This window comes from Polypterus senegalus, chromosome 18 (assembly GCF_016835505.1).
Source record: "Polypterus senegalus isolate Bchr_013 chromosome 18, ASM1683550v1, whole genome shotgun sequence".
Taxonomy (NCBI): domain Eukaryota; kingdom Metazoa; phylum Chordata; class Cladistia; order Polypteriformes; family Polypteridae; genus Polypterus; species Polypterus senegalus.
In genome coordinates this window covers 17,798,647-17,942,825 of record NC_053171.1, presented here as the reverse complement: position 1 = coordinate 17,942,825, position 144,179 = coordinate 17,798,647, and the positions used below count along the sequence as shown (strand labels likewise).

At 40.5% G+C, this 144,179-nt stretch overlaps 1 protein-coding gene across 3 annotated transcripts; it reads left to right on the top strand.

Annotated features, from left to right (window-relative positions):
• Positions 1 to 28,358: 28,358 nt before the first annotated feature.
• Positions 28,359 to 140,771, top strand: mta1 (metastasis associated 1). Of its 3 annotated transcripts, none has more exons than XM_039741812.1 (19): positions 28,359 to 28,658; positions 60,466 to 60,533; positions 69,398 to 69,491; positions 74,674 to 74,800; positions 79,366 to 79,429; positions 79,564 to 79,681; positions 82,255 to 82,357; positions 82,457 to 82,556; positions 82,817 to 83,005; positions 86,109 to 86,183; positions 90,105 to 90,163; positions 91,346 to 91,500; positions 94,210 to 94,361; positions 95,370 to 95,559; positions 97,047 to 97,136; positions 103,469 to 103,618; positions 108,537 to 108,569; positions 128,007 to 128,164; positions 139,454 to 140,771. In XM_039741812.1, exons 1-18 carry the CDS (start codon positions 28,631 to 28,633, stop codon positions 128,123 to 128,125), a joined length of 1,914 nt encoding a protein of 637 aa, XP_039597746.1. In that variant the 5' UTR covers positions 28,359 to 28,630; the 3' UTR covers positions 128,126 to 128,164; positions 139,454 to 140,771. The 3 variants fall into 3 exon arrangements, with proteins under 3 accessions (XP_039597746.1, XP_039597748.1, XP_039597747.1); XM_039741813.1 differs by lacking the exon at positions 28,359 to 28,658 and adding an exon at positions 28,896 to 28,935; XM_039741814.1 differs by lacking the exon at positions 108,537 to 108,569 and having other exon boundaries at positions 28,360 to 28,658.
• The last annotated feature ends 3,408 nt before the right edge of the window (positions 140,772 to 144,179 follow it).

The following is a 144,179-nucleotide window of genomic DNA, read 5'->3' as shown; positions in this document are numbered from 1 at the left end:
CCTCTGTAGGGTCCAGGTATCGCCTCATGCTACCAGTAGTGACACTGACTGTAGCCAAATGCAAAACTAGTGAAGAAACAGTCAGAAAAGATGAGGAGGGGAAAATGTCAGTGGCCTCCACCTGTTAAACCATTCCTGTTTTGGGGGTCATCTCATTGTTGCCCCTCTAGTGCATCTGTTGTTAATTTCATTAACACCACAGCAGCTGAAACTGATTAACAACCCCCTCTGCTACTTAACTGACCAGATTAATATCCCATAAGTTTCATTGACTTTATGCTATACTCTGATTAAAAAGTGTTCCTTTAATTCTTTTGAGCAGTATAGTTGCTATGAATCTTTTTGAGAGCCTTATGATACAGGATGGTTTTTGTTTTTTCCGTTAGGAGGAAAAACGTGGAAATTCTTTACTGCTCCTACTCCAGAACAGGCGACGTACAGCTGGCCGTGCGCTTCTTTGAGGTAAACTCCAGTAAGTTTAAATGATAGTCCTTACGCTTCATTTATGGACACCACAAATGCAAGACGTACTGGACATTGAAGTCGTTTGAATTCGAAAGTGAGGTTCCTGTAAATCACAGGTATATGTGGAATGAAAACGTCCTCTCCCTTTCCGATTCCGGTAAGAGTGGTAGCCTCGATTACATGTGGATGACGTGTCAGTGCCACCTCATTTCTCCCAACCTCAATGTATAATGTTTTATGAAATAAATCAGAATTTACTGTTTTAGGGTTTTCCTTAATTTTTCAATTCATGTTCACGTATTTACTTTTTTATTTATTAATCACTGAAACTGTAGCTTTTAGATATTTACTCTTCCTCTCACTTGGTTATTGTGTCGTGATGAACACTGGGACAGACAAACTTTCTTGCTTCTTTATTAGATAAACAAGTATAATCTAAACCTATACGTATATGTAAATAAGTACATAAATAGAAGACAACATAGTACCTCGCTTATCATTTCTTTTTTGCATGGTATGGGTATGTTTGATATAACTTGTAACATGTTTTAAGTTTCATATGTATGGAAGCCAAGAGAGGATGTGCAGTTTCATTATTTTTTAAAATTGTTTCCTCGATATAACGGACTAATTTTATTGAGAGCTTGTGAAAACGAACTTTGTATTCTCGAATTAACGGACTAATTTTACCGAGATCTTGAGAAAACGAACTTTGTTTTCTTGAGATAACAGACTAATTTTACCGAGATCTCGAGAAAACAAAAGATCTTGTTTTCTCAAAATTCTGAACTAATTGTATCTAACGTTTAATGTTTAGCTTGCTGAAGCCACGTCCTGTTTGAAATGGCAGAAGAGCAGAACTGTATTGATCAGCACGTCACATTTTTGTTCAACCAAGGGCTGACGCAGGCTGAAATATGTTTATGCCTTAGTTTAGAAAATAATAACGTTAGTGTCCGTCATTTAAGAAGACGGTTAGCAAGGCTTTAGCTGTATAGGCGTCGCAATCTAAGCGAGCCTGATGCCAGGAGCAAAGGTTCATTTCGTTTTCTCGAGATCACAATAAAATTATTCCGTTATCTCAAGAAAACAAATTTTTGTTTCCTCGACATCTCGATAAAATTATTCCATTATCTTGAGAAAACAAAGTTCGTTTTCTCGAGATCTCGATAAAATTAGTCCGTTATCTCGAGGAAACAATTAAAAAAAATAACGATATTGAACGCCCTCTCTCGGCTTCCGTACATACAGTATGATACGACAAAATATATGTAAATAGAATGCAGATAGGGCCTACCTTGTTAGTTGAAAAGTCTTTATCAGCATCACTTTACTTTCGAAACAAATGACACACAAGCACGAGCAGCCATGATGAGCACGAAAACGTACGATGACACAAACACACACAATGTACACGGACCGGGTTCATCTGACAGTTATTCATTTTATTCATGAAAGGCAGTACGCCAGGCTACCTACAAAAAATTTGGCAAGCCTCTTAAACTAGATCTATACTAATAAAAGGCAAAATCACCACTCATTCACTCACTCACTGACTCACTCACTCACTAATTCTCCAACTTCCCGTGTAGGTAGAAGGCTGAAATTTGGCAGGCTTATTCCTTACAGCTTACTTACAAAAGTTAAGCAGGTTTCATTTCGAAATTCAACGCGTAACGGTCATAACAGTCGATAACGTTTGCCGTGTTGAACTTTCTTATTTATGGCCCCATCTTCATGAAATTTGGTAGGCGGCTTCCCTGTGCTAACCGAAACCAATGTACGTACTTGTTTTGGTGGTATGATGCCACTGTCGGCTGCCATATTTAACTTTCCAACTGTCTTTGTTACTTATGGGCCCATCTTCTAGAAATTTGGTATGCAAGTTCCCAGCGCTAACTGAGTCCTACTTACGTACATATATACGTCCACAGCCTGCAGCTCGGTCACCGTGTGAGGCGGCGTTGGGTTTCCCATCCCATCTCCTCCCACGTTGTTGGCTGCCTGCCTGTATAAGACCGTCCGTCGCTCCGGTCTCTACATTCCCTTCCTTGCTTCACCATGGGATTCACGTCTCCCTACTGATAACTACAGCCTTTTTATTTAATCCACGGCTTCTCCGCTGTTTTATTGTTCGTTTATTACGATTATAGTTATTGTTTAGGTATTTTAGACTTACTTTACATTGTTCAGGTACCCATTTCCTTTATCATTCCAACCGTACCCGCATTAACATGTCTATCAAGGTGATCACCATCGATCAAAGAACTGTCACTTACCGAGTGGTTTCCATGCCCGAAGATGGCACCTACCTTTTCCATTCTCTGTGTTACATATTGCATGGCCATATCAGGCTCACTCTTGATATCTGGAGAAACATTGTGTCTTATGTATTGAATGACTGAGACAGGTTCAAGGTGTGGACTGATGACGGTACAGGAGATAATTAGACTACACAGGAGCACTAGAGGAGTGAAATGCTTAAGCCCTTCACCTATGGTTCTGCATGCGAGTTGATGGCTGCTGCTAAATTGTTCAGTTGTCGCTTTCAAGTGTACCGAAATGGCCAAATATTTTACACCTTTCGACAACCGCCAATGCCTCTTAAACATCTTAGATTCACAGGTGACGCTTTCAGTAGTGGACACTTTGATGTTTATGAATGTTTAAACTCTCAAAAGCTGGATGTGAAGTTATCGAAGAAACCGGTTGTATGCTTACAACGCTTGACAGATGCCGAATGTCTCTTCAACACAAGTCCTACAAATTCTGTCGTAATTGAAACAAACCATGAAACTCAAACCGATTATGACAGCAGCAATCCAAGCTGTGAGATTTGAGACAAGATTACTGTTCACATGGCCAGCTGTACGTTACATGCTCAAGAGTAAGCTCAGCGCACAGCTTGGTCATATTACAACCGGAGGGCTGAACTGACAATGTGGTATACAAAGAGATCCTTAACAAATAATTATTGGTATATTTTCCCTCAGTTTAAAAAGGTTTAATTTTCTTCTTAATAAAAATTTTAAGTCAGTACTTTGCCGCTGGGAAGCGCTGGTATTTTGCTAGTCTTCAATATAAGAATTGAATTAAGACTTTTTTTTCTACATGCAATTTTTCTTCTATCAGGATTTTCAGAGGCGATGCAGGACTTGGGATTTGTCTGTTGGCCTCGGGACAGTCCTGCACAAATCACGACATCTGGCAACCCTGACTGACCCCTTTTGGTCAGCCAATTCTAATGAGGGTTCCTTGCTCCACCATCACCCTCTGCTTTCTGTTTCTGAACCAGTTCTGCACCCATCTCCACACCACACCCTGAAATGCCACTTCTTTTAGTTTGATGCCCACCCTCTCATGTGACACCTCATCAAATGCTTTCTGAAAGTCCAGATTAATAATCTCATCAGCTCCACTCTGATCGTGTCCTTTTGTTGTTTCCTCATAGAATTCCAGCATGTTTGTAAAACACGGCCTCCCTCTTCTGAACTCAAATTGACTCTTCGATAAAACTCCTGTTCTTGCCAGGTGTTCCTCAGTCTTTCCCTTAATAATTCCCTAAATTAATGAACCTGTGATTCATGTCACACTTACATGCCTATAGTTGCTTGGATCTGCCCTGTCACCTCTTTTATGCAACGGGATAATATTTGCCATTTTCCAGTATTTTGTGATTTCTCCAGTGTGCAGCGGCTTCCTAAAAATATTTTTTTGATATTTTGATTTCAGCCTGTTTAATCTGAGCAGCACTTCTCTCTCTACAATTTCCAAATCACTCAGCACCTCCTTAGTAGTCCCTGTTACTACTTGGAGGTTATCCACTTCCTCACATGTGAAGACCTACTCAAAATGTGAGTTTAGTGAATCTGCTGTTTCACTGTCTGTATTTTTAACCCTTCTTTACTATTTCTGATGCACTTCACCCTCTTCCTTTGATGTGGGCTCTCGAGAGTCTGAGTGGGGGGTCCAAGTGTGTGGCCTTGTGAAGGTACCGATAAAAACCAACTTCCAGACCTTTAATGAGCTCTTGGGCACGTCCATCAGCAGTGTGTCTGTAAGCGGAGAGAGTGTCAGTCTCGTCGAGAGGTTTATGACATTCATGTCTCTGGTGACTCTTCCTATGAAGTCAGTAGATGGATTGGTAGACCATAGGGGTCATGAGGTCACTAGAAAGGAGTGTGTGGTAAAAGGACGAAGATCCAAGTCTTTAGAGTCCTGGTGCTCCCTGTTTGTGAGACATGGACTCTATCCTGTGACTTGAGACGAAGACTGGACTCCTTGTGTCTCTTCAGAGAATCCTTGGATCCCACTGGTTTGACTACTTTGTGTTGCTCACGGAGTCCCAAATGAGGCACAATACCTGCACTGTGAAGGAGCGTCAGTTACGGCACTATGGCCATGTGGCACAATTCCCCGAGGGTGATCTGGCTTATTGTTGAGGACCCGAATGGCTGGACCAGGCCAAGGAGACACCCACGCAACACCTGGCTGCGGCAGATAGATGCTCATTGCTGGAGGGTGGGACTGGACCAGGATCCTGATGTTTCGTCATGTGGAGGGTCTAGCAACGCGCTGTACCAGTGCCTGCTCCCCAACCTGACCTATCCTGCATTATGTGTGAAACATTTTTAAACCTGTTCTACTGCTCTTTGACCGTTTTAGATCCTTTTAGATGTTCTCTTCATGTCTGCACGAGTTTTCCTCCCACATCCTCAAAGGCATGTGTGTCAGCTTGACCTGAAGGTCCACTTGGCCTTGTCTGAGTGGCACCACCAACCAGGGTTGTGCCCAGTGCTGCTAGGACAGGCTCCTGCCCCTATGAAATGAATTAAGCAGACTTGAGAATGTTATGTTGTCTTCATTCATTCAGGCAGTTTTGAAACCTTCCTCGGCAAGTAGTGTGGCCTATTTAACCGAATCTGCAAATCTTTGAGAGGAAAAGCAAAGTCACAGAAGAAAAGAAATTCAGTTAAAACCTGAACACGTCTCTCTAGAATTGTAAAGCAGCAGTACTGGGCTTTCTGCCACTATGCCTCCAGCTCTGTAAAGTCATTACGTATTGTGACCGCCACTGAGCACCAAACCCCAGACACAATGGCACCAAAAGTAAGTGATTTTATTTATTAAAGAACACCTTCATAGGTTCGTATTTCCAGCACACAGAAATTCTTTTCCTCGCTCCTTTCCACACTTCTCCTGAAAGCGTCGTCCACCTCCTCCTGAGTCTAACTCTGAGATCGAGGTGAGGTGGCCTCAGGAGTACGTCTGGTGCCATAGCATGCAGTTCCGAGTCATGCAGGAGCCTCACAAAACAGGGAGGTCTTTTTTCTGGGTGGCACCCAAGGATGCCGATGGGGCTATTCTTCAGAGCTAGCAGTCACGTGCCACCCTGTGGGTGTTCAAACTGGGACCGTGCTAGCGGAGCACCGTCACCTGTCCTACTGGGGGATGAACTGGCTCTGGTACACCAACTCCCGGAGTCCATTCATTAGTCTTTCTGTCCAATTTGGGATTAGAACTAGGAATCACCTCGGCTGGGCTGCACCTCCATCCAGGTTGTCCTTCCAGTTTGGCTTCCCGGCACAGATAAAACACCACTTTTCATTCCAGTTGGGGTGCCTGTCCATCCATTACAGCATCCACAGAATTTTGTTTTATTTTTCAAGTAGTTCTGTGCCATGTTAGTTAAATGCATGCAGGATTCACTATAAATGACACGATTTATACAATTAAATTCAAATTTCCATACATAAAACAAAGAAAGCCGCATAACAACAACAACATCATTTATTTCTATAGCACAGTTTTATACAAGTGCTTTACAAGATGAAGAAAGAAAAAAGAAAAAATATAAAATAAAGATTAGGCAATACTAAGTAACAAAGAATAAAGTAAGGTCTGATGGCCGGGACAAAACAAAAAAAAGTCACAAGGAGACAAGCCTCCCTCCAAAACTCCATAGACATGGCAAACCAAGTTAGAAGTGAAATCAAACGTCCAGGAGCTGACAAAGCATTTCACTTCACAGGTTTCTTTACAAGGACCCATGGCCTCCACTAGGGGGCGCTGACAGGGCTCTAGCCAGGGGGTCCGGGATGAGTGCACAAACAAAACGTATGAACAGAAAGCAAGAATTGACCCTACAGCGTTGAGTGTCAACTTCAGCATAAAATATTTTGAAAACTAAAAACAATATCAAAAAAAAGTTTCAGATAAAAAAATTTCTACATACATTTTTTCTACAACTTTTTCACTTTGACATTTTACGAATTAAAATAAAACGTAGGCCTCTCCACTGGTCGAAAATATTGATATTAATTGCTGATTTGGTGTCATATAGTTTTATATATTCTTTATTCATAAATATTATAAACAATAAACTTAAACAAATTATACATGGTTTTAAACACAAATAAATAAGAAATACTACACAAAAAAAAATTAAACATTTACGTCACTTATTTCTTCAAATATAAAGAGTTAAAGTAAAAATTTCGATTTTTTTTTTCAAAATTGCCGCCATTTTCAAAAAGACGTCATTTCCGGCTTTTTGCAAGAAAATTGAGGCCTGCGACAACCGACATTATTTTAGTTGCAAAATTTCCTATAGGAAACCCTACATTAGAAAAGTACAGTAATCCCTCCTCGATAGGTGAAAATCCGAGAAGTAGAAACCATATGTTTGTATGGTTATTTTTATATATTTTAAGCCCTTAGAAACTCTCTCACACTGTTTATAAATATTCTCCTCACAATTATACAGTAAACCCTCGGTTATCGCGGTTAATCCGCTCCAGACAGATAAATGAATTTCCAAGAAGTAGGATTCTTTATTTATAAATCTAATATTTTCGCAGTTAGAGCACAGAAAACCTGTTTACGACCTTCTAAATATGTTTTTTTTAACATTATTAGAGCCCTTTAGACATGAAATAACACCCTTTAGTCAAAAGTTTAAACTGTGCTCCATGACAAGACAGAGATGACAGTTCTTTCTCACAATTAAAAGAATTCTCTTCAAAGGTGCGCGTCAGGAGCGGAGAATGTCAGATAGTGAGAGTAAACAATCAAAAATCAATAGGGCTGTTGCGCTTTTAAGTATGCGAAGCACCGCGATAAAGCGGCACAATGAAGAGATCAATGTGAAGGTAGCCTTTCAGCATTTCTTACAGGAGCGTCCATATCCTCTAGGCAAACAGCCCCTCTGCTCACACCCGCTCCGTCAGGCGCAGAGAACGCCAGAGAGAGCGCGAGATTAAAGCAAACAATCAAAAAATCAATACGTGCTTTCATTTCTTAGAGGAGCGTCCATATCCTCTAGGCAAACAGTCCCTCTGCTCACACCCCCTCCGTCAGGAGCAGATAATGGGGCCAATCATACGCCTCCCTGATGGTATTGCATGATGGATAAGTATCTATATATATAATTCACTAAGGCAAGACGACCATGGAAAGCACGCTGGAAGGGGCGTGGATTCACTAAGCCCGACAAGTGAGACACCTATGGCGCACGCAGGAAGGAGCCACGCCCACCAACTCCAAGACCATTGGATACGACGACAACTCGCAGAGCCACGCCCACCAACTCAGACGTGACGACACAGAAAAAATTGCGTCATTTATATTTGTCTGTCGTAGAGGCAACATGCAGCTCCGACCCACGCTGACTGTTCATAGAGACATGTTTCTCGTGGAGGTGAATCGCCATATGCAGCGTGTAAAACGGTTTGCGAGGGGTATCCCATGGGATCCTTAAAACGTTCCTTTACAACAGAGGTTAAAACACAATGAAATGAGCAGTCTTTAAAAAACGAGTTTTCGGTTATGACGCACGACCGCGTGACCATAGCAAACTGTTTTACACGCTACATACAGCAATCTTGCACTTTGTACACACCCCCCTCCCACCGTGGTCGGGTGTCTTGGTGGATTATATATAGAAAGGCAGCCAAAACCGCACAGAGCAATGAAAAGTCTACGTGAGTCACAGGTCCATCTGAACTGTAGACAGACGACAACGACTCGAGTGACGAGTTGAAGGTGGCCACACAGCAGGCAGTGCATACTGGACGAGAAATCAGCAGACTAGCATGATGGAGGGAGCGGAGTGGATGTCCTTCTCCTCTCCTCCCGTTCCACCCTGAGCGCCGCACGGACGATTGTGTGTTGGTTCGTTCCGTGCATTGGTTAAAACCCAATGAAGGAAGCAGTCTTTAAAAACCAATAAGCCCTGTGCCTCTGTTTCATTACCGTCTCACCTGCTTCACCAATGCAGGCTCCGCAACAGGGAAGCCAACCGGGTAACCAAAGTCTTTATGGTTCAGGGGGGACTATGGTTACAAAGCTGAAACTTAAAGGAATTGACGGAAGGGCACCAACAGGTGTAGAGCCTTTCGTTTCATTTGACTCAACACAGTAAACCTCACCCGGCCCGGACACGGAGAGGATTGACAGATTGATTGCTCTTTCTCGATTCTGTGGGTGGTGGTGCATGACAGTTCTTAGCTGGTGGAGCGATTTGGCTGGTTATTTCCGAAAACGAACGAGACTCCCGCCTGCTAAATAGTTACACGACCCAACAGCGGTCGGCGTCCAAATTCTTAGACGGACAAGTGGCTTTCAGCCACGTGAGATTGAGCATTAACAGGTCTGTGATGCACTTGTATGTCCGGTACTGCACGCGCGATACACTGAATGGATCAACGTGTGTCTACCCGGCGTGGGGAGGCATAGGTAAGCCGTTGAACCCCATTCGTGATGGGGACCGTGGCTTGCAATTGTTCCCCACGAACGAGAAATTCCCAGTACGTGGGGATCATACGCTCGCACTGATTACATCCCTTTGTAAACCCCCCCTGTTCGTGTGACTTGGTGGATTATATATAAAAAAGCAGCTGGAACCGCAAAGAACAATGAAAATTCAACGTGGAAACCGACTGAGGCGGTGTTTGGAAAATTAACAGTCAACGTAACTCACAGGTGCGTGTGGACTGTACACAGACGAAAGCGACTCAGGTAGGGAGTTGGGGGCGGGCACATAAGCGGGCAGCGCGTACTGAACGAGTGCCGTTCAACCCTGTCCTTCGCTTTGAAGGCACGACGGCGCTCCTCCGGTTTTCAGTCACGGACAATTGTATGTTGGTTCGTAGCGTGCATTGTTGCAATGTTACTTTTCTTGGTGGTTTATTAAATTACGGATTTTTCAAATGTTTATTTTTTCCTCTGTGCTTAAAAATCATTTAAAACTCGGCCTGATTATGCGGCGTATGCTACGCCGCGGGTTGGCTAGTCTGCCTGTATTTCTCAGAGAGAGTGAGAGAGGCAGAGAAAGCAAACAATGAAAAATCAATACGGGCTGTTAGAGCTTTGAAGTGTGCGAAGCTCCGCACAGGAAGCATATCGTATATCATTGAGGAGTTTTATTTAATATGTTAATACAAAGTACGTGCTCTGATTGGGTAGCTTCCCAGCCATCCGCCAATAGCGTCCCTTGTATGAAATCAACTGGACAAACAAACTGAGGAAGCATGTAACATAAATTGAAAGACCCATTGTCCGCAGAATTCCACGAACCAGCGAAAAATCTGTGATATATATTTAGATATGCTTACATTTAACATCCGCGATAGAGTAAAGCCGCGAAAGTCGAAGTGCGATATAGCGAGGGATCACTGTATATCAAAAATGCTGGAGTACATGAAAAACTAAGCCTCATAGAACCGTACGGATCTTCAACTAAATTGTATACCTACATTTAAATCCTATTGAGTATCACCTTTTCCTTAACCCTAGGTGAAGGTGCCCGCCAGAGATCCTGGCCTAGGGGCCCGCGTTAGAATGTGAGGGCCTTGCAAGGACCTCTGCTTGGACCATCACTCTTCATAGACATTGACTGGACAGTAATGAGAAAACTTGCAGGCGCACTCAGTCCTTTGGCAGACACAGCAGACTGGCACTCAGTGCATCATTCAGGTGGAAACCGACTTTGATGGAGGTGAGCCTTTTCAGTTTAAGGAAAGGGGGATTAAGAGGGGACACGGCTGAAGTGTTTAAAATTATGAAGGGAATTAGTCCAGTGGAATGAGACGGCGACTTGAACATGAGGAGAACTTGCGGACACAGTTGGAAACGTGTCCAGGATAAATTTCACACCAATGTTTGGGAGGTTTTCTTCACACTGAGAACAACAGATGCATGGAGTCGGTTAGGAGTGTAAATCAATTACGCAGTAACCACAATGGACAGGACCTGATGCAATCAAACAGGTTTGCAAGGGCTTATGGGCAGTATGAACATGCACGGTGCAGCTCTCCGCTATTAAGTCTAGTCGAATCCAAGGTCAAATGAATATGGGTGCTTCGCTGTAGGACGGCACCTTTGAGGCCATAGCAAGAAGGAGTGAGACCTCCTGAAATTCACCACAGGATGAAGTGAAAACAGCCATGACGCAACAAAAAGTTTATGAATGGTGTGAGAGATGCCATGCAGGGCCTTGCACCCCAGCTGGAGCTGTTCTGATATCCTTGCCTGGCAGAGACGCCAGTGGCATGGAAGGACAGGGGAAGACAATTTTGGGCAGGGCAATGTGTTCTCCAAAATGTTAGGTGGAAGGGTTACGGTACCACTAAGGATTCCCACAGGGCACATTGGAAACTGTAGTTCATTGGCTCAGTCCATTTGGGTTCTATGGGTGCCTCTAGGGGGTGCTGACTGTACTAGCGAGCCACTGTTTCAGGACACCAGAAGTGCCAGGTTTTATATAACAGGGTCTGCCTGCCTCAACTCAGGGAAGAGGAAGACAAAGCCTGCTGGAGGAGCAGAAGAGAGACGACAAATAATTGCTCAGAATTGGAGTTGTAGTTAAAGTGTGGGAAACTCTTACCTGTAAAAGTTTCATACAATTCAACTCTTCGTTGTTACTGAAACTTGTGTCCAAGCCTTTGTGCTAGGAATCTGAGGAGCTGCAGCCCCCCCTTCAGGTCACAATGAGTAGAAAGGTTTAAAGCAGGAAGAACAAGTGTGACCGACAAAGTTTGATCTTGACCATCAATGTTGCGCTCACAAGCCCACACCAACATGGTGAACATCTCCATCAGAGAAGACCGGAGAAGATTGTGTTGTCCACTGTTGCCGCACATTTGGATATCAGCGATGGATCTACATGTGCCCTAGTGAGTGATTACTTGGGGTTTACGCAAGATACGTACACAAACAGCTTACTGATCTGCACAAGCAACAGCATGTGGAGGTTGCAAACCAATTCCTGTAATGTTAAGAAGAAGATTCAAGTGTTTTGGAGAGGATTGTCAAGGGAGATGAGACGTGGGTTAACCCCTGTGAGATGGAAAGCAAGAGCCCAAAACATGCAGTGGAAATACTCGTCTTCTCCAGTAAAGTAGAAGTTCAGATGACAGTCTTCTCCCAAGAAACTCAAGATGACTGTCTTTTGGGATATGAAGGGTCCTATTCTGACACATCTTCAGGAACATGGACAATCACGTTCAATGTGTTCAATGCTACGCTACACACAAGACATGGCAGAAGAAGAGGAATGCTGTCAATGACAGTCTTTGCTGCGCCATGACAATACGCGCCACCATGCAGAAATTGAAGGCAATGCAATGGCTGCGGTTTGAACGTCTTCCACATGCGTTTTCACGCCTTGATCTAACACCATGTGACCATCATATCTTTGGTCCATTTAAAGCAGCTCTGTGTGGTCGCAGGCTCGCCTCTGATGATGAGGTTAAGGAAGTGGTATTTGAGGAAAGCCAAAAAAGTACTTCTCCTAAGGAATGATGGAACGATACAAGAAGCACGTCAATCTGCAGGGAGACAATGTGGAGAAGTGATAGAACTGTTATGGTCATCTGCTGTCAGTTACTGCTGTTAAAGGGTAACCTGCCTTTACTTTCTCATGATCCATCGTACCAAGTAGTGAGGTGAACAGAAGGACCTTAGACAACTTCAGACCTCGACCGGATGTTATTGTGAACAATCTGACTGAATAGGATGGATGGACTTCTCGGGTCACAATTGTTCTAATGTTCTAACTAAACATACAAAATGGGTGACGCTGGTTGACAGGATGTCAACTCTGAGGGTCTCATCATTGAGGTCAGTTGAAAAAGCCACTAAAAAAATCCTCCTTTTATGAACCCACTTGGGTCACAGGTGCCAGAGCCTATCCTAGCAGATTCAGACTGAAGGCAGGAGCCACACCCTGGGCTGGCCCTATTTCATATCCTAAGAAGCTCATGAGAACAAATCAATGGACATTCTTCTCCAATTCTAATGTGCCTCATCAGAAGTACGGTGTTCAATGCTACGCTACACACAAGACATGGCAGAAGAGGAATGCTGTCAAAGACAGTCTTTGCTGCGCCATGACAATACGTGCCACCATCCAGAAGTTGAAAGCAATGCAGTGGCTGCGGTTTGAACGTCTTCCACATGCGTCTTCACGCCTTGATCTAGCACCGTGCGACCATCACATCTTTGGTCCGTTTAAAGCGGCTCTGTGCGGTCTTAGGTTCGCCTCTGATGATGAGGTTAAGGAAGCGGTATTTGAGGAAAGCCGGAATTGTTCTTCTCCTAAGAAATAATGGAATGATACAAGCAGTACGTCAATCTGCAGGAAGACAAAGATTTTAAGAATTTGATATAAAATTCAAAAGTTCAATATCAAGTCTGATATCAAATTTCATAAAAAGAAAAATGGATTCAATGTTAAAATGTCTTACCATAATATATTAGGTCCTCTTTTCTGAAATTTAGTATCAAAAACCACACCATCAAATTTCACAAATTTGATATTGTGAAATGAAAAGCCTCGACACACAGAAAAAGATTTGGGGCAGCAACCCATATATTGTCCATGGCTGCAAAAGAGTTTTCGAAATGGCACTCACATGCATAGAATTGAATCCTGAACTGAACTGCCGTTAAGCAGAAAAGATGGCGACTTTAAAGGGTCCGAACTGGAAGTGACGAGGTCCCTGGCACCAGACAGGAAGTGACATCATCTTGGCACCGGGGCCGGAAGTGATGTCATCCTTGGCGCCGGAACCGGAAATTATGTCACCGATGTGGAATCAGAACGGATTTCCCATGTTTGGTCCGCAGAGACAATAGAATTAAGTTTAGCGCACCCTGCCACCCCCTGCTCTGCCTGGCGTGGAATTACCTTCACATGGTTGTTTGAGCTCCCTCCTAGTCGTGTGTGTATGTGTGTGTGTGTGTGACAATATCAAATTTTAAAAGCATGATATCAGATTTTAAAAAATTAATATCAAATTTCAAAACCTTGATAACATATTTTAAAAACTTGACATCAAATTGAAACCTGACGATATCGGCGTTGTAACCTCTGATATCAAAGACAATGGAGTAAACATTTAAACGGCCTGTCGGTTATCTGACTCAAAGGGAGTTTTGTGACTGACGCTGTGGGCATTACCTGACCTATGTATTATGAGGCCAGTATCACCAATACCAATACCGATACTTTTTACTGCCTGCCAATCCCATTCTTGGTTGCACTTTCAGCAAAATAACACATCTGCTAACGTTACGTCATGTGAAACAACACGTTATCTCCTTATCAGTTGCTTCTAAGTCGTTCTGAATTGCTTCAGAACAGTCTGTGCTGTGTTTCGATCTGTGCTAGACAGAGCCCAGCTGCCTTTTGTAGCGCTAGTAGCGCCACTGTGCCATCTTAAGCCCAACGTGCTGCAGACAAATCTTTTGCTATACAGACACAATGTCAAGCCCTTCCAATTTCTTTCTACTCCATCCAGCTATTAAAATACTCAAACGTCAATGATGCATGAAGCCGAGATGAGGTGAATAATACGAAGAGATGAAAGTTGGGGTAGTAATACTTGCATGAATCGAAACCTATACCTTCACCCCCAGACATGACTAAAATATTCCTTTCACCACTATAGAAGCTACCTGGATATTCTTCGCCTCTCTGAAAGGACTCTGCCAGTGACATCTTTCTCTGTGTCTGAGGTCTGGGGCTGTCTGAGGGATTTCCCTCCTCCTCTTCTGTTCGTTTCTTCTGCAGCTCGGAGTTCTCTTTCTAGTGATTTTTGTATGAATTGGTGGTATTGCCACAGTAGCGGATAGCCTTCCTACACACATCGCAGTTTGCAATGTTATCATTTACAAAGGAATAAAAATCGCTTACTTTTGGTGGGATTTTGCCTGGGGTTTGGGGCACAGTGGTGCCCACTTGTGGTCACCTAACAACACAAAATGCTCTTCTTTCTCTATACCATATAGAAGACCGTTTTAACATTTAATCTTTTTTCCTTGATATCAGCAGTTACGACGGTGATATTGTCAGTTTTAAAATTGATATCAAGCTTTTAAAATTTAACATCAAGTTCTTGAAATCTGATATCGTGCTTGAAGAGAGCTTAAATGCCAATATATTATGGCAGGCCGTTTTAGCATGTAATCCATTTTTCTTTTTATGAAATTTGATATCAGGCTCATAAAATCTGATAACACACTTTTGAAATTTGATCGGTTGGTGTGTGCATACCTTCGACTTGAGAAGAAATCATACGGAGTGAGATCAGGCGAACGTGAAGGCCACCTGACATCACTGCGCAGGCAGATCAGCAACCCTGGACACATGGATCTCTGTGCTGTATCGGCTGTTGCTCCATCCTGTTGTAAACAGGCATCCACCACATCCATTTCTTCCAGTTCTCTAGCATTTCAGTGTAACGTTCTGAAGTGACGGTGACCATTACTACTCCCTCCTCAAACAAGTAAGGGCCAACAATGCCAAATTCTTCAATGGCGCTGTGCAGGGGTCTCTGATGAAGTTCACGAGGGTTGGTTTCAGCCCAATAGTGAAAGTTTTGCTTATTTACACAACCATTCAAATGGAAATTCGCCTCATCGTTGCACATGACGATGGCATCTCGATGAACGGTTTGAAGAATGTCCGTGGCACACAACTCTCTACGGCTCTCCCAGTCTCTTTCAGTGAGTTCCTGAACTACCATCATTTTGTATGGATGGAAATGAAGGTCCTCATGAAAAATCAAAGATGTATTGGAAATGCCTAAGGCAGAAGCGGCTGAACGTCTGGGAGACCGAAAAACTGATGCCCTTGGATACTTTCAGGCATTCGAACAGTCCGATGTCGGCCTGGAGATCTTCTGTTCAATGTTGTACACATCTTTCTAAATTTGGCCACCCACTGAAGAATTGTTTTCCGATTTGGGACATCACCGTTAGGCGGAATACTGAAGTGCGTTTGGAAGGCGCATTGTGTAGTGATGATAGATTCATTGTTTTTGGAACACTTCGACAGCGAAAACACGGTGTGCACCGGACCAGGGCATGTGGCCGACTGAAAACTAGAAGGGATCGCCTAACAAAGGACCCCCAACCCACTCAGCTGCATCAACCTCACACAGTGACCTTGAGAAATGGCGTACTTCATTTTGGCTCACCCTGTACAAAGTCAGAAATGTAGAAAGTATAATAGTGATACACATAATAATAACGAATAATATTAATAAAATGAACAGCACACTGAACGTGTGCAAATGATGCGAACGTCACTTTCAGATTCACCAGAATTGCCGTTTCAGCTTTACTGCCTAAAGACTGTCGATGAGAGGTGTTTCTTATGAGACGCCATTATGAGGCTAAGAGAAGACGTGGCTACACCGTCGCCTGGGTAACGCTCAGGCCTGACTCTTATGCAAGACACGCCTCCGTTGCCTGGGTAACCCTCGGTACTAAGGCTGTTGGCACTTTTACAGCCCGAGTAATCCTCAGGTCTAACACGAGACACGTCTATACCAGGGGTCCCCAAGTCCAGTCCTGGAGGGCTGCAGTGGCTGCAGGTTTTAATTCTAATCCTTTTCTTAATTAGTGACCTGTTTTTGCTGCTAATTAACTTCCTTTGAATTAAATTGAATGGATTTGCTCTTAAAGACTCAGACCCCTTCATTGTTTCTTTTTCTTTAATTAGCAGCCAAACAATAATGAGATACAAAATGAGCCAAAACAGGACCAGTAAACTGTGTCCATCATAGAATATCTGAAAATAAAGAAAGATGAAGGTCTCAGGAATGTTGATCTGCTCAGGTCCACAAAACATTCTAACAGAAAAGTGAAAATCAACAATCTCGGAAATGTCTGCTATTGGACAACGAGAGCAGCAACAAGCCATGGAATTAAAGAACGGGTTTAATGAACGACAAGAATCAGCACCTAACTAAGCAACTGGTTGGAGTTTGAGGCCCTGACTTAGTTGGTCTTCTGTTGGCTCACTCCCTTCACATTTCCTTTCTGTTTGGGTGCCATTTAAGGAGAGAAAAAAAGTAATTCAGAAGAACAAATCTTAAAAAACAAGTCAATTGAAAGGAAAAGGAGTTAATTAGCAGCAAAAACGGGTCATATAATTAATAAAAGAGTTCAAATGAAAACATGCAGCCAGTGCGGCCCTCCAGGACCGGAAATGGGGACTCCTGTTCTCGAAGAAAAGATACAACCTGAACAACTGAAATAAATGTCCAAAACTGCAAGCTTTGCCTCGGTATAACGGAGAGAGAGATGGCCCTCTAATTTAAAGAGGCCACTGTTCTTAATCCTGCTGAGGTGTTCTTAACAAAGATGCACCATAATGAAGCAGGCCTGGTCCACTTGCATTTTCATTTTGTAGCCAGCGCTGTATTTTTGTCTTTAGACGGCGTATCATTTTCAGTGCATCTTCATAACTCACCTTTCCAAAGCAGACAAGTTGTTCTCGTATTAAAGACCCGCATCATTCCTCCATGTCCGTCCCTCTCCACAGCTGAATGTACGTCGGCGTCAAACTAGTAGGTGCTTTGTTTTACACTGTGGTTTGATGTTTATTTTTAGTAACTAATGTTAGGCAAAAATGGACAATTGAGAATTTTTTCTTGGCCTTGCTCTTCTGTCATCCATAAGTTACTTTATGCTAATTATCCATCCATTATCCAACCCACTATATACTAACTACAGGGTCACGGAGGTCTGCTGGAGCCAATCCCAGCCAACACAGGGCCCAAGGCAGGAATCAGACCCCGGCCAGCCCACCGCAGGGCGCACACACACACACAATAAGCACACACTAGGGACAATTTAGAATCACCAATGCACCTAAGCTGCATGTCTTTGGACTGCGGGAGAACATGCAAACTCCACGCAGGGAGGACCCGGGAAGCGAACCCGGGTCTCCTTACTGCGAGGCAGCAGCGCCACCGTGCCGCCCTTATGCTAATTATGAGGAAGTTAAATAACAAAGTCCCCAAATGTGCCCGTTTCACATTTTCATACAGGCCTATACAGAGTGGCTACCCTATCTGAGCGTAGGCATAGAAGGTTAACACTTCATCCTAACGTTTGGTGTACATTTGCATATTTCTCCCAGAGTTCCCTGTATTAGCATCCCAGAAATACATGTTATGCCCTTCAGTGATTCAAAGAATAACCAATCTAGTGGATCTTCTTCTCCTTTTTTCTGCTGCTCCCGTTAGAGGTTGCCACAGCCGATCATCTTTTTCCATATCTTTCTGTCCTCTCCATCTTGCTCCGTGACCTCCGAGGACCTGCATGTCCTCTCTCACCACATCCATAAACCTCCTCTTAGGCCTTCCTCTTTTCCTGTTACCTGGCGAATCCATCCCTAGGGTCCTTCTTCCAATATACCAATATATATCTGCTGGAGCCAATCCCAGCCAACACAGGGTGCAAGGCAGGAAACAAACCCTGGGCAGGGCGCTAGCCCACCACTGGACAAGGACACATTTCTCCTCAATGTCCCTGTCTGCTCCATAAACCAAATAATTTAGTTGTGATTAAAGTGCAGATTGCAGAGGGTCATTTGGGGGGATTTACATACATTTCGGTCACACCATGTATTAATGACAACACTTTTTCTACTTACAATCTCCCGGCCCATTTTTTTCAGGACACCATAATGTTTTGGGACACAGCAATGGTAAACTGTAACAAAACAGAAGCCAGGCTAATTGTCACTAACGCTCAGCATAACATGAACATGAGCTCCTTTTCAATCAAACTTGTGGATGGTGTCGTCGGACCTTCTCCTTCCACTAGGAATCCTGGTGTCATTTCTTATTCTCCTTTTATTATTCTGCTCACAGGAGGCACATTAAGAATCTTTCTTATGGCCACCTCTGTATTTGCTCATTCCTCCCCTTTTTCGTCACTTTGTCCCCGTTTTAACTGCATCCCGCATTGACTACTGGCAGGTGTCCCCTCTAATCTGTTAAAACAGCTCCAGTTGGTTCAGAGCCATGCACCAAGAGTGCCTTACACAGACCCTCAACAGCGAGCACACGGCCCCCCATCCTGCTCCACCTTCACTGGCTCCATGGGTCTTACAGGACTGAGCATAAAATTCGATTTCTGACCTATAAAACTTCAAATGGCTTTACATGGGACTACATCAGTAACCTCCTCCATTGCTACACTCCTGTCTCCTGTCCACCAATTCTGGTAATCTCATTGTGCTCCAAATTAACCTGCGCTCCATAGGTGACAAGAGACATGAGCTCTGTAGTGGCCATACTTTGGAACGACCTCTGGCGGATTCAATTCCCTCTTTCAAAATACACCTTAAGATCTTATAAACTTGGGTAGATGCCTCACTTACGCACAGAGCTCACAAAGATCTAGATGGCCTCCTTACTCATATTGGCTCTTCAACCACTTCTTGTAGCATACAGTCACCATTTCCTCCTCTTCCTCCTGTACTTCTGCTTTAACAAGTCTATATATACATGTATTATCTCCTCCTCTTCCTTCTTTCTCCTGCTGAACTGAATGCCAGCTTCTTCCTTGTTAAGTGCCAAGTTCTACATGGGCTCATCCTCACCACCACCTCCGTCATGTGGAATATTCATTTGCACTTCCTTTTGCTCCTCTGGTACATCTTGATTTAGGTTTTTCTATCTAGAAACCAAAGGAGAACATTTCTTTTCCCAGCATGCTTTGATAAACAGATATTATTCTTTCAGAAGTCCACAATATTCTCCCCTCAGATAGACTGTAATAGAGTTTATGGATTGGCTGGCATCCCGGCCTGGATAGATGGTTCCTTACCTGGGTGGTGGCCCTCATAATGGATGGTTCTGCTTGGAGTGGGTTGCTCCTGATCCGTTGGCTCAGGGCATCAGTGTTGGTAGATAAATCAGGCCAGTCGAGCTAAACACCTTCTTTAGCCTGGGTGATTGTCGCCATTCGTTCCTGCGGGGGCTGAGGTGTCGTTGCACTGTCACAGGCTTGCATGCTGACCAGAGGTTTCGCTAACATCTCTCCGTTGCCTGCTCCTTTCACTTTGGATTTACAATCTTCTACTCCTTCTGCTACTCCTCAAGGACTTGGGTGTCACTGTTTTCTTCCTTATCTAAAGATCTACTATAGGTGGACCCAACCTCAACTGCTTTTCCTCACCTCAGTGTATAACATTTTTATCCTCTCTTAAAGACACAGAAGTGCCGCTTCTCACCCTTAATCCTCTGGATTCCAAGAGCACTCTGGAGAACAGCAGACATTAGAACAGTCTGGACGAGAACAGGCCATTCAACCCAACAAAGCTCGCCAGTCCTGTCTGCTTAATTCTCCTAAAAAAACATCAAGTCATGTTTTGAAAGTCCCTTAAAGTCTGAATTGTGTCCATTCAGCCTCTACCACATGGCAACATATTCATGTTCCTAGCTGATGGGTGTTGGTTTTCTCTCACGCTCTGAACTCTCAGCAGGGTTGAAGTGGGTCGGTACTGACCTCTTCCAGTTCCAACACAGAGTACCGTCACCTTTCTGTAGTGCATGTTTATCACCCCAGAGTCCTCGATTGTTTATTGACGTGTCCAGTAACTCAAAGCATCGAAGAGTAACCCCCTGCTCTTTCATTGACTATCAATTGAAGGAGGAGAACGGGCATCCCAGCCATGAAGGAGGATGGTTTCTTACCCGGATGGGAGGGTACAGTGGAATGACAGATGGATGGGCTGGCGGGACTGAAAAATAACTTTGTGCCTGACCGGTACAATATACAGTAATAGATGGACCTGCAGAAACCGAGAGTTGTAAGGTGGCAGTGGTCCTCATGTAGCAGCCCAGTTAGGACACCCACAGGGGTGCTTGGGAGTTGGAGTCTGGAAGTGCAGTCCTGTTGGGGTCCTGAGATACTGATAGAGGGCGTTGTCAGTGTGGAAGAATAATTTTTAGGGTAACAGAGCATTCATCTTAAAGAAATAGCATTAAGGGTTAATAAATGTCGGAAACCAGATAAAGGTCAAGTGAACAACAAAATGTACTTGAAAGATGACTAAGAGATGACTAAGAAGCCAGTAGATGTCCTGTAAACAACCAGAATGGAGATTTCAAGAGTGGTGGATCAACTCAAGGGTATAAAGAAGAACCAGAATCTTATATATAAACGTCTACGCATGGGAGTGTGTGTGTGTCTGGCCGGCCCGGAGGTGAGGTCATGCTAAGGGCTCTACCTCTGAGGATACGCAAGCAAGACCAGCATGTCGACAAAACGAAACATCTGAAGAGAGAGTCACTTGTTTATCCACTATTACAGAAGGAAGACAATCGCTTAGCCGTTAATACACAATTGGGCGAGCATGTTGACAAAACGAATCCTCCTAGGAGAGAGATGCCCAGAGTAGTTCCTTTCAATTACTCGACATCTCTACATTTCAATTTTTTTTTTCTGATGATTTCTGAGGAGAGAGCAGGAACTGTGTCTGTCAAAAGCATTCACACGAATGAGATGTGAGTGGACTGTGGTTGTGGTTGAATATGATTGAGAGGAGGGCGTGATTTAAAAAATCTCATGTCAAAAGTTTCGTCTTGCGGGACTTGAAAAAATCTCTTTAAAAAAGTCTCATCTTGTTGCAGGATTTTTCTTATATAATAGAGAGATGTTAAATTTCTACCACATCGGGGAGAACCTCCCTACTTTCTTTATGGCGCAGAAGTGCTTTCTAGGAGAGACAATGTGACGTAGCACTATAAGTGGCTTAAAAGGGAGCCTGCGACCTCACATCTATGAGTCAGAGTCGGGAGGCAGTGGGCAACACTCAACGGGAAGATGAGATTAGAAAGAATTGGTTTATTTCAGGATATCAGGAGTGTCAAAATACTTAAAGGTCAGTATGAGATTTTCAGTTCATCTCTACATGCACACTCATCTTTGCAGGACAGTGGCTTGAGTGTATAAAAGTTCTGTTTTTAGAGGTGGTTGAGGCTGTGTGGAAGGTCCCAGGGGGCAGCCTGGTGTTAAGGAGTCTGACAGCTTGGGGGTAAAAACTCTCCTGCAGCCTGGCAGAACTGACTCTGATGCTGCAATATCTTCTCTTGGATGGCAGAAGTGTGAAAAGTCCATGTGAGGGGTGTAAGGAGTCCTGCACAATGCTGCAGGCCTCACGGACACTGCGTTTGTAAAATATGTCCTGTAGTGAAGGGAGAGGCGCCCCAATAATGTTCGCTGCTGTCTTCACTATCCTTTGCAGGCGCTTGCGGTCGGCTATGTTGCAGTTTCCATACCAGACAGTGATGCAGCTGGTCAGGACACTCTCCATGATGCCTCTGTAGAACATGGTGAGGCCGCCTCAGGAAGTGTAGTCTCTGTTTCACTGTGTCACTGTTTCACCAAAAAGAGAGTAGCACCAAGTAATTTGGGTTGAATTCAAGTACTGACTCTTATGTGCGCCCCTTCTCTTGACACAGTGCACTTTTTCCCTTCCTACAGAACTGGAAGAGCGTATTTGTTTATTCTGGTTATTTTAACATTGAACATTTGTCCTTATTGATTTGGAGTCACAAGCAAAAGCAACCTAACTCGATTGGTGGAATTTGGGGGGGATGGCGGGGGGTGGGTGTTAATGAACAATCTTTGCAGCTTGGACAAGTGCGTCATTGTTATCTCAGGGAGCAAAGTAACAACGTGACTCAATATTTCCTCCTCTTCCTGTTTCCACGAGCCATTGCATGAGCTGGCATTCCATTATAAAAATGAACAGCTTCAGAGCCAGCAACAAGGCAACCTTTTAGTCATGTCATTATGATTCTACTGTGGCTAAGTGAGGCTACCTAAAAGAGCAATAAAATGAGCAGAATTCCATTAGGTCAGTCATGACAAGCACCACACAGCTTTTCAGCATATATTGCAATAATGTTAGTGCTCCAGACCTGCGTGGGACATGTTCCTCAAGAGGATTGTCAGAAGTGACAGGGTTACCTGGAAAAGCAGGACGTAAATGCAGCTCCTGAGAGCATGAAAGTTGCAGATGCAGCACTTCAAAAAACACTTCAGACATGTTTCTCTGCTGCTAAAGTCCATCAGTGTGGGTGTGTGGCACTGGCAAGCCACAAGGATTGCACCCAAGCTTAAGGTCGACTCACTGAGCTGGGTGAAAGTGTGGCAGATGGCCTGCCTCTGATCCTGGGTGAGTGGAGTGAGCTGGGACTGGTGGCATATATGTGCGGTTACAGGGACAGCCAGGAACCACAGAAGACCAGAGTGGCTGATGAAGGTTGCAATGGGTCCAAGTTCAGAAGAAACCAATGGTCCTTCGAAGAGCCAGTTACCACCAGGATTACGGAGAAGGTATTCCTCCGTTTCCTGCAACCCAGGGTCGTTATATATCTATATCTGTTTCAATGGACTTGGAGGTGGATCTTATCTTCTTCTACTTCATCTTTATCACCCCCTAACATAAACTTTTTTCGCTGCCTACAAACGTAGCCATTGTCCACACGATGATATTTTCGTTTAGCAGTCTATATACATTAGCATCCGTTTTTGCCTTTCGTTCATGCAACACTATGGTGGTTTTAACCACCGAATACTAAAGACATTTAGAAATGCTCTCCAGAGTTGTGTGTTTCTGAAAACGCTGACTTGCCATTGGCCACTGTTCATGAAAGAAACCCATATTCTAGCATACCTGACGCAGAGGAGTTGCTTTTCATGGCACTTGGTGCATTGCTTACCTGTATGTATCTAAAATATGTTTTCTATAGTTTGGTACATATGTGAGCAAAAGACAAATAATATACCTGTCACTACAGTTTTGTCATAAATCCCCTGGCCAGTGCTGTAACCATTCTTTCAAGGAGGACATCCTGTTACTGGCGATGCATGTAGGCCCAGTGTGTAGGCAAACAGCTACTTCATAATGTACTTCAATGTGGGCAGAGATGTTTTCTTTAACTCTTTGAGGGTTGAATATTTTTTCACCCAGGCACCATCTGCTGAAGCTAAAGGCTGATCTGGCAAGAGAGCAAAGCAAAGGTGTAAAGCAAAATACTTTGTGGGCAACGTTTTGCTTATTATTGCTGACTTGTCGGACTCCGATTTTGATGCAAGTGATCCGGAGATTGAAAGATAAAGTTATGTGTCAGCATCAGCTGATCGGTCCCCAGTTGATCGTAGTGCAGTACTGAACGCGTTTGTGTAGCGGCCAGCAGCTGCGTGAAGGAACTCCTACATGTCGTTATATGTCGACGTCCGCCTCGAAAGAGTTACCAATGTGAAAGCTGTAGAGTGGACGGAGACTGTTTTTGTTTAAAAATAAAAAAAGATACTAATTTGGACATAGACTGAGAGTGAAGAAGGAGTGTACACAGATAGAGGACTTGGAGAGGCAATTCAGCTCTCATACCTTGCAGCTAAAGTCAGTGCGTGTGTGCCCACTGGCAAGCCTTAGGTTTGGATCCTGGGTGGATTTTTTGAACTGGTGGAAAGTGTGGCAGACATTGTTGCCTCTGACCCTCCGGTGAGTGGAATGAGGGGGGACCGGTGCCATGTATGTGTATGCGCAGGGTCCTGAACGGCAATGAGGAGCGGCTGATGAGGGTGATAGCGGGTCCGGTGGCAGAAGAAACCAACGGTCCAAATAAGAGCACCAGCACTGCACAGAGTGCCGAGTCCATTCCTCTGTCTCTCTGTCAACTTGTTATGCGTTTCATTAGACTTGGGCATTGACATTCTCTTCTATTTTATCTTAATCACTTCATAACATGAAAATTTTTCACTGCTCACGTTACTATGCTTTAATTTACAAACAGCTTTTTTAGCCTCCTTAGTGTTGCTTTTTTATAAAAAAAAAACCCATAAAAAGTGTTTTTTGGCTTGGAAAATTACATTTTTTATTAAATCTCATCTTTGTACTGTAAAACACTATAAGTACGAAGTCAGAAGTGTGAAAAGTACGATGATACAAATAATAATGATAAATAACAATAATAATATAGATAGATAGATAGATAGATAGATAGATAGATAGATAGATAGATAGATAGATAGATAGATAGATAGATACTTTATTAATCCCCAAAGGGAAATTCACATACTCCAGCAGCAGCATACTTATAAAAAGCAATATTAATTAAAGAGTGATAACAATGGCGGTATAACAGTGTATCATCTTGTGTAATGTTAATGTTTACCCCCCTGGGTGGAACTCAAGAGTCTCATAGTGTGGGGTCTCCTCAGTCTGTCAGTGGAGCAGGACGGTGACAGCAGTCTGTCGCTGAAGCTGCTCCTCTGTCTGGAGATGATCCTGTTCAGTGGATGCAGTGGATTCTCCATGATTGACAGGAGCCTGCTCAGTGCCCGTCGCTCTGCCACGGATGTCAAACTGTCCAGCTCTGTGCCTACAATAGAGCCTGCCTTCCTCACCAGTTTGTCCAGGCGTGAGGCGTCCCTCTTCTTTATGCTGCCTCCCCAGCATATCACCGCGTAGAAGAGGGCACTCGCCACAACTGTCTGATAGAACATCTGCAGCATCTTCTTGCAGATGTTGAAGGACGCCAGCCTTCTAAGGAAGTATAGTTAGCTCTATCCTCTCTTGCACAGAGCATCAGTATTGGCAGTCCAGTCCAATTTATCATCCAGCTGCACTCCCAGGTATTTATAGGTCTGTACCCTCTAATATGAAACTACTACTACTACTAATAATCAATCCATCCATTTTCCAACCCGCTGAATCCGAACACAGGGTCACGGGGGTCTGCTGGAGCCAATCACCGACAACACAGGGCACAAGGCAGGAACCAATCCCGGGCAGGGTGCCAACCCACCGCAGACTACTACTAATAATAATGGTAATACCATAAACACTGTCAAAGTATGTCTTTTGTTGGGTATATCTTTGAACAGGAAATCTGCTTAGGTGTCCGGTCATTTAGCCAACACTGTTCAGTATAACGGTTTGTCTCAAGAACAATTCTTTAGATTGCGTCATCATCAAGAAATGACTTCAAGTCAGTACGTGGATCTTGGCTGTGAACGTTCACTTTTATTCCTGGCTACCCGAAAAAATCAAAACGAGGTGATGCTGGTGCGAGGTGGACCCAAACGCGATTGAGCGTCACTGTCAGATTCTTCAGAATCACTAACGGTTTCACTGTCCATTTCAACTTTGCTGCCTGAAGACCGATTCACTTCGTCATCACTGCTGCTGAGAGGCTCCTCGACATCACAGCTCGTTATCACTGCCAAGAGTGCACAACACATGGGCTGCTGAAAAACATTTCTTACCTGACGCCATTATGAGGCTAGGAGAAGACACACCTCCACCGGTGCCTGGGTAACGCTCAGGCCTGACGCTTACACAATACACGCCTATGCCATTGCCCAAGTAATGCTCAGGACTAATGCTGTTAGCACTTTTACTGCCCGAGTAATCCTCGGGTCTAATGCTTACGCGTCTATACCGTTACCCGAATGACACTCGGGACTAACATCAAGTTCAAGTCATCATCAAGTTCTTCCATGTGAACCCTGAATACCATGAGGACTGATTGAGGTCATTTATGTTAGGTAGAATGCCTAGAGGGGGCTGGGTGGTCTCATGGCCTCAGAACCCCTGCAGATTTTTTTTCTCCAGCCGTCTGGAGTTTTTTTTGTTTTTTTCTGTCCTCCCTAGCCATTGGACCTTATTTTTATTAATTATTGTTCTCTAATTCTATTTTCTTATTTATTTTGTCTTTTTTCTCTTTCTTCATCATGTAAAGCACTTTGAGCTACATTGTTTGTATGAAAATGTGCTATTGAAATAAATGTTGTTGCTGTTGTTGTAACCCTTTTAGCACTGTTTTCACAGCCCAATTGAGTTTTGGGTCTAACACTAAGGATGTTAAAAGAAAACGATTTCCCCATCCGCAATGGTGCTTTCACATCACTTATGAAATGATCCCTGTCCACACTAAAATGACCAAAAATGCAAGCAACGTTAGATGTTTGCCTAGAGTAGACATGCACACCTCTCCAGAAACAGGGATGGTTACGCTGTAAGCCATGGCAGTTATTGCAGAATTGGAAAATCAGGTAAATTATTGGCCCACGTATGCAGCATTCAAACGTACAGAATGCAATTTAAATGCATACAGGTAATCAACTGTTCGATGTCCGCCATGACAGAATATGGTTTTCTTCTGTGAACGATGACCAGTCATGGAATGAGACATTTGAATAAATGGGATCCAATCAGGGAAAGGCCAGGAAATATGTGAGAACCAATCACAGTTCAATAAGTGGGATCCAATCAGGGAAGGGCCAAGAAATAAGCACAAACCAATCACAGTGCAATTTGAGTCTACGTTTTCAAAACTTCACATTTTCCACCCATCCACACTGAAATACAAATACATGGCAATGGTGAATGTTTTCAAAAGTCTCAGTTTTCATGGGGTTAAAAAAGCAGGGGTAGTGTGGGTGAAAACGGAGACTAATGTTTGCATTTTTAAACAAAAACGTAGTAGTGTGGACATAGCCTCCCTCCTTATCTTTTCCAATAGCGGCCTATAAAACACCATACATGTTGTCCATGTGCTTCTTTCTCTTCCTACTTCTCCACCTCCTCGTGCCTGCTGAAGATTACTCACCCTGCTCAGTTTGGACTTTGCTGTCGTCATCCTCTTCTTACTTTTTCTCATGTTCAGCTCTTGCTTCACACTTCCTCCCCCTGCTTTGCATGCCTTTAACCATCTCTGAAGAAAGCCTTACTCATCACCATCATCCTCTGTATATAACTGCCGACCTGCAGTGACGACACTCTTTCATCACATTAAATAGTGGCTGGACTTCCAAGGTGGTTTCACTGTTTGGATGGCTAGAATCATTAACTGGTGTGGGGTCATAAGTACACCTTAAGATGGCACTTCTCAAACTACTTTCTTCTAAGACCCCCTATGCCAAAAAAAAAGCCTCTCTCGGTCCCCCACCCCTCTCATTAAATCAGGTCTGGTCAGGTTGGGAGTCATGCACTGGTACAGTGAGTTGCCCCACCGACAACACGACGAAACAGCGCAGGATCCTGGTTGGCAACCCCCCCTCACAAACAGCCTTTGGGAATGGCGATCAGCCCTGGTGTTAAACCAACTGTGTCCGAATGGGATTTAAAACTATTTATATTGAGACCAAGCTCTGCTTTTAGCAAACTGAAAAACGAAAGGGCGATTTCTTTCAGGAGAAAGTGAGGGAACCACAGGGGGGGAGGCACTGGGCACTTCAAGGAAAGTAGAATAAATGGTGGCTTGTTCTAGCCATCTAAGAAATCGAGGTCCTCATATCCCTCAAGACGATCACTTTCAGCTCCTAGAATTTCCAAATCAAACAACTTACTCTGCATGCTACTCCCGGCGGGGTCCTGTGGTCCCACAGATTGAGAGGCACTACCTTAATATGGCACACCTTTTCTTCACGTTTCATGTAACACGTGACCCTGGTGTTGGACTAGGGAGGTTGGCTTCCTCTTCCTCACCATCTCCATCACGTCTGGGTGCGTCCATTGCTGCGGCCACCGTCGTCGTCGTCTCCTCCCCCCCCAGCTTGCGCGTTGGCTCCTCCCACTCACCCTGTCGCACGACCTGGGGGTCTTAAGCGGGTTGAAGCGCGTGGACCCGCTGTCTCAATGAACTAAGCGGAACGCTCGCCGATGTGCTGGGCGAAGGCGAGAAAAAGAAAAAGAAGAAGAAAAAGGTGCACTGTCTCTTTAAATCCCCTCGGCTGCTGTGCTCTCTATTGATCGAGCCACCATTTTCCAGCAGCAGTAGCGGCGGCGGCGAGGCGGCGTTGGAGATCCCCCTTCCTGGAGACGCCAGGACCCGGGGCAGATATGGCCGCGAACATGTACCGGGTCGGAGGTAGGAGGACGGCGTCTTAAACTAATGAGGGTCTGTGCTGGGGTGGGTAGTCCGCTTGGCGACTTGACCGCCTGGTTTTCTTTTTCTTTTTTTTTTTGTCTTTCCGAAGTGTGCTGCCACACTGAGGATGATGAGGGTGACTGAGGAGGAAGAGGAGGAGGATGAGAAGGAGGCGGCGGAGCCGTCTTGTTGGATGTTGATGAGCAAGCGGATTGACCCCCGTGTCCGTCGCACGCACCGCATCCCCATGCGATGGGAGACTACGGAAATGCGCGAGGTGGGGGGGCAACAAAGTTTAGTTTTATTATTGTTTTGATAACTGCGCATAACGCTAAAAGCACCCCCGTAGTTATTTTTTTTCGCCTCAGTTGGGGGGCTTATTGTTCAAGCTCATCGGGCACCGCGTAAATGATATCGCTTATTTTAGTTTCAACTCTTTTGATGTTGTATGCATAAAAAAAAGTTTTTTTTTGTGCTTTCAGCCCCCACCCACTTATCCACCCACCGCCAATAGAAATAAACGGAGGGAGATATTGAAATATTAAAGACGGGATTGGTGAAGCCGAATGTGTTAGATGGCCCCGAGCAGCCCCAATTTTTATCGGGAGTTTTCCTTTCTTTTAAGTTGAGGGGGGGAAAAGAAGAGGTGGGATGCGTAAATGAAATGTCCCCCCACCCCCCGAACGTGCGCATCGCGCCCTCTTTCAAAGTACACGAGACGCGGCTTAAAAGCGTTGGAGGTCGCTGTCCGCTAAACCCGCGCCGACTGCTGTTATTTGCATCACAGACGTGCATTTTATGTGCCAAAAAAGGACCCCATTTTTTTCGAAACACCCCCATGTGTGTTCTATTTTGTTCTTTTTTGGGTATTCGACGTTTTGTTTATTGCAGCGTTCATTGAAGAAGTGCACGTATAATAGTCTTGGCTTAAAGGGGTAATTAGAACTCGGCTTGATGCACTGAGAGTGAGTGGGACCGGCGCAGGTGGTGTCGATTCTGCCCGCCTGTCTGCCAGCCAAGCGTGTTTAAGGTCGGAACTGAAAGGCAGCGGGTAAGAGAGGCTACGGCGCCGTATTTTTACAGTTGAGAGGACACGCGGGGACCGGCTTGGTGGGCGGACGGGGGAGTGCACCGCTATAGTGGCCCGGGTGGACACCTTCACAAGTACGCGCCTCGGTAGTGTTCGTTGGAGTAGAGCACAAGTGGACCAGAGTTTGATGGGGAAGCTGATCGAGTCGGTGTTGTGGAGGGCTGTAAAGCACCTGTCTCGAGGAGTACTTATTTGACAGTTGAATAAGAAAGTGCTAACATCAGTGGTAAGAATTATTTGAAAAGATATTAAAGCAACAGCAAAAGCGCGCAGACGTATATTAAATAAAAAACTACGGGGCTATTCAATATTCTAAGTATTGAAATGACGCGGGAAGAGTTGTGTTTCGGCCAGAATGATGACGTCACTTTAATTTAAAAAAATGTCACAATGACATCAGTTGCTTAAGACCTGATTCTATGGCATCCATCCATCCATTGTCCAACCCGCTATATCCTAACTACAGGGTCACGGAGGTCTGCTGGAGCCAATTCCAACCAACACAGGGCGCAAGGCAGGAAACAAACCCTAGGAAGGGCGCCAGCCCACCGCATGGCGCACACACACAATTTAGAATCGCCAATTCACCTATCCTACTTTGGACTGTGGGAGGACAACAGGAGCACTGATTCTATGGCAATACAATATAAACGTCAGTACAAATACACAACACTGTTTCATACGCATGAGACATTTTATATCATTGTAGAATATATAGGCCCAGCGCTGTGAATCCCCAAAGATCAGATTAAGAAAAATTTTCCCTCGAGGATTACTAAAGTATATCAAAAATAACAGACTTGCGTATTCCCTGGTGGATATGAGGTTCACTTATTTAAGTACATCTCTCCACTGACAAATAATAAACGAGAAGTTTGTCTAGTCAAAGAGCCCGGTTTTGGTCTCATTGGACTACAACTCCCATTTACAGCATTTGTTTCAGTAGGTACTCTTCTATCAAGTGTTGTATATCTGATACTAATAGTTTGTTATTGGGATATTCTTTACCATCAGTGTATCAGATATGTCATTAGTATAGTTTGTATAGCCAGAGAGCCCCTTTTTGGTCTCATCGGACTACAGCTCCCATTTAAAACATTTTTTGCATCAGTATTTACTTTATTATGAATGTAATATACTGTAGTATTGTATATCTGATATTTAATAGTAGCATAGGTTATGTAGCCAGTCAGCCCAGGTTTGGTCTCATTGAACTTTAACTTCCAGTTTATAAGATTTTACTATCAATATATACTGTTAGTATCAGTCAGTATATTATAGAATTTCTGATAATTGCTATCAGATAATTGTCCAAAGAGCTCAGTTTTGGGTTTATTCGGCTTCAGCTCTCAGTTAAGTGTTTTTTTGTATCAGCATGCACTTTACTAGCAATGTAGTATACTGTAGTATTGTATGTCTGGTAGTTGCTACTAGTGTAGTTTATCAGTTAGTATAGTATAGAATATTTAATACTCTCAGTATAATTTAGTTTTTCTTGACACACTTCTGCTGAATGATTCGTTGGCTGAAAGTTCTCGGTGTTGGTGTGTCAGAGTGAGGATGTGCAGCGTTGTTCATAATGGCTTTCAGTTTTGTCTTCATTCTCTCTTCCTCTACTATCTCCAAGGGACAGAGAAAGCATTCCATAACTGAGCCTGAACTTTTACTTAGCTTGTTAATTCAGGTGGCCTCTCTTGAAGTGATGTTACCGGACAGTAGAAAATTACACTGTAGAAAATTGTCCAGACCATCACGGAATTGTAGAAGAAACATGGGATGTTGCTATCTACATTGTAGGACCTCGGTCTCCCAAGATAAGACTGCTCCGCTCTTTCTTCTGTAGTTTCTCTGTGCTATGAGACCAGCCCAGCCTGTCATTGATGTGGACACCTCAAGTACTTGTAACAGGGGCACCACCTCCACATCCACTCCCTGAATAGTGATTGGACATAGAGGCCCAATGGTGTTGCAAAGTCAATAACCAGTTCTTTGGTTTTGCTGATGGAGAGATGCAGACAGTTTTCTTTGCATCAAGAAACAAAGTTCTCCACCTGACGTCTGTACTCTCTCTCTCATACCTCATTTTTTACACCCATTAATATTTATAATGCCCCAGTCAGGCTTCATTTGAAGTACTGTGTGTAGTTTTGGTTTCTGTGCTACAAAAAGACATAGCAGCATTATTAAAAGACCAGAGAGATTGACCAGGCTGATTCCAGAGCTGTAGGGGATGAATTATGAGGAAAGATTAAAATGAGTTCATCAAGAACACGGTGATACAGTTGGAAACTTGTTAAGGGCAGATTTCACACAAATGTTTTCCTTCACACGATCACGTTAAATAAATTACCAAAAAGTGTGGTGGAGAGAGAGAGAGAGAGAGAGAGAGAGACAAGATGTTCCATGGCGGTGCTTTGGCAGTGACATTCATGTCTCTGGTGACTCTTCCTATTAAGTCAGTAGATGGATTGGTAGAGCATGCGGGGTGTGGTGCTCCTGATATCTCTGCAAAAGGACGAAGGTCCAAGTCTTTAGAGTCCTGGTGCTATCTGTCTTGCTATATGAGTGCAAGACATGGATGCTATTCAATGACTTGAGATGAAGACTGGACTCCTTGTGTCTCTTCAGAGAATCCTTGGGTACCGCTGGTTTGACTTTGTGTTGCTCATGGAGTCCCGAATGAGGCACATTACCTGCATTGTGAGGGAGTGTCACTTACGGCACGATGGCCATGTGGTGCGATTTCCCCGAGGGTGATTCAGCTCGTAGGATCTTCATTGCCGAGCACCCGAGTGGCTGGACCAGGCCAAGGGGTCGCCCATGTAACACCTGGCTGTGGCAGATGGAATGTCATTTCCGGAGGGTGGGACTGCACCGCGTGTCTCCCTGGGGGGTTGCCAACCGGGATCCCGAGCTCTTTCGTTGTGTAGTGGGTGCAGTAACGTGCTGTACCAGTGCATGATTGACTTGACTTGTGGTAGAGAATAGGACTTCAGGGGAAGTCAAAAGTCGACTAGATGTTTTCTTTTTTTTTTTTTGGTGAAATTAGGTGGATAGGATCGGTAAGTTTTGTTGGACTGAATGCTCTGTTCTCATTAAAATGTTTCTAATTTTCTAATTTCAGAGGGGGTTAGAAGCTACTTATTAAAAGTCTTGATATTATTAGAATTAATGCATACTCTGTGTCTTTTTGAAATGCAATGCTTACATTGAAAGGAGAACAATAAGTCAATAAATTGTGATGTGCGAGTCATCGTCTTCTACCCGAGAGAAAATGCTGAGTCTGAAGGCTTCAAGAAAACCAGCTTTAGTCGAATCAAAACTGGAACAGTCAAGATATTTATTCAAAAGGGAGCTACCACTTCAATACACACAGACACAGCAAACAAACAGACAAGTAGCCCCTCTATTTCCAGTCCTCTAGTCTGCCGGTCAGGTGTAGCAGTGAGTGGACATCTCATCACAAAGGTCTTTGTTTGTCCAGGACAAAATTGTGTCAATAGCAAGCTTTTCCACAATGCACTCAAATGTTTTTCAACAAAGTCCTGAACCTGTCCACACCCAAAACTAATGTCCCTTGGCCAAGAGACAAGTAGCCATACAGAGAAGAATCTACTGCTTTAGGAGTGTCCTGATCATTGAGCCTTTCAGGAGGAAGGTTTCGCATAGGAATGGAGCATTGTGGGCCTCTTGAACATCCATTGGTGCAAGACCCCACTTCTGATAACATGTGATAAGTGAGTCACTGTCTTGCACTCCGGAGAAGAAGCTGAGTCTAAAGTCTTCAAGAGAACCAAATTAATTGCAATCAAAACCAGAAGAGTCAGGGTATTTATCCAAATAGGAGCTACCATTTCAAGTTAGCTGAAACAAGTCAGTAACCGGGTTAGAATGTTCCCCACATCACACATCAGGTGACTGCCGTGTTACACGGAGAAGCTGCAGACCTGCGGTTGCCTCGACAGACACGTCAACCATGTTTTGTTGTGTGGCATAGTTGAGGAGGGCCTCAAAAGAGCTCAAAAATCTTACAAGATGTATCTTTAAAAAATAATCCTGCAGTTTTCCTTCTTTTGAACATTGCGTTTATTTCATTAAATGTTTTAAGGCTTCATACAGCCCGTATTTGCTGCATTTTTCTGTGTGTTTGACCTCCTGATGGTGCTACATCTCAACTGTACTGTGTTTGTAACCACACGTGTTGAACTGGAGTTTTAAGATGAAGTTTGCTTTATATGAGTAAAGGGATTTGTTTGTATATCAAGACTTAATATGATTGTATATGGGAAGGCAGCCAGAGCGGTATTTAAGGATTAAATGTGCCCCGGCCTGTGGTCTTGCAGTGTGCTCTAAAGCATTTTTGACTCTACCTCTAGTTGCTTTCGCTGTTGAAGGGGCAGTAATGCTGGTAGAAATGAGGTGAGAAAAGTCCAGCTTTGCATACTGGATTTCAGATGCCCCCAGAATGTTGTTTTGTCTTCACCACAACTCTTAAAAATGAGCCCACTGGATTGACTGATTGATTTATCTAGCATTAGGGTCCGTTCACTTTGACTTGGTTAGGTGTCTCGCTGAGAAAAGCTCCATGTCTCAGGGATTTGGCGAGTATTGCGTTTGGACATTGGGTTGTAAATATGGTACCGTCCTTCAGATGAGATGTAAAACCGAGGCCCTAACTCTCTGTGGTCAGTAAAGATCTCTGGGAATCATTTGAAATGAGTGGGGTGAATCCCGATGGCCTGACTAAAATTGCACATCACAACCTCTCATCCATTCTGACCCCCTAATCATCCCCGTTTTGTAATTGGCTAGCTCTCTCACCCCCTTCACCACCTAGTAGCTGATGTGTGGTGAGCGGATTGGCGCAAAAATGGCTGCCATTGTATCATCCTGGTGGTTGAAATAGTTCAACCTCTGTGTATGTAAAAATGCTTTGTGTAGCAAGAAAGGTGCTATATAAATGTAATTATTATTTTTTTTGTTATTGTGTGGGTGTTGGGTTTTTCATCCAGGGTTATATCTAATTGCCAGTCACAGAACAAATACAAATATTTGCTATAATGCAAATATTTTAAAGCCGTTGATTTCAAATAAGTTGTGTTTTTTTTTTTTTGGTTCTGTGTGTTTCATCCAGGAAATGCAAAGATCTGAAAAATAAAATGAAATGGTGCTTGACATTCACATACGATGGAACCTCGGGTCATGACCGTAATTCGTTCCAAAACTCTTGTCGCAACCCGATTTGGTCGTCACCTGAACTAATTTCCCCCATAGGATTTATGTACATACAATTGATCCGTTCCAGACCGTACAAACTGTATGTATGTATGTATGTATGAATGTATGTACGTATATATATAATATATATATATTTTTTAAAGATTTTTAAGCACAAAAATAGCTAATTATACCATAGAATGCACAGCTAATGCACACTAACATTGCAAGAGTTCACGCTACAGCATTACGAACCGTTCGCTGTAAACACTTTTTTTTAATGAGTTTTAAGCACGGGGAAAAAATGAACATTTGAAAAATTCGTAATTTATACAAAAACTAACCATAAACAACCAAGAAAGCTAACCTTGCATGCACACGTCTGACCGAGAACAGTGTATAGGGAGAGACTGAACACTTGCGGAAATTGTCGCGTACGAACCGGAAGGGAAACTGGCTTGTTCGTCACCCGAGTGTGTGGTCGTGAACAGATGCAAAAGTTTGGCGAACTTTTTGGTCGTAACCCGATTTGTACGTGGTCCGAGACGTTCGTGACCCGAGGTTCCACTGTATCAAATAATGGGTACTGATGTAGATGCATTTTAAATCTACAACTCTGCCTCGGTGCTTTTTTTTTTTTTTATTGTTCCTGCAGATTGGTTCTTTGCACCCAGTTATTGATTGTTAGTTGAACTGTGAGAGCTGAGCCTTTTTCAGTTTAAGCAAAACATTAAGAGGAGACCTGACTGAAGTGTTTAAAATGATGAAGGGAATTAGTCCAGTGGATCGAGACGGTGACTTTAAAATGAGTTCATCAAGAACACGGGGACACAGTTGGAAACTTTAGTACCATTAGTAGTACTAGGGTGTTTTACATTTAGATAGATAGATAGATAGATACTTTATTAATCCCAAGGGGAAATTCACATAATCCAGCAGCAGTATACTGATACAAAGAAACAATATTAAATTAAATAGTAATAAAAATGAAAAGAATTAAAATAAAATTAATGTTAGCATTTACTCCCCCGGGTGGAATTGAAGAGTCGCATAGTGTGGGGAGGAACGATCTCCTCAGTCTGTCAGTGGAGCAAGACGGTGACAAAAGTCTGTCACTGAAGCTACTCCTCTGCCTGGAGATGACACTGTTAAGTGGATGCAGTGGATTCTTCATGATTGACAGGAGTTTGCTTAGTGCCCGTCGCTCTGCCACAGATGTTAAACTGTCCAACTTTAATCCTACAATGGAGCCTGCCTTCTTAACAAGTTTGTCCAGGCGTGAGGCGTCTTTCATCTTTATGCTGCCACCCCAGCACACCACCGCGTAGAAGAGGGCACTCGCCACAACCGTCTGGTAGAACATCTGCAGCATCTTACTGCAGATGTTGAAGGATGCCAACCTTCTCAGAAAGTATAGTCTGCTCTGACCTTTCTTACATAGAGCATCAGTATTGGCAGTCCAGTCCAATTTGTCATCCAGCTGCACTCCCAGATATTTAAGGTCTGCACCCTCTGCACACAGTCACCTCTGATGATCACAGGGTCCATGAGGGGCCTGGGCCTCCTAAAATCCACCACCAGCTCCTTGGTCTTGCTGGTGTTAAGGTGTAAGTGGTTTGAGTCGCACCATTTAACAAAGTCTTTGATTAACTTTCTGTACTCCTCCTCCTGCCCACTCCTGATGCAGCCCACAATAGCAGTGTCATCAGCGAACTTTTGCACGTGGCAGGACTCGAGTCATATTGGAAGTCTGATGTATATAGATTGAACAGGACCGGAGAAAGTACAGTCCCCTACGGTGCCCCTGTATTGCTGCACACAATGTCAGACCTGCAGTTCCCAAGACGCACATATTGAGGTCTGTCTGTAAGATAGTCCACAATCCATGCCACCAGGTGTGAATCTACTCCCATCTCAGTCAGCTTGTCCCTAAGGAGCAGAGGTTGGATGGTGTTGAAGGCGCTAGAGAAGTCCAAAAACATAATTCTTACAGCACCACTGCCTCTGTCCAGGTGGGAGAGGGATCGATGAAGCATATAGATGATGGCATCCTCCGCTCCCACCTTCTCCTGGTATGCGAACTGCAGAGGGTCGAGGGCGTGACGGACCTGTGGCCTCAGGTGGTGAAGCAGCAGCCGCTCCATGGTCTTCATCAGATGTGACGTCAGAGCAACAGGCCGGAAGTCATTCAGCTCACTAGGACGTGATACAAGATGTTTTCCAAAGCCTCGGGACTCTCCCCTGTTCCAGGCTCAGGTTGAAGATGCGCTGTAGAGGACTCCCCAGTTCCAACGCACAGGCCTTCAGCAATCGTGGCGATACACCATCTGAACCCGCTGCTTTGCTGGCACAAAATCTTTTCAGCTCTCTGCTCACCTGCTGTAATTGCGGGTGTGGATGTCTCGCCTATGCTGGTATCAGCAGAAGGATGGTTGGAGGATGCAGTACTCCGAGGTGAGAGTGGGTTACTGTGATTAAACCTATTAAAGAAGTTGTTCATTTGGTTTGCTCTCTCCACGCCTGTCTCGCGGCCCCCCGCTTCGAGCTGCAGCCAGTGATAATCTTCATCCCATCCCACACTTCCTTCATACTGTTGTTCTGCAACTTCTGCTCCAGCTTTCTCCTGTACTGCTCTTTCGCCCTGAGCTGGACTCTGAGTTCCTTCTGCAGGCACTTGAGCTCATGCTTATCACCACCTTTAAAAGCCCTTTTCTTCTGGTTCAAAAGGCCCTTGATGTCACTTGTAATCCATGGCTTGTTGTTAGCATAGCAGTGTACTGTTCTTACTGGAACTACAATGTCCATACAGAAGTTGATGTAATCAGTTGTGCATTCAACAGCCTCTTCAATGTTCTCACTATGTGACCCAAGCAATATATCCCAGTCTGTAGTTCCAAAGCAGTCTCTCAGAGCCTGCTCTGCCTCAGGGGACCACTTCCTGAATGAGCGTGTGGTTGTAGGTAGCGCCTCACTCTTGGTTTGTATTGAGGCTGAAGCAGAACCAGGTTATGATCTGCTTTCCCAAGCGCAGGCAGTGGGGTGGCGCTGTATGCGTCTTTAACGTTTGCATATAGTAGGTCAATAGTCCTGTTTCCCCGAGTGTTACAATCCACATACTGGGAGAAGGCAGGTAATGTTTTGTCCAGCGTTACATGGTTAAAGTCTCCAGCGATTAGCACAAGAGCCTCAGGGTGCTGCGTTTGTAACTTAGCAACTGCGGAATGGATGATGTCACTCGCTATCTCCGCGTTCGCTTGAGGGGGGATGTAAACAATAACAGCAATCACGTGTCCAAACTCTCTGGGCAAGTAATAGGGGCGCAGACTTACGGCCAACAGTTCGATGTCCTTGCAGCAAGTGGAGATTTTAACGTTTACATGTCCTGAGTTGCACCACTTTGTATTGACATAGAGAGCGAGTCCTCCTCCTTTCTTCTTTCCACAGGTACTTGCGTCTCTGTCCACTCTAACTGTGCTAAACCCGGGTAGCTCCACGTTAGCATCTGGGACTCTGTAGGTTCTGACATTTTTCACCAGCACAGCCAGTTCGTCGATCTTATTTGGTAGTGAGTTTACATTTCCCAGGATCACAGAACGCACCGACGGTTTATAACGCCATTTTCTCTCAGGTTGTCTCGATTTAATCTTATTTTTTATCTTTGCGCCGGCTCGGCTGCCCTGATATCGTCTTCTTACCTCGTCAGGTAAATAAGGAACCACACCGGCATAAGCATTTCTTCTCAGTGCTTTAAGCTGACTACTTGAATAGGCGGTTCTCGGAGTGTAAAAATCCATGTCAAATAGTAAAATAGTAAAAATGTGTAAAAAGTGTCCAGGGAGCAATTCCAAATAAAAGAAAGTGGTAGAAGTGATCAGTGAAATAGAGATAAAAAGGTAAAAAGATAAAGTTGTATACGGAGCTGCTGGAAAGGCTGCCACTCGGATGCGGCGCCGGAAATGAGCATAAATGAAATAAGATTTCTCACTTAAAGATTTACCAATGTTGTTTCTTGTCCTAGTGTGTATATAAACACAAGGAACTCCAGTTTCTGTGTTACATCTTTCCTGAAGAAGGGGCCTGAGTTGCCTCGAAAGCTTGCATATTGTAATCTTTTTAGTTAGCCAATAAAAGGGGTCATTTTGCTTGACCCTTAACATTAGGAAGTGTTTCTTCACACAGAGAACCGCAGACCAAGTAGTGTGGTAGACTGTAGGACTTGAGGGACCTGGAAAACCTCACTTGATGTTATTTTTTGAAGAATTAAGTGGACATGACCGGTGAGCTTTGTTGGGCTGTATGGACTGTTCTTGTCCAGATTGTTCTAATGAGAATTCAGGCATGTTCAGCCTCAAAGTTTATCTGGAGTTGAGACATTTGAGACTTAAGTAGGCTTTGGAATCTTTAATTACAGTTTAGGGTCACAAGGCATCATTGTGCCCTAATCTTCAGATTTTATCCACTGAATACATACAGTTTCATACAATTGTTTGGACACTAACCCCACCGGTCAAATTCCACATTTTGTTGACATTTGAATTAAAAAAAAAAAAAGTAAATACAACTTTGACATTAAGTAAATTAAACAAAAATAGTAATGTACAGCTGTGATTAATTCATATCGTACTGTTATAATTTAAGGGCAAGGAAAAATGCAAGTCAGGGAATGTAGATATGAAAATATCCAAGTCATGGAATAGTTTAAGTCAATCATTAAGAGATGAAAAGAGTATGGCGCAACCTGGAAATCTGCTGGAGCAGACCATGCACAAACACAGAGTGATCAAGCCAAGAAGACGACCAGTGAGGGACCTGTGACAGTTCTGAAGGAGTTACAAGCTACATTGGTTGAGACGAGAGAGACTGTGCAGACGTTAATGGGTTTCCTGGGTGCTTCACCAGTTTTAGCTTTACGGGAAGGGGACAAAGAGCAAAACAGACACAGCTAGAGTTTGTCAAAAGGCACATGGGAGACTCTGCTGCAAGAAAGCTCAGTGGTTTGATGAGACACAATTTTTGGTCATCTGATTAAATGCTGCACATTATTAAAAACACACCATCAACACTGTGAAGCATAGTGGTGGCAACATCAGGCTGTCAGGATTCCTCTCTGCATTAGGCCCTGAAAGACTTGTGAGGGGATAATGAAGGCAGCAAAATATGGGGAAATCCTGGAGGAAAACATAGGTGAAGTCCGTAAGAAACCTCTGCCTTGGGAGAAGAGTTGTGTTCCTTCAAGACAATGGGCCCAAGCATAAAGTCACAGCTACACAGGAATGGCTTCAAAACAGCAATGTGAATGTCCTGATTTGGCCGAGTCAGAGTCCAGACCTCAGTCCAAGTGAGAATGTGAAAAAGGTTGTTCACTCCGGATCTCCATGATACCTGGCATAAAAGCCTGGGGAAAATGTATGGCCAATGATTTACACGATGTGGAAAACACGGATGGAATCACAGAAGTAACGCTTAAAAACGGATTTTAGATTCAAAAATGGAAATGTGCGTAATGTAGAGATGAGGGAATCCATTCCCGGGAGTTCAGGAATCCCGCATGTCATTCCTGGGAATCCCGGGCACCCGGGGATGACACAGTGCAGGGGCATCTCACATGTGAACGGTTTTAGAACGACCGACACTTATTTTTAATAAAACTACTGCAATATATTTACACCAATAAAAGACTAACCTTATCTACAAGCAGTTCATGCTGTCATAGAAGTACATGTAGCTAGTTAGTTGCGGTAATAGGAGTGTAGAAAGCACAACGTGTCCAGCGTGCAGTCGTCCAGGTGAGAGCACACCTTCGTGCAGAGTACACCAGCCACTGAAGTAGGTGGCACTGCGCCCGCGCTTACCGTTCCTCTGAAACGCCACCATTTCAGCTTTTACTGATGCATCCAGTTTCTTGTCATCATTCTGTGATGGCAAGTTTCTTGGCACGGATAATGTGGATGCAACAGACCGACACATTGCAATTTTAAGTTGCTGTTCAAAGCTGTTGTCTGAAGTGCAAGCTGCCACCTTCTTCAGTGTTGTGGATGTTGCAGCCGAACTACTGCTGTTAGTCTGTTCAAGTCATGTTACCAGACGACGAACAAATTTTCGGATGACGTCATTAGATGGTACAGAGAACATGTCTGTAGTAACCGTCTTTCATGCAGATACTGGAGAACCACAGCATGTAATCCTCGTCTGTCGTTTATTCTAGACCCGGGAACATCTGCCAGAGTCTTCGCAAATTCTGAGCTCTGCTTCTGCAGCTGGACAATGCAGAACTTCAGAGCTGCTTCTGTGCTGATCAGATTTGTTTCATGCCTGCACAGTGCATTAACTACAAGTTTCAACAGTTCCAGACTGGACACCATTTCACTGATAACTGTGAAGTCGGCGTCAGTTAAGTGTAACTGTTGCCCCAGATCAATCGGTGCCTTCTGTATTGGACCCCGTAATTGCAGAAATTTGCTCAACATATCCACCAGACTGTTCCACCTTGTCCTGCAGTCTAGCAGAAGACCGATTCTTTTTTCTTTTACTGAATTCACTTTTCACATACGGCTGAAGTATGTTGTCATTCTTTGTTGGTGATCGTCTAAAAATCTTGACGATTTTACGTACCTTGTTAACAACATCGTCATATAATTCATTTAACAATTCCACAAGAACATTGTATCTGTCAACAACTTCTAGACTTTGTTTGCTATCTTGACTCTCAAGTATATCATCCTCCTCGTCGTCGCAGTTGTCAGTGTTGTAATGAGATGACTTGGCTGTACGGGCTCGGCTGTAGCAGTAGTAGCAGCACGACCTCTGCGGCGATACAGCACATCTAGCACTGCCAGCTGGATACAGTGCGCATAACATAATTGATACTCAACTTCCAGTAGTCTTTCGACCTTTGTCATGGCACTGGCACCGTCTGTACAGATGCCTACTACTTCACCAGTAAGACTGAGCTCAAATTCTGCCAGTTGACTCTGTAATAAGTCAATGCACTTCTCTGCCGACATCGAGCCATGAACTCTGATCCAAGGTTCCAGTACTTCGGACCTTGATCATGGACATTCACATTCATATATTGTCGATTTCTAGTGGAAGTCCATTCATCAAACGTTATACTAAAGAGCTCACCCTGCTTCTTCTTGTTAGCCATCTCTGCTGTTACCAGCAATAGGATTGTATGACCGTGATCCATTACCAGATGCTTCACAGTTTCAGCAGAATTCGGCACATTTCCAAAATCAAGTGCGGACAGTGCTTTGCGTAAATCAGCTGACGAAACGAATATTCGGAACAGAAGTCCATCTTGAGCCGTCATTCGTGCCAATACTGCCTGCAATGTACTTTCGTTTTTGTTCTGCAGATATTTCGTCATTGGCCCCTCTGCTGTACGCTTGGACGTTGTTGGTATATTGTCATCATCCTCTGGTATTCGTTTCATAACAGTTATTTGATGAACTCTTCTCAGATGCTCATGTAATCCCTTTGTCGAGCCGCCAACTGTTTTCAGAATAGTTTTACCCAGTTTACACTCGGCCGACTGGCCTAGCTTTTCGCACAAAAAATGCGTCCAAATTCCGTCATATTTAAACTTGACAAACTCGGCCATTTGTACGAGGCTTTCAACACAAACAACAGATGTTCGACTGCCGACTGGACCTGAGCTCTGCTCCAGTTGGAAACTTGACACCAGCCTGTCCTGTCAACAGCACATGCCACAGACATCAATGAAGTCTGCCCCGTCCCGGCTTCCCGTCGAAGCGAGCAGTATCAGATACCCTAACTACGACGAAAGAACTAAGAAACACAAGCTTAACTGCAAAATTGAGGGCACAACAATATCCCAACGACTTATGAATCTGGACAACTTTTCTGCAAGTTTTGCCAGCATATACCATAGTCTGGGCATAAAACAGTACTTATAATGACCATGTCAAATCTAAAACCCATCTCAAAAACAAGGTGAAATAATAAGATCAAAAAGTATTCTCCTTCAGGTAACAACGGAGGAAACAACAAAATTGTCTGATGCAAGATGCCAGTTTGTGTCCATGCGAGTCAGACATACCGCTCGAAAAAATGACAAAAATGCATCTTTTCTGTATTAAGCATCATAAACAAGGAGGTGCGTTGCCAGAAAATGAGCAGTCTTCGTCAAACTCATTTGCCCTGTGGTGTCTTTGAACAACATATGGATGCCATTCTTCGAATGATTAGTGGCAAGAAAATGTATGTTGTAGTTGATTAAACCACTGGTAGCTGAGACCACATAGTTCTCATCATAGCGATAGGTGAGTAAACATTTGGCTGTATGGTAATTCTTTTATGTAGGCAGTTCTAATTGTACATGATTTATTTACTGTGAATCATTTATTCAAGTATGTATTAGCAGTCTTTCCCATAAACAAGTGTTATTTGTGAATGGCACTGGTTATTAACTGGTTCCCTTTTCAAAATTAACAGTGTTGTTTCGGGATTTAATAAATGCTTTGCCTCATGGTGACGAGACACGCAAGGTCCACATTTGACTCTTCCATTATAAGCTCGGCACCTACAAACCTGGGCAGGTGTGTGTGTGTAGATATGTATGTTTATATATATATATATATATATATATATATATATATATATATATATATATATATAAAAAAATAATATGCTTCTCCAATGGTGCTTTGGGTGCCGCTCCCAATTCCCCGACGATCTTCTCAATGGTCGTCAGGACCTGTAAAAAAAACTTGCTACGGGCTCGATTAGTTTCTCGAGTTCCCGTAAGTCCATATGTTTAATTATTTCGACCGGCAGAAGACTTCCTTCCTCTTCTGTCTTACCTGCCGGCCGGGATCCAATGAGCATGCCCGCTTCTGGCACATGCTCTGATGGGTCTCGCAGACACAATTAGAATCGTCTTAGAGTATTACAGGTGTAGGTCTATTTTATAACATCAATGTTAATATAGAGTATATCCATAATTATTATTATTCTGTATTGGTATTGATATGAACGTTTTGTGAAATTAGTGTTAAGTATAAAAAATGAAACTATGTTTATACATTATTATATCTGTCTTTACAGATTTTTTAGACATTTAATAAATGTAATAAACTGCACCAAGAAATGTTTAAAAAAAATCATTCAAAAAATGGCGTACGTGAATGTAAATATATCTGCACAAACCGACACTCGTGAGTAACGTTTTTAGAAAATTCAAAATGAAATGCAAATATCAAAGCGTCTGTCTGTATGCCGACTCAAACAAGCTTTTGCAGAATACATTAACTGACAAGAGGTTGGCCTGCCCTTTCCGAGTTTTGGTAGCCAACTTAGTAGCCGATACGGGCTGCGATTGGCCGGAGCTTTCAATTCTTGGTAGAATCTTGGTAGCAGAAAGAGTGGTCTTTGTTATCAATTAAAAACTGATTGAAGTGGCTGTAGTTCTGCTGATGTTGTTGGCTCTGGTTACTATGGTCATATAAGACCAGTGTTAAAGTTTTGGACTGCCCATGGTGCTTTCAGAAAGTATTTGGACCTTTTAACTTTATTCATATTTTTCTATGCTGCAGCCATATGCTAAAATCTTACAAGTCTCCCCCCACCCTTTCCATCAAACAACATTCAGTACCCCATCAGGATATTTTTTTTTACAAATGCTTGCAAATTTATTAAGAGTAAAAAACTGAAATATCATATTAACACAAGTACTTGGACCGGTTCATTCCATTCCATTGACAATTGTGGAGATGTTTCTGCACCTTGTTTGAAGACCACCTGTGGTCAATTCAGGTCACTAGGCATTATTTAGAAAGACATCGACCTGTCTGTAGAAGGTCCTGCAGCTGAGCAAAAACCAGAACATGTGGTCAACGGAACTGCTTTTTGTCAAGGCACAGATCTGGGGGAGGCTGCACAGAGCACAGTGGCCTCCATAATTCTTACATGGAAGGAGTTTGGAACATCCACATCTATTTGTAGAGCTGGCCACTCGGCAAAACTGAGCAGCTAGTGGCAGAAGGGTCTTGGTAAGAAACGTGACTAGGAACCCGATGGCTTCTCTGGCTGAGCAGGGAGAACTTGTGTGGAGGTGGGAGAAACTTCCAGAAGGATAACCATCACTGCAAAACTCCACCAGTCTGAGGCTCATCACATTCTGTTTTCGATTTGTCAGACTGCTACAACTAAGTGAGAGTAAAATAGCTCAATACCGTACAGTGTGATATTTCAGTTTTCTCTTAAACACATTGGTAAGCATTTCAAAAATTCTATTTTTGATTTGTCATTCTGTGGTATTGAATGTTGCTTCATGTGAGAAAATGGGAATTTAAGCAATTTTAGAAGAAGGTTAAAAAACGTGAAAAAAGCGGAGTCTGAGTACTTTCTGATTCCACTGTATGTATCAGCCTTATAGAGCCATTCCTATCCGCCTCTCTTTTTTCATGTTGCTTTTTAAGAGTTTTGGTGTCGTCTTTAAAATATTTTGCCATTTTATGCTGATGCTTTCTAATGAGCACACAGGTGGCTGTGACGCTGACGTAGCTGCTCCACTTTAGCCCTCAAACGTTCATTGCACCTGCGTCTGCTCTGTTCTGCTCTGCTGTATGAATTACCAGTATTCAGTTACAGTTGAGGAGGCAGAAAAAAGTGAACTAACAAAGCAGAAAATGACAAGGGACAGATTAAAGTTACGACTTTCTAAATTTTATATCGAAGAAAACCTTGCACTGCTGCTACTCTTACATACGGAATGGTCTCGCATGCAGGAGGAGGTTTTTGCAACAGCACAGATGTTTAAATAGTAACGGTATTTTGTGAACTTGGGTTATTTTTCATATATACAGTCAAAGTAAAAAGTATGTGAACCCCTAGGAATTCTCTCTATTTATGTCTAATTCCCATATAAAACATGGTCGTATCTTCATGTCAGTCACAATAATGAACAAACACAGTCTCCTATAACTAAAGATACAAAGATTTTCAGGGAATTTTTGACCATATTGAATAAATCATTCAAACTGTGAAACAGAAGGTTGGAAAAAGTAAGTGAACCCTAAGCTAATGATTTTTTAAAAAGCTCATTGCTGTCCGAATTTAGCACGCCTGGAGTCCATTTAATGAAACGAGTTCAGAGGTGTGGCCTAGAATTACTTTGATTGATCAAAAACACTATAAAGTTTGAGCTTTTGACAAGAAGCATATCCAGATGGGAATCATGCCTCGCAAAGAAGAGCTGTCTGAAGAGCTACGATGGAGAATTGTTCATCTATATAAGGCTGGAAAGGGTTACAAAGTCATCTCAAAGATTTGAAATATTCTTCAGTCTACTGTTAAGCAAGTTGTCTGTAAATGGAGACAGTTTGGTATTGTGGCTACTCTGCGTAGAAGTGGGCGCTCTGCCAAGATGACCCCAAGAGCGCAATGCAGAGTCAGCAATGAGGTAAAGAAGAACCCTAGAGTGACAGCAAAGGACTTGAAGAAGTCATTAGAAGTGGCTAGCATCTCTGTTCATGAGTCAACTATACGCAAAACATTGAACAAGAGAGGAGTCCATGGCAGGACACCAAGAAGGAAGCCACTGCTATCAAAAAAGAACATTGCTAAACGCCTGAAGTTTGTGAAAGAGAACTTGGACACTCCACAACAGTACTGGGAAAATGTTTTGTGGAGTGATGAAACCAAAATTGAGCTATTTGGGAGGAACAAGCAGAACTTCATTTAGCGTAAAAAAGGCACTGAATATCAACATCAAAACATCATCCCTACAGTAAAGTATGGTGGAGGGAACATCATGATTTGGGCCTGCTTTTCTGCATCAGGTCCTGGGCAGCTTGCCATCTTTGAGGGGAAAATGAACTCGCAAGTTTATCAACAAATTCTCCAGGATAATGCGCGAGTGTCTGTCCGTCAACTTAAGCTCAGAAGAGGCTGGGTGGTGCAACAGGACAATGACCCCAAACATCGCAGAAAATCCACAGCACAATGGCTTCAGAAGAACAAACTCTGCATTTGGAAAGGCACACACCTGTCTATAGAAGGTCCCACAGTTGACAGTTCATGTCAGAGCACAAACCAAGCATGAAGTCAAAGGAATGGTCTGTAGACCTCCGAGACAGGATTGTCTCAAGGCACAAACCTGGGGAAAGTTACAGAAAAATTTCTGCTGCTTTGAAGGTCCCAGTTGAGCACAGTGACCTCCATCATCCGTAAGTGGAAGAAGTTTGAAACCACCAGGGCTCTAGAGCTGGCCGGCCATCTTAACTAAGTGATCGGGGGAGAAGAGCCTTAGTCAGGGAGGTGACCAAGAACCCGATGGTAACTCTGTCAGAGGTCCTCTGTGGAGAGAGGAGAACTTCCAGGAGGACACCCATCTCTGCAGCAATCCACCAATCAGGCCTCTATGGTAGAGTGGCCAGACGGAAGCCACTCCTTAGTAAAAGGCACATGGCAGCCCGCCTGGAGTTTGCCAAAAGGCACCTGAAGGACTCTCAGACCATGAGAAACAAAATTCTCTGGTCTGATGAGACAAAGATTGAACTCTTTGGTGTGAATGCCAGGCGTCAGGTTTGGAGGAAACCAGATACCGCTCATCACCAGGCCAATACCATCCCTACAGTGAAGCATGGTGGTGGCAGCATCATGTTGTGGGGATGTTTTTCAGCGGCAGGAACTGGGAGACTAGTCAGGAGAAAGGGAAAGATGACTGCAGCGATGTACAGAGACATCCTGGATGAAAACCTGCTCCAGAGCGCTCTTGACCTCAGACTGGGGTGACGGTTCATCTTTCAGCAGGACGACAACCCTAAGGACACAGCCAAGATATCAAAGGAGTGGCTTCAGGACAACTCTGTGAATGTCCTTGAGTGGCCCAGCCAGAGCCCAGACTTGAATCCGATTGAACATCTCTGGAGAGATCTTAAAATGGCTGTGCACCGACGCTTCCCATCCAACCTGATGGAGTTTGAGTGGTGCTGCAAAGAGGAATGGGCGAAACTGGCCAAGGACAGGTGTGCCAAGCTTGTGGCATCATATTCAAAAAGACTTGAGGCTGTAATTGCTGCCAAGGGTGCATCAACAAAGTATTGAGCAAAGGCTGTGAATACTTATGTACATGTGATTTCTCAGTTTTTTTTTTTTTTGTTTTATTTTTAATAAATTTACAAAAACCACAAGTAAACTTTTTTCACGTTGTCATTATGGGGTGTTGTGTGTAGAATTCTGAGGAAAAAAATGAATTTAATCCATTTTGGAATAAGTCTGTAACATAACAAAATGTGGGAAAAGTGATGTGCTGTGAATACTTTCCAGATGCACTGTATATCAGTACGTGAGTAGATGAAGATCAGATCACTTTTTATGACCAATTCATGTAGTAAACCAGGTAATTCCAAAGGGTTCACATACTTTTTACTTTGAATATTTATAATATTTAAATTGTCAAAGTCATCCCTGACACAGACAGACGCAGGAGGCACGAGTGCAAGCACACAGGACTTTTATTTCCTTCTTTCTCTTGTGAGAAACACCTTCCCCGATCCCCACGAGTAAGACCCCGATTCCCAACCACAGCACAACACACAATAAACAAAACCTTTGTCTCTTTCTCTTTCTTCCTTCCTTCCTCCTCCACTCCTCCAGGCAAGCTTCTTCTCCTGACTCTGGCTCCTTGAATGGAGTGAGGCGGCCACTTTTTATTCTGCACCAGGAAGTACTACTGGTGTTCTCCTGCAATCTGGCAGCACTTCCTGGTGTGGTGGAAGGGCTGCATGGGCACCTGGAAGTACTCAAGGTGTAGCTTGATCCTCTTCTGTCCACAGGACTCAAACTATCCAGGCAGCCTGTGGCAGCGGTCACGAGCCCCAGCAGGGTTGAGCTTCCAAGCTCCAAGCTTATGGCCCCGATGCAGTCCAGGGGTGCTGGCTTTATGTTCTGGAGGAGGTATTGTTTCTCTCCCAGTCCTTCCATAGTAAAGGTGTTCTGGCCAGGCATGGTCCCCAGCCATCTACCACCATATATAAAATTATATTTATATACACACACATATATTGTTGGCGGGGTCAGCACAATTTGATTTATGCAACATGCCTCCCACTTTTGTATGTGTCACAATAAAAAAAAAATTGCATCTTCAATCATTAAGACAACAGAAATCCCGGTAATGCATAGGTATTTAACCAAAGTCAATAATTTGTAGAGTTCCCTTTTGCTACAAGTCTCTTGTTGAATGTCTCTCTCTTAGCTCAGCACATCTCACCACTGGGATTCTCACCCATTCCTCAAGGCCGAGCTTATCCAAGTCCTTCAAGTTTGATGGGTTGCATTGGTGTATGGCCATCTTAAGTCCTGCCACAGATTCCTCACTGGGTTGAGGTCTGGGCTTTGACTTGTTTCCCTTTAAACCACTGCAGTGTCACTTTAGCAGTCTGTTGTAGGGTCATTCATTGTCCTGCTGGAAGACAAACCTTCATCCCAGTCTCAAATCTCTGGCAGACTGAAACAGGTTTTCCTTATGAGTTGCCCCGATCAGTTTTCATGCTTCACTGTAACAATGGCATTCGCGGTGTAACGGGAGGTGGTTGGTTGCGCCATGATGGCCAAAAAGTTCAATTTTAGTCTAACCAGAGAATGTTCTTGCATGTGTTTGGAAAATGTTTTATTTTTTTTTTCTTTAAGCAATGGCTTTTTTTGGCCTCTCTTCCATAAGGCCCCGCTCTGTGGAATGTATGATTTAAAGTGGTACTATGGTGATCCACAGCTTAGATGGGAGTTTCTGTCCAATGCTTTTGCTGCCTCTGTGATTAATGTCCTTCTTGCCCAGTCTGTGAGTTTTGGTGCGTGGCCGTCTCTTGTCAGGTTTGTAGTGGTGCCACATTCTTTCCATTTTTGTTATAATGTGGGATATTTAGAGTTTGGAATTTTTTTTTAATCACCCAACCCTGGTCTGCACTTCTCTCCAACTTTGGTCTCTGACCTCTCTGGATGGCTCCTTGGTCTTCATGTTGCGTGTTTAATGATGTTGCAGAGTCAGGGGCCTTTCAGAACAGGTCTATACAGACATCATGTGACAGATCATGTGACACTGATAGCACACAGCAGCTGATCATGTGACTTCTGATTGAATCAGTTGGATTAGATCACTGGTGTCGCACTCTGGTCCTGGAGGCCGGCAGTGGCTGCGGGTTTTCATTCTAACCATCTTCATCAGTGACCGGTTTTGGCTGCTAATTAACTTCTTTTGCCTTAGCTTTAATTAACTTGACTCTGACCCCCAGTTGTTTATTCCTTAATTAGCAGCCAAACAATAACGAGACACAAAGTGAGTCGCCACATGACTAGCTCCCCTGTGCCCATCACACAATATCTGAAATTAAAGAGAGGTGATGGTCTTGGTAAGGTTGATCTCTCAGCTCTCCAGAACATCTTGACGGTGTTCTTAGAAAAAACAGAAAAATCAATAGTTTTGGAAATGTCTGCTGTGGCAGAATGAGAGCAGCAGCAAGCCATGGAATTAAATAACTAGTTTAACAGTAAGAATCCGCTTCCCATTAAGAGACTGGTTGGAGTTTGAAATCCTAGTTTAGCTGCTTATCTGTTGGCTTGTTTCACATTTCATTTATGTTTGGCTGTCATTTATTGAAGGAAGGAATCAATTCAGAGAACTGAATCCTTAAAAACAGGGCTATTAAAATGAAGGGAAAAGAAGTTAATTAGCAGTGAAATCTGGACACTGATTAGGAAAAGGGTGAGAATGAAAACCTGTAGCCATTGCGGCCTTTCAGGACTGGAGTTCGAAACCCCTGAATTAGATCTTATTTAGGTGTCTGATAGCAAAAGGGATGAATACACATGCACTCACAACTTCTCAGTTTTTACTTGTTTCTTTTAATATATTCACAAGGTTTTTTTATTTTTTTATTTTCATTCTTCATCCATCCTTTATCCAACCCGCTATATCCTAACTACAGGGTCACGGGGGTCTGCTGGAGCCAATTCCAGCCAATTCAGGGCACAATGCAGAAAACAAACCCTGGGCAGGGCGCCAGCCCACCGCAGGTTATTTTCATTCTACTTCACTAATTTGGACTATATTGTCAAGTCCATTTATAGAAAATCCATTTTAATTTCGGGTTGTAATGCTACAAAAGACAGCAAACACAGAATAGTTTCTCAAGGCACTGAATTCATTTGTGAAAGAGAGACTTGGGATAAGGTTTCTTAAAAAGTGCCGTTCAGCGGGTCTCTGGGACTAAAACAAGATTTTACTAGATAAACGTATGTGTGAATGTGAAGGTAGGTATGGATGTTGTATTATTCGCTCGGATATAAAGTCACATCCTAGTTTAGAAAAATAGGGGCTGAAAAAAATGTTTTTTTGTGATCCACCTATTCGCCAATTACCATTTGAGTCTTTTGTACTGAAAATCGTCAGATTTAGATTGTTGGCCAATCAAGCAGGACATCACTAGTAGAAATCTTAAAGATTGCATCTTAATTAAGAAAAGAAAAAAAAACTTGACTTTTCCTGTTTTCACTAACCCATGGTAGAACTTGTATCATAAAAAGCAATCAGTTTAGTGTCAAAACTCTAAGGTCTGTACAGGGTTAACACACTTTGGAGACCTCATGGGTCAGTTGCAATGTGCTGTGAGCTCGGGATGATCCTGGTCTCATCTTTGTATGTACAGTATTGATGGTCACAAGACTGATTTGTGGGTTTAGCACTGTTAGAGAGGGTCCCAAAGATCTGGACAAGCAACCCACCAGGACTAAGACTAAGGGCAGGTGCAGTGTGCTTCTTGGATTTGGTAGAATGGGAACAAAGTTGTGTACTAACTGTGTTGACAGGCTTAACAGACTTAAGGTGGGTAATCTCGCAAAGTGAATTCCATACACATCAGATGGACAATTTGTGTACTTGAAAAAAGAAATAGTGTGCCACTTAAAGAAAGAATGGGGAAAACCCACGTTTTATTTGGACTGAGGTATAGCTTGATACCGAATGAAATATATTCAACTGAAGGCCACAGAAAAAGACAAGCAATGCATGGCTATATTTACATTGCATAATATAAAAACAGTATGGCCAACATGCATTTAACTATTCATCTTCAGTAAAAAGAGTTGGTGACAGATTCTGCCGCCATGTCACTGTCAAGGGTACAGTCAATAGATGCTGATAAACTTGTGAGAAACCGCACCAGCAGCACCTCCACTGGCTCTAATATTTCTTGCATAGCCATTGTCTGATGCCCTGTAATTGCCTGTCTGGCTCTTACTTTCATCTCCTTCTTTCATTGTGTTTATTTTTGGTGCGCATTCAAAGATGCTACCAGTGTCACCCATGCTGTATTCCTTTTGGTGTGTTTGTGAGTGTCAACATAATACAATGTATCTTTATACAATGCAGTATTTATCATACAGAGCTTGTGTGACGTTTGTGGGGCAGTGACGCATTCTTCACAAATATGTCCCTCCTCTGAATGATATTTTATACGCTTTGGTGACTTGGATTATTTTGGTTATTAGGAAGAGCTGTACACATAATGAATAACAACTATTGCCTCTACTGTATTATGTATGTAATTGAGAAAATGAGTTACAGAGAGACAATTATGCTTCAGATGCGATTCTGCTAACATGTACTTCTCTTTGTCATTGCTTAGAGGTTTCAGGGCTTTTTCATACGCTCAAAGCGATTAACTTTTCGATCTAATGTAGCCTCACGATTGCAGTAATTTTTTAAATACATTTTCATGAGGATGTAGTTTTTCCTTCTGCTCTGTCAGTTATTTGAGAGTACTGTATGTATAGCAGCATATCATAAATTGAGAATGGACGAGATGTTAATTGCTGGCACACTACCGTAAACGGGCGATCAGGCAGCCAGCTGAGCAAACACAAAGCTAAAACAAGGCTAGCTGTGGATTAGTTAAACTTGGCTTTCATCTTGTTCTGGTGTTCGCTGAGACAACACTTAGACCTGAAGATCATCTCCTTTCAGTACCGCTCTGCTTGGTCTTATCTTGATCCACTACTACTACAGTACCCAACAACTGACCCCTTGTGCCCTAAAACTATTTAATCTAGACAGGTAATGCAAATTTGAGTCTTTTGAGTTTTCCTTTTATTAGTGTTTTTTGTTTTTTTTTTTTTTTAGATCGTCACTCTTCAGTATAGCGATACCTTAGTTTACATACTATAAATTAAGCTGCAAGGTTTGGCGCAAATGGTCATGGTGACATTTTAATCCAAGATCCATTTTTTGAACATTATGAAATAACTAGCATAGTGAAAAGCCCAGTTATTAAAACAGACTTAATGGTAAGTCCATCTGTTTTGATTGTGTCATGCTTTTATGAAGTTCAGATTACCGGATATATAGGTTGAATCCTGTTGTAACGAAATTCATAAAAGTACTTTGTTGTAACAGATATTTCATTATAACTAATATGGGAAAAATGCTATTGTGAGTGGGGTCACTGGGGATTCGCCATGTCTAACAGCAGTGGTGCAAGGACCGCTCCGTAGCTGCTCTGCTGCGTCCAGTAAACAGTAAACTAAGGGCAAAGCAATTGGTTGTCCTCCACAGGATCAGGATTACCACATAACTTGCTTGTCGCATGATGTTTAGATTTTACACTGGTGCTTTGACTTGCTCTTCCTAGCAGTCTCCTGGTCTGCCACAGTGGTGATTCCGAGTTGTTGGTATTCTTCTAATCTGAAGATGAGAGCTAAAGCAATATGATATAGGCCCATGTCGTGCCTATTTTGAATGAAGCCTTGGGACTGTACCTGCTTTTTCTATACAGTAATATAATATGTGTATTTTTCTTGGAAACTTGGACTTATCTTCCTGTCTCTTATGCAACTCTTGTGACCAAAGCTTCACAATACCTATATATAAAAATGGCACTACTTAAACAGCAAAAAATATTTTATTTGAAAATGAGACATTAGATGTAGCTTTTTTTTCTCCTACACTGTAAATTGGTGGTATTTCTCACCTTTTTGTTCATCACAAAGAAAACTTTTAGAAGTGTTATGAAACTTGAACAGTACAGTATCCGCACACGACTCCCCTACCCATGCAGTCGCCCGGTGGAGCACTGACTCTGAATTTGGCTATACCTGAATAATGTACCCACATTCTCGCTGAGCCTCACCAAGAATGCTCGAGACTGGACATTTCGTAACAGACTGTCACTTTCTTTTGCTCTGACATTCAGTCTGTTGCAGGATTCCCAAGACTCTGCGAAAATATAGGCTATTAGTATTTTTTGAATCGCATTATTCATTGGTGGCCATTTTGATCAAAAAACCATTTGTTATACCGAAATACATTTTGTTAAAACAAAATCCACTAAAAGTTGTATGAACGTTTGTCTTGTTGTCCTGAAAATGTTGTTACTTCAATAGTCGCTATAACAGGATTTGACTTGTATGCCTTGCTTCCCTTTTCTTTTTCATCGGACATTCTAGCCCTTACGTTCATTTTGTTTGGGCTTCTTGTTGCTTTCCTTCACCGGGCATTCTAGAGCTGTGCTTGACAGATGTACGACATTGTTTGTGGTTTACTATCTTGTGTGGCCTGCTTGCTTTTGTTCATTCAATATTTATTCCCCTCTTGTGAATGTTGAATTACATTATGCTCAAGCAAGATCACAAACACTAAACAAACGGACGCTTTGTATATAAATAATAATACAAAAGAGAGAGTTGATTAATAATTAAGTACCATAAGAATGACATATACTACCTTTAAAGATTATAAGAAATATTTAAAATTTAACAATTTCTCAGAACTGCAGTTTGCATTGATTTGTAATTGAGCATCTGAAAAGCATATTTCAAAGCCACATTTTGATGCATTTTATTGGTGCTCATTTTTCCCAATTTCTACATAACATTGTGTGTGCATTGATTGTCATTTTTTAAAAGTTTATTTCTGTTATGTTAAGGTGTTAGTCACAGGTACAATCTCTGCAAATGTCTGTTAAGTTTAATTAGAACGGGCAGGCGCCTTTTAGCTTGCAGGACAGATTTCAATGTAGAGAAGCATGCAAAATGAGCGAAACTCCAGAGTCTAGTTTCACGGTTTGGTTTTGCAATGGCAAAACTCAATGAAAGTATACATTGTGACAGCAGGGGTCGCTGTTGCCCCGTTAAACCCTCAGACACCACGTCCAGACACCAGGTAAAATAAAGAAATGAATTTAATATTTCTGAAAATGTGCACAGAGCACCTCCACAATAATAATAATCAATAAATCCTCCTCTCCACCCAGCAGCTCCATCACACTTTCTCCCAACTCGGCTCAGTCTGCTGGGGTTTCCCACAGTCCTTTTATAGTCCTTGACCCGGAAGTGCTTCTGTCCCTCAGTCCATATGATTTCACAGCACTTCCGGGTCAGATGGAAATTCTCCTTCAGCCCAGAAGTACTTCATTATTTCCGTCCACGTGACTAGGGAATACTTGCGGGCTATAATAAAAATCATCGTGCCTCCCTGCAGCATCCCCTGGTGGCTGCCACGGTACCCAGCAGGGCTGTGAAGTAGAACTCCAATGTCCATAGTGCCCTGCAGGAACTTGGGGCACCTCTATGTTGCAGGAAGGACTCCATCTGGCGGCATAATAAAATAAAATGTAATAATCTACATTTAGGTCAAACAGTAATGATGTATACATTTAATGACTCTTTGGTGTGTGTTTATGGATTTTAATCTGTTTACTCTCCCCCATGTGTTTATTACTTTTTCATTCTTTGTTTGTTCCAAGATGTGCTGCATTGTTTTAATGTTGAATTATGCACTTTATTGCAATCCATATTGTTTGTGGATTACGTTTATCTCACTCATGCCTAGTAAGGCGTTTTTAAGGGGTGGGGTGGGAGCGTCTGAATCTTTTAAAAATGTGCCTTGCCTCAGGCCGCATTATTTAGCACACTGGCCCTGGGGCAGTGCAAAAGTGCTTAATTCAGCGGTGCTGATGAGACAAAAACTGAGTTATTTGGTCATAACAAAAACAGTTTTGCATGGTGGAAGAAGAGCACCACATTCCGAGAAAAACACCTGCTGTCAAATTTGGTGGAGTTTCCATCATGCTGTGGGGCTGTGTGGCCAGTTCAGGGACTGGGGCCCTTGTTAAAGTCGAGGGTTGGATGAACTCAACCCAATATCAACAAATTCTTCAAGATAATGTTCGAGCATCAGTCACAAAGTTTTGTCTGGAGTCCTGGGTGCAGTTTTCATCTCCAGGCTACAAAAAGCAGCATTAGAAAAATTGCGGAGAAGAGTGACTCGGTTGATTCCAGGGCTATAGGGGATACATTTATGAGGAAAGATTAAAAGAGCTGAGCCTTTACAGTTTAAGCAAAAGAAGATTAAGAGGAGACCTGACTGAAGGGTTTAAAATGGTAAAGAGTATTAGTACAGTGGATCGAGACTGTTCTTTTAAAATGAGTTCATCAAGAACACAGGGACACAGTTGGAAACTTGTTCAGGGGAAATTTTACACAAACATTAGGAAGTTTTTCTTTACACAAAGAACAATAAGACACTTGGAATAAGCTACCAAGTAAGGTGGTAGACAGTAAGACTTTAGGGACTTTCAAAACTCAAGTTGATGAATTTTTTATTTTTTTTGGAAGAAATAAGTGGATAGGACTGGCGAGCTTTGTTGGACTGAATGGCCTGTTCTTGTCTAGATTGCTCTTCTCTAAAAACATGAAGCGCTTATGACACTGCTGTGTGGGTCCCAGTTGCAACACTCGCCTGGAGTCCTGTGGTGCAAGCATATTCTGTGGGAATACTGGTTAGTTACACTGCCCCCAAGATGTTTGCGATAAAGACACATTTTTCCTTGATTTCCCTCTTCTGCTCCACAGGGTTGATTTGTAATTTTAAACAAATCTGAGGTGATTTAAAGTGCATATTGCAGACTTTCATTAAAGGGTATTTGGCAAACAGCAATGGCAGGTCGATTAAATCCGGTGTCATATTTTGGCATCTCTGCACAAGAACCTCTTTTTTCCACCCTCTCAAATGCAGGGCTGTGGAGTCGGTAGATAAATCCTTTGACTCTGACTCCTTAGTTTCTGGTATTTGTGACTCCAGCTTCCCGACTCTGACTTCTCTGTATTTAATATGCTAATGTATTTTCCATGTTGATTGAAGGAAGGTAACATACACGTCATTTCGCCACAGAACTACTGGCTAGGAAGCTGACTCTCTACTGTATTGGCCAGTTTAAACAAAAGACAAGAACCCCTGAACACACATCAGGCCATAGCACACACCTCCACCTACATCATTACACTTGTTTACACTCAAATGAACTTGTTAAACACATTATATCTGAAATACACGGAAAACACTTTTTGTAATGTACCTTAATCCAGATTACAATATGTGAATGTCAGGTTGTATATTAGCTCATCTGAACTTCACACTAGTAGTAGCACAACCATGCACTGGGCTTTATTCTTACATCAGAGAAGTACTTAATTAAGACTATTGTTTGTGAAATGGGACATTTGAATTTGCTGTTTGCTCATTACAATTTAAATTTATTTGGATTCGGAGTGTGACTCTGACTCCACAGCCCTGCTCAAATGTGCTCCAATTTTTAACGTATGGAAAACATTAAGGATTAAATCACTTCGAGATCTGAACATAAACATCTTTGCATCTTACGAACAATTAAACTCCAAATTTAACTTTCCAGCAACACATTCCTTTCACTCCCTTCATATTAGAAAGTTCATTAAACAGAACCTGCCCAATTTTCCTCACCTCCCACCTCCCTCTATGGTGGAAAAAAATATTGCTCAGTCTTGAGGACTCAGACAGAATTTCTGTAATATATAAAACCATTTTACAGTCCCTCCCTTTCAAAGATCCAAGAGTACAGTGGGAAAAGGATCTCTCACTCAACATCTCAGAAAAGGAGTGGAAGGTAGCAATGCACATAATTCACTTGAGCTCCATATGCGCAAAGCATACAATTATTCAGCTCAAAAGTATATATCGAGCACATCTGTCTCGCTTAAAACTGTCCAAAATGTTTCCATGGCCGAGATCCAACCTGCGAAAATTGCACTCGAGCTCTAGCCTCACTATGCCACATGTTTTGTGCCTGTACCAAATTAACATCATTCTGGACCAAAATCTTTAAATGCTTATCAGACAGCCTTGGTGGCACAATCCCTCTTAACCCTTTGGCAGTTGTGTTTGGTGGTCTCACAGAGGGGCTTAAAGTGGAGAAGGACAAACAAGTTGGAATTGCCTTTACTTCACTATTGGCACGTAGACTTCTCTTGCTCAACTGGAAGAATCCTAACTCTCCTATTCTAAGTCAGTGGGTAACTGATGTTAGATGCTATTTGAAATTGGAAAAAATCAAATTCGCACAAAACTTTTTTTCAAAACCTGGCAGGATCTAATCAATAACATTTTTTTAACTCCATTTATCTTTATTCATTTATTAATTTATTTATTTACTTATTTTTAAAGTTGTTCTTTGCTGGCCTATTTCTCTTTCTCAGGGGGTAGATATTTTATTTTAACATATTTTTATAAAACTTGATTTATTTGTATGGATTGTTATTTGATTTTAATAAAATCAATAAAATAAATTAAAATGAAAGCTGTTGTCATATTTAGTACGTTGTCACATATCTTGCATGCAATGACTGGTGCCACATAATACGCTGTGAGCTGTGCACATTGGAAGAACCTCTCCCTTCTGCTGGCACGTAGTGTTTTTTTCCCCAGCACCACGTGTCATGCTGCATTTTTAAATAACGTTGTCGGTTACATACCTTCAGCTTTAATAGCGTTTTGTAGTTTTTCTCTTTTTTTTTTTTTTATAATTAAGCATATGCATACGGTGTTGGATTGTCCCCAAAAAATGTAAGTTATTAAACATTTATGAAACAACAAAAGCACTTCAAGTATTGCTTCAGTTTACCGAGTAGTAAGAATGGCATTGAACGATCTAAAGCGTGACACTGACAAAATTGAAAAATGTGTTGAAAATGGAAACCAGTGATGGAAATTCTATTCTGTATTAAAGTTAATGTTCTTCTGCATTGTAATTTTCTTTTTAAATTCTGTTATGTTTTGTTAATTTTATTGTGACATTAAGGCAGCTTGTGATGTGCTGCACAGGAGCAGAAATAGCTGAATGACTGCTGTGTAAGTGATAGTACTGGGTGGGGGGCTTCTGTACTGTGTGGGGCAGACACGTCTCATAGGAGATGAGTGAGGAGAAAAGGGAAGCTGTGGCGGAAGGGATGGAGTAGGGAGTCGGGAGACGATCAGCAGGTGTGTTAGCGATATAGAAAAAGACACAACGTGAGTGACCGGAGATAAACTGATTGGTAGGGAAAGCTTATTTTTGTTGTTTTAGAGATGTGCTCCGTAACCCAGGTAACGGAGTATAAGAAAGGGCATCGTTGGTTATGAAACGAAGACTCCAAGTAAAACGTAGAAAACTCCAGTACCTCGGAGTTGTTATAAAATATAGATATGAAGGTGAGTCAGAAATTATCTGCACTCTGGTTATACTAAAACTTCTGCTGGCAGCACTGTCTTATCGGTATTTTCCGTACGACGTCCCTGTCTCCCCAGAGAGACTGCTATGCAGGTGGAGAATGTGTTAGGTCAGATCATTTGTAACTGCAGTGTGAGAAACAATGGCTGCCCCACTTGTGATCTGCACAGAAGAAGAGCAACATGCAGTGATTAGTTTTTTGTGGCCTTAACAGTGTGCGTGGTGCCGATATTTATCAAAGACTTTGTGCACAGTATTGAGAAAGTATTAGCCTTGAAGAAGGAGCCGGACGCCACATGAAACGATTCTGTTGAATAGACGAGTAACAGTAGATGATGTGGCAAATCATTTGCAAATCGGCCATGGCTCTGTCTATGCAATAATCCATGACCGACGACGAAGATTCACATCTGATGAAGAGGTGAAGACAGTGGCGTATTCGTGGCTAGCAGCTAGGTCTAAAACATTTTTTAATGAAGGAATATGAAAGTTTGTTGACAGATGGACAAAGTGTATTGAAAAGAAGGGAGATTATGTTTAAAAATGTATGTATTTGTCTTTTCTGAAAGTTGATTAAAATAAATTCTGCAGCTGGAGTGTGGATAATTTTTGACTCGCTATATATGTGTGTATATATATATATATATATATATATATATATATACAGGTTTTTTTTGGTAAATAATTCAGACTATTTGCTAAACTAATCTACTGTATATCATTTTTAAAGTAGCAGTTGTGTGGTCCCGCCCTCTAACGGATAATCGAGGTTTTAGTGTATATTCAAGTAGCGACATTTGCTCTGACACCCTTAGTGTACACAAGTGGACCTTGGGATGAACTGGTGACCCATCCAGGGTATTTTCCTGCTTTCTGCCCAGTGCCGCTGAATTAAATAGGATTTTGACAATTATGTTACTTTTCAACTGTGTTAAACTTTTGTTTTTTTTTTCCTCCCCAGATTACGTGTACTTTGAAAATTCATCAAGCAACCCGTATTTAATCAGAAGGATAGAAGAACTGAATAAGGTATGTGTTTTAGGGGCTTAGTGGCTAAACATCCACATTTTAAAGATCTCAGCAATGCTGTGCAGTCACTTTCTTCTTCTTTTAACAGCTTCTTTCTGACAACCGCTTGAGTTGTTCTTATTTATAATGTATGGCATTTTATTCTATGGAAGGTTTTGAGTTCAAGTCTATGGGAGATATGCAAAAACAGGACCTTACTGTTGAAGGTGACAGAAGAGAAGAATGATAGAGGCGATTGGTACTATACAGGTCTGCTGTAAGCCTTTGACTTCTTCCAATATCAAAAATGTTCATGGGGCGAAAAAAAAAAATCTCACAACATTCTTGTTGCATAATTCACATGTTAAGCCCTCCAATCACTTGCTTACAACATCCCAAGCATGATAGATTGATAGATAGATACTTTATTAATCCCAAGGGGAAATTCACATAATCCAGCAGCAGTATACTGATACAAAGAAACAATATTAAATTAAATAGTAATAAAAATAAAAAAAATTAAAATAAAATTAATGTTAGCATTTACTCCCCCAGGTGGAATTGAAGAGTCGCATAGTGTGGGGGAGGAACGATCTGCTCAGTCTGTCAGTGGAGCAGGACAGTGACAAAAGTTTGTCACTGAAGCTGCTCCTCTGTCTGGAGATGACACTGTTCAGTGGATGCAGTGGATTCTTCATGATTGACAGGAGTTTGCTTAGTGCCCGTCGCTCTGCCACAGATGTTAAACTGTCCAACTTTAATCCGACAATACAGCCTGCCTTCTTAACAAGTTTGTCCAGGCGTGAGGCATCTTTCATCTTTATGCTGCCACCCCAGCACACCACCGCGTAGAAGAGGGCACTCGCCACAACCGTCTGGTAGAACATCTGAAGCATCTTACTGCAGATGTTGAAGGATGCCAACCTTCTCAGAAAGTATAGTCTGCTCTGACCTTTCTTACATAGAGCATCAGTATTGGCAGTCCAGTCCAATTTGTTATCCAGCTGCACTCCCAGATATTTAAAGGTCTGTACCCTCTGCACAGTCACCTCTGATGATCACAGGGTCCATGAGGGGCCTAGGTCTCCTAAAATCCACCACAAGCTCCTTGGTCTTGTTGGTGTTAAGGTGTAAGTGGTTTGAGTCGCACCATTTAACAAAGTGTATTTTTACTAATATAGTATTAAATAAACCACCCCTGAAACTCCTTGTGAACAAAAATGGTTCGAGCTTTTAAATTACAGATAGGCCTTGTGCCTTTACCTTTTAAATTCACATCCATAGCTAGGGTATGTTGAGATTTTTAGCATCAGGTTGCTTGCTGAAGCATCTTGGATATACACAAATAGGAGGCATATTCTCTAACTGAAAATGCTTTCACTATCTTTCACATCTCCGTGCATATTTTTGATGATATCACATTTAGTGTAATGTTGGCCAATGAGTAAGCTGGTACTGGGCTGGACTGATGACAAAAGAATGAGGTGGGTCCTCATTTCAGATGCTTGGGCATATCTAAGGGGGTGCCATTCTTATGAAGTGTTTTTTTTTTTTTTTGTAATCTATTTTAGTAAAAGTACATGTTATAAGCATAAGACTGGATAAATTGACTTGAGTTATGCAACTTGAGTAACGCAAGATTAAAATTTTTTTTCATGGACTTTTTTTGTTGTTGTCCAGCGTTAGTCACCGTAGATTCTTATTATGTCGGAAGGTTTATCCATTACTACAAACTACATGGGACAAGTAACATATACAAAACAACATGCAGGCAGTCCCCAGGTTATTTATGAGACTGTGGGTTTGTGCTCAAGTTGAATTTGTATGTAAGTCGGAACAGGTACATTATTTTAATAAATGCTATTGTTGACCGACTGTTACCAAGTGCTCTGCCAATGAATGATGGAGTTTCACCTCTCTCTGACCTTTTTATTATTTCTACTTTATTTTCAATGGTGATGGTTTTACTCTTCTTATCTGTATCACCAGCACTTGCATCAGATTTGTGTTTCAGAGACATTCTTGAAGGGTGAAGACAAAAGATTAAGATGAGCTCTTCTGCACAGCACTGTACACACTAATCACAGCAGGAAGAGACCTGTCGTCAACACGTCTGATGTACTGAATGAGAGACAACTTCCTGCTATGTGCGTAACAGTACAAGCAGACTTGCTATTGAGAATGAATGGGGGCAGCGAGGGGCGGTCACTACAGTATTCTGCCTGCAGCGTCCGCCCACCGAGAATGAACACGGTGCGGCCAGAGGCGGGTAATGAATTGGCCACCACCGCCCCCATTCAACAGGCAGCCACCCCATTCACCCTTAATGGCCTCCGTTCAGCCACAACCGGGTCACCGCCTGCAGCATCACCAGCAGCCCACCGAAAAGAAACTAGGCAGCCGTGTGTGGTGGGCGGGCAGTTTAAAGCCCCCCTCTGCTCCATCCAGCCTGCGTCCAGTCGGGAGCAGTAGCGGCGGCGTAGTGGGCGGGCAGCGAACCACCCCATCAAGTCTCTGTCCTGCACACAAGCGATTAGCTATGGCCCCGGTGACTATGGACCACAGGTCACCGCTTGCTGCCGGGAGCCGCCCGAGGGACACTACACTGTGCAAGTAGCGAAATCTCCCCCCTCCAGCCTCCATCCAGATGACAGAGCGGCAGTTACTGAGGTGCATGCGTCGCAGCTGCGGCCATGTTCGTAGGTTGGATGTCCGTAACTTGGGGACTGCCTGTATAGTTTTTGGCAGAAGTAGATAGACAAATGTATGTCTTTTTTCAGAAGCTCATTTAACTCTTTCAGGGCAGGTGTTGATTTATGTTGACACACAGGGTCGAGGCAGATGTCGACATTAATCAACATCTGGGGCTAGAGGTGGCAATCGGCTGTAAACGTCAATAAAACCTGCCTATTTTCTGTGTTGCCCTGGTGCCATCTGTTTCAGGCATCTGTTGCTGCATACTGTGACCACTGTCGCCATGGGCTGCTCGGTTACTGCTGGCTTCTTGAAAACTCCCGCCGCCAGCTGCCACAACAGTCACAGTATGCAGCAACAGATGCCTGAAACTGTGGCGCCAGTGTAACACATACTACAATGCATGCCATTGGTTCCTTCTGATGTTACCATACCTTGCAGGACTGTGCTTGGTAATTTGTGAATTCACATAGTGTAGAGACACATGGAGACATTTTCTCATAGATATTTTATGTTGATTTATGTGTTAAACCTTTTCTATTTGTGCTTTTTTGGAAAATATATTCAGCCTTGGGCCAAAAAGGGGGGAGTGGGGGAGGGAGTAATTAGCCATGAAAAAGTTAAACAAATAAATAAATAGATAGACAGACACACACATACACTCTATGGTCTGAACACATACCAGAATGACTAAAAGAAGAAAATTTAAAGAATGATGAAAAACTTCTGACTTGCAGTCCCAGTGAGGCACTGTAAAGGTGTATTGCTGTTGGTATAAAGGAGCCCCCCAATCACGTTTCTTCACACACCTCTGCTGAATGATTCGTTGACTGAAAGTCCTCCCTGTTTGTGTGCCACATAGAAGATGTGCAGCATTGTTCATAATGGCACCCAGTTTTGCTTTCATCCTCTGCTCCTCTACTACCTCCGGGTGGTCCAGAGTGTGTCCTATAACTGAGCCTGTCCCTTTAATTAACTTGTTGATTCGGTGAGCCTCTTTTGAAGTGATGTAACCAGCCCAGCACACCACACACTCACCATCACAGAATTATAGAAGTTGTGAAAAATGTCTCTTCCCACATTAAAGGAACGCAATCACCTAAGAGAAACGATCCCACTCTGCCCTTTTCTTCTGTAGTTCCTATATAAGGTATAGTTCCTATATCGATAAGGTGAGATATTACGAAGATTTAAAACAATGCCCTTCTACTCAAAAAAAGGACCAAAAACATTCTCTGATGCACTTCTTCTTGTGTGTTATTTTTGATGTCAGTTTCAATTTTGCTTTCTGTTTTTGGTTGGGCATTCCACTTTTTTTGTTCGTCGTTCCTCAATGCTGTCAAGATGTTTGAAATGAGAAGTCAAGCAAAATGACACCATTTATTGGCTAACTGAACAGATTACAGTATGCAAGCTTTCGAGGCAATCCGGGCCCCTTCTTGAGGCAGTTTGCAATTCACAAACTGGAGCTCCCTGTGTTTATATAGACACTAGGACAGAGACCATATTGGAAAACCTTTACGTGGGTCATTTTCAATGTAAAAAATGAACATCTCTCTAACCTATGCTTCTTTTAGCTGCTGAATTTTAGGAGAGGTGAACAATGTATATTGAAGATCTTTTGATAACTGTCCAGCAAAAGTCTTTTGAAGATTTTGAGTTTTCCATACAATGTGGATCTGTAGTCAAATCGTCCGGGACCGTCAGAGAGATGTAAACAATCCTCATATCTGGTCATGAAACTCGTCTCTATTTAAACCATTTTGTAATGTGTAAAATTTTAGCATCAGTTTAACTTCCAATTCTTTTCTCTCTTGTTGTCCATAAGCACTGTGACTTTAAAATCCTTTTCACAGTGTCCACTGCTGCTGAAATGATTTCCTACAGGAACATCCCTATTGCCATGCTTAATCTAAAACCTGTGTACATTCATTCTTTGGTGGAGTGTTTGTCCAGCTTTTTCCACATACAGTGCAGTGTTGGGACATTTCATACACAGAAATAGGTAAACCACATTAGATGACCTGCAGGAAAATCAAAGTGAACTTTATTGTCATCTCAACCGTATACAAGTATACAGATAGACGAAATGATGGTCCCTTTATGAGATGTTCTTTTTGGCAGTGTGGTATGACTACAGTATCTGCATTAGAAATGTAAGCACACGTACATCTTTTTTTGTAGGGAGGGAGATGATGGACCATTATCTGTTGGTTCACTCCGGGAGCTTCTGACAATCTATTGCTGCATGGTTGGTGGTTGTCTGTATGCCAGGAAGGGAGGTACTGGGAATACATTTCTAAGTGGGTTGTCATTATTTAGTACCACTAATGGTGTACTGCATGAGACCATGCAGTGAATACACTTGACTTGAGCATTCCTAGTTTTCATCCTCTTTCTCTGTACGTTTATCATTTGTTTACTCCGAGGTTGATGCGCTTGCTGCTTTCTGAGCAGCTCTTCTTTTCTCCACCCTAGCGGCCCGCTGCTCCTTTTCTTTCGTCGGCATCTTTTTGCGTTAAAACTGATTAAGTTAGTTTTTGTGTTGCAATTACTTAATACGTTTTCTTTAATTTTTTCACTTAAGCTGGCACTTAAGTCTTCAACCTGCCTCAAGAATGAATAGCGAAGGTGGTAGAGAATGAGAACGGCGCCCATACACATGCACCGTACGACAGCCCTGCTGTGTGCTGCCTTAGAGTTGATTCTACAATAAAATAAAATAAAAATTAAAAAGAGTAATAAAAATCATCACCCTAAAAGCGGATAGTAGACGTCACATAAGTATATATGTACCAAATTTCAGGTCAATAGGTGAAACGGTTTGCGAGCTACAGGTGATTTAAAATCCTGGACAGACAAGCGAACAGCCACGGTAGCATATTATATAGAAAGATTGGCTGTAGTTCTTTTATAATTTTTCGATGTGCTTCAAGGTCTGGGTTGTAGGGGGGGTGAGACGGGACGTGGACGTGGTTCTTGTTGTTAAACACCCTGCCACTCTCAAGATGTTTCAATTATTCACACCTAGTTATGTGCTCACGGTTGAGAAGTAAAATGACTGTAGCTTTGCATGTTGCCCCTTGTACAGGGTAGTGCAGGGAAACTGGAAATTTTGGAACTAGGTGTTGGAGACCCTGGGGCTTTGGCACTTGTTACCTCGTTTAGAACCCCTTGCCATCAGTTATAACGGAGCAGTGGAGTAGTGCGCCACAAGTGTTCGCTGTGAAAGTCTTTTATGAGAATGGTGACAGCGTGACTGCTGCACAAAGGGAATTACCAGTTAGGACATCCTAATTGTGTCCCGTCTGCTCATGCGAAATTTCAAAGAAATGGGTTCAGCTTTAACAAAAAGTAGTTCCCAGGTGGAGCCACTTCACATACTGCCCAACAATCGATTGGCAGCTATTCGACGATTGTTTAGAAGTCGCGTCATTTCACACAATGGTGACATTCCATGGCCTTCAAGATCCCCAGATCTCACTGTTTGTGATTTTTTTTTTTTTTTCTCCTTTTCTCCCTTCTATGGGGACATCTTTAAAGCCAAGTGTACCGCACATGTCCTGCAACCTTTGCTGAACTAAAAAGGAGGACTGAAGAGGAAATCGCTGCCATTCCTCTTGACACGTTAGGTCAAGCAATGCAGAATTTCTATAACAGGCTGTCAGAATGTGTACGGAGAAATGGACAACCTCTTCATGATGTTTTCTTCAAAACATAAAATGAATATTGATTATCATCATTAATTGCATATCCTTTACAATACATTTCATCATAAAAGTTATTTTGTAATATGGTTATTTGTGTACTGAATGTCAATTGAAAATTTCCCATTTCCCTGCGCCACCCTGTATCTGTCCAAATGACCGACTGATTTAAATCTAGAGTATGTTGCATGCTTCTGAAGCATGCCCGTTCCCCTCTGCCCTAGTAATTTAAGACAGTTTTGTGCAGAAATGATTACTGCTGTGATCCTTTCGTTTCCTTATTTATCTGATGCTTGGGTCTCTCCTTTCAGTTTATTGCTGTCACGACGAGTACGCTACTGTATCGTTTGGTAACAGAATAGTCTTTCTTACTGCTGTCGCTGTTCTTGAGATGCTTTTGTTACAATTTGATAATCATGGACTCCTTTATTCATTTAATGAAGCTACTTGTTGAATTACTTTACCTTTTGTTCACGTCATACAGTCAAAGGGTTGCTGCTTTGTGTTGTTCATCCTTGCAAGAGCTGTGTAAATGTAGTTAATCTTTTAGTACTCATGCATCTCTATATTCATAGGGTTTAATTAGATTTTTTTTCAGGTAGAATTTGCTTTATTCATTTTGTTCTTCTTTCAGCTGCTCCCATTTAGGGTTCGCCATGGCAGATCATCCGTCTACATCTGTTCCTGCCTCACCGACTGACTTCATGTCCTGCCTCACGACATCCATAAACCTCCTCTTTGGCCTTTCTCTTTTTCTCTTTCCTGGCAGTTCCATCCTTGACATTCTTTTCCCGATGTGCCCTTCCACTCTCAACTCTCATTGTGACCAAACCATCTCAATCTGGCCTCTCTCACTCGGCCACCAAACTTTGTTGTCTGTCTAATATGCTCTTTCCTAATCCTGTCTACTCGCGTTACTCCAAGCGAGAATAGTAGCGTCTTCAACTTGAAGTTCTGCCTTCCTGTCTTTTCTTCAGTACCATCGTCTCCAATCCAAACCCCACAGCTGGTCTCACTACTGTTTTATAGACCTTCCCTTTCACTCTTGCAGGTACTCTTCTGTCACAAATCAGTCTTCTCTGCCACTCTTCTCGACGCAGTCCACCCTGCCTGCACTCTTCTTCACCTCTCTGTTGCGCTATCCATTGTTTTGGACTGTTGAGCATTTAAATTTGTCTGCCTTCACCAAATCTGCTCCCCTCTCTCTCTCTCTCTCTCTATCTATCTATCATTTAGTGCCTATCATATCTATCTATTTATAAAATATAGGTAGATCTTTTATTGGAATGTTTAGAAAATGGTTGTACTTTCAAAATTAGGATTATTTTACAGTGTGTTTTCAATAAATTAGGCCCACGACAGTTTTTTTTTTTTTTTTACTTTCTCATGTAGGGAAAGTATTGGAATCATCCAAACATTTGATTTTGATGAATCTCAATGTTTTAGACCTCCCTGAGTGTGAAAATACCATTTTTGGAATTCTGTGTGTGTGTGTGTGTGTGTGTGTGTGTGTGTGTGTGTATAAACACAATACCTTAAGTAGGCTTTCACTTGAGTCAACCAAATTTTTCATACAAGTATTAGAAATATAAGTTGTGTACCATTTTTCAGCTATTTCCGCTGAAAGTGGAAGTGGTACTTTACCTGAAACGTTTTCCCAAAGTATTAGATATTTTATAATTTCACACCATATTATGGTAAAGCACCACATTCTAAGCATTTTTGTCTGTTTGTATTTTTTGAAATGTGATTATCTCAAAAAAGAGTCACAATTTTCTGTTTGATGTTCAAATGGTACTACATGCATATTTTAGCATGTCTTTGCTTTACCGAAGTGAAGTTTTGCGTGCAAGTATTACATTAAACACATTACTAAAGTCTCTTGCAACTTTTGACTCACTTCTGCTTACTGAAAGCGGTAATTTACCTGAATTGTTTGCCACAATAAAATTAGAATGGCAAATTTTCCATTCTTGCAACTGCAGGGTCCAATTTATAATTGTTCAATATATTTGATTTTTTTTTTTTGTTGATGGTCCTTTTAATGTACATAACATAAAAATATTATCATTGCCTTGTTACTTGAGTGAAAAGAAACGAGCAGGTAACAAATAATGGTGGGGCTGGGGACAAAGTCAGGGTAAGTGACAAGGAGAAAAGCTGAGAAGAGGTGAGAAAATGATGCCATTAGAGAAGATGAAGTGAGAGATTAAAAAGAGATTAAGACCTGGAGAGAGAGATGTGACCCCACCTACAGAGATTCATCTTCTCTAATAGCAGTTTTTTCTCACCTCTTCTTACCTTCTCTCCTTTCCTCTTCCCTGGTTTTGTTCCCTACTGTATATGTTGCCTTCTGTTTTTCTTTTCACTTAGTGCACCTGATGAGGGCCAAAATGTTGTGTTGCTAATGTTTTAATTTCCTGAAGAGTTTCAGTGCAAATATTTGAACAAAGACAATAATCACTCTTTGTTTTATTTTTTTAGACTGCCAATGGCAATGTTGAAGCAAAGGTGGTGTGTTTCTACCGAAGAAGGGACATTTCCAGTACCCTGATCGCTTTAGCAGACAAGCATGCAAGTAAGTAGGAGAGAAGCAGTGCCAGATCAAATACACTGTTATTTATTTCCCCCATTCTCCTGGGTGTTTACTTGAACATTTTATAGGGTTGTTTGCCTCTTTGGCACAGCTTTGGTGTGACTTGTAGAATTCTGGGACTAAGTTTGTATTTGTATTGAACTATGTAGGCTGTGAGTGTGTGTGTGTTGTTGATGTTGCTGCACACCACCCTTCCACACCCAATAAGGGGCAGTTGTACCTCTGTAAGACCCCATTCTTCCTCCTGTTCTGCCTTTATGTGGATGACTTACTTTTGATTCTCCCACAAACCCACAGTATGTGATGCTGAAATCTTTTTGTAAACAGCCGTATAAGCATCTCTAATTACTCGGAGCCACTCTAACGAAATCCAGCTGGAGGATGCTTTTGAGAGATTTACTTTACATATGAAATTGTGCGTAATGAGTCTCCACATGGATCAATTTGTAGACTGTTTGTCTCTAGTGCCTTTTTTAATTATTTTTTTTAAATAAATATTTATAGTATTAGCAGACCTTTACTAATACTTGTAAATTGGCGGGAAAAATTCATTTAAAATCTTATGGCTCTATGGTGGCCATAATGTTTGAGTTTAATGTAGTATTTTTTAAATTTTTTAAATTTTTTTTTATTGGTAATTGTAGTGTTTCTTGTAGAAATTTGTTTTAATGCAGCTGTGGGAAGTGGGTCTGTCTGCAGGGAGTCTGTTTCGTCAGACAGTTTAAATCCCAAACGTCACTGCTATAAATTACTGCAGATGCAAACCTGGAAGAATCCTGTGGAGCCAACGTGTTGATTGAGGTGAATGTCCTTTTAACAATTCATATACAAATGGAAGCGATTTCCAAAAGTAGATTTTTCTAGCAGCAAGTGGTAGCTATATCCTTTCTCTAATACATACACTATATGTCAAAAGATTTACAACACCTTAGTTTTTTTTCCAGTTTTTCTGCAAGTGTAATTGGAAGAAATGCAATGATTGACCTAAAATGGTGAAAGGTAAGCAGTAAACTGCCAGAGGTTTAACTTCAAAGTTTAGGTTAGCAAAAACTGAAAAAAGGGAAATTTCAGAATATCACAAATGGGTCTTCAGGGAACAATTAATAGGTTACAACCCACACTACAGAGGTTCTGAAACAATTCAAGTAAATTAAATCTTTCAAGTTGAAGCAAACAATTTGTACAAGTGTCCCAACTTTTTTTGATTACTTGAAAACCCCTCTGCCTGTCTTAAAGTGGAGTTGGAGCAAACTGTGTTACTACACCCTTTCAAGTACTATTTGGCCAATATTACAGTGATAATGGTAAGGAAACGGCATTTAACAATTGAAATGAGACAGAGCATTATTACCCTTAGAAGTGTTGGCCTATCATTTAGAGAATCTGTCCTACACAATCCAGAGGCAATTGGAAACTGGAAAACACTCTGATAAGAAGAGATCTGGCACACCCAAAGTCACCACTCAATCGGAAGACAAGTTTTGTAGGGTCACCAACTTGCGTGATAGGTGCCTCACAGCAGTTTAACAGTGCTTGTCAAAAAAAAGCAAGTCTCGGCTTTTACTGTGAAGGGGAGATGTGGTCGCGTCAGCAGGAGTCCACAGCTGGTATTTCAGGGCCCTGTTTTGTCCTTTAAGGAATGGCTTTCTTAGTGCCACTCGCCCTGTCAAACATTTAGCACAAAGTCTGCTCTTCTTCATCTCCTCTTGAGGTCTTTTGGTCTTGGAACCCCTTTGAAGTGAACTTGATCCACCATCCGACTGTGATTTTACACTGCTATGCAGATTATACTCAGGTTTATATTCCTGTCTGCAACTCTGCAATAAATCAACTCCACAACTGTTTTTCTGAACTAAGATCCTGGATGGCTAATAATTTTCTTGATCTGAATCAAAATAAAATGGAGGTGCTTATAGTGGGTTCATCAGCTGAAGCCCAAATTGGTCTTGGACTTCTCAGCTCTTTCTTTGTCTTTTGCAAACCTCAAATCCGCAATCTTGGTGTTATCTTTGACAGTAACCTCTCTTTTGAGAAACAAGTTAATTCTGTAGTCAAGAGTTGCTTTTTACAGCTTCGTCTATTAGGTAAGATGAAACGTTTTTTTTTTATCTTCTAGGGATCTTGAGAAAGCTACTCATGCTTTTATTTTTTCTCGCCTGAATTACTGCAGTTTGCTGTATTCTGGGATTAGCAAATCCCTGATACGCAGGTTACAGTTGGTCCAGAATGCTGCTGCTCGCCTTCTGATTGAGGCAAGAAAGTATGACTCTGTTTTTCCTGTTTTAGTTTCTTTACACTGGCTGCCTGTCAGTTTTCAAAATTGATTTTAAAATCTTGTTGCTAGTTTTTAAATCTTTACATGGGCTCGGCTCCTGCCTATTTATCCGAATTGTGAGTTTTACACCAGCCATCCAGAGTGCTTAGATCTTCTGGTCAGTTGTCTCTCGTTGTCCCTCGTACCAAATGTAAAACCAAGGTGGACAGACAGCACTTGTGCAGCTGCTGCTCCTCGCCCGTGGAACTCTTTACCTCGTCACAATAAAGGAGTCGTCTACAGTTGAACAGTTCAAAACGAGATTAAAGACTCATTTCTATTCACTTCAATTCCGTGACCTTCAGTAATAATGATGGTTTCCTCATTGTGATTATATAACATTACTTCTATTTATTATTTATTTTATTTATGTTCATATATTTTATTTCTATTTGTTATTTATGTTGTTTGTTTTCTTTTATTCAATTATTGTAAAGCACTTTTGCCACAGCATTCCTATGTTGTTTTAAATGTGCTATATAAATAAATTGACATTGATTTACTATTCCATCTTGTAGAGATTACAAAACTCTGTGTACTGTAATAGTATTTTGTTATGCTTATGTCAATCCATTTTTAATGTTTTGATTATTTATATTGTATATTTCATTTATGTATCTTTTTCTTTATAATTTTGACTCTTCCACTTTTGAAGGGCATTGAGCTATGTATTTATATGAAAATGAACTATTTAAATAAATTTAATATTGTCTGAATAATTGGCACCTAGCAGGTATTTTACATTAACTCTTTGATTTACATAGTTTGGAGTTCTAAGTTTGTGCACTAGATAATTCCCAGCTACAAGCACTTTCTTGTTGTTAGAAGTAATGGTTTGGGTAATGAGAGACAAAATTTTGGGTAAAAATGAAATGGGGATGTAAAGATGTCAATTTTCCAGTTGCATGTGAGATGAGTAATTGACCAGCGATATCTGGCAGCAAAATATGGAGTCAGATGAAAGGGGCAATATGGGTCCTGTTTAATCACATCCCATTAAGATCTTGGCCACTCATTCTGCTCCCGTTCCAGTCTGTTTTTTCATTGTCGTTCACCTCTGGCAATTGGCATTAAAGTTAGCATCTGATATCGTAATAAACAAACTTAATGGTACACCAGAGAAACCACATAGCGTATATGTAATGTTGCACCCCAGTGTCGACACAGAAGTTAATGGTGCAGCGATCGAGTCTTTCGCTATCATCTCCTTGTGACTTGCACATCATTTCCCAGTCTGTCATTTTTTATACAAACATTCAGAGCCATTTCAGATTCCAGGCTCACTTCCCCACTATCCTAACCTCTCTCTGATGGTAACAGGTTGATGTGTAATAGCTGGCTTGTAGCTGGGAGTAAGATGAATCAGGATGTGGTCGGATCTGCCCAAAAGGTGCCAGGAGTTCACACTTAAAGGCATCTTTAACATTTAAATAGAGCATATCCAGCTTGTTACTATGAGTGGGACATGACACAAGCTGATAGAACTTTTGTCCCACGTTCTTCCAAAGTCACCAGGTTGAAGTCACCACATATTATAATTCGTCAGAATGAGTTATCATACCAACACTTTTTTTGTTGATAGAGTGGATCATTTCCACTGTCAACTCCCCAACTGTAAAGGGAGGAATAAAAACTAATAAGGATGTTGAAACTGGGCCAATTTACTTGGACAAATACAATGGTTAGAATTTCAATGTCTTATTTACAGTGAGACGTTCTTGTGTGCCATGTTAAGTCTGTGGCTTTTAAAACAAACAATAAGCAAGCAGAAACTGTGCGTTTTTATGTATGTAGAGATGTACAAGGTGGTTTTTAAAGCCAACTTCTAGCAGTCCTAAGGTAGCCAAATTCTGAACAAGGTCATTCTGTAGCTAGACTATGACAGTTCTATTTGAATAGAGGTCATCTGAAAACTGTTCCATCATATGTCATGATATTTCTTCTCTACGGCAGGCACATCTTTTGATATTGAATGGAATTAACTGAAATGTTCCACATGTTGCGACGTACGGAATATTGAAGAATTACTTATGAACACATGTCTGGTGCTTCCTAACTTAAGACAGAATCCCCTCGTATGATATACCATCCGACTCATCTTGATGTCTAATTATGCAAGATGTCAAGGATTTTGGCCCTCTGAATCCGAAAAATACCCTTATCGTTAGGCTATTTTTGGACCATATTTTGTGTGGAAAATGACTCCCTAATGATAAATAGTAAACCTAAAGGTGTCTTCAGCAAAAATGATCAGAATGACTTGCAAGTTGTTCATATCACATTAACAGACCCCAGGTGTTCACCCCCTAATGGGATATGCAGGGTATCATTAGTAGAGGTACAGTATATGGAGAGTCGTTTTATGCTATTTTAAAGTTAATATTTGATCCTTGTCTGGTGATCATAGCCCCCAAAGACTCACTCCCAGAAGATTTTGAAAATGACCAGTTTGAAACATAAACATATGGGGTATAGTTTTTAAACTATTCAAGATGAGCGACTACAAATATGATATTGTTTTTGAGTTTTGATCGTTTAGTAGGGGCCTTGGCCTCTATTGACCACTAACTATCCTTGTGTGAAAAATGACACATTTTCTGTTACAATCGAGAATATTTCAACTTTAAACATTGAAACTGAAATGTTCATTATAATAACTCAAGTATATGATACAATTATTCTTTTGTACTTAAGTAAATTATTACATTTCTTATGAACATTCTAAATTAGGGTATCTTACACTAATTCAGACTTTTCGAGTAATCTGTTTTGTTTTTGTCCTTTTTCTAAGGGTATCAATAATTCTGTGCATCTCGTGTTCTCCATTCAACCATTTATTTTAAATTGTAGGGGAGATGGAAGAAGAAATGGAAAACCCAGAAATGGTAGACCTTCCTGAAAAACAGAAACACCAGCTCAGGCACAGGGAATTGTTCCTTTCACGACAGCTGGAGTCCTTACCTGCAACTCACATTAGGTATTTTCTATTTTTTATTTATTTTTGTGGAAGAGAGAGAGTTTGAAGCCTCCTCTGGGCCAGCAAGCAGTTCTTTCAGAAGTAAGTGTGGTTGGTTGGATTTCCATGTTAACTAAATCTTATAACTCCATTATACTCTTGTAAATTTTTTTGGGGGAAAGTTCTTCTTTCATTTGCATGCTAACCTGTTAGTAACCTGGCAGAATTTAGTAGGGGGAGAAACAAATCCGTAACTAGAATTAAAACTTTCTGTACATTGTGGGCTTGTATCTCTTTGCCTCAAGTATAGTAATATGTCCTTTTATCATATTGTCTCTCTCCTTTCTTAATGCTTGTATTAAGTAAAAACATCATTTCTGTGGAAGGAAAAAAATTTGGGTTCCTGTGTCCAAGAATGGATGCCCATTTTTCCTAAAATAAACACACATGCCATTTTAATGAACCTAATCATCATAATTGGCTATCAGAACACTCTTTAGAGGAGACATTTTCCTTTTCATTAATGGCTGTTGTGTTTAGCTTGTTTCTAGCCACTGTGTTATGACTGTTTACATTTACTTATTTGGCTGACACCTTTATCCAAGGCAACTTACAACATTTATGATACAAGTAGTTACGTTTCTTTTGGTTTTCTGATTGGAGCACAGGCAGGTCAGTGACTTGCTTGGGGTCACACAGTGTCAGTATCAGGATTTGAACCCACAACCTCAGGGTTTGAAGTCCAAAACCTTAACCACTACACCACACTACTTGCCTGACTGTATGGCTATATGTGCAAGTGAAGCAAACATGTGATACCCATGGCTACAACAAAACTGTAACTGTACAGTAAACATAAGGGGAATAATTGTCATCAATCTCACCCAGTTGAAACAGATTGAAAATAGAAGAGGTAGGGGTGGTGGCGCCGCCATTGTTGCTGGGGGTATGATGATGCAGTGGTGAGTGTGAAGGTAGTTGAGTAGAAAAAAGATTACAAGGACAAGGCGTTAATTTCTTTAGACTCCATTTCTGATTCATCCATGATTCAAAGATGAGGACCTACTTGGGAGAAGAATTTCTTTCTTTCTTTCTTTCTTTCTTTCTTTCTCTCTCAATATAACATTAATTTCCACACTTCTCACTGGTCATTCACACCTCTTTACCTAAAGTTGCTGTTCTTTATTTTTATACCAGTAAAACCAATGGTCTGTAACCACCAAAGGACATTTTACTGAATGTGATGTATATAATTTTTCAAATGCACTACCCCAACAGCATAAGAATAAAGATGGATTTATTTTGACAAAAATACCTATATAGAAACAGTTGTCGCATTTACGTGCACAAACATGATTGTGTTAAGGTGATTAACTCCATTCAAGCAGAAAACTGGTTTCTTAATCCGCATTTACTTGTGCAGGTAATCTTCTGGAGTTCTGTTTTGGCAAAATGTCTTAATGTCTTTAAATTGTGCAGCGAAAACATCCCCATTGGCTATTGTGAATCTGGAAAAACAAGCATGAAGCCTGTGATAGTTTTCTTGTATTTTATAAATATGTTTGGTCAAATAGATGCTTTATTTATAGGTTTCTGTTACCGGATTGCACGCAACACACACTGTTCTGCCTGGCTGTGCGATTATACAATAAAACATCTCTTTTGAATGGCGCTCTTCACTGAGTGCAGGCACAGATTTCTCAGTTAATATACAAGTGTAGATTACACTAATTACTAAATACAGAATTGGTACAAATATAAATTCAGATTTGTTAAAACACGGAGAGAACAGGTTAGAAACTGATTAAACATAAATCGAAATCAACAGTATCGATTGAGCCCCGCAAAAGAGCAGCATGCTGGTACATGTGCTTCTTTCCTTACACTCTGTGCTGCTGGAATGATTAAAACACTGGTATTTTTACTTCAGTAAGGTATGCATTAGATTACTCGTTTCTTTAAAGATGAAACGGACTTACTTAACATCATTGTGGATTGTAGAAAAGAGGTGAGAGTGTAGGCAGGGTGGAATGGGTGGAGAAGAGTGTCAGCAGTGATTTGTGACAGGCAGATATCCGCAAGAGTGAAAGGGAGGTCTACAGGATGGCAGTGAGACCAGCTGTGTTATATGGGCTGGAGACGTTGGTACTGACAAAAAAAAAAAAACGGGAAACAGAGCTGGAGGTGGCAGAGTTAAAGATGCTAAGATTTGCACTGGGTGTGACGAGGATGGGATAGTATTAGAAATGAGGACATTAGAGGGTCAGCTCAAGTTGGACGGTTGGGAGACAAAGTCAGAGAGGTGAGATTGCGTTGGTTTGGACATGTGCAGAGTTAATAAGCTGAGGTTGGCAGTTTAGCCAGGGCATTGGGATGAACCCTACTCATTACAACGGATGCCTCGATTTTACATCTCCTCTGAAGGACAGTGCCATTTTTTACAGTACAGTGTCACCGTCGCTGCACTGGGCCATTGGGAATCCACATACAGCCCAGAGGGTAAGTGCCCCTTGCTGGCCTAGTTTTTGTGTTTTCAGTGCTTCAAAGGACAAGAGACGTCTCCTTATTAATATGACATGTACCATGTTAACAGAGTCATGTAATTGCTGAAACTTGAGGTTAGCATGACAAAGAAAGGTTAAAAATGAATCTGCAAACACTGAATTTGTGTCATTTGTTTAGCCTTTTGAGCCATAGTACAGTTCAATAGTGCAACCCTTGATGTCTGCTTTCACTTATATGTTTGAATGGTACATTGAAGAATGAAGTGCTACCTCACAGTTATAAATTTACAGAGTACAGGTAATGACAGCCCAAATAATTTTCTAATTCTGGATCGATACACATAACCAATAAAAAAAAAAAACAATTGTGACCTTTCCGACTAAGAATTCTTGAAAGCATCAAAACAAGGCTGTTTAATATGAACACTGAAATAAAGGAGTCATGTGAAAATGACAAGCTTGATTTCAGACAGGAACCTTTAAAGTTGGGACAAGTTTAAAAAAAATTTTAAAAATTGATAAATTTGGAAAATTAAAGCACCATGAGTTTGTGACATTTTGACATTAGTTTGACTCACTTATGTAACATTAACACAAATCAAACCTCATATGCTCATATTTCTTCATTGCAACCGTCACATGCTCTTTTAAAGAAGTACGCACACAAGCACACACCATATCTACCTTGCCCTGGGGATCCGATCCTGGCAGAAGTTGTTTGGTTTTTTTTTTTTTTGCATCCTACAAATTCCAGAAAGCCTTTCAAGAAGACAGAAAAGGCTTACAGTGATCCCTCGCTTCGACTTTCGCGGCTTCACTCCATCGCGGATTTTAAATGTAAGCATATCTAAATATATATCACGGATTTTCCGCTGGTTCGCGGATTTCTGCGGACAATGGGTCTTTTAATTTATGGGACATGCTTCCTCAGTTTGTTTGCCCGGTTGATTTCATACAAGGGACGCTATTGGCGGATGGCTTAGAAGCTACCCAATCAGAGCATGTATTGCGTATTAACTAAAACTCCTCAATGATATACGATATGCTTCCCGCGCGGTGTTTTGATTGTTTGCTTTTCTCTGTCTCTCTCACTCGCTCTCTGACATTGTCTGCGCCTGATGGAGGGGGTGTGAGCAGAGGGGCTGTTTGCACAGAAGCTGTTTGCCTAAAGGATACGGACACTCCTCTTAAAAAATGTTGTTTATTGCGGTGCTTTGGCATACTTAAAAGCCCAAAAGCACGTATTGATTTTTTGATTGTTTGCTTCTCTCTCTCTCTCTCTCTCTGACATTCTCTACTCCTGATGTGGACTCCTTTGAAGAGGAAGATATATTTGCATTCTTTTAATTGTGAGAAAGAACTGTCATCTCTGTCTTGTCATGGAGCACAGTTTAAACTTTTGACTAAAGGGTGTTATTTCATGTCTAGAGGGCTCTAATAATGTTAACAGTGTGGGAGAGTTTATAAGGGCTTAAAATATATAAAAATAACCATACAAACATATGGTTTCTACTTTGCGGATTTTCATCTATCGCGGGGTTTCTGAAATGCAACCCCCGCGATTTAGGAGGGATTACTGTACATTATACCTGAGCTGTAGTTAGGTTGAAACTTGTAGTTCTGAAAGTTAAGTTGCATCATTTAAAGGCAATTTTTATGTGGTGGTGGTGTTGTTGTTGTTTATTATTATTATTATTACTGATTTATGCCTTAGTTTTAGGCTGTATGTATACCTTTTTTATTTTTTTTTAAGACAATATATTCTTTAAAATGCTGAATGTAATGTGGCACTTAAATGCACTAAAAGGGTTTAGTTTTAACAAATAATTTTATTGAATGCAATTTAAGCAATAAAAATGTTGGCTTTTCTAAAAAGGAAATAAAATATATGTTAATTTTAAGAAAGGCGTCTTATTTTTATTTTAGTATATTTATTATTGCTCTTAAATAAAACAAAAGTATGTCTTATCTGATTAATTGATGCAACAATTGGTAAAATACTCAATTACTTAAATAATCGATTGCTGCAGCTCTTAACTCAAGTAAGCCATGCTAATATAAGCATCTCTTCATTTCATACAGGGGAAAATGCTGCGTTACGCTGCTCAATGAGACGGAAGCCTTGAAGTCCTACTTGGAGCGGGAGGCAAGTTTGTCTCTTTCATTTATGTATTGTTTTTACGATTGCTTTAATTAAATTAAGTATGTTTAAGAATGCTAGGTTATATTTGTTGTTTTCCACAGGTGAAGTAACACACACACACATTCATTTTATTTCAGGATGCGTTTTTTTATTCTCTCGTCTATGACCCTCAGCAGAAGACTCTGCTTGCTGACAAAGGGGAAATAAGAGTAGGGAATAAATACCAAGCAGACATCACAGATCTCTTAGAAGATGGTATGTTTTTGGTTTTTAATTTTGCCCGGTATAAAACATTGGTTGGAATAAAATTGTGATGAAATGGAGGGATTTCATTAAAAGCTTAAAGTGACAAAATGTAGTGGTAGAAAATTCTGCTTCGACCTGACTGTCAGCTGCTAGACCTTTGCCTTGATAATAATTTGTCCTATAGAAGTTTTCTTTGACTGTACATGAGTAAACTCCAAGGAGAATGGTGAGCAAAAGTTGTTGTTATTCTTCTTAATCTTCATCTTTTCACTTCAACCTTCACCATACAGCTCGGTCCGGCACCTCCTCTCCAGTCAGACCCTTTTCCATCAGATCTACTTTTACTTTATCCATCCACCTCCCCTTTGGCCTCCTTTCTCTTCCTCTTCCCCTGTACTTCCATTCCCATCACTCCTTTGCCCACATATTCATTGTCTGTCCTCATCATATGTCCAGACCACTTCAGTCCCTCTTTTGTTGTACCTCTGATTATCTAATTTCTTATTCTGCTGTTCTTTGTAACTCCACACATCCATCTCAACATTCTCGTTTCTGCCACATCCAGCTTTCTCCTGTGCCTCATTTACTGTCCATGTCTCCGATATATTTAATGTGTTGTCCTTAAATGTATTTTTGTGGAATATTTGCTTTGTGTTCGTTTTTTTGATATATACAAACAAAAATCTATACTCAAGTTCATTGTATTCATACAGTAAATATAGAGCCTTTCTGTTTTAAAACAAAGTGAATAATAAAGTTAGACATTAACATGAATTGTCTCCCAGTCAGCATTTTATGTATTTTGTTGAAATTTACATAAACTAATGAGTATGTCTTTGGAGTATATTAGTTTGAAAAAGCGAAGAGTGCACATTCTAGTGTGGTTCAGTAGAACTTTTTTTTACCCCCATTTACCACAAATATATAGTTTAATATGTAGTTTGACAGAGAAGCAATATATTAAACACATATAAGATCACATTACCCAAAAATTATTTTTTTTATCTTCCTTACTCCATGTGGTTTGTAATGATGACTGAGGGAAAATAAGTGGCACTCACCGCCCACTTTAGTAGGTACACCCATTCAACTATTTGATAATGCAGATATCTAATCAACCAATCACATAGCAGCAACTCAACACCTTTTGGCATGTAGACATTGTCAATAGTACCTGCTGAAGTTCAAACTGAGCATTGGGGGGAGTGATTTAAGGGACTTTGAATGTGGCATGGCTGTTGGTGCCAGACAGGCTGGTCTGAGTATTTGAGAAATTGCTGATCTGATAGGATTTTCATGCACAGGTTTACAGAGAATGGTCCGAAAAAGGGAAAATTTCCAGTGAGCGACAGTTCTCTGGGTGAAAATGCCTTGTTGATGCCAGATATCAAAGGAGAATGGCTAGACTGGTTTGAGCTGATAGAAAGGCAACAGTAACTCAAATAACCACTAGTTACAAATGAAGCATGCAGAAGAGCATCTGTGAATGCACAACATGTTGAACCTTGAAGTAGTTGGGATACAGCAAGAGGAGACCACACCTGGAGCCACTCCTGTCAGCTATGAACTTACAACTGAGGCCCGCAGTTTTCATGAGCTTACCAAAATTGGACAATAGAAGATTGGAAAAATGTTGCCTGGTCTGATGAGTCTTGATTTCTGCTGTGACACTGGAATGGTAAGGTCAGAATTTGGTGTCAACATGAAAGCATGGATCCATCCTGCCTTGTATCAACGGTTCAGGCTGCTGGTGCTTGTGTAATGGTTTGGGGGATATTTTCTCAGTATACTTTGGGCTCTTTAGTACCAGCTGAGCATCATTTAAATGCCACAGACTACCTGAGTATTGTTTCTGACCATGTCCATCCCTTTATGACCGCAGTGTACCCATCTTCTGATGGCCCCTTTCAGCAGGATAATGTGTCACGTCACAATGCTCAAATCGTTTCAATCTTGTTTCTTTGACATGACGAGTTCACTATACTCGAATGGCCTCCACAGTTGCTAGATCTCAATCTAATAAGAGCACCTTTGGGATGTGGTGGAATAGGAAATTCACATCATTGATGTGCAGCTGGCAAATCTGCAGCAACTATGTGGTGTTATCATGTCAATATGGACCTGAGGAATGTTTCACGCACCTTGTTGAATCTATGCCACAAAGGCAGAAGGGGGTCCAACCTGCTACTAGTAAGGTGTACCTAATAAAGTGGCCAGTGAATGCATGTCTTTATGAAGACCAGAGATGATATTCTTTCTGAGAGAATGGCAGTCTATGAAGACTAACTCTGGACCACAATATAAAAATGTCCATGTAAGAATCTCATACATCAAGTCGTTAAGTTGAATGCTCGCAACCGGCAAAAAGCATATATTTTTTGCTAAAAAATTCCAGAAAATCAGCAGTGCACACAGGGGAAACATGTTCAAACAGTACCGATCTTTTGAATTGAAGACCCACCAATTCCCTTCATTTATTGGTCAGGAGTCCACATTTTATGTTGACAGATAAAATGCAGTAAAATGTGAAGTATGTTTTCTTTAACTTTGCTGTCCTGTTGTTTGAAATTCTCCATTTGCAGGTGAAAGCGATGGGAGAGACCAGTCCAAACTGGAAATTAAAGTATGGGATCCAAACAGTCCTTTGACAGATAAACAGATTGACCAGTTTTTGGTAGTCGCACGGTAAGCTGCTTTTGATTATTTTTTTTCCTTTCCATCTTCTGATAGGGTTAAGGTTTTGGTGTCTTTAATTTTTATTCCTCTCTTTCCTGTTTTTTTTAGATCAGTTGGTACCTTTGCCAGAGCCCTTGACTGCAGTAGTTCCATCAGGCAGCCAAGTTTACACATGAGTGCTGCAGCGGCCTCTCGAGATATCACCCTGGTGAGGAGATGCCTTGCTAATGATATAGGAAAATGTTTTGGCTTAGCCGCTCTTGTTTTTCTTCCACTTGATGTATTCTTAGAGGATGCAATGCTTTTTTTTCCCATGTTGTCCCACATTTTATCTGGACCCTGATGTCACAGTTGTTGTTTATGCAGGAGGAATACCTTGGTTGTAGTCCCCTTAATCTGTGGCTTCAGAAGTGAGTCTATGCGAAAGTCAGATTCTTATGTTTTGAAACTGTATGTCATTGCTTCTAGTTCCACGCCATGGACACCTTGCACAAAAACAGCTTTGATATTTCCAAGGCCATTTCAGCACTTGTGCCCCAAGGTGGGCCAGTGCTATGCCGGGATGAAATGGAGGAATGGTCAGCATCGGAAGCTAATCTTTTTGAAGAAGCTCTGGAGAAGTATGGCAAGGATTTCACAGACATCCAACAAGACTTTGTAAGTAGCAGTAGCAAATGACAAGATTCAGCCTTGGAGACCCATTTCTTGTAGTGAAAGGAAAATCAAGTTACTACATAGGTCAAATCTGATTGGTTTTCATATTGTGGTAATTAAGGATGTACACGGGTTCAAAATTTTGGGTGTACCAATCTGGTTATCCCTATTTAACAAGAAAGTAAGCAAAATGATGGCTTCTGGAGCAAAGTTGTAGCCACAGCCACTAACAGTGCATGTTTCTTTCCTTAAATGGGAGTGATTCTCCAGCTCTGTCTCTCTCTTGCCCTTTTTGACATCTTACAGGCTGTTGTTTATTACACTGTGAACCTGGAAAGTGGAGTGACCTTGGAAGTCTGCAAGGGTGTGCTCAGATGTTGTCTGGTTGTGGTCCTTAGAAGCTGCGAATGGAAAGACAAGATTGTTAGTGACGTCGCCCCTTCTTGTCCCATGGTGGTAGTGCTTACCTTGTCGGAGCGTTGTAGATGCCCCCTATGCTTCTGCATGTGAACAATATACATCAGAAAGGGAGAGTTTGTTCTTCACTTCCAATTCACTTGTGGTGCTCTGCAAATATACAAGATAGCCAGAAACCTACTAAATGTACAGTACATCACCCGATATACTGTTAGGTCTCAGTTTTAAAATATTTCCTGTAAATGTTGCATGTACATCAGGCACATTACCGGAGTTTAGTCCATCAACTTGACCCCTGTAAATATATTTAGTGATAAGCTTTTATATAAAGAAAAAAATATTTACAACCTTTGTCTACCATTAACCCTGTTAAAATAAAATACATAAATATAAAAACGATCTCTTCACACTGTGCCTTTATCATTGTGAAAATAAATTCAAAAAATGTAAGAAAAACAAAATTCCCCCATCCCTTGATCCGTGAAAGCTAGAGGAAACATAAGCAAAACATATGCTAAAAAGGTCATCCACCCCAGTGCTCTGATGAGGCTTAAGACAAGCAGCTGACAGCTGGCTGAGACAGAGATAAAAAAATAAGGAAGCACTTGTAGAGAACAGACTCAGAATGAAACCAAAATAAAAAAATCTAAGATCCTATATCTGACCATAAAACTAAATAATACAATACAGGTACAGTACGTGAGACGTAACCTCTTGGTTTCACTCATGGCCCTTCTCTCTTTCTCCCAGACGTTTATAGTACTGCCTGTTGCTTTATTAATCCATGAATCTGAGTGTTGTATGCAATAGAGTGATGTAAACCAGTGATAATGATCAACTGTAGTGATGAGCGAAACAGGAACGTTTTTGATTCACATAGTTTTGCAAATAATTTCATAATTACAATTAACCTGAAAATTGTTCAGAAGGACATTGCACAATGGCTTATCCTGCTCTCTGACCGCAAAGGTCATGCAAAAAGACAATTTCCCTCTGGGATTAATACAATGTACCAGATAGCAAAGAAATTATAAGATGCAAAACTTAATGAAGCCCATAAATGGACATGAGAGGGGAAAAAAAAAGGAACAAAGTTATTTGTGACATCTTCCCTCAACCCCTTGTGTCGACAGAAGTTGACATGTGGCCTAAAAGAGTTAAGCACTGCCCTCCAAGACCTCACAAGCACCACCATGCGGCCACATTCCTTGTGCAACGTCTAAATCTCACTGTGTACATAAGATTATGTAAAATATGGCACCATTAGGTTGAGCTCCATCTGCCCTGTGGCCCTGCCTAGGATTAGTGGGTTTGGAAAACGAATGATTAATGAAAGATGTTGTAACATTGCTAACAAGTTGGCATTAGCCTGGGGAGTCAGTCACCCAGAATATGAGCTGACATTCCATCACACAAATAAGCAGCTTCAGGAGACCTGCCAACATTGCAGAAGAATTCCAACTTGTGTGTGATCATTTTAAGAGTAGCGAGCTACCTAAAAAGAGTGATATGAAGAGCGAGAGAAACCATGGGCACTCAGAGTCAGCGAGTACCACAGCGGTGCAGTGCTACAAATATACCTGTGCCCTTCCCATTCAAACTTTTTATGTGCAACACACTGATCAGGCTGCCTTCCCTTCAACTACAGCTATAACTACCCTTCAACTCTAGAGCCGCACAGCCCTACATCACCATGGTTTTCCAACTCCAGTTTCTTGGTGGAATTTGCATGGCTCCTTCTTGCTAAAGAGGAATTGTGTGTGAGATTAAGAAGAAGAAAAAAAAACTGATGGTAGCTGTTTGACGTTTTGAAAAAATGTCTGCAAATGTTTGGAACCAATAAGACATGGACAGTATTGTAGACCGTTGGGTCAGTCCGACTAAATGCATTTCCCATGCATTGTGTCACTCGTCACCAAGTAACTGATTTTTGGAGGATTATCTCCTACAGGGAAATAGAAGTTTGGCTGCCACCATACCAAGGAGGAATTTGATTGGTTGGTTGTTTAAGAAAAGAGTAGAGAAATTTTGTACAGCAGAAAAAAATGTAAAGTTATTTCTTTTTTTTTTTTTTTCTCAGACGACAGATAATAGAAGCTGCTATCTTCTGTGTTTTGACACACTCTTCAATAACTAAGTAATAGCTCTTGTGGAAATAATTGTTTAAATAAGCAGAATAGTTTTGTTTTGTGTTTCTATCCTAGAGTATTCAACCATTTTCTAACCCGCTGAATCCGAACACAGGGTCACGGGGGGTCTGCTGGAGCCAATCCCAGCCAACACAGGGCACAAGGCAGGAACTAATCCTGAAGAGGGTGCCAACCCACCGCAGGGCACACACAAACATACCAAGCACACACTAGGGCCAATTTAGAATCGGCAATCCACCTAACCTGCATGTCTTTGGACTGTGGGAGGAAACCGGAGCACCCGGAGGAAACCCACGCAGACACGGAGAGAACATGCAAACTCCACGCTGGGAGGACCCGGGAAGCGAACTTGGGTCTCCTTAACGCGAGGCAGCAGCGCTACCACTGCGTCACCGTGCTGCCCTAGAGTATTCAATAGATGCTTAACAGATTTCATTTGTTTATTTCCTTGATTAAAAAGCAAGTTAATCTTAAATCCATATTATACCTGCCATCAATCTACATCAGAGCTGACTTAGATTTTATTTTTTCCCTCTTAGCTGCCATGGAAATCCTTGACAAGTATAATTGAATACTACTATATGTGGAAGACAACAGACCGATATGTACAACAGGTAAGATCATCCTTCTTATTTAAAAAAAATTTATAAATAAATACATTTAAAAATTAAATGAATCCTGTCATTTCTGCATGTCTGGCAGTAATGAACTTTTGGCCCCTGAAAGCTCTTTATATTTTTATATATTTATAAATATATAAATAAATCATCTGTATGGTTTTACAATTATGTTGCAGTTTTGTTCTTCAGAGGTTAATTTGTCAAAAGTTTAAACAACCGTGAATTCCGCCAAAGATTGTGCTGGGAGGTGGATTATGATAAACACAGACTGATGATTGGAGAGCTCTAATTCGGTTTAGGAAACAAGAAGAAAGGCTTGTACATTATCTGGGTGTCTCAGAAACATACTGTATACTTGAATGTCTGTATAAGAGAAAGTAGCTACAATATAGTCAAAGAAATTTTGTACTCCTCCTCTTACTACAGTAGATTTCTGCTAAACACGAGGCCAGTCAACCCCATTGCTTTCTGGGGTATGTGGTCAATCAAGAAAGGACTGGTTGTTCTTGACAGTTACGTACTTTAAAGACTGTTTCATTAATTTTATGTGTTTGTTTTTGACTTGAACACTTAAAGATCTGACTTAATCTTTAAGCCTTCCACATATATTAAAACCTTATTTTGAGATGCAGGCAGAATGGAAGGTCTTATGCGATGGAGAGTATAGATGTTTGACCTTTGTTCAGACTTTGGTATGTTAACCATTTTCTTTTAGTTCGGACTATATGCTGGCTATTTCTATTGTGTTTTTATATATATATATATATATATATATATATATATATATATAAATAAATAAACTGCTCAAAAAATTAAAGGAACACTTTGAAAACACATCAGATCTCAATGGGAAAAAGAAATCCTCCTGGATATCTATACTGATATAGACTGGGTAATGTGTTAGGAACGAAAGGATGCCACATCGTTTGATGGAAATGAAAATGATCAACCTACAGAGCCCTGAATTCAAAGACGCCCCAAAAATCAGAGTGAAAAATGATGTGGCAGGCTAGTCCATTTTGCCAAAATTTAATTGCAGCAACTCAAAATTGTGCGCAGCACTTTGTATGGCCCCTGTGTTCTTGTATACATGCCTGACAACATCGGTGCATGCTTCTAATGAGATGACAGATGGTGTTGTGGGGATCTCCTCCCAGATCTGGACCAGGGCATCACTGAGCTCCTGGACAGTCTGAGGTGCAACCTGGTGGCATTGGATGGACCAAAACATAATGTCCCAGAGGTGTTCTATTGGATTTAGGTCAGGAAAGTGTGGTGGCCAGTCAATGGTATCAATTCCTTCATCCTCCAGGAACTGCCTGCATACTCTCACCACATGAGGCCAGGAATTGTCGTGCACCAGGAGCCACTGTACCAGCATAGGGTCTGACAATGGGTCCAAGGATTTCATCCTGATACCTAATGGCAGCCAAGGTGCCTTTGTCAAGCCTGTAGCGGTCTGTGTGACCCTCCATGGATATGCCTCCCCAGACAATCATTAACCCACCACCAAACTGCTCATGCTGAATGATGTTACAGGCAGCATAATGTTCTCCATGGCTTCTCCAGACCCTTTCACTTCTGTCACGTGCTCAGGGTGAACCTGCTCTCATCTGTAAAGCACAGGGCACCAGTGGTGCATCTGCCAATTCTGGTATTCTATGGCGAATGCCGATCGAGCTCCACTGCGCTGGGCAGTGAGCTCAGGGCCCATTAAGGACATGGGGCCCTCAGACCACCCTCAAGAAGTCTTTCTGGTTGTTTGGTCAGAGACATTCACACCAGTGGCCTGCTGGAGGTCATTTTGTAGGGCTCTGGCAGTGCTCATCCTGTTCCTCCTTGCCCAAAGGAGCAGATACTGGTCCTGCTGATGGGTTATGGACCTTCTATGGCCCTCTCCAGCTCTCCTAGAGTAACTGCTTGTCTCCTAGAATCTCCTCCATGCCCTTGAGACTGTGCAGGGAGACACAGCAAACCTTCTGGCAATGACATGTATTGATGTGCCATCCTGGAGAAGTTGGACTACCTGTGCAACCTCTGTAGGGTCCAGGTATCGCCTCATGCTACCAGTAGTGACACTGACTGTAGCCAAATGCAAAACTAGTGAAGAAACAGTCAGAAAAGATGAGGAGGGAAAAATGTCAGTGGCCTCCACCTGTTAAACCATTCCTGTTTTGGGGTCATCTCATTGTTGCCCCTCTAGTGCATCTGTTGTTAATTTCATTAACACCACAGCAGCTGAAACTGATTAACAACCCCTCTGCTACTTAACTGACCAGATTAATATCCCATAAGTTTCATTGACTTTATGCTATACTCTGATTAAAAGTGTTCCTTTAATTCTTTTGAGCAGTATATATATATATATATATATATATATATATATATATATATATATATATATATATATATATATATATATATATATATATATATTGTCCTTCAAGGTAGTTTCCCCAAATGGGTTGTTGGGATTTTAAAGTATTTAAACAGATCCACACAAAGGAAGACTCGCTTATTGGAGATCAGAGGAACTGTCCAGCTTATTTATTTATTCATTCATTTTCCACAGCCTATCAGAGACAGGGGTAATAGTCTTAATGGTGAGGCCCACAAGTCCCATTCCTCACCACATTTGCAAACTCATACTGTGGGATCTCAAGGCATTCCAGGATATGATTCTCCCAGCAAGCTCTGGGTCCTCACTGGGGTCTCCTCAAAGCTGGTTGTGCCTGTAAAACCTTCGCAAAGAGGCAGCTGTATCAGATGCCTGCACCACCTGAGTTGGCTTCTCTTGATGCAGAGGGTCTGAGCCTCTCCTTGATGTCTGTCCTTCTCACCATGGCTCTAAGCCAACCTGGAGGAGAAAGCAATCTTATTCTTTCATTCATTACCCAAAAGCCCATGACCATAGGTGAGGATAGGGACATAGATTGACTGGTAAATTGAGAGCTGCACCTTCTGGCCCAGCTCCTCCTTCACAATTATGGATCGGTATAACAACCACATAACTGTTCTTGCCTCCCTGATCCATTTGTTGACCTCAACATCTCTTCCTCCCCTCACTTGTGACCAAGTCCCTGAGGTACTTAAACTCCTCCACTTGAGGTAGCAACTCCCCTCCCACTTGGAGAGAATAGTCCATCTTTTTTCCTACTGAGGACCATGTTCTTCAACCAGTTTGTTGCTATCTCCAGATTTAAAATATGAGTTTTCAAGCAGAGGCTAATCTACAATTTGCGATAAATACTTGAAGGACATGTAGACGCCAAGAAGAGAAACTTGTTTTTTAAAAGTCTGTGAGAATTGAGTGATAACTTGTTCACTGAGAATTAAATTCTGTACTTATGATCTGACCTTCACACAAAAGATGCTTGCTAATTTTAGCATACAGCAGAATGCAGTTCCTAGCATTTCAACAATTACTACTGTTCTATTAATTGAATATGACGTCAATGTACACGTTTCCACAGTAATAAAAAAAAGATGGATGGATAGTTTTTCCTTCATAAAATCTGCATATAGGTTTATAGGTAAATGTAGGTAAGAGGGAAATTTTATTTTTTAATATAATTATTCTAAAGCATTGCCTGACAACAGAAAAAAATACAATTTAATAAACAGTATTTAATAGACTTTGGGAGAATGGAGGTAGTGAAATAGTGTCACTTGGTGAAAAGGTGTTTTAATTTTTTTTTTTTAAACATATAGGTGTATATAATTTCTGCCTAATAACTGAAATAAATACCTTGCTCATCCTCTTGTTCCTCTTGGTTCATGTTTGGCCTAGTGGGATTATTAAATGGAAGAAACTTGTTAACTACAGTTAATCATCAAAGGTTATTGTTATCTAAGAGAGCTATTTTCTATCTTGCAAAGACTAATTGACCTAAATTTTGTGTCTTCCCTCTTTAGAAGCGACTAAAAGCAGCAGAGGCAGAAAGTAAATTAAAACAAGTCTACATTCCAAACTAGTAAGTAATGGTATCCAGAGCAATTTAAAAAAAAAAAAAAACTCCTTTGTTTTACTGCTTGCACATTTTGTTGTCATCTACTTTGGAGCTACAAACTGTATTTAAGTCGTCAGTATTTTAATTTAGTTGCTTCTTATTTTCTCTTCCTCACTAAAGCAATTCCATGTAGCCCAGGAGACATTTTTGTGCTCTTCACTTTAAAAGACCACATATCAGAATTCAGTCAGTTAATATGAATTTTAATTTTACAGAGCAACCTTAAAGACATAGTGTGGAATAGTGGCTGCATCACAACTCCAGTAGTCTAGACGTGAATGCCTGTCAAAATCTCTGTTTGCAGTTTTCACATTTTGTCCATGTCTTCATGGTATCTCCCAACCTCTCCAACATCACAAAGATGTGCAGGATAATTGGACACTCCTTTCATTGGTGCTTGGTCATCTAATTCGGGTTCCTGATTCTTTGCCCTATTTGGACTTGCCTCAGAAGATAAAGGTTATGCTGTTTAGAGTAATGAGCATTATTCAAAGTCTTGCTTGGTTGATTATATTGTTAGGCCTAATTGTATTAATATTTACACCTTTCTTCAGTTGCAGCTTCACTCCAACAACCCCGTTCCTCCCTTTCAATTATTGAATAAAATTCAGCTTACAATAGCCAATAATGGCTTCTTTGGCTTTCATTGGCACAGCTGTTGTCCTCCTCTTTAACAATGGCAACTACAGACTCCAAAGTAGTTTGTAGTTTGCTTGTATCAAAGGGTACAAGCAAGCCAAGGTATCTTATGAAACTATGAAACGCACCTGGGGGATCACAAACACCTGTGACACCAATTGTCCCAAACATTTTGGTGCCCTGAAATTGGGGTGGGGCCGAGTAGAAAAAGAGCTGTCATTTCTACATGATGTCACTGAAATGTGTGCAAATCTCCGTGCGTCAATGTGCACGTCAATCACAATTTTAAACTGAGGATCAGAGGGGAAAATCAAGGAAAAATGTGTCTTGTGGGGTGGAATGGAGATTATTACACCCTTTTCAATACCTTTGCCTTCCTTTGTGTCAAGATAAGCCTTGAGAATGTGAGTTTTAATTAGTAATGGTATTGTCTCCAAGACATGTCTTCTGTTGTGGAGGTGACAATGATCATTCTGGTTGTTCTCACCCTCCTGATCTCTTCCATAGTAACAAGCCTAACCCCAACCAGCTGAATGTAAACAGTGTGAAGCCCAGTCTGGTCAATGGAGCCGGAACAACAGCAGGAGTGCCTCCCAGTTCAACAGGCCCTGGGTTGCCAGGCCAAAATGCTGTAATAGGGCGTGCCTGTGAAAGCTGCTATAGTGAGTATGCCCAGTTTGCTGTTGTGTATTTTATTATCCTCCGTTTCTGTCGGATATAGCTGGCTGTGAAGCATTGTGTCTGTATTGCTTAGTGATTCAGGGAATTTAGTGGGGTTAGTGTAACAAAATGTACCTTAGTGGTGCGTTAACACAGCTGTAGTAGAGATTCAGTGATCTCTTTAAAGCAAGGTTTTCTTTATCGTTAATGTTTTGTGCCTAATCAATAAGGAGAAACACCAGTAAAAGCAAACGGGAGGCAACCCTCAATATAATGTGTCTATAAAATGTCTTCACCCCTTGGAAGTTTTGCATTTTTTGTTGTACAACATTGAATCTGTGTCGATTTTTTTCATTTGCCTTTTTGATCTAGATCAACAGAAAAATACTATTTTAATGTCAAAGTGAAAACAGATCTTTGCAAAGTAGTGTAAATTAATTATAAATGGATATAATCTTTTGGATCAGTTTTCAGTCAGATGGAGCCAGGTTTGGAGAATAGAGTGATGCCTGTGTGGCATCTCTTTGAATCTACAGTTGAAGTCTGAAGTTTCCATACACTTTGGGAAGATTCTTTAAAACTCCCTTTCTAACCCCTAAGACCCCCCCTTGATTTTATACTCACAAACTATACATTTGGCATATTGTTTAAGACCTCTACTTTGTGCAGTGCTAAGTTAATTTTTTCCAACAGAGTTCACAGACCTCAGAGTGTTTCACTTTTTCTTGACTAGGTCACAATTCCCGTGGGTCACAAGTTGACATACACTTTGTTAATATTTGGTACCATTGCCTTTAAATTGTTTAACTTAAGCCTAACTTTTAGGGTCACCTTTCACAAGCTTCTTCCAATAAATTGCTGGAATTCTGGCCCATTCCTCCTCCAGACAGAACTGGTATAACTTGGACAGGCTCATAGGCCTCCTTGCTTGCTCCCACTTTTTCAGCTCTGCCCATAAATTTTCAATTGGATTTAGAGTCAGGACTTTGTGATGGTCACTCCAGTACCTTGCTCCTTTTGTCCTTTAGCCATTTGGCCACAACGTTGGAGGTATGCTTGGGGTCCTTGTCCATTTTGAAGGCCTATTTGCGACTGAGCTTTAGTTTCCTTGCTGAGCTCTTGACATGTTGCTGCAGTATATGAGGTGAGACACAAAAATAACTGGGATTAGTAAAAAAAAAAATTATTGATGAATTACAGCATTCTAAACATTGGCACCTTCTATATACTCCCCCTCCCAATCTCTGCACCGCTCCATATGTATCTTCAATTGATTGAAACAGTGCTGGAAGTCTTCTTGCTTGAGGCTCTTCAACAGGCTTGCCATTTTTGTCTTCACTTCATCCATTGAAGAAAAATGTTTCCCCTTCAGGTCACTTCTGATTTTCGGGAACAAGTAAAAATCACAGGGAACTAAAATGGGCGAATAGCGAGGATGATCGAGGACAAGAATGTTTTTGTCAGTCAAAAACTGCTAGACGGAAACTCGTGTAGCGATTGTTATGTAAATACTGCTAGGTATACCTAGCTGGTTGGCGGTTTTAGAGGGTGTGTACGAGGGGATATAGTTCTATGATTCACGTCTGGCCGACCTCCAGACGGTTTTTCAGGAAAGCCCCAAGCCCAGTCCGGTTATTTTTGTGTTTCGCATTGTATCTCCATCATTTTCCTTCCTCATGGTGCGATCTATTTTGTGAAGTGCACCAGTCCCTCCTGCAGCAAAGCACCCCCAGTTCGATCTTGGATTCATCAGACCACAAGACATTTCTCGAGAAGGTGAGATCTTTGATCCCATGTACCATTGGCTTTTTTCTGGTGACTTTGCAGCAGTGACTTATTCCTTGCTGAGCGGCCTTTCAGGTTATATCGATAGAACACTCGTTTTACTGTGGATACACAGCAGATGTGTCTACCTGTGTGCTCCAGCATCTTCACAAGGTTATTTGCTGTTGTTTTGGCATTGATTTGCACTTTTCTTGCCAAAGTACGTTCTTCTCTTTGAGACAAAATGTGTCTCCTTCCAAAGTGGTATGACAGCTATGAGGTCCCATGGTATTTATACTTGCATGTTATTGTTTATACAGATGATTGTGGAACCTTCAGGCGTTTAGAAGTTGTTCCTAAGGATGAACCAGATTTGTGGAGGTCTATAATTTTCTTTTTCCCTGGGGTCTTGGCTGAATTATTTTGATTTTCCCATTATGTCAAGGAAAGAGGCAGTGAATTTAATGGTATGCCTTCACATACATCCACATGTTAGCTTCTAAAGACCAATTAGTTTAATTGGACCTAATTGTCTAAAGGCTTGACATCATCATCTGGAATTTTCCAAGCTGTTTAAAGGCCCAGTTAACAAAGTCATGTAAATTTGTGGTCCACTGGAATTGTGATCTAGTCAATAAAAAGTGATATACTCTGTCTGTTAAGATTGTTGGAAAGAGTTTTTGCCCTGTACAAAGTAGATGGCTTAAATGATATACCAAATTTATAGTTTGTTAGCATAAAATCTGTTGAAGGGTTATAAAGTGAGTTCTAAAGAACTCACCCTTAGTGTATGGAAATTTATGACTTCCAGCTGTATGGTTCTGCTTTGTTATTCCATACAGTGCGAGCAGAGAATGGAGTTGATAGACTAGGACCTTTTGTCATACCATTGTGCTTTACACTTATCTGCAAAAGTTGATAACCTCTTGCAAATTTGCTTTCTACAGCCACATACTCTTATCAGTGGTACTCTTGGGGTCCCCCTAACATGCAGTGCAGACTTTGTGCCTCCTGCTGGACCTACTGGAAAAAATATGGAGGCCTTAAAATGCCAACGCGGTTAGACGGGGAGAGACCAGGCCCTAATCGCAACAACATGGTAATGTATACAGTGGAAACTGTTAAGAGAATGTGTTGTCGTCTATATCTCCATGACTGTGTGATTATTCTATCCACATTTGTTTTGCATTGCACCTTGGGCTTATATATTTAAAAAAAAAAAAAAAGATGTGTACAAGGGTTGTACCAAAATTAATGAGCAAAGCTGCATTTAAAATACTTTTGGTAACAGCAGAATTAATTTTATTTGACAGGTAGTGCCAACTCTTGTGCCCATGAGCTACTAGTCAAGTCATTCACTTAAATCCATACAGAAATGAAACATAATGCCTGACAGTGATATATCTTTCCATTGGCACGAGGTAATTCAATTTCTTGTGAAGAGAAAATTCCTGCACCTGAGGGCCACTGTAGTATATTCAGTGTATATTCAATAGTGCATATGAATGCCAGTATTGTGAGAAGATAAGACAATGCATTTTAAAGATGCTCACACAATGACCTCCAAGATCAGCATTTTAGTGACTGCCATTTAAACTGCTTCTATAGAACACAATAAGTAAAGGTTTGATGCACTTATTAGAGTATTGATTTGGCACCCATTAATTTACCTTCTTTTTGGAATCATAAAGGACCAGATGCAAGGCTGACAATACAAGAGCACACAGACAGTCCAGCAGGCTGCATGCCAGTGACTTTGAAGATACCCTTTAGAAGAACTTTGTTCCAGGCATCCAAACTACCGTAAAGATGTGGGGCGTGGGGGAATTGTGTCCAATGAAATGGAAATTTTTCTCAAGCATTTAACTCCCAATTTTTAAAAGCATGGTTGTTCATTAATTTTGATACGATCATTGTATACTAGTTTTGCAGTCTATTATTAATGTTTTCTCTCTTACAGTTTGCATTTGACAATCGTGCACCACTTTATGCTAATCTACTATGAGCTGTCCTTTAGAAATAAATACCTCTTATTTATTTATTTTTTTTCTGAGGGTGTCACTCTTGTTATCTGTAAGTGTTAATTTGATTTTAATTCCTTTTATAGAGTCCTCATGGATTGCCCATGAGACACAGTGGTAGCCCAAAGTTTGCAGTGAAGACACGGCAGGCATTCTTCCTTCAAACAACAGCACTTACTAAAGTTGCTAGACGTCTGTGCAGTGATGTGTTCCGGCCGCGATTCCTGGCACGGCATCCCTACACGCCCATCAACAGTGCTTCCCTTAAGGCAGAGTGTGAGTTGGACTTTATCTAATGTATTCTTAAGCTCTTGATAGTATTACACAGAATTTCCTACCTCATTAATTACACTTATGTTACCGTTTTTTTATTCAGAGCAACATGGTTTTGTTTTCCCATCAACTCTTAAGATAATTTGTAGAGTTCAGAAGAGTCTAACAAATAGAAAACGGAACAGGATACTATAAGGTTTGCAGTCCAATCCAAGGTATTAGCTATTTGGGAGCCACATTATTGTATGACACTGGGCAACAAGGATGTTCCTTCCTGAACTCTTTAGGATGTATCTAAAGGATTTTGGCCTGAGAAATTGTCTGTAATGTTTTCAATCACATACCTTTTTATTATGATCATTTGTTTTTGTGGTTTCCCTCTCATATTTTAAGCATAGATATACAATACAATAATTACAACAATAACATCTGTGGTAACTTAAATGAGTGGCCCTGCTGCTGCAAATACAGCTTGAATCGATTATGTTAAGTATCGTGGCTTTGTTTGCCATGCTAAAAAGTCTCATTACCTTAAAAGAACTCTCCATTCCTTAAGCATTTGGGTCCAGGTCAGAAACATGTGACCCATAAACCACTCGTTGACCCAGCAATGATATTTATGCATCCTGTTCTTATGAAAATTGGACTTCCAAAAAAAAAAAAATCTCATGAAAGTGATAAGGAATGTGAAGGATTTCAATAACTAAGACCGATGTTTCCATGAATAACTGATGCCAAGATTAAGGAAGACATTTTTGTTGGTTCATAAATCAGACATGTCAGCAGTGACAAGCAGTTCAAAAATCTGTTGTAACAGGACCGGAGGAAATCACATGGAAGGCATTTAAAGATGTTGCTGAAAATTTGCTGGGCAACTACAGACCACCAATCTACATCCAGCTGATTAATAATATCCTTCAAGTGTACAAAACCATGGAATGCAAGATGTTGCTAAAGATTAATTTCTACATTCACTTTGACTTCTTCGTTTCTCATCTTGGTTCAGTGAATGATGAACCTGGTAAAAGGTTTCACTAGAACATTGTAATGATGGAAAATGATACCATTGCAAGTGGAATCTGTCAATGTTGGCCGACTATTGTTGGACGCTGAAACGACAAACAGGTGCTGTGTACAAATCAGCAGCAAAACATTTTAGTTCAGATGAACTAATGCAATCTATCAGCATTATTAAGTGAATAAATACACTAAATTAAAAGAAAAAGCTAATTTCATCTTTCAACAAATTCTTAACATGATGCAGTCATTCTGAAATGATAGCCGTGTTCGGCTTGAAGCTGTCCATCTTAATCGCCAAATATTTTTCAGGAAGCAAAACATTTGAAAAAATTTATATTTCAGTGTTATGCATAAAATGCAATCAAAGTATATATTAAGTTTAATGTATTTGTTTGTTATGGTACCAATTGCTTTCGCAAGGCTTTTGACCTAAATGTGATTGATGTGTCTGGTCCTTCACTTTTTTGCAGGCACTGCAAGGCTGACAGAGACTCCCAAGAATCTCTTACCATTGAAACAAACTAGACGGAAACCTCTAGAGTCTGTTGTTCGTTATTTAGGTGAGATAAAACACTTTTTACGCTATTAGTATCAGCAAGACATTTTCTAAGCTTTTGTGTCCTAAACAGGATAACGGCCTAGTCGCTGGAGCATATCCCAGCTAGCATAGGGTGCTAGGCAGGTACAAGCGCAGAACTGGGCTCCAGTCCATCAGAGGGCACAGTATTATTGTAAAGACCATTCTAAAAGTTAATACTGTTCTTGTATGTATCTTGCCCAGCCACCTTTTTCATGGTGCTGATGCCACTAATTGATCCTTCATTTTAGGTTGATATTTGTGACCATATCAGACCTTTTTCCCTCATGAATATTTAGAATGCTTTCCATAAGGCTCTATACCAAACCAGTAACTGAGATTTGAATGTTTCACAATACAAATGTGTTCAGTTGAAGTTATTCAAATATTGTTGAAGAATAAAATAATACATGTTTAGGGACAACCTGTTAATGTCGCGTAAGTTTTTGCCAATGGAATAACAGTTGCCTGTTTCTATAGGCTAGGCGCTTGCTGTAAATCCAAGGATATTTCAAATATGGGGTGTAATATTACAGAGAGCTCCTCTGCACAGTAGTGAAACAGGTGGCTTCTTATTCCATCTGGACCCAATATTTGTTTTGATTTTTATTTGTTTAAGGACCTTTCTGACATCATTCTGGTCAAAGAAGGGCTGTGTTCTGGCTCTAGTCCTGTATGTTCTTTTACTAACTTACTTCTGAAGCAAAGTCCTGTGTTTCAAATCTTGCATAGAAGTCATTGAACTTTTGCACCAACTGATAGTCAGTTTTGACCCCTGACAATTCAACTAAATTATTGTTTTTTGTATAAATGCCAGCCATCATCTTCATGAGCCCGGGTTATCAGTCCGCAGTTCATTCTCCATCCTGTCCTTGTAGAGCTTTCCCTGCTTTATTTCTTGTTTCACCTCCTTCTGTAATTCCTTCTGTTCAGTTAATGTTCTTTAATATTGAAATGCTCTAATTTTTGTGGTTATAAATTCTTTCAGATCTCTAGAAATCCAGGGCTGCTTGTTATGATATATTTTGACTGATGTCATGGGTATTATTGTGTCCTCACAGAATTGTATATAACTGCTTACAGTGTCTGTCAGTTCATCGATGTCAGCACAGGACTTTTTAAACACTGACCAGTCAGTGCTTTCAAAATAGCCACACAGGTGCTCAGCAGGGTCCAAATCGCAGACTTTAACTTGTTTGCTTTCTTGCTTTTTTCTCTTACAAATTAGTTTATAGATTGGAATTAACTAGACACAGTAATGATCTGATGAATCCTGGGGTGGTTTTGATTGATCACTCACTTGTGATGATTTGGGCAAGTGACATATTGGTAAAGATTCTGAAGTGTCTTGTTCAGTGCACACCAGTTAAAGTCTCCCAAAATACATTTTTTAGAGTCAGGAAACCGCGATTAAAGCCACTGTATCACTCTGGGGATGGTGTTAATGGCCTTGCTCGCCATTGCCCTCTAGTGAATATACACGATCGTTGCAATCTGGGCAGATTAACAGGGCACAGCTAGGCAGACTGAACTTCCATATCTTTCGTGCACACTTTTTTTTCTATCACCAATTTACACCATTGTTTATATAAAGGCAGACACCTCCAACGTGTGACTTACTGGTGTAGACCAATTCTCTGTCCGAATGAATTGAGACACCAAATCCATCAGTTGTCAGGTGGTCATCCGAATTGTTTCTGCTCAGCCAGGTCTCTGTAAATGCCATAAAGCGCGCACATGTTTGAAGTTCATCCCCTTATTTCAGTTAGATTGAACATTTCCCATTATAATGGCTGTTAATTGGGGAGTTGCATGCTATGCAGTTTTTTCAGTCTTTCCCGAATGCCATCTCTTTTCCCCCTTTTTTTTTTTTTCCAGGTTATGAGACTATTATCGTATTTTACACTGTTACTAATTGTCCTTAGATACTCTGAGAAATCAGGTGGTAAATACAGCACCCTCTACAATTATTGGGCCCCCTGGTTAAGATGTTTTCTTAGGCTTCTATATAAATTTTTTTTTTTTTTTTACCCAAAACAATATAGCCTCACAACACAAAAAAGAGAAAAATCCAACCTTTAACTGAAGTACATTTTATTCATTAGGAAAAAAAATCCCACATTAAGAAATACATTTTTACATGAAATCATGTGTGCCACAATTATTGGCACCCCTGCTGTTAATATTTCGTACAACCCCCTTTTACCAACAAGACAGCACTTAATCTTCTCCTGTAACATTTTACAAGGTTGGAGAATACAGAGACAGGGATTTTTGACCATTCCTCTTTGCACAATCTTTCTAGATCGTCCAGAGTTCTGGATTCTATCTTATGCACTCTCCTCTTCAGCTCACCCCACAGGTTTTCAATGGGGTTGAGGTCTGGGGACTGAGATGGCCATGCATTGAGCTTGATATTGTGTCTGCTGAGCCATTTTTGTGTAGATTTTTTCCATATGTTTAGGGTCATTATCCTTCTGTAAGACCCAATGATGACCCATTTTCAGCTTTCTGACAGAGGTCACCAGATTTTGATTTTAAATGTCCTGGTATTTCAAGGAGTTCATGATACCATGCACCCTGACAAGGTTCCCAGGGCCTTTGGATGAAAAACAGCCCCACAACATCACATCTCCTCCGCCATCCTTTGCAATGGGCATGAGGTGCTTTTCCGCATACTCATTCTCGGATTCACGCCAGACCCACTTAGAATTTTTTTGCCAAAAAGCTCTCAATTTTAGCCCCACTTGACCAAAGCACACGGTCCCAGTTGAAGCCCCAGTACCGCTTAGCAAACTCCAGACATTAACGTTTGTGATTGTAGGTGAGAAAAGGCATTTTCCTTGCATGTCTCCCAAACAGCTTGTTGGCATGGAGATAGCATCTTATGGTTGTCATGGAGACTTTGTGCCCCCAAGATACCACTCTTTGGTGCAGTTCTCTAACAGTGAGCTTTAGAGAATTTTTTACTTCTTTTTACCATCCTCCTCACTTTGTGTGGTGGCAAGATAAACTTGGGTCCTCATCCAGACTTGTTTGTCACTGTTCCCGTTGTTTTACACTTCTTTATTATTCTTCTGACTGTAGAGACAGGCAGGTTTAGGCGAGTAGGTGTTTTCTTGTAGCCATTACCTGGCTTATGAAGGTCGACACATATCTGCCTTACTTGAACGACATGTTCTCTTGTCTTTCCCATGTTGAAGAGTGGCTAAGAGCGATAGGACTCTGTGTCGCGTCATATTTATACCTCAGGGACACAGAGTCATTAATTACTAATTAAAAGTTCCAATTTACTCTGATCAACTTTAAAAACTAAGCTAGAAATTGCAAAAATGCTTCAATTACATTTATAGGAATTGTTAGGGGTGCCAATAATTGTGACAAACATGATTTCATGTAAAAAAAAAAATTTCTTAATGTGGGATTTTATTTCCCCAAATGAATAAATGTAGTTTAATTAAAGGTTGGATTTTTCTCTGTTTTGTGTTGTGATCCTTTATTTTTTGGGGAAAAAAAAAGAATTTATTAGAAGCCTAAGTGTGGATTTCACTTTCATCAAAAAAATCTTTTAATTCTTGAGGATACGCCTCTTCATTGGGAAGAAACACTACTTTTCCTTGATGGTAACACGAATTAGACAATCTACAAGTCTCCGACGTAAAGTTTCATTCCGAACAATTTATTTGATCTCCTTTTGCTGTTCCATTATTTCACAGAGTAATTTCCGTTTGTTTGTGCTAATACAGTCTTTACAATCATTTTTTTGAGACTTTCAAATTTTAATACTTTCATTATCCCTAACCTGCTCAGCATATGTATCGTGCCAACATTTTTGAATTCTTTACAATGTTCTACTTTGTCATCTACTCTTTGTCTTTTATTTCTAGCCCCGGGCATGGTTAAATCCCTTGGCACAAAATCTGGTCTCATGGGATGTGAAAGTATCTCTCAGAAAAAGTCTTGTCTCATCCCAGGATTTTTTATTATCTCTATATATAATCTTCATTTGGATCTTGATATTTGTTTGTCCGCTAGAAAAAGAAGCACTAGATGGCAGTAGAGAGACAGCTAAAACATAGGCATTGCATTAGGAATCTCCTCCAGGCTTATACTACTGAAGACTGTAGTACTCCAGTCACACCTCAAAACACAGACATTCAAACAAAACAAATTGTTGTGCTTTGAATTAACTAAAGAGATCTTCATTTAGATCTTGATCTTTGTTTGTCCGCGAATTCCACGCATACGTAGACCACCTTCTAGTTTAGTACGGTGTTGTTACTCACGGTTGTCAACAATGTGCCGCAATAACGAAAGGGGTGGTGGACAGTGTTATGCTAGTTAGCTGCTGAGGCCTGGTTAGAGAATGAGATTGCCGAAGATAAAAGGTACGTGCCTACGTAACATATGAATGAAAGAAAGACAGTGGGTAAAATGAATGACAACGTAACGGCACGTTCTGGAAATTCTTATTGTTACGTTGTAGCCGGCGAGTGCTGCGTGTCTCACAGTTGTACTGTGGCTTGCTCACATGTCAGTCAAGTGATCCCTATTTATGCTTTAAAGAGCCTGGATACCTATGTGTCCCCCTTTTATAACCATTGCTCTGTGTATATTGCCTTACTCTTTGAATTGCCACAAAGCAACCTGTGAGATTGGAGAAAGGTTGATAAGAGATCGTGAGAGGAAACGATAGCGTCGTGAAAATGAGACAGACTGTGAACGGACAGAAGCAGAAATGCTCCCACACCACCACATAATTACTATTCGGACAGTGATTCCAAGTAGGCCGTTCCTATCGAATCAATGTCCAAGCGTTTTCTTTTGTAATTTTATTTCCCTTATTAAAAAAACATAATGCTGTGCGACGAAGGGCCCAGTTCACAACTGGCAGCCGCATTTAAACAGGGAGCCCTTCACAGACAACTTTAACACGCGCAACGTAGTTGGGCGCACATGGCTAGTATATGATATGAGAGATATATGTGTGTGTGTATATATTTATAGTGATAGATATATATAGTTTGAACAAAACAGAAGAAAACAATTATGAAGATTACATATATTATAAGCACCACCAACAATGTGCAGAGTAGTCATAAGTGACTGAGTGACGATAGGACTGACTAGGAGAGGGAAGGCTTGGGCTTTATAGGTGAAGGACAGGAAGGGGTGGGATGTCAGGTGGAAATGATGTCTGCAGGAGGGGGTGTTGAAGTAGCAGAAGTAGGCAGAGTCTTAGGTGGGTTTTTCTTCTGGTGTTCTGTGGAAGAGGGAGCAAAGGCACTAGTGCCGTTCGTCAACCCCTGGCTCTGCATCTTACACCCAGTTAAGCCCTTAGACTGCTTCCCATGCGCACGTGTGTGATAATAGGTATAGGATATATAAAAGAAAAATGTAACCAAAGATTAAACAAAACACCAAGGGAGATAACATGGCACAACTAGCTTCCTGGTCCACTAAATATGCTGTAGTAAAACCTTATCTGAATTGATTACTGGATTTTGGAATAGGAAATTTATCAAAAAAAATGATTGGATAGTTTAACCTTCCACTTGGAGGCATCATGGATGGTAACGTCACATATGCCAAAAAGCTCTGCTTCTCCAAGGTTTTTGGTATTTGCTATCATTAAAGTTTACCTAAACTACTTTCAGAATTGTAAACTTTCAAAAGAAAGGAGCTCCTTTTTCTTAAATGTTTTATTTCAGCATTATCTCATTCTCTTTGGACTTTCCGTATGTACCAAGTATTTGTTAATGTTGCCTTTTAGAGTATATACAGGTGTCGTTTTTTCATTCAAGTATAAGTTTAAGTGATTCCTATATTGAAAGTGGCAACCAGATTGTTTTCAATACAGTATATCTCAACAGCATAATATCTTGTGCCTTTCAGTGTTTTTATCATTAATTATTTTTGACTAATCCTCTTAAAACATGAAAAGAACAATCATTATGTAATCACTGTAGGTATATCCACTGTTATTTAAAATCGGTGTTTTCATTTTTCCCCAGATTGAATAGTTTTTAAATGAAAGTGGAAACCTTTAACTCTGGAGTTGCTTTAAACAAACATAGTCATATTTGACATCTCTTCCAAAACATGGATTATATATTACATGTCATTGGCAACCAAATCCACAAACTATGGTTCAGATTGTTTCTAAAATGGCACTATTATGAGTTTAAAAATGAATGTAGTGTTTTGTTCTGCCCTGTGTAGCTTGTACAGCTTTCTGCTGTTCTGCCTCTATAAGTTACTGCTGGTTTGTTAAGCTGTGTGACTTGACTTTCGATATTGTTTATTTTATTCTAGAAGCACATCCTTGTCCCAAACCAGACCCACCTAGAAGTTCAACGATATCTATGGCCAGTTTAACGCCCATCAAATCCATGCCAATACTCAACAATGGCTCTCCCACTATTTTGGGCAAGAGAAACTATGAACAGCACAACGGCATGGATGGTGAGTATTTCTAACATGCTATGCGGATGAAAGAGAGTGTGTTACTATTGGGACTAAACAGACTTATTTAGACTTGGGTAGGCCTTCTGTATGTCTGTCACAGTGCCACATTTTGCTGTGACAGCCAAACAAAAGTCAGAGTGGTGTGTATGAATTATTTAGGAAATATTTACATATCAGGGTCCACCCAAATCTGCTTCTGTGTTTCTAATTACAGACACTGTATGCATTGTGATATACCAACAGAGTCGGCATCTTGTGGTTAAAAATAGACGTGGCTGTAGTAGGATGAATAAAAGACTTTCTTATGCCACAACCTTCGACAGCAGTGGTTTGTCAGAGATTGGGCCATGGACCCAGATGTCTCTTTATTTGCACCCATTTCAGTGTTTTTCTCTTTGATTTAAACTCCACATATCTATAATTAGTGCTGGTGTGCGCCTCGGTTTGCCAGGTTTGCGCCAATGCACAATTTGTTCCTTTTTTAGTGTTTTTGTGCTCTGTCCACTGTTCTTTGATAAATGCTTCAAAAACACAATTGCACAGCAGTTTACTAATTCTATATAATCAATGATATTTTTGTATGCCAAAGGGAGCCTTCTGCATAATTTGGTTGTATTAGAAACATTTTGACAAGATCGGGCCATTCAGCCCAACATAGCTTGCCAATCCTGTCATCCTAATTTTTGTAAAAGAACATCATGTTGAGTTTTGAAGGTCTCTAAAGATCTACTGTCCTCCACGTTACTACTTGATAATTTATTCCAAGTCTCTGTGGTTCTCTTTGTAAAGAAAAATTCAGTAATGTTTATGTGAAATTTACCTTTAAGATGTTTTCACCTGTGGGTAAGCTGATTTCATTGAGTTCTTTCTGAATGCCCAAGAAAGCCTTTTAAATGTACGCGTAATGATAACTATGGCCATTTCACTTGGTCTGTAAAGCTTATTTATGTATTTTTAAGGATGTTTTCCCTTCTCTTCTTAAAGGATATGTCATTCTATACTTCCGCTATGTAAGAAGTGGCTTCCATATATGTAACCTTTGCCTTTTCCTTGTCCAATTGGTACATTAAAATATAGAATCAGGAGTTTGAAGGCATCAGTCAGTCCCAGAGTGAGATACCAGTCCATCATAAACCATGAGTTTGGTCTTGCATTGGGCCAGTCAAGCCTTATTATCTTGATAGTGTCTCTTTAATCTGCTACCAAGTAGATCAAGTTCTCTCTTTTGAAGTTGTGTTCTTAATCCAGAAATTTTTTTTTTCAGTCAACTTCAAGAGTCGCTGTAATTTCTTAGTGTAGGGAGCAGAATTGCATATAATATCTTTTGATAATCTTTTGCTTATTCTGTTTTCCAGGGTTCTTGGGGTTTGGTTATTACCTACTGTACTGTTACTGGGTTTGCCCCACTTTCTTTTAGTTTCATTTACCATATGGTCAAGTCGGTGTAGTCCCCAATAATGTTTGTGGTTCTCAGACTCAGTCCTGGGTCATTTGCTGTGGCTGCAGTTTTCTGTTCTAGCCAGCTTTATAATTAGTGAAGTCATTTTACCTCTAATTGATTTTGTTTTAGATGGTGTAATAAGTGTTTTACTGTAGCGATAAATGCTTTAACTTTATTTTTTCAATTTTGCTTTTTTTCTGTGTAGCTCTCTCCCTTAATTGTATCCTAATAATGGTAATTAAGGACAAGCGTGGCAAACCCCTCGGCAAATGGCACTGATTGCTGAATGACTTCAGCTACTGCGGTGTCAGACCCACTAATGTGCTCATTGGTCAAAAATGAACTAAATGGTAGCCAAAGTACCTAGAAAAGCACAGTGAAAATCTTGAAAATTAAGGCTTACTTAATGCCATGTAGCATACATAATTGCTTGGGACATTTGTTTTTTTTTTATTATAATTTCCTCAGTGACCTGACACTATAGAAATTGGAAAATGACAGTTTGCTTAATTAGGATAAGGTATCCAGTTAAAAAAATGAAGCTGTTTGGAACAAACATCTGCAGTGAGTACCACTATAGTAAATGATGGCAGTTTAGCAGCAAAGGTCTGAGGTTTAAAAATAAGACTGAGTTTACAAAAAACACACAAAACAAAGATATTGAACTTTGTTTGTACATAGATGTATCAAGCAAAGAAAAAGGTTTACGGGATGTAAACTGGATGTTCAGGGATGTTTACATTACATAATAATCATTTGCATATATATACTGTATATATTATAATATTAATAAATAAATATATATAATGTGGGCCATGGGCAGCTTATTTTAAAAAGTCTGCCAGACTTTGTGGTGTTCCTGTCTGTCATCTGTAGTTTAAATGTGAAAGCAACATACTTCACCTCCAAAATAAATGTCAGAATATCTCAAGAGAGGAGGGGGATGAAATACTAATTTAGATTTAGATGAATTAGATTGTATTAATCCCAAGGGGAAATTCAGAACTAACTCTCCATGTTAGCAGTGAATGCATGTAAAGCACAGAATAATTTGAAGAAAACATTGGGTGTAAAAAATCGTAGGTTCAGTTACTGTTACTGAGTTTCAAAATTGTTGCATGTTTAAATCTAAAAAATATTAATGTTTCAGACTAAATATCTTCTCTGAATTCTTTGTTTTTTTAATGCATATCTCTTATTTCTTATGTGAAGTGGGTTATTTTTTCCTGAAAAAGTTTAATATGCTCTATTTCTGAAATTGTTTTTTCTTGTGAAATGTTTTTATAATTTTAAATTATTATTTTTTTTTATAAGTATATAAATGATTAGATATTTATTTGCATGTTTACAACAAAAAGAGAGAGTTTTGTTAATGCCATTTTCATTAAGTGGTAGGTTGGATTTCATTATGTAATATAATTTTCTGATGAGTGTACATAAGTGTACATTTATGTAACTTACAATGACCATGCCGTAAAATAAAGTCAGCAGTAGTCTGTTTCTGCAGCTATGTATAACACCTCTGCATGATATATACAATATTACATTAAAGAATAAATCCATAAGTGTTGCATGATACCGTCCACTCTGATTTAATGAACCTGTGTTTTCCTGTTTAGTGTTTTAGAGTTTCAGTCACAGGCAGGAACTGACTATGGCTGGGAATTCATTCAGTCATAGAACCCACATGCTAACACAGGGGCACACTGGGTCATTTCATTTGCCACCGTGCCGTCTGTAAACTAAACAGTCATTTGTACTCCACAATCAGTAAGTTATTAAGTGGAGTAAAAAACAAAGTAATTGTTAATAGCATCAGGTGAAACAACTCCTGTCAAACAGCCGTTCCTTTGGATTTACTAGTAAGTGTTAGGCTGTAAAGGAAAGACACATTGCTTTGACTCATTGAGATTTTTTTTAATAAAAATATTTAATAGAACGTTGATGTATGCATAACAATTTCTGTAAATATTTCTTTGTAACTCCGCTTTAGCGTCCTACTAGATGTCATGGTGAAGTGTATCAAGTTTTAAAAGGATACATTAACAGAGTACAATGCAAAGGCTTCCTAGCATGGAGTTATAAAGCAAAACAATTTTGAAATGTATTTAATACAGATAGGTTTATGAAAACACACTTGTTTTTGTTCCAGAGGTATTGTGTAACATTCATTGGTAACGTTTAAGTTTAGGTACTACAAAAATGTGTCTACTACTCATTTTCTAGACCTGTAACTAGACCTTAACAACTTTTTTTGGTTCTTCATGATGCTTACAAAACATCAAAGTGTTTATTCATCTTTGCACTCCGACCTACTAATAAAACTTCACTTTGGACTTCTCTGTGGTGGTTTAACTGAGACGTATTTCTCTCGATATGTCATATTTAGTATAAGACCTGTGAATCATTCAAATATTTCCCGGCATGTCAATATGACGTTGAATAACCCATCTACTAATGTTTTAAAAGTGTTGAGAAGACCAAAGGGAGTCTATGCTAAGGTCTTGCTACATAAGAGTAAATGAGTAATAGACACATTTTTGCATTACCTAAACTAAAGTGTTACCCGTTAACTTAAAAAATGAGCATATAATTAAATGATCAGAAAACAATAAAAACATGACTGTCAACGAGGTGTTGCTGTTGAAGAGCAAAACCTTTGAAAATTCTGAACCCAACCCCGTCTTTCTCTTGTACATATTCTGTTTAGTACACAGTAGAGTAGCTTGACTATAAAACATGAAAGTTCTCTCTCTACCTTCCACACTCTGTTCTACCTCCTTCACCTTAGATTAATATTAAACATTTGAACAGCAGCCCGGAATTATGATAAAAGAAAATGAACTGGCTACCGAGACATTAACTCTGTTCATGTTTCAAACTCTGTCTGTGGATGGAAAGATAATCTAAGACTTTAACTGATCATGCTGTACAGGAATTTATTTTATAGCTGATTCCAGATGCTTAGCTTATCTTTTATTGTTGGAAAGTGGCCTTTAGTGACTGGTAGGTTTCCTTATTGACTAACTGAAAATGTGTCGTTTACAACAGTAGGTTCCTTTACTATAGTCCACAGCTGATTTAAGCATGTCTAAGTATAATCAATAACAGTATCTTAAGTAATACAAAATTAAACACAAACTGTCATTTGATGAAGCATGTCGAAATTGTTTTAACCTTTTTTTTTAATTGCACAAGTGTTATTGTTTGTTTCTGTTTCTATATGTCAGAAGCTGGATCTTTGCCAAACTTGTAGCTTTTCAAAAAAAAAAAACAAAAGCAAACATTGTGGAGACTAATAACTCATCTTCAGAATTAATTGCATTGTTCCTGCTGTAGCATTTGAGTTCCTAATAGCACATCAGAACCTCCTGCTTAGAATTTCATCCTGTTGATTTACTTTACCTAATGTCGTCTTATCCTTTCCCCTCTCTCTCTCTTCTCCTTCTTGCTTTCCTGTTGGCACTTTTCCAGGCAGTTTGAAGAAATGTCTGATGTCTGGCTGGGGTAAGAACATAAGCACTTAACATAACAGGGTGTAGGCTGCTTTTAGTGGGAGGTGTATTCTTAATATTTCATCTGTTCCTTTGTTATCTTGATTTTTCTGTTTTGGCTTTTTGCTTCAAATTAATTCGAAATGTTGATTGTTTTTTTCCATAAAAATCCACACAAGCACAAGCTTATACCTGCGATTGTTAATATGATTCAATTGGATGGGATGTCTAACACTTTGTCTAGCAATATCCTTTCAGGTTTTATTAATGCTTTGAGTCCCAGGCTTGCATATGCTAATGCCTGTAATGAACAACCAGGCATGGGAAACACATTAATGAAAAGTACAAAAAAACTTCCTCTTGTAAACAGTTGTTTGAAATCCAGTGCAATGCTTTGCAGGTTAGGTAGTTTATGAAAAAGAATGCACTTCATTTGGTCTTTGTCTAAAACCTTTAACTACAAAACATGCTGAAAAGGCATTGGTTTTTTAGAAATATTTTTCTTGTACTGAGTATCTATTAATAATAATGATGATAATAACAATTCTTTTGGATTATATAGCACTTTTCCTCATAACTCAAAGTGCTTAGTAAATAGGGAGCCACTTGAACCACCACTAATGTTCAGTATCCACATGGATGACGCCACGACACCCATTTTGGCACCAGTATGCTCACCACAGGTGTTGAAGAGGTTGGGAGATCGCCAATTAGCCTGGACACTGGGATACACCCTGCTGTTTACGATGGATGCCCAGGGATCTTTTATGATGACAGAGAGGCAGGACCTCGATTTTACTTCTTATCTGAAGGACGGCTCCATCACTGCACTCTGGGTCATTGGGATCCACACACAGACCATAGGGTTAGCACCCTGTGCTGGCTTCTCCAACACCTCTTCCAGAAACAACCCAAGCTTATCCTAGATGGTCTTTCATCCAAGTACTGGCTGGTCCTGAACAAGCTTAGCTTCAGGTGGATGACCAGTTCTTAAGTGTATGTGGTGTAGCTGTTGAAAACAACTCGCTGGAAAAATTGGCCTTATAATATTCTTGCCATCCGATATAATCTCTGTGTTTGTTTGAAAATGTTAATATAAAACACTAAGGGCTCGTTTTATACTTCACGCTCAGAACATGTACGCGCCCGCATCATGGCTGCCACGTGTTCCCAGCATTAATTTGATGCGTCCTCTGAGCAGGTCCTCAGAAATTAAAGTGACGCGTGCGCGAGTTGCAGTACCAGCAAAAAGTCGGGGGCACATTGTGCTAAAAGTTGGAATGTGGACGTCCGAGTCTCCGGTTACGATCTAAATGTGACAGAAAGCCGCTTTGCGGATCCTACGAGATCGATGTGCGCACTTCAATGTTTGATGAATGGTTCGATGAGGTGAAGCAAAATGCCGACGTACAAATACATTCGTGGTGCTTTAATATTCAAGGATCGCATATTCCCGATTGTAATGACGCAATACATTTTAAAAGTCTCGCATACCATTTTCTGTGCAGTCTTTTTTTTGTTTTTTCATTCTCTAGGGCTTTCACTGGACCTGACAACAGTGGCATACAGCAGTAGATCGCCACACAGACCACATTAAATGTATGATATTCCAACTCTTTCCACATTTTGAATCCTAAGATTTATACTTGATATCACTTTCTTGATGAAATGCATTAAATTATGTACGTTACATTTTACAGATAGTTAATTTCGTTTAAATAATGAATACTGTTAATAATTACACAAATGGGGGTGACACAGTGGTAGAGTTGTAGCACTGCTGTCTCGCAGGGAGTCACGTCACTGATATTCTCTGCCTGGAGTTTGCATGTTTTCCTTCTGGGTTTCCACAGTGAGCTCCAGTTTCCTTCCAAAAATATGCAGATTTGGCGACGCTAAAATGATGCAAGTGTATGTGAGTGCTCCTATTCACCTTGCGATGAGCTGATGCCCCATCTAAGAATTGTTTCTGCCTCGTGCACAATGCTTGCTGGAATGGACAAATCCCTGGATTGATGGATTTAATCATTAAACATCCTTTATAGAGATATTGCGGCAAGGTGTCATTGGAAATTAATGGGCGTTCCAGGCAGTTCACAACACAGCGAAGCCGAACCTGTTCTCACTGTCATGATATCTCGCACTGCCGCCTGGTGGATTCCTACAGATTTACGTCAAGTATGCGCGCAAGTATAAACAGTAAAACACTTGCCTAGCAGGAGCGTCCACTGCAGCATGTGTCATGTCACGTGAAGTATAAACCTGGCCTAAGGCCTCATCAGTACTACCACATTTTTCTTGGAGACAAATCTCTTGTGTTTTCTTTTTTGCCTTTAGTCCACAGTAGGCCAGTGTATTCATCTCCTGAAAATGAAAAATGCTCTCCAGAGCCTGGATACTTTTGTAAATGTGTCAGAGGTGTTGCAGTGTGGACGGGTGAAAGCAATACTATAATCGCGCTCTGCTTGATTCTTGCTTATTGTGTGGCCCTTCCCTGATTAGATTCTGCTCATTACATGATCTCATTCACTGATTATCATCTTTCATGTAAAAAAAATTTCAATATAGAGGCCTGGGAATTAAGAGTTTTTTTTTTCCATGGTGCGTGTGGAGCGGCTTGTGTAATCTTCTGCTGCACTGCTATTTTCGATCTCTTCACATCATGTAATAGAAAAGACCATTCATCAGTTTTGTTGAATCTCCAAAGTTTTATTTCCTTGACATCTGGGAGTGCAAAAATAAATACTGTTTAACTGAGGCGTCTCCATCATTGAGGGTAGAGGGGTGGTTAATGCTTCTGTTTCCAACTTTTCTGTTCAGCAAGCCAAATTCATGCTTACTAACAATTTAGACAGTCACACATGTATTCACAAAATCAGTAGCTGGGAGAGTTAAAAGAAATACAATTTAACTGAGGCTTCTGCATGCTTTCTGGGACAGGTGCTTCTGTTTCCAACTTTCCTCTGGAAAAAAATTCACAATGTTTACAAAAATAATTTTCAAACAAAATTTGAATGGATTTTCAGTCCAATGTGTGCATGCCCAGTGTTGGCAAAGGTCCATGTCATATGCGTTTTTTTGAGCATTTCTGTATAGACTGGGATACTTTTTTTGTTAACGATGTGAAAACTTTATTCAGTGTGGCCAGAGATCACTTTCATTTTTAAAACTCAGTTTTGGGTCATATGGATGTAGCCTTAGACATGAATTTTCAGGCATAACCAGGAAAATATATATACAGGCAGTCCCCAGGGTTACGTACGAGATAGGGACTGTAGGTTTGTACTTAAGTTTGAATTTGTATGTCCGTTGGAACAGGTACATTATTTTAATAAATGCTATTGTTGACTGACTGTAACCAAGTACTCTGCCAATGAATGATGGAGTTTCACCTCTCTCTGACCTTTTTATTATTTCTGCTTTATTTTCAATGGTGATGGTTTTTCTCTTCTTTACTGTATCACCAGCACTTGCATCAGATTTGTGTTTCAGAGACATTCTTGAACAGTGAGGACTAAAGGTTAAGATGAGCTCTTCTGCACAGCACTGTACACGCTATCACAGCAGGAAGGCACCGGTCGTCAACCCGTCTGGTGTACTGAACGAGAGACAACTTCCTGCTATGTGCGTAACAGTACAAGAAGGCTTGCTATTGAGAATGAAGGGGGAGGGGGGGGTTCATCACTCGCCCACCACACAGTCACCTCCACTACAGTATGCTGCCTGCAGCATCTGCCCACTGAGAACGAACACGGGGCGGCCCAAGGCAGGCAGTGAATCGCCCACCACCAACCCCATTCAACAGGCAGCCATCCGAAGCACACTACAGTGCTACCCCCTGCCGCCCCATTTAGCCACAACCGGGTCGACGCTTGCAGCATTACCAGCCGCCCACCGAGAACAAACTTGGCAGCCGTGTGTGATGGGCGGGCAGTGAAACACCCCCTTCCGCTCCATCCAGCCTGTGTCCAGTCAGGAGCAGTAGCTGCGGCAGCGTAGTGGGTGGGCAGCGATCCGCCCCATCAAGCCTCCATCCTGCACACGAGCGATAGCTGTGGCCCCGGTGACTATGGACCACGGGTCACCGCCTGAGGGACACTACAACTGTGCAAGCAGTGAAATCGCCCCCCTCCAGCCCGCTACTTGCAGCGTCCCCAGGCCAAAGATGACGGAGCACCAGTTACTGAGGTGCATGCATCGCAGCTGCGGCCCCATTTGTAAGTCGTAGGTCAGATGTCCGGAACCTGGGGGCTACCTGTATATATTTTTTCTCTTTTCTGCAATTTCTCACACTGGTTGGATTCAGTTTCTTTCTCCTTAGGGTACAGTCTGTATGCAGATTTCTACATACCAGTGGGTGTTCTCGGATTCTGGCTTAATTTCACAGTCCAAGGACACTCTATTGATTGCTGATTCTAAATCAGATGGGAGGCATGAGATTGCCGTGTGCAATGGATTAGTATTTGTGTTGTCCTGGTTTTTAATGCCTTTCTTTTATTTCCAAGAAAAGGTCTGGTTTGCTCTCGGAAATTTGTACTACACCAAAACTTACCAAAAAAAAAAAGTGACTGCATAGAAAAGTAACAACAACCTGTAAAAGGATTTGAAGTTATTTTGTTTGTTTATTGACCCATTGTGCCCATTACAGTGTTGGGTCATTTATAGGCCTTGAGTTAATGTTACTGAAATTGGTTTACTTTAAATGTGTCCAATTATTTTGCAAAAGTTCCTTTATTAAAACTGTTTAAAGTAGCAAAAATGCTACTGCCCCTTGTTTACTTATTTTTTAAAAAATGCACTAGTCACGAGGGGTGCATCAATTCATTTACCTCTCTTCCTACCCTGATGTGCCCATCACTCTGGAACAGGGTATATCTGGACTCCTTAGACCTTTTTCCAATACTCTACAGTCCAATCTTTCAGCTCTCTAGCAAACTGACACCTTCCCCAAAATTAGCCTCACTGATACATGGTTTCTTAAGGCTACACAGCTGTTTAGTCCCAATAAGTTGAGTTTGCATTGTACATGTGGAAATGCTCCTACTGTCACTGTTAAACACATCCATGAGTTCTGCTGTTGATTATTTAATGTCATTTCGCCAATCATGAATGCTGCAAATCAAAAGTGCCCTTGCTTCCTTTCTGGCTGTGAGAGGAATTTAGATTCGTTTTCTGTGGTAGTGTACAACAGCACTTTAAGACCCTTTTATAAAGTGGCTGGGGGCTAGTTAAAAATACATTCATCCCCCATTGTAAAATGCAAAGAACCAACAGGGTATTTTCTAACATTTAAAAAAAAAAATCTTCACTTTAGAACACCATTTCATGTGGCAAATTAATATCCACCATGATTGTGAATAAACTACTGAACCAATGCTTAAACAGGATTTGGGAAATGTCCTTATGCCTTTGGGGCCCATTGTGCAAGAGTAAAATATTGGCTGTATTAGTTAAACTAATATAATATTATGATACCTCCTTAAGGGCATGCAAAAAGTTATCGGGAACCAACCTTTGAGATTGTGGTTCAGCAGGTCCTTAAACTCTGACAACCACCATTACTCTTGCCATGCTATGTCTGAAATTAAGTAAAATTATGATTAATGTATAGGTTTTGCTTTCATTGGCTGCTTTTTTTTGTATTGATTTGAAGAAGTGGAGTGATTAAATGTATATCTAATATTACTGTATTCTGAAAGTGACAATTAGATTAAACTTGATTTCAAAATAAACTGTTGAACCTTATAATCATAAATAATAATTTACTAAGAGTGAGTGTACTTCCTTCCTTCTTAAAATGCTCACCCTTTTATCAATACTGGCAGAAATGAGAATTTGTTCATTTTGTATATCCTTGGATTCCATAATTACCGTAATACCTTGCTTGGTGGAAGAGATGAGCACCATTTCTTTGTTTTTCTTGGCTTAGTTTAATTCCACATTGATGAACTGGATGAGCTTGTTGAATGATTGAATCCATGGGCAAGCGTCTATTGTATAGGGATGTTATGAAGGACTGGGGATCACAGACATCCTTGAAGTCTCCATATAGTTACAGGACACAGCTCCAGTGGCCGTATTCAATAATGCTATAAAGTTGATTCATTCAATTTTGATTTAAAATTGCTGCAAATAATGACTCTCTATTTATATCTCATCATAAAATGGACTTGAGTGTCTACCGTCAAGAAGTTGTAAAGTTACTAATGCTCTTTAAGCTACAATATTCTGAATAGGCAATCAGATTGCTCTAAAAAAATGGTTTCATCTTGGCTTATACATAACACGCTTAGTTAATGATATGCAGGTCTGCAATAGCCTGGAGTTTTTCAACAATGTAATGTTTTGTTTTAATTAAAAGTCTGTCATCAGTTCATGTCCGAGTTATTGTCACTTGTACACAGTGCAGTGAAATTCCCACCTGAATGTTTGACCATCACACAGCAGGCAGCCACTGTCCATGTGCGGTTGCCTGGATTTCGCTCTGTTAGCACATAGTGATAGGTAATGTTGTCTGAAATGGGCGAGTTTCTTTCCACATACAGTTTCATGAATCCACTGCTAAACTTTCTTTAGTATGCAATTACTGCCAATGTGACACTCGCCTAAACAAATGGAGTTTTGCCACTTTGATAGCTTTTTGGATAAGTGGAAAGAAAATAATATTGCTCCTTTGCGATTTGGCAACACTATACATCTCTTTAAAAACTGAAAATGTTCTTATGACATTAAACGGGGGGAAAAATTTTCTTTTAGAAATTCAGCCTGGCTAAACACAACCCAAAGAACAAGATTATTAAACAATAGTCAGCACCAAAAAAATAGGAGAAAGTGAAAAGAAAGTTAGATAAATGTAAAAAAGCGGATGGCTGTTTTTGCCAACTTTCAGATCATTCACATTTACTTATTTGGCTGACTCCTTTATCCGAGTTGACTTACAACATTTATGATACAATTGGTTATACGTTTCTTTCGGTTTTCCCATCAGAGCACATGCAATTCCAGTGACTTGCTTATTGTCACACAGTGTCAAAAGCGGGATCTGAACCCACAAACTCAGGGTTTGAACTCCAAAGCCTTTACCACTAAACAACACTGCCTGCTTGCATAGATCGAAGAAGTCACTTGAAAAAAAAAATAAAACCCATGATGAGACTAAATGGCGGACTCTTAGACAAAACTGTATTGCAGCAAAGCAATAAAATTGTTCTCCATGTTTTTGGAAAAGAAAACACTGTACCTGCTGTCTAGCTTTGACTGGTACTTTGTATGTGCTGATAATGGTGCCTCTCGTCAGCCTCCGTGTGTTGTGCTGCCTGATGGGAGTTGTAGTCCCAGTGTCAGCACTGTTTTTTGAGATTCCCACTTCCATGACAAATGATACTCCATATAAGCCTGTATTTTAAGTTGAACCAACGCTGATGCACATGCAGATTTTGTGAACATCGGTTCAGTTGTTTTTTCCGTGATTGAACAGTCTCAATGGTTACAATATTATTTTTATTGATTATTAAAGAAATCTAGGTAAATCCAAAGGGTTCAAAAAAAAATAATTTTTTGCAACTATATGACTTGATGTGAGCAGAAGAATTCTGCACTGTTACTGGTTGGCTTAGACACCAGTAACAGGAAAAACGCTAAAGTTTGTATTGCAGCAGTTTTAATTTCTTCACATTACTACAATACCCAAATTGCTAATCTTCCCACCAAACACAAAAAGAGGTCAAACAGAAAAACTGTTCAAAAATGCAGCACATACATAGAATTTTGAAACAAACCTCTCAACAACATAATTCTAGTAGCAGGCTGAAAGAGGAAAATGAGAAGCCCAGATGCTTATCTTGCACAAAAGAAAAGCCTTTGTCACACCGCAGTTATTTGCATAAAAATAACATTGAAAAGATGTGGGCCAGCTGTTGTCCTGTCACCTCCCTGGGCAGAGGAACAAATACAGTCAAGCAGGCATGAGACAATACTCTTATCTCAAAATACAATTCATATTGTGATTCAGGCATCACAATGTGAAAATTTCATAAAGGACATTTACTGAATGTTTAATGTTACTTGTTCTTTAGGCATTCCTACATTCAAAACACTATAAAATAAATTCAGATCAGTGTACAAATAAGGTTTAATGACTTTTTTTTTTTTTCCCTTTGGTATTAAAATGCAAATCTTAAATATTAAGTTACATGTGCTATCTATGTCATATCTTGGCTGGTGTTCAAAATTGTGTTTTTTGTATATTGTGTTAAGTTTTGATTCTTGTATTTGTTTATGTACATCATTCCTTATTTTTTGGTATTGTCTTTGTACTCAAGCTGCCTTTATGTTCCATGTGTTTTGTGGGTTGTCCTCCAAGAGACGGGGGCCCAACTGCCAATCACCACCAGGAACAGCCCTCCTCCCTATAAATCTGTAGGATCTTCCGCACGTCCTAGTCGTTCATTGTGAAGGCACTCTGGAGATGGAGAGTTATTTTCTGTTTTTGCTGTGCTTGCGCCTTTGGTATGTTGTTGGACTTTTGCCCTTCATGCTTTGTGTTTGACTACGTTTTTGGATCACTATATTGGGACTTTGTTAGCAGTGGATTTTCTTTGTTAATCTCTTTGCTTCTAGTGCTCCATGAAGCTTCATTGTTATTGAAGAGCATTTTGTGAGAAGAAACTTTTTATTTTATGAAGGTTCATTGCTTGCTCTTATTATTAGCAGGGATTTGGAAAGTGCTTTTGGATCTTACTTGGACTCCATGATCATGACTGTCTGCACTACCGTAATAAAAGATGTGTTGCATGTTTATTAGTACGTGTGTAATGAACTGCATTTAATAATTTGTCTGTGTTCTCCAGTGATCCCCAATCCTGTTGTTGCACTATTTAATTTCAATTTTTGGGAGGCCGTAGAATTCCGGCCAGATTGCACCATTCTATTTTATTTTACCGTGATCTTTTAAGTTTTTAAACGGATGTTTCAGAGTTTACCCAGGGTGGTGATGATTTTATTTAAGGTAGTTTTTGGAGGGTCGCTGGGTAATTGCTCATATAGGTAGTGGTGTCAGAGAGCATTTCGTTTATTGTGGTAACAAGATAGCACACAAACCGGCAGACACTTTACAGACTGTGGTTTTCAATGCCAATAGCACAAATTTGACCAGAGAGATAAGAAACGCAGTTTACGGCATTCCTTGCAGTACATGCCCAGCACTATACATGGGACAAACATCTAAAAGACTCAACACATATACAGGAACAACACAACACCATTGGAAGAAAAGACCCAAGGTCTCTGATTTACACACATACAAATTCCACCAAACGTTTAAGTTGGATACTGTGAAAGTAAAATTCAGAGCCAATACTAAGAGTGCTAGGGAGCTGGCTGAATCGTGGCTCGCTAATGAAAACCCAGCAACCTCCCAGGAGGCTTAAAAAGACCAACACCCTCTGAACCCCACCTTACTACTCCCCCTCCACCCCACTCTTCCATCTTTTAAGTATTGTCTTTGATTTCTGTATGTCTAATCTTTTTCCTCTGATAATGACGCCTGGTAGGTTGTCAAAAGCTTGGGAATAAAAAAACTATTTTAAGAGACGTGACTCGTTTTCTCCCTTTGTGGATTTCTAGCTACAAATATGCAAACCGTGTATGTATGTGTGTGTATATATGTATATATATATGTGTGTGTGTGTGTGTGTGTGTGTGTGTATATATATATATATATATATATATATATATATATATATATATATATATATATATATATATATATATATATATATATATATATATTTATATATTTATACAGTCCCGATCAAAAGTCCACTTGAAAAATGGCAAAAAATCATATTTTGCATGGTTGGATCTTAACAAGGTTCCAAGTAGAGCTTCAACATGCAACAAGAAGAAATGGGAGTGAGACCAAACATTTTTGAGCATGCAATTTAATGAAAACAACGATTAAACTGAAACAGACTGTTCTACGGCTGATCAAAAGTTTAGGACCACACCTCCAAAAAAACCCGTAAACCCCCCCAAAACAGAAATCAAACTTCCAAACATGAACTCAGTACTGAGTAGCTCCACCGTTATTGTTGATCACTTCAAAAATTCGTTGCGGCATGCCTGATGCAAGCGTTTCCATCAGGTGAGTGGGAACATTTCTCCAAGTGGTGAAGACGGCCGCACGAAGGGCATCTACTGTCTGGAACTGTTGTCCATTTTTGTAAACTTCCCTTGCCATCCATCCCCAAAGGTTCTCAATTGGATTTAGATCAGGGGAACAAGCAGGATGGGCCAAAAGAGTGATGATATTCTCCTGGAAGAAGTCCGTTGTCCTGCGGGCATTGTGTACTGTAGCGTTGTCCTGTTGAAAAACCCAGACGAGGGCCCTCAGTCATGAGGAATGCTCTCTGCAACACCTGGACATAGCCAGCGGCCGTTTGACGCCCCTGCACTTCCTGAAGCTCCATTGTTCCACTGAAGGAAAAAGCACCCCAGACCATTATGGCGCCCCCTCCACTGTGGCACGAAAACATCTCAGGTGGGATCTGCTTGTCATGCCAGTAACGGTTGGAAACCATCAGGACCATCAGGGTTAATTTTTTTCTCATCAGAGAATTAAACTTTCTTCCACCTTTGAATGTCCCATGTTTGGTGCTCTCTTGCAAAGTCCAAACGAGCAGTTCTGTGGCGTTCAAGGAGATGAGGTCTTTGAAGACGTTTTTTGTTTTTGGAGCCCTTCAGTCTCGGATGCCGTCTGATGGTTATGGGGCTGCAGTCAGCACCAGTAACGGCCTTAATTTGGATCATCCAGTGTCTTGACGAACAGCCAATTGGATCCTCCAGCTCAGTGCTGGTGAAATTTATTTTGGGTCTTCCACTTGACTTTTTTGTTCCATAACCCTCAGGATCATTTAAGAAATTCCAAATGACTGTCTTACTGCGTCCCACCTCAGCAGCGATGGCGCTGTGAGAGACCCTGCTTATGCAGTTCAACAACCCGACCACGTTCAAAAAGGGAGAGTTTTTTTTGCCTTTGCCTTCAGAACGTGTGACTACCTGACAGAAAATGACAAAGAATCCACATGTTTGCACAGATTTGGCCTTTTAAAGGCATGTGGTCCTAAAATCTTGATCAGCTGTAAAACAGCTTGTTTCAATTTAATCGTTATTTTGAATTAATTGAATGCTCAAAAAATGTTTTGTCTCACTCCCATTCCTTCTTGTTTCATGTTGAAGCTCAACTTGGAACCTTGTTAAGATCCAACCATGCAAAATATGATTTTTTGCCATTTTTCAAGTGGTCTTAAACTTTTGATCGGGACTGTATATGTGTATATGTATATGTGTGTGTATATGTGTATGTATATATATATATATATATATATATATACATACACACACACACACACACAAAGGTTTAAAAGTAGAACTCAACCCCATTGAGCTTAGTTTAAATCAAGACCTGTTTATTGAATTAAACTCAAATATTTGTCCAAGATTATTCTATATTGCTTAATGTTTTAATATAGTTAATCTTGTGACTTTGAATTTATTGTGTTGTATTGGACATTGTCATGAAGCACACTGTGAGATTATCGATTAACAGCCACACATCTTATTAGTAATCATATTATAGTCTGTGTTATTAAATTTGAGTTTTGAATGATTAAATGAAGACTGAATATTCAGAATGGCAGAAGCATAGAAATTGTTGTCACTTACTAATATCAATGTCGTTAAAATGTCTTTTAAAATCCCAGCTCAGTGCATATTCCCATCATTCAGTTAGAGAAAATGGAGTGAAGAAATTTGTAGAGCGTGGGTTGAAAGGAGACAACATTAACATGCAAATACTTCGCAGACATTTGCACTTTAATTTTGTCAACAAGCCAAGCAATCTTACAAATGGCATTACGTTGACCAGCCCTGGCATTCCTGCCATTTTTGCTGTACTTTGAGATGAATGAGTTTCAGTTTAATACCTCACAAAGTCCTGGTGCTGAAGACCGAGGTTTTGCCACTTTTCTGAACTTTTCAAAGCATTCTAGCTCAGTTTCATTCTAAATCATGCAACACTTTTTCTACATGGTCCTCTCATAATGTTTGGGACAATTGGCGTCACAGGTGTTTGTGATTCCTCAGGTGGGTTTCATGGCTTCATAAGATACCTCGGCTTGCTTCTGCCCTTTGGAGTCTGTAGTCATCGTTTTTCAACATGAGGAGAAGAGCTGTGCCAATGAAAGTCAAAGAAGCCATCATGAGGCTGAAGGACAAGAATAAAACCTTAGGAGACATCAGTAACACCTTAGGATGACCAAAATCAACAGTCTGGAATATCATGAAGAATGAACAACACACTGGTGAGCTCAGTAATCATAAAGGGACTGGTAGGCCAAGGAAGACCTCCACTGCTGATGACAGAAGAATCCTCACTATGGTAGAGAAAAATCCCCAAACTGCTGTCTGACAGATCAGAAACAGACTTCAGGGGGCAGATGTGGATGTGTCAGAGGTGACTATCAGCAGAAGACTTTGTGAGCAGAAACACAGAGGCCAGACTGCAAGATGTAAACCACTAGAACAGGACAGCCAGATTACAGTTTGTGAAAAAAGGACTTAAAAGAGCCTACAGTAGACACAGATGAACCTCATCAGAGAGATGGCAAGAGCAAAGTGTGGAGACTAAAAGGAGCTGCCCACGATCCCAAACAGATGACTTCATCTGTTAAACATGGTGGTGGGGGTGTTATGGCTTGGGCATGTATGGCTGCCACAGGGCCTGGCACACTTCTCTTCACTGATGATAGAACAGCTGATAGCAGTGACACACAGAATTCTGAGGTGCATAGAAATATCTGACGTGCTCAAGTTACAGTAAATGCCTCCAAACTCACTGGACGGCCTTCATTCTACAACATGATGATGATCCAAACATACTGCTAAGGCAACACAGGAGTTTATCAAAACTAAAGAAATGGAAAATTCTTGAATGACCAAGCCAGTCCCCTGATTTAAATCCAATTGAGCAGGCATTCCATATGCTGAAGAGAAAACTTAAGGGGACAAGACCCTAAAACAAGCAGCAGTTGATGATGGCTGCACGAGAGGCTTGGCAGAGCAGCACTAGAGATGATCCTCCGCACCTGCTGATGATGATGAATCACAGACTTAAATCTATCATTGCATGCAAGGGATATGTGACAACGTACTAAATGTGACAGCTTTAACTAACCTGCCATTGCTGTGTGCCTACCATTGTGGTGCCTTGAAATGAGGGGAGACCATGTAGAAAATGTGTTGTCATTTCTCCACAGTGAGACCAAATTGTGTGCATATCCCCTTAAATGAAAGTGTGAAATGTGCACTTTAATCACACGTCTGAATTGTTTGATTTGTAATTTGAAACTGTTGAGTGGAGGGGCGAAATCGAGTAAAAATGTGTCTTTGTCCCAGACATTATGGTGGGCAATGTATCTAGCTCAGTTTTTGGGAAATGTCAGACAACTGACCTACCTGATTGGTCTGTGGTCACGCTATACCCTAATGTGCTAATTGCAAGTTCAACTATTGTGGCGCAAATTGACAATTGGTTTGTAAATATGTCATTTTAGACAAACAAGGGGTAGTATTTATTCACATTGCTTATTTCCTACTGAGCCACATAGCAAGCTGCTTGCATGTTCACTGCCCTTCATGTTATATGGTAGGTGTTTAGTTAAAGGATATGTTTTGGAATTTTTCTGTTTACACAGAGGATGCACACACCAGTGTGTTTCTTCATGCCAGTCCTAAGCCCAGATAAATGGGGAGGGTTATATCAGGAAGAGCATCCGATGTAAAATTTTGCAAAATCCATATGCGGACAGATGATCCGTTGTAGCAACCCCTAACGGGAGCAGCCGAAAGAAAAATGAAGGAAGACTTTCTCAAATACGATGAATAGGGAAAGTATTGTAATCGTCCAAAAATGTGACTTCTATTTTCTTGACTTTTGATGTTTTAGACCTCCCCGAGTCTGAAAATACCATTTTTGGAAGTGTGTGTGTGTGTGTGATTTTGTGTAAATGCGATAACTTGAATACGCTTTCAGTTAGATGAACCAAATTTTGCATACGAGTATTAGGTACAAAACGTAGATTCCTATCAACTTTTGAGCTGTTTCCGCTAACCAGAAGTGGTACTGTTTTATTCATGCAACTACAGAGTCCGATTTATTCATCTTTACTTTTATAGTAATTGTTAAATATATTATTCATTTGATTGGATTTATTGTTAATGGTTTCTTTAATGTACATAATATAAAAATATACTCATTGTATTGTGGTTTACTCCTCACATATCCATCTCCATATCTGAGTATACGAGAAAGTCGAGGGAGAGAGCACTCCCAAATTTTTATTTTGGGCATCTTTTGAAATTTTTCTATTTTTAATTTGATGCTTAGGTATTTTTATATACTTCATTGATTTGTTTGCCATTGCTCTGTTTACAGATCGGTGTCTACTTTGCTATATGTTGTACAATGCACAGTATTGTTGCTGTGGGTTAGATGCTTCTGCACTGGTGTTGATATTCTAATAAGCATCAATTAAAATAAATACTTGGTGCAGTATGTTTAAAAAATATAATGCATTTTGATTTCTCAGACATTTGGCACAGGTAATGTTAAACGCAACTGCTGCAATTGTCACAACCTTTTATCAAATTGCATTAATATGCTGAAGAGAGACTGCTGTTGGCACAGCAAAAATCCAGTGCTTTGTGCTTCCTGTTCCATATCACTCTTTAACATAAATCTGAAATGAGTCCCCACATTCTTATTTAAATAATCTATTGTATTTTATATAAGCTTTATAACACCCCATTCACGTTACAAGCCACATTGCTCAATTCTGACTGATTGGATTTGCCTATCTTGATGGTTCACATTCATAAGCACAAGTGACCTGCTGTGTCGAACTGTAATGTGAACGCATCTGTCCTCCGAAACAGCACACACGTTCACATTGTGTGCACGAGTCATCTGCATCTCCAATAACAAAAAAAAAAAAATCATATTTCTGAGATAAGCCTTGGGATTAACCAACAAAATGGGTGCACTACTAGCTACTGTGGTAAAAAATCTTGAACATTGAATGACTGATTTAATACTGTAAGAGTCAAAGCTATTAAGGTAATGTTAAATTTACATAAGTGGTTGCTTAATTTGAATAGAATGAAAGTTTCACATATCTGCATAGATAATTGAAGATTCCATTTACCCCTATAAAAAAATTATCGCAATAGTCTTAATGTTGTGCTGTATTTCGGGTGTGATAATAGAGTGATTTCAGATTGTTAAACAGCTAAATAGAAATGTGAACTGTTAGAATCGAAAGGTATAATGACATATAGTTGTCCTTATGTATGTCAAAACATAGGTCATAGTGTAAGTGATAACATATGGAAACTCTTAAGAGATGTAATCAAGACACTTGAGCCTTAAACGAAACATCACACGCTACGTTCACATTACAAGCCTCATTGCTTAATTACAGTTTTGTTTTGCTTTCATCGGATTTGCCCATCTCAACAGTTCACATTCATAATTACAAGTGACCTGCTGTAACTGTCCTCTGAAACGGCACACATGCACCCATTGGTGTGTTTGTGCACGAGTCATCTGTGTCACCAGCAACACAAAATGTCATATTTGTGAGACGACTTCTGGTATTAACTAACAAAATGGACGTGCTAGTAGCTACTTTATGCATCGCATTTTGCTCTGGAGGACAGCAAACAGTTTGTCAACTGTTCATGATTAGGTCGAGATGGTGAACAAATGCCAGAAGCTTTTTTTTTTTTTTTTAAATCGCCTGCACCAAGAGATGTGAGTGTACAAGAAAGGAACCAACAGTGGTGGGACTGTGACTGTTGTCAAGACTGTAGCTCTTCATTATTGTTTTGCTGTGCTGCCAATGCTGGCTGGTGATGGAAGCGTTTTGGTCCATGCATACAGGCAAAAAAAAAAACATCAATTCTGATCTGGCTATTCCCGTTCACTTTGCCTGGCAACGAATCGGATGCCTATCCGATCTGGAATCACATATGAAAGTCACAGAAATCTGATCCAGACAGATTGGATTTCTGTCTCCACACACCTGAAAACATCGGATTAATGCAAAACAATCTGATTTGAGTCTCTTCAGCCAGGCAGTGTGAATGCAGCCTAAGAAGTACCTAGTACCTACTTCCCATCATGGCAGTTGGTGTGTGTGTGTCAGGAATAGTCTGGAATACTTATCCATTTGCTGTGAGACTCTTATGTTGATGCAGTGTTTATTACCCCTTGATTTCTTTTTTAAATGCTGAGGCTTATTGTGGCTTATGCGAGGGACGTTCAAAAAGTTTCCGCACTTTTATATTTTCATTGGAAACAATGAAGGCATGAGTAGTAATTGGTCGTGTCTGAGAATGTTGCGTGACTGAGAAAAATGCATTGCAAAGGAAGCTAACTATGTAGAAAAGTGATGTAATTTGTTTTTGAAATTCTTAATAAATAGAGGTTAAAAAAAAAAAAGTGCAGAAACTTTTTGATTGTCCCTCGTATGAAAAATGTAGTTCCCATTAGACCACAAAAGGCCAATGTTACAATACATGACTTCTAATCAGAGGGGATGTCAAAATTGACGACGGCTGTTCCTGATCTTGTCGCCTTTAGATTTCAGATTATATGAGTAGAATTCACAGGAGGTGACAAATTAGAATACTGCCTGATGACTTTCCAGCACACTTTCGCATTTCCAAAGTATCAAGAGGTCACTCATTTTTCTGACCACTAAAAGCGTGCTGCCTGACTGAGCTGTTGACCACGTGGTTGCAACCACTTTTTTTTTTTTCTTCCCCTATTTTATCATGGTATGTAAAACACAAGCCATCAGACAGATGATTTACTCCTCTGTTGTCATGTCCAAAACAGACTCTTATTCCTTGTAGCTGCATTATATGCATTGTACTTCTTGATAAGCTCTCATTTGTTGTCAGCTCTCATGTACACGTGAGTTTGCCCCTTTGACTTAAGACGAGATCAGACCTGTTTGAATGGTTGGATGGAGTCACTAGGTATGTCAGACTAAATGACTGTTGGTCACAGGAGTTTGCCATGACTGATTCGGACTCTCTAAGATTATATAAATGAAGTCTACGACTGCTGATCTAAGGAAAGGTCGTGTAATAATATATTATGTATGTATGTATGTATGTGTGTGTGTGTGTGTGTGTGTGTGTATATATATGTATGTATGTATGTGTATATGTATGTATGTATGTGTATATATGTATGTATGTATGTGTATATATGTATGTATGTATGTATGTATGTGTATATATATATGTATGTGTATATGTGTGTATATATGTATGTGTATATGTGTATATATATATATATATATATATATATATATATGTATATGTGTATAACTGGACTTTTTGTTTATTTTTGTCCTCCTGGCCATCTGACCGTACCTTGTTTTGTTGTTACTTATTCTTTAATATATATTGCCTAATCTTAATTGTATTCTCTTCTTTTAACTTTCTATTGTCATCTTGTAAAGGACTTTGAGCTACAATGTTGTAAGAAAGTGAGTTATACATAAATAAATGAAGTTGTTGTTCATGGCTCTGATCATATTAAAATGTGTATACTGTACTGTAATTCCAGAAACAACAAACTACCACTCATGACAGCTTGGAAGGCCAGAAAAATTGAGACACTAACTATGACAGCCTTCTTATAAACAGAATAGAAGACCCACAGTGTTCAACATGCTCTTCTGATGAGCTAAATTGCCCTTACAAACATACAGAAATAGACATTACTCATTTCATGATTTGGGTTTATGAATGCATTAAAATAATATATATTATATATAAAGAATAAGTAACAACAAAACAAGGTATGGTCAGATGGCCAGGAGGACAAAAATAAACAAAAAGTCCAGTTAGGCTGGAGAGAGAGAGGTCAGTACAATATTGATCTCCATGTTTGTTAGTTTTGAACCTGCTGAGGTTCAATATTAACCGACAAAATGGGGATGCTAGTAGCTGAACTTAAACTGAACTAATTATTACCATTGGCGTGGAGTGTGTCTTAATGTACCTGTTACGGATTTCCCTTATGTTCCTTGACACTGAAAATGCACATTATATCACTAAACATTTTGTATTTTTATGGTATCTCAAATGATGGTAGTATAGGGAGCACAACACTGATGTGAATAGAGGGCCCACTTTTCTTCATGTTCATCTGTCCAAAATTGAAATTGCATGTGAGATGTGAACATGCAGACCAATGACAAAGTTAAAAAATGACTAAAAGTAGCCATGTCCAGGTGTCGCTTACATCCGTCCAACCTGGCGATCATGTAGCATGCAGAACAGAGGTGTCCAACTTTGGTTCTGGAGGGCTGCAGTGGCTTCAGGTTTTCATTCTAACCATCGACTTAATTAGTGACCAGTTTTTGCTGTTAACTTTTTTTGCCTTAGTTTTAATTAACTTGACTCTGACCCTTTAGTTTTTCCTTAATTAGCAGCCAAACAATAATGAGACACAAAACAAGTCGCCACATGACGAGCTCACTTGTGCCCATCGCACACTATCTGAAAATAAAGAAAGGTGAAGGTCTCAGTAAGGTTGATCTTCTCAGGTCACCAAACAATTCTGTTGGTGTTCTTAGAAAAAAGCAGATTTGGAAATGTCTGTTGTGGCAGAATGAGAGCAGCAACAAGTTCTGGAATTAAATAATGGGTTTAATAAACAGTAACAATGGGCTTCTCATTAAGAAACTGGTTGAAGTGAAATTGGAGTTTGAAGCCCCGATTTAGTTGCTCATCTGTTGGCTCGTTTAACATCTGGTTTCTGCTTGGCTATCATTTAATGAAGAAAATAATCAATTCAGAGTACTGAATCTTTAAAAACGGGGCTATTAAAATGAAGGAACAAAAACTTTAATTTGCAGTGAAAACTGGTCACTGTTTAGGAAAAGTGTTAGAATGAAAACCTGCTGCCACCCAAGATTGGAGTTGGACACTCCTGATGTAGAAGGAAACAATGCAGCAGAGTTTTATTTTGTATTGACTACTCTGTATAAATTAACTTTCAAGATTTATTCATATTTCTACTTAGTATGGAATCTGTAAGATGTGTCCTTTTGGACTTTTTATTCCTTATGTGTAGCCACTAGGAGGACCAAAGTACTAGTTGCTGAAACTGCATTGGGCCAAAGTGTAACAGTAATTTAAACACATTACATTCTATGTAACAAAATGTTATTTGTGAGGTACTAGGCCGTTTGTGAATTTTGAGCTTTTATGAAGTTTTCCTTCATGTTTTAACTGATGTTACTGTTTAAAATTTGCATGCTGCTTATCCTTACTTGGTCCATTTCTTTTTGCTTTTCCACCCTGGCAGGACCCAAGCCCAAGGTGGTGCCTCAATGGGAAATCCTTTCATGCAAGCGTGTGACTGATTCAGGGAGATTGTCTGCTGCACACCAAGATGATGATGATGATGATGATGAACTGGACTGATGGCTTTGATAACTACCTCTTCATCAGCCATGAGATGAGGTAAAAACAAATTGCTTACGGCTAGGTGAGGCTTTTCATGTCATTGAGGGGAAACAAAAAAACACAGCCACCAAGTACATCGTGGTGAAATGTTTAATTATTGAGTGTAAAAAATGTTAATTGTAGCCGTGAATGCAGCTACTAGAAAGGTTCGATCAATTTCTATTACTCTCATTCAAAAAGTCTGCTTCTTTGTTTTAAAAAAAAATGGGTGAAATTCAAAGAAAATTGTTCACACAAAAAATAAAAGAGAAAGTTGATAATACACACAAAAAAAAAGAAAAGCCCCTTATGTACATTTAACTCTTAAGTGCGTTGGTTGAATTTGTAAATAAAATATTGGAAAACCACACCGATCAGCCTCAACATTAAAACCACCTGCCTAATTGTGTAGGTCCACCTCGTGCTGCCAAAATGGCTCTGGCCCATCGAGGCATGGACTCCACAAGACCTCTGAAGGTGCCCTGTCCTGTGTATCTGACACTATGATGTTAGCAGCAGATCCTGTAAGTTGTGGTATTGGACTTGTTTTTCCAGCAGATCCAACACATGGTTTGAGCCAATTGAGACCTGGGGAATTTGGAGGCCTAGTCAACTCTTTGAACTCTTGGTCATATTTCTCAAACCATTTGTGTGTCATTTTTGCAAAATATTACTTTGGCCGCACTAAGTAAGCATTTTAGGCAGCATGCTTCTTGAACAGATGGAAAGTGCTGCAACACAAGTGAGAGACATTTAATAAGACATTCAGGAGATACTGCCTGTATAGATAATGGAGCAATAAGGCACTTGCTGCAACTTGTTTGGCCATATTTGTACATTTCTACAATCTCTGTGCTATGGAGGCACCATATATTTCTTAATCTTCATCAGATTGGTATTTTCTAACTAAACTGTAATGATTGTAAAAACCAATTTAAAGATTTTATGTACTATAATCCACTTGTGTTACACATAACAATCTCAAAAAAAAAATGTCCATGAAAATAATCTCACAATACTCGTTTCACATAATCCACATGTCAAGTCAACATGCAAAACGCATACAGTTTTTGCTAAAATATTGTTTGATAAATACATCTGAAAAATAAAATTGGTGCATAAACAGGAAGTGTGTTCAGATGGGATCAAGCTTTTAAATTGACCAGTAAATGAGGTGGGGAGGCGTGGTCTTCAATTCAAAAGCTCGATCCCCTGTGAACGATTTTCCAGAAGTTTTTAGTTAACAGTATTTCAGCAAAAAAAATGCATGTGTCTTGCATGTTGTGAGAATACAACTGGATGACTTGACGTGTGAATTTGGGACAAGAGCAACATAAGATTTGTTTCCCCCAGGATGTTTTTTTCCACATCATTTGTTGCTGTCCAACATTGTTCACCGTTGGTTTCTATTGCATTTATATTTACTTATTTGGCTGAAGCCAAGGCGACTTATGACATTTCTGATACAAATGGTTACATTTCTTCTGGTTTTCCAATTGAACCACAGACAGGTCACATGACCTGCTCAGCGTCACACAGTGTCAGTATTGGGATTTGAACCCACAACCACAAGGTATGAAATCCAAAGCCTTAACCACTACACCATACCACCTGACATTGTATTGTAAAATTTCTTTTTGTGTTCGTTCTGGAAGAAAACATGAGATTCAGATTATTTCCTGGTCATCACCACAAAAGACATTAAGTGAGTGATATATAAAAAAATTCATCGAACCCAAGCAGTCACCTACGGATGAAAACATTCAGCGGTCAGGTCATTAGGTACAGTATTGAATGGGATTCAGTTTTGCTCTAAAGCTGATGTTGATTTACATGATAGAAGTCAATAGAAGAAAGGAATCCGTGGTAAAACTTGGTCTATCCTGGAATCAAGCCATAAAATTGAACTGTGTGTGCGTGTTTTTTCCCTTTTGCTCACAGAACCTCTTGAATTCATCAAGGCGTTAATTCCATGTATGGAAAGTATGGTTCAAGGATGGTCTTCCAAATCAACTCCCAACATATTCTTTAGATTTTTTAGCTCTTGGGAGGACCTCTTCTCAGAATAGCTCATTAAATCTCAGCCATTACAAATTCAATTAGATCGAGGTTTGCTAACTGGCCATGCTAGCTCATTAAGCTGAATTCGCAGTCATGCTCTTTGAAATATTTTCTAGCTTTACTGTGTGGAGCATTAACCTGTTGAAAAATTAAATTTGCAGCTGGGTACACTGCACCCTAGAAAGGATATGTCAGCAAGCATTTTACGATACCCTGCGATATTCAAGCCCTCCTGCCTCCATCAGCACCATTACAATGTCACCAGAAGCTGCAGTTGTTGAGACCCGACAGGATGGATCCTTGAACCCTTAGGATTACTGCTCCCATCAGCATGAATTATGAATTCATGAAATGAGATGATGCTTTCTCATTTCTTCTGCATGCATGTTTCTTTGCCAACTATGCTATTAAATTTTCAGTTTAATTTATTCTTACTAAGTGCGCTTCCACTTAAGAGCCCAGGGCTCTATCTGATAATTACCAATCTAGCTTAGCCAAAAGACAAGAAACATGAACACACATCCAAATGTGAAATCAAACAGAGAAGGTATCATGCAATATTTACAAAGAAATATTTCATAAATGCAAGAGTGTTCTGTTTTTGCTTAAAATTGCCATTTCGGCTGTCTTAGGTCTGTCGCATTATGAAAGTGATTATTCCAAAAACAATAGCATTTGAGCACAAATTGTCTGAAAAATATGTCCATCTTTTGTGGCGACACATGCAATTCAAAGTTGACCAAGTACCACCACTTAGGGTGAAAAGTGAAAGAAAATGAGCAAATGAGTTGCTGACTGAAACACACGTGTCCCATTGTGATGATCCAGGCACTGGCTCCATGCTTCCTTGACGCTTACGGGAGACTCTTTAACAATAGCAGCGTTTATTTCTATAGCACGTTTTAATACAGACAGTGTAGCGCAAGGTACTTTTTTAATATGAAATAAAAGGAAGTTAATATAAAACCGAAACAAATAAGATTATGCAATAATATTATATAGTATGTAACAAAGAAAAAGGTATGGTCAAATGGCCAGGAGGACTGAAGGGAGGGGAGAAAAACTCTAGTTAGGCTGGATAAAAAAAATATATATATATATATATATATATATATATATATATATATATATATATATATATATATAATCTCTGCAGGGGTTCCAAGGCCATAAGACCACACAGCCTGAACTGGGCATTCTACCTAACATAGATTTTTAACCCAAAACTGCCGATAGTCATGACCGTGACGAGCTGGGCAAATGAGTACACATACAATTTACAAGGGGTTGGTACAAAAATGCCAGGTGCTTTTATTTAATATTAATGAAAGCAAAACATTGTTCAAAAAGTGCAGTGTATTAGTTGTTCCATATAAATAAATAAATCCATAAAACCAGTGATATGTATGTGTAGGCTAGTAAAATCATAAAAAAAAAATTAAATGAATCCAATGAAACATGGTTAAAACCCAGAGACCGTTTTTTCAGAAATATGAACACCAATGCTTCCTTCTACAAACTTGCATCACCCCTGTCTATCCTACCTCAACCTTACAGCCAGAGGGGTCACAACAACATTTATTTCTTTAGCACATTTTCATACAAACAATGTAGCTCAAAGTGCTTTACATGATGAAGAAAGAGAAAAAAGACAAAATAAATGAGAATTACACTTGGAGAACACTAATTAACATAGAATAAAAGTAAGGTCCAATGGCCAGGGAGGACAGAAAAAAAACTCCAGACGGCTGGAGAAAAAAAAAAAAATGTGCTGGGGTTCCAGGCCACGAGACCACCCAGCCCTCTCTAGGTGTTCTACCTAACATAAATGACCTCAGTCAGTCCTCATTGTATTCAGGGTTCACATGGAAGAATATGATGATGATGATGATGGTTGTGTGGTCTTCTGGCCTTTAATCCATCAATGTAGGGACATCATGGTGCTTTGATCAGGTGGTGGTGCAGATCGCCACCACAAAAAAACTTAAAAAGAACAGAAGAGAAAGTAGGGGTTATTATGGATTTTTGAGCCACCATGAATAATAATAATAATTCATTGAATATACAGAACATCAGGATTAAACTAAGATGAAGCTATGAGAAAGCCATGTTAAAGTAATGTGTTTTCAGCAGTCACTCACTGACCAGTGCAGTCAATACCTGCCTCAGGACTCCATTGCCAGTCCTTTGGTTTCCATGAGGTGCCATGCTGAACTGCACACATCCCCGCTGCCGGTCCTTTGGGGTCTTGAGGGAGACGTCGCATAATGGGCTGCTCTTTTTCCCCAGCATCGCTCGATAGGAGCGCACCTTCTTCGGCCCTAGGCTCCTCTCCCTGAGGCTCACACCTGACCACCTGCCTCTATTCATCTTTCTCTCTTTCTTTCATGTTAACCTCCATTGTTTCCTTTTCGATCTGTCTGAATTTCTGTAATTTGTCTTGTTTTCCTCCCTCTCTGTCACCCAGGCTTCTTTATATGGCCTGATCAAGTGCACACTCTGAAGTATGAATGAGGCTACTGACTGATCCACTTGCATTTGTAAGCGAGTTTGTGATTAGCCAAGCACCACCATCAACCCCAGAGTGGCGTTGTCGTGTGCACTTCCACTTCCATTCCAAGCCTGCACGCTCTTGGGATGTGATTATTTAAAAGCTTGCACGGCACCACTGTCCTCTTATTGCACCCATCTGTCATCTACACTACTTGTATATCAATTTCGCTTATGCTACTGGGTCAAGATTGGATTGCATTTTTGCCATAACTAATTTCTGGGTTGGAGTCGTAAACATTAATTGTATTTTCTAGTTTAGTGTTTAATCACACATTAATAAACTGAATGGCTTGTTGAATAATTGAGTCCGTGGATTGTAGAAAACTTCTACAGTAGGGGATGGTGAGTGGGGTTCACGGACATCGCTTGTCTCTGTACTATTACAGGAGACGGTGCTGGCGGCAGTATTTGATAATGTTATAAAGATGATCCAAAGTTCATTCATTTATTATAAGTTGCTTAAAATCATGAATGCTCTATTTGTGTCAATGCCTGAAATATATGTGCTTCATCATAAGATAGTCTTGAATAAATGTCTATCATCAAGAAACTGTAGAATTTACTAACAATGCCCTTGGTTCTTTTACTAAAGTATTCTTAACAGCAACTTGGCATGCCCAAAAAACACATTTCATTTTGTTTCATCGTGGCTTTTCTCTGTCACACTTAGTAACTATGTGCAAATGTATGATAGCATTGGCTTTTTCAAAAATGTTAGGTTTTGCTTTAATAAAAAAAAAATGTAGTCTCATCATTTCCTTTCTGAGTCGCACTGCAATGTAACTCCTATCTGTATGTTTGTCCGTCAGTTATGTAGAATATCTATCCATTCATTATCAAAATCTGCTTATAATATAACATCACAAAATAATACATAGTGGTGAGCAAAACAGCCAATTTTCCTTTTATGCAGATTGTCCTGATGGTAATGTCAAACTTTGTTTCATTACTGTGAAACTCTCTATAAAAAGAGCCTTTTTAGAACATTAGAACAATCTGGATGAGAGCAGGCCGTTCAGCCCATCAAAGTTCTCCAGTCCTATCCACTGAATTCCTCCAAAGTAGCGTCAAGTTGAGTTCTGAAAGTCCTAAAGTTGTTCCGTCTGTCCCATAACTTGGGAAGTTTTGTAGTTACAAAACTTGTTTAGGGGGGGTTGCGAGAAAGGAACATTGGTCCTTAAGGGTTTGGCAACACCATATGTCATAGAATATAATCCCAAACCAGTAAATATCCAAAGCATAGGAAATCATGCAGAGTCCAAAAGCCTTCTGGTTTCAGTTTAGACTTTTAGTAAAGATTCTCTGCTCTGGCTGCAAAGAAAGCTGCTGTTCCTGAACACAGAGATTATTATACACCGCTTAACATAGATTTCATACCTTGACATTGCAGCGATCAGTCAGGCCCACCTTAACCTCCATAGCGCTGCATTTTTTCTCTTTTCATTTTTGCCTTGAAACATTCCATATTTATTTAATCTCATCTTTCTACTATAAAGCGTGCAAAATACTAAAAGTACAAAGTCAAAAATGTAGAAAGTATAATAATACAAATAATAATAATGATAAAAATAATGCTAAATACCGTATGTACTGTCAAAATGTGTCGCTTGTGTGGAATATCTTGAAGCGTGGTGTAGTACGCAATCCAACGGGACAATAGTAGCGTTATTCCTTGCGGATTTTCTTTCTAGACTGAACAGCTTTTGAACAGCTTTTGAACAGCACACTGCACATGTGCGATTGACACGAGCATCCCTTTCAGATTCCTCAGAATCGTTTTAGATTTCACTGTTTCAGTTTCACTCCCTAAAGACAGATTCACCTTATCATCACTGCTCGTATCGTTTCTTACGAGACGCCTTTATGAAGCTAGGAGGAGATGTGTCTACACCTTAGCCTGAGTAACACTCGGGCCTGTTGCTCACACAAGAAACAACTCTATTGTTTCTTGAGCAACGCTCCACAGTAACACTGTTGGAACTTTTACTGCCCGAGTAATCTTTGGGCCTAACGCTTACACGAGACACATATATACAGTTGCCCGAGTGACCCTCGCGAATAATACTTTTAGCACTGTTTTTACAGTCCAAGTGGCGCTCAGGTCTAACATTAAGGAGGTTAATAAATTATGCCCTTCACATTCATTATTCATTGTGGTCATCGCCGACACCTGTTTGACATTTTGCCATCTTTGTATTCTAATTATCTAGCGTGTGATAATACAGTATGTAAAAATATCCAGGAAATATTGATGTAGATCCGTTTCCACACAATCTCCTCTTTTGGACCCATATATTTCTCAAAGGCGTCCGGTTGAAAAGAAACTGAGGTAAACTGTTTTTTTGGAAATTCAACATGGCTGAACACAACCCACAAAGAGACAAAATGATGTAATCTTTGATAAAAGCTCCAATCCAGCAAGGCATTTAAATTATTACATAAATAAGTTGAGAAAAAAATGTCAGTTTGAGCAGTACAGATCTTCATGTGTCTTCCCATCAGCACACTCCTGTAGTCCCCATGTCTGCACAGGTGTTTAGGTTGTCCTGCTATGTTAAGTCCCCCCTCCTCGATATGCCATATATAGCCTGTATAATACACATACAGAATTTTGTGACAGACAGACAAATGGATTGCAGTTTTATTTATATTGATGAGCACCAAATCCTGGAACCAAATTATGCCAACTAAACTGGAGACTTCACTTCAAACTTGTCAAGCAGTTGTTCTTAACCATTTTTCTTCCACACGACCCATACTTGCCCTTCTAAGTGTCTTTGAATACCAATCCATGACGACTGTCAGATTGGAGGACAGGGGGTAGGGGTTGACATGGATGGTCATACCATAGCAGTGTTTATTGCTTAAACTGCACACGGTGATCCACTTCGCAAACCGTAAGCGACCCTTTGCCTTTGAATACAACGGTGAGTCATGATTCTGCTTAGCCCAAAAGGTGCCCATTCACTACAACCCCATAGTTTAAGAAACTATGAAGCTGAATATTCCTTATATCGTGTGTTATGCCCTAATATTTGTATTTAAAAAAAAAAAAAAATCTGAAAATCATTGCTACTTATATTTAGGAGAATTATTTCTGCTAGCTGAGATTATATATTTGTTGGGTTGGCAGTTGTTAAAGGAGAAAACATTGTTTCATTTCCACACTTACTAATTACCTGTTAGATTGGTATTTGGAGTTGTACGTCAAGGGTTTTATACACTGTATAAAGCTCATAATTCACAGATTCAATGACGCACCTTCCAAACAACAAAAGCAAGTTTGGGGTGAAACCGGGTTGTCCCTTTTGTTGCCTGTGGACAAACGGTAAAGTAAGGAAAAAAGAAATAACATTGTTTGGCGTGCGTCACGTATGTGGGAAATAATAAGCAAGGTAATGGTAAGCGGTCGTCTCTAGCGGCACTTCATCCAGCAGTTGCTCAGGCTAGTAAATGAAACCTCCTTCCAAGATACCTGGGACTTTCATGGTGGCTAGACAGGAAGGGGGCAGGCTTAATAAATATCTCTGGGCGGTTTCTCAAAGAAGGAGAAGACAGACTTTAGCAGCAACATCCCCTCTTGTCTTGGCAGGTTACTACATACCTCGAGTGAGCAAGACTGTGAGGAAGACCACTGACACACATGCATGACAATACATATTTGTAGAGATGTACGTGTGAGTGTTTTTTCTTTCTTCGTCCTTATCTGTACTTTTCAGCCTACTAATTTATGGGAAACCTTGCAAAGTTCCTTTTCACTTTATCTGTATTCCTTCTGTGTTCAGCTTCTACTTCTAAGTCATGCTTCAGGGAAGAGTTGCAGGTATTTGTAATTTGTTCCAGGATGACCTAATAGCTAAGGCTGCAGGTTCTCGGAATAATAATAAGAGTACTTTGGCCTTTACAGAAGTATACTTGTGGGTTTGCTGGTGGATTTTTGTCAAGGATGAGAGGGGAGCAGAACTTACAATATAATGATCTGAAACGGTCTAATTAACGGGGAAGCTGCCAGTGGTTTTTAATGTCAACACCGAGAGTGATAATTAGATATAGCATGATTGAGAGTGTGGCTGTTTCACTCTAAGGAGTCAAATAGGGATAAAGTTGTTTATTAACGAGCATTCCTGTTTTCTCGTCCACGAGAATAATTAATTCACTCATCAAGATTACTTTATAATAAATGAAATCTAGATGAGTTAAGGGGTGTTGTGCTAAAATTTGCATTTAATCGGGTGTGTTTGTGAGGGTCTGTAGAGTTAATTTGATTGTATTTAATTTGGTAGCCTCTCAAATGATGCAGAAAAAAATCTGGAGTCTGGGGACACATTTTAAATTCATTATTGCTCTGAAGAAATTATACCTTTATCTCATAGCCACATTTTTGTGTGACCCGACATTTGCGCGATAGATATGCGTGCCGACAAAATCGCGAAAGTTTCATTAAATATGAATTACTAGTTTAAAGCATATATGATAATGTTTATTTTAGAAGTCAATATTATGAGACGCGGCATGCCATCAGCACGGCACGCAGATAGTCCTTAAGATCACACCCTGCATATTTAGGAAGAATTGCAGCAAGGGCGTCCCACTCTCTTGGCCTCTGTGGCGATTTTGGCGTCGCGCATTTGTCGAAAACCAGTTAGCGGGTTTGTCGGCACTCATTTGTCCGTCGCGGTTTTGTCGGGGCACGTATGTCTATTGCGCTTTTACCGGTGAACCCATTTCTGCACTTGACAATTGTTATCTACAACAGGGTTTCTTCAAGGTGTTTTTTTTTTTTGTTTTTTTTTCCCCTTGCGATCCAGTCTTGCCCTTCTTAGTGTCTTTGAGTCCCAGTCTATGACAACCATCCAGTTCCTCACTTGGAGTATCACTGGCCAGCAGTCATAGTGATTGCATGATCTCCTTAGTGTTAGACCCGAGCGTCACTCTGGCTGTAAAAACTGTTCTAAAAGCGTTCATGCCGAGCGCTACTCGTGCAAAAGTAAAGGCGTGTCTTGCATAAGCGTCAGACCTGAGCATTACGTGGGCAACGGCGTAGACGCGTCTTCTCCTAGCCTCATAATGGCGTCTTATTAGAAACACACCTTATCAGCAATGACAACAAGGTGTATCTGTCTTGAGGCAATGAAGTTGAAGTGGTCAGTGAAACAAAGAGATTCTGGTGATTCCAAAAGTAACGCGAACGTCATTCGCACATGTGCAGTGTGCCGTTCATATCATTATTATTATTCATCATTAATATTGTTTTTTGTATCATTATTATACTTTTTGCACTTCTGACTTTGTACTTTCAGTGTTTTGCACGTTTTACAGAAATATGAGATTTAATGAAAATGTCATTTTTCAAGCCAAAAAATGCAACATGTTTTATATATTTTTTTAAGAAAAAACGTAATGCTAAGGAGTTTTAACACACCTCATTAGTGCTCTTCAATAACTTTTTTTTTTTTTTTAAGTAAAACAGTTTTATTTGCTTTAATTCTAAATGCACTAAAAAGCAAAAAATACATTTTTCTTTAACCACAATTAAAATCATAGGGTGCATAAATTAATTGATTCAGACAATTTTTGAAACTTTTTTAGCATGGTGGGGAATTAGTCTTATTTTTTATATATTTTATGATGAAAGTAGCGCTTCTATTAATTAATTGTATAAATTACTTTATGTACACTCCACGATTTTATGTAGTCACATATAACCAGGAAAATTGTGGTTAAAGAAAAATGTATTTTTTACTTTTTAGTGTTTTTATAACTAAAATAATTAAAATCTTTTACTTATAAACATTTAAAAAATTTTTTTTTTTTTTGCTTTTTAGTTTGAGTATTTTGCAAATGATTTTTCTTTAATCATTTTTCATGAACGGGAATATTCTTTAAAAGTATTACATAATATATCTTCTTTGTAGAATTATTTGAATACTAAAAATAATTATATTTTGGTCTCTATTTTTCTGTTCAGGCTCTTATGGGATTAGCATTCAGTTGCTGCAAAAAAAAATATATATATATCTATATCGACGACTGAACGTCAGACTTACACCAGTACTTCCTCACCATGATCATTAAAGCTACTCCTTCCCAAGAGTCGGCACGTATATTTACATATGTATGCTCCTATATCTCGCTATGTTCTCTCTCTCTGTCATTGTTGTTGTGCGTTAATCGGAATCACTTAACCATTGATTACGGCGAATTTTGCTACGTAATTGCATCGGTTTTGACAGATTATTGTATTGTCATCGATACTGAACACGAATGCAAAATTTGAAGAAATTCTTTTCACCAAAAGTGTGTTTAAAATCAGTTGCACGATTTGACCCAGTCAAACAGAGACAGAGGAGTCCAGTTAAATAAAATAGTTTAAAAAGTGGAGATGTCCGTCATTTGAAATTGTCAACGCCTTGCCTGAGAAGTGTTCCAAAATCTTGTATTTCTGGTAGTATTTTTGTGATCACCCCTTTCTGAGTATGTATTTATGTAGTGTCTTGAGATTTGAAAATTTATTTCATTTTCCTTTCTAGTTTGTTCAGCCCTGATGAAGGGGTAGAGTCCCGAAACACGTCAGCCTGATGGACAATAATATGAATTTTCAGTGTCAGAAGTTTTAACTCCTCCTGATCATGTGGCTCTTTGAGATTGAATTGATGGCTATTGTTGTTTTGTTTTCTTTGTCTTTTCCAACAGGTTAATAGAGCAGCGTCTTTCATTGACTGAGACCAAGTATGCCTCCAGGTAGCCTTACACGATCTGTCCACCAGACCTGTCCAGTCATGGATCACAGCAGCCAGAGGCGAGTCAGTAATCATTGAGGACTGAAACCTGTCTTGGGTCAATACAGAGAGATAGGCCACATGGGACAGCAGCCTTTCCCTTCCTCTTTTTAAACCTTGGATGATAAATCTAAAACTGTGGATCAGTGATGGGACATTATTTGCATTGCAAGCCCAGAGGTTGGGTGAAGGATATTTACTTTGTATCATAGGCTGCGTGCATATTTTTTTAAAAAAACGCACACAAAAACACAAAAAAAAAAAGAGAAACAAACCTGCAGTGACTTTAATTGCTTTGAATTTGCTCACAGATATTTTGTCTTATATTTGTAATTTTTTTTTTTTAATTGAATTGTTTTTGTGAACAGTTTTCTTTGAAAGTCTGTTTAAGTTATTGAGAAATGATTGATGGAGGAACGTTGTATTTTATTGTTGTTTTTTTTTTGTTTCCTTCTTCCTAATTTACCCATTTGGTCTCAAACTGTGTAATTTAAGTATAAAACTCGTTTCTCTCGCTTTCTTGTGAATATATAAATAGAAGAAATTCAAGAAGTTACATTTTTCCTAAGTGGTGGCTGAAGATATCTTCCTGAAATGATGCAACGGGGAGTCGCTGTTGGAAAGGTGCCAGAGTCGGGCACTCTTCTGAACTTTTTGGGTTTTTTTTTTTTCTCTCCATTTCTTTTGTTCCTTCTGTATTCCTTTTTTTGTTTCTTTCAAAACTTGTGGATGGTTACAATTATGGTTGACCAATAACCTGTAACTTATCATGCTTTATTTTTTTTTATCCCTCTTGCCCACTGAAACTGAAGTGATACTCTGAGGTGTGGTATGAAGGAAATTAAGATATGTGCCGACGAGTCTCATTGAGCAGCTCGCTTTCAAGTGAAGAAAAAGACAAAAAAAAAAAAAAGGAAAAGACGGTCCTCAAATCTGCCATCATGCTTCTACGGTGGGCCTGTTCCTTTACGGTAAGCACCCATCCACTAATTTGTAAGACTGTGTCCTTCTAAAACAAAGAAATCCATGGAACCTGTGACAGTATTGCACTGCAGCGTGTGTAACTTTGAAGTTAAGATTCTGGGATCAGCATGTGCTTAACACCTGAAGTCTCCCATTTTGTATTTGTTACCGCTGGTCATTTATTCTGTAAGTTGAATTTCAAAGTTTGCATACTCCTGTGTCCACACTTCAAAGGGATTATTAAATACAGGTGTTTGGTTATTTAAGTTCTTTTCTTGGTCTTTGTCTTCTCTCTAAGCGTTACCTGTCATGAGCTCAATGCTTTCCTACTATACGTCTGTAAATCAAAATCAGAATGCGTAGCTTCTTAAAGTACGGGTTGTTGGTTGCCGCCTTTTGGGTCACGCAGGGTCGTGACTCACCGCCGTGTTCAGTGGGAAAGGGTCGCGTACGGTTTGCGAATACGAACGAAAATTAGTCCACGGGGAACCGAGTTGTTTCTTGTGGAAGTGATGATGATAATGGATGCTTAGCGCATTGCAAAAGTACCAAAAAATGAATTGCTGAAACATTCGATATACACTCTCGGCCTCTTTTTTGGTTACCACCTGTTCAACTGCTTGTTAACCCAAATGTCTAATTAACCAATCACATGGGAGCAGCTCAACACCTTTTGGCCTGTAGAGATTGTCAAGACAACCTGCTAAAGGTGACTGAAGTGGCTTTGAACGTGGCATGGTTGTTGGTGCCAGATGGGCTGGTCTGAGTATTTCAGAAACTGCTGATCTACTGGGGTTTTCACACAGAACCATCTCTAGGGATTACAGAGAATGGTTCAAAAAAAGCAAAATACTTAGTGAGCAGGAGTTCTCTGGGCAGAAATTGCCTGTTGATGCCAGAGGTCAGAGGAGGATGGCCAGACTGGTTTGAGCTGACAGAAAGGCAACAGTAATTCAAATAAACATTCTTTACAACCGAGGTATTCAGGAGAGTATCTCTGAGCACACAACACGTCAAACCTTGAAGCAGGTGGGCTACAGCAGCAAGAGACCACGGCGGGTACCACTCCTGTCACCTAAGAACAGATAACTGAGACTACAAGTCACACAGGCTTACCAAATTTGGACAATAGAAGATTGGAATAACGTCCCCTGGTCTGATGAGTCCCAATTTCCGCTGTGACATTTGGATGGTAGGGTCAGAATTTGGCTTCAACAACATGAAACCCTGCATCCATCCTGCCTTGTATCAATAGTTCAGGCTGGTGTGATGGTGCGAGGGGATATTTTCTTGGCACATTTTGGGCCCCTTAGTACCAACTGAGCACCTTTTAAATGCCACAGCCTACTCGAGTATTATTGCTGACCATGGCCATCCCTTTATGACCGCAGTGTACTCATCTTCTGATGGCTCCTTCTAGCACGATAACACGCCATGTCACAAAACTCAGATCATCTCAAACTGGTTTGTTGAACATGACAAGGAGTTCACTGCACTCAAATGGCCTCCATAGTTCCCAGATCTCAATCCAGCAGAGTACCTTTGGGATGTGGTAGAACAGGAGATTTGCATCATGGATGTGCGGCCGACAAATCTGCAACAACTGCGTGATGCAATCATGTCGATATGGACCAAAATCAATGAGGAATGTTTCCGGGACCTTATTGAATCTGCGCCATAAAGAATTACGCCAGTTCCGAAGGCAAAAGGGGGTCCATTACGGTACTAGCAATGCGCACCTAATAAAGTGGCCAGTGAGCGTACATTTAATCTCATTAAGACTTCTTCATTCCAAAGCATTTTTAAAATGTTGCTAACCATGCAAGTGCCAGTTTTAAAGTAGGATAACAGTTTCTTAAACTATGGGTTTGCTCCCTTTTGAGACATGTAGGGTTGTGACTCGCCATTTTATTTTATGGGAATGGGTCGCATTCAGTTGGCCAGCTGTCTCATGATGGGTTTGCCACGGGTAGTTAAAGCAGTTGACACTGCTCTGCTACACACCCCGCGGTGCCGCCACTGATTCTACAAGGACTTAACCCCACGAGTTGACAGTTGCCATAGTCTTGTCAATGAGAATCAGTCTGGGCAAGGTTGGGATGCGAGCAAAAAAAAAAAAAAAGTTTAAGAAATATTACCGTAAGAGGTTGTAGACCAACCAGGCACGCCCCTTAATAACGAAACTGAAAATGGTGGAAAGAATCAAAAGGGTAAGACGTCTTGGGTCCTTGTAAGCTTCTTGCTCAAAGGTTTCTCCTTTATTGAGATTTGCTTTCAACCCGAGCAGGGTCTGAAATGGTAAGTGATGTTGTGCGTCACGCTTGTTTAACTACAGTAACTACTGGTGCAGAAGGATCAGTCCCTCTGGAAGCGTACTGGAAATGATGTTATTGCCAGTTCCGGGACACATCCTCTGTTCTTCAGGGAAGAGATACGAGGTGGTTAGTGATCGCTTTCAGCCCTGCTTTACAGTCGGGCCATTTTGATGCCTCCAAATGACACAACTCAAGCTGTCGTTTTTCTTGCTGCAGTCTGTTAGGAAGATCATTAGAGGATTATTTCACCCATTTATTTATTTTTTTTTTTTATTTGACTTGTAGTGATAGCTGAGAAACATTTTAATCCCATGTTCTCATTTAGAATGGAGATAGAAGAAGTAAGAAATGAAAGAGATCTCCTCAGTGGATAAATAAGCAGGTTAAAATGAAATGAAAAAAGTCTGAATTAGTGCAAGTCACCCTAATCCTCTGTGTTTATAAGAAATTTGAAAATTTACTTCATGAGGTCCATAACAAACCATAAGTGCATCAGACATATGAAATACTGAATTTTGTGCTTCAGTTTAACACTTAATTATTATTTGGTTTCATCAGACTCCTTTTTGTATTACCCAGATTGTAAAAAAAGTAAATAAAAAATAAAACTGTAACAGAACTTTTTTTTTCTTCAGCAGCATTCTTGTTGTGTCTTTCCTCTTCTGACCGTACAGAATAACGAGTCCTTGACAATCCACAACACATCTATGGCAGCAGATTTCTTCTGACGAGAGTGTCTGCCGCCATTTGACTCCATGCTGTAATGAAAACCAATGACGGTTCAGCTTTAGCTTGTGGCCTTTGCTGCCATCTAGTGGATAAAGCCATAGAATACATTCTAGGTGATATTTCTTGGCGGTTAGCAGTGCGTCGACTTTTGCCAACACCCGTGTTAAATGTTTGGAATGGAAATATTCTCGATTGTAATAGAAGTTTGATTTTTCACCCTCTGCTAGAGGTCCATAAAGGGTTGGATCCCAAGTAGTGTTGGATCGGTCCTAACATTTTGACTTTGCTAATGATACCACTATGGTGGGCTGGCGCCCAGCCCGGGGTTTGTTTCCTGCCTTGCACCCTGTGTTGGCTGGGATTGGCTCCAGCAGACCCCTGTGACCCTGTAGTTAGGATATAGCGGGTTGGATAATGGATGGATAATGATACCAGCTTTCAGATCCCCGTACCGCTACAGAAACAAATAATAAATAACTCAAGTCGCACAATGGTGTGCTGCACATACACACGCGGCACCTGTTGTGTCGCATAAACCTCAACCTCCCTGCCTTGCTGAAAGCTACAGTTTCAGTTCTCTGGTGTGAATGCAGAGTCTCCAGCATATGAAACCGTTCTGGGTTGGGGGGCTTG

Bases quoted from the DNA above. Each gene is read 5' to 3' on its own strand.
- mta1 (XM_039741812.1), top strand. From the start codon at position 28,631: ATGGCCGCGAACATGTACCGGGTCGGAG. The intron at 28,659-60,465 runs GTAGGAGGACGG...TTTCCTCCCCAG, and splicing joins GAACATGTACCGGGTCGGAG to ATTACGTGTACTTTGAAAAT. The intron at 86,184-90,104 runs GTAAGATCATCC...TTCCCTCTTTAG, and splicing joins CAGACCGATATGTACAACAG to AAGCGACTAAAAGCAGCAGA.